The following is a 127,128-nucleotide window of genomic DNA, read 5'->3' on the forward strand; positions in this document are numbered from 1 at the left end:
TTAAAAATTGCCGTGATAGTACGATGAATCCTCACGTTTTTCAACAACTACGCATGGTGATTTTATTCGAGATAGGCCGTGCAACTCAGGCTAAGCATACAATTTGAGATTTTGGCGCCTGCCACACTGTTTCTATTCTATGTTTTACGATTTTCGCATGATCAATATATGGCTGGCGTAACCGCCATGGCGATGGAGCTGCTACGCGTAGCTTACTTTTCACTTCAGCGGAGCTAAATTGACCAATCATGTTAGATCTTTTCATTACGCGGAGCCAGTGGATGCATTCTCGTTCCAGAGAGAAAACTCTTGCCAAAATTAATGTTTACTATGGGGATATTAAATGAATCGATTGTAAATAAACCACGACCAGTTGTACAGGATCAATACCATTGTTTGATTAGTGTATAGTCAATGTTACCTTGCATGCATGCATGTGTCATGTGTGTGGCGTGTTTGTTTGTTTGTTTGTCTACTGTGTCAGGCCAGGATCACTGACACCCACGGTACTGATACTCTCATACTATCACGGTGATCATATTGTTGAATGTTGTTGACTTAAAATAATCATGATGCAGTCATGTCTACAGTAGAACTCACCACGACCTTTGAAGGACTTAAACCCTATTAAAAGCTATTAAACCAAGATAACACTCAATGAAAACGGCTCAACTATGTTACATCAGATCTTCTCTGGTTAAATACACACTGCACTTGTGTCTGTTTTTACCTGTGCAATGAGCAATGAGCTGGTATTATAGTTTCAGTTGGGTGAACGATTATAAAGCTTAACGCAAGGTAACAATACTGTGGGCTTTTGTTTACTTAAATGAGACAATAGTCTGCTTATTGTTAACCAGCGTTCTTGAAAATGAGAAGCTTAATGACTTAACACGGTTTAGAAATAATTTCTTCATATTTTTTGATACAAAAGTACCAATATTTCCAAACACCTAAATTAGCTAAAATTTAGGACATGTTACAAAACTATATTTTCTAGAATTTCAGAGAATACTTTAAATATTGGCGGTTATTTTTTACACAGTAGTGGCGTCAACTAGGCAATGGCCTATACTTCTAACATACACTATTTGTAGAGGTCACGCGTCAATGGTGAGCGCACTGAGTATTGTGTATAGGAAAACGGACAGTAACTACAGTATGTGTGGCCTACTACTAGTATATAAAGTAAATCCGAACTGGTTTGCAGTTTGCTGAAGGTCGAATTCACAGGGGACACATGCGCAAGTTATACAAATTAGCTCCGGCGATACACTGCAGATCACAGAACTGCGTGCATAGTTTACCACCACTCTGCCTAGCTATATAGTTATGTACAATACTGTATGAGTTTCTTATGAGTGCATGTCCATCTTAATAATAAGTCAGTTCGTACTTTTCATAAACTACTTTTTGAATCATAACTTTCGTGACCGAGGATATCTTGCAACTACGTGGCGCTTTCGTCTGGCAAATTCTTAATGAATAAATTAAGCTTCACGTAATGAGTAAGTCGTACTTAATTAGTCAGTTTTACCTCCGAGTAATGAAAAACTCTAACATGATCATGATTGGTCAATTTGGCTCCACGGAGCAAAAAGTCAGCTACGCGTAGCAGCTCCACGTTGTGGCGGTTGCGGCCTACCATATCAGTATCCCATATGATATTTCTATTGCAAGAAAATTTTATTTGTTGTCAGGTTTTATCTTAAATACACTAACTGGAAATTAAATACACTAATTAGTGAGGACCGGTATTTTGCTGTGGATATGTTTAACTGCAATTTGGGTAAAAATTTGAAATCCTGAGTAAAAATTTTGATCATATTCAACTCTTTGAGAAAAAATTTATATAAAAGAATGCATGTAAAATCCAGCTGCAGTACAATGAACATTATTGACACACTATCACTCTCTTTATATACGGCAATAATAGAATATCGATTTCAATCGAATTGAATACGATGCTCAGTTTTGACTTTGTAGTTGACTACTAAGCGACCTAAGCGATCGATTGCTAGCCAATCAGATAGAACTCCTTTTCTTGCGTTCGGTGAAATAAGAGTCGCCCGTCGCTCACCAACGGAGTATTAAATTTATATTTATCGAATAGGAAGTCGACACTGTGCGGGGCCCCAAACCCAAAATATATCTGACAGTCTTATTTTGCATGACTTGAAGTTTATTTTTGTAATGTTGAGAAATTGATGAATACCACGAAGAGCAAGCGTAATCAAAATGACATAAAATTAAGGCCGATGACAGTATCTTGCGGGTTTTCATATTAAGGAATCTATATAAAAATTTGAGTCTACCGCTGGTCTTCTGAATGACGTTTGCAGCAATAGAATCACCAGACAAGAGTGACACCCAAATACTTGACAGACGTAGAGTTTTCAATAGTCTCACCATTGCATTTGACAGAGAAGTTATCAATAGTATTGAGCTTCCTTTTAGTTCCAAACAGAATGCACTCAGTCTTACCAAGATGAAGGAAAGTTTGTTATCGATCAACCATTGTCGGCAAGACTCCAATTCTTGACTTAACTTATTGGCCATCCCTTCAAAATGTACCGTATCACTGTCTGTAAAGCATCATCCTCAGCAGTCGCATTCTTTGTCTCCGTGTGTGTGTTCTTTGTGATCGATACTGTATCAATCGTGTATACTCTCTGTTTCCTCTTCAACTGACAATCTGGTACTGTCTTTGAGGAAAGCATGTGATAAAGTGTTTGCAAGATACATCTCTGTGCCACATCGTACTGTTTGAGACAGAGTAGCAGATTCTGTAATCGCTTTGGTGCTGCAATCAGTGGTTTGTGTACAATATTGACAAGGGGTTTATGGTCCGTCCACAAAGTTATCTTGCGTCCATAACAGTATTGACGGTTACGCTCCAAACCGAAAACCTGATAAGTATCTCCTTTTCACTCTGTGAATATCGCATTTCAGTTGGCGTCAGTGCTCGACTTGCGTAAGAGACTGGCTGACCATCTTGGAGCAAGGCAAAACCTAAGCCTTACTCTGAAGCGTCACCCTGTCCCTCAGTGTCCATGTTAATATTGTAACTGGTAGTATGGCCCACTTCAAGCAGGCATGCATATTTCCTATTGTAATTGACCCAATTTAACCGATTCTCACAATTGATCACATTCTGTCCTTAGGCTGTGATCACATAGAAGGAGTTGACATAGTATACTCCTATCATCCTATGTGAACTCAACCTGATCGAATGAGCGTATTTCGTATAGCGAATACCGTATACAGTATACTTCTATGTGATCACAGCCTTATGGAAATATTTGTTTCAAGTCGCCATCGGGGGCAATTAGTGGTTGTTTCGGTCGGAAGTATGTATTCTTAAGAGCCGATAATTATACAGGAGTGAATAATTTGTGGGTCTTAAGATGCGTCAAAGAACAGAATCCAGAAGAAAGACTTAAAATGTAAACAAAATTGATGATCTAGACCTAGAAATTTTAAGATTTTTGGGAGGATTTAAAAACAACTGGTCTTAACTCCGTTCTCCACCGTGACTCACATCTATTAATCTTGCCAGCTCTTGATGAAGATCTCAATTTCATCATTAAAAAGTTAAAGAAAAGCGTAGCAATGTTCTGGAGACTCCATATGATGTAGCTCAATGTCATGCAATACATGTATGCACCATGGATAGCATGATTTTCTGCTGTGGGATATTGAGCAGTGGTTACAATTCTACTTAGATAAAGGAACTTCCTGCTTCATCTTTGTCTTGTTTTCTCTAGCCATTGCTACCAGTTTGTTTCCCCTAGAGAACATCTTGACGCTAGATGGCTTTATTGCGGTGTCCATCTTCAGGATCTGCTTTCTGACTTTGTTCTGGGCTTTTACTGCCTCTTTTTGATGTGTTGTACTTAATTTAGAAAGTTCTCCTGTCATTTGCTCCTGTGAAATCCAAAACCCAGCCATATTGGTACATCAATTCTACTGGTATTTCCAAGTCATCAAGGTGCTGTTCCTTCTTATTTATTAGGATTCTCCCCTGCTCCATCTTCCTCTTCACTCTCTCCCTGTACGACTTCTCGCATTGACTATCCTTGACTCTAAAGTTAGGTCTTTGGTGGCCCATTTGATATGTCCCTGGCTATTTCCTCGTCTGACTTTTGCATAAGCTTCTCTTTCACTTTGTTCACCTTGAAGAGTTGTTTCCCCTCTATTCATGTCATATTTTTTTATTGATGGGTGCCTTCCTCTGTGTGCCCTTCATCCTTGCAAATTGTCTCTCACCTGAAATGTTGGTAGCTGAACATGACGCAGCAGCCTCTTGCACAGTCTATGATGGTTCCCAGAATTTCCCTCCAGGCAACTGATCAGTTGCCTTTGGATAACTCTGTTGATGGCTGAGGTGAAGAGTTGTTCATCGTTCCCGTCCATAGCACTCTGAGCATTCTGTATGAGGGCCAGGATTTGAGAGGACATCTCCAGACAAAAGCCGGAAAGTTGCTGTGCTTGTTTCAATAATGAGCTAATCATCTATTTAGGTATTTGGTTATAAATAGATGATTAGCTCGGTGTATGCATACAGAATCTGTCTTGAGAACTGTGGGGGAAATGGGTTACCAGCCTCTTCAAGCATTTCGCTGTGACGGAGTGGCCAACAGACACAGCAACTGGGACGATTGCTCCAAGGTAAATCAACAGGGGATTGGTGATTGGAAGTTTTTTCAGCAGGTACTTGGCTATTTCCTGGTAAGCCTTCCTCATTGTCTTCAAGAATCTATCCCGAAACAGGTTTGGTAACCTGGTTTTATTTCCCAGGATCTTCTTCGCCTTACTTCCAAAGTTGATATGAACTGTAGAACAGAACTGGCAAAGTGCAGCTTGCCCTATTTGCAGAGCATAGTTTAATTAGATTCCCCCAACTCCTTGACAACTACTTATACCATAGGGTCCCAGCAAAGTGAGCAAACACAAAATGTTGGATTTATTTAAACGTTATATAAATGTTTTAATAATAAAGAAAACAGTTTTGAAAATGTGATACAACATTCTAACATACTGTTTGCTTACCATCATCTTTGGATTCAATTTGAAACGGTGCTGTGCCACAAGCTTTAACCTTCCTATCAAGCAACTTATCTCTGTTAAGATTGTACCTTCTGGTTTGAATAACTCTACATGTAGCAGGTGTGAGCTTTGGATCTCCTATGTTTGGAGAAGCAGAGTTGCCAGAACCCGATGCCTGCACCAAGGCCATACTTACAGATAGAGTCCTCTTCCTTCGTGTTGTTGGTCCTTTAGCATGATTCATTATCATATGCATAAAACATGGGTGCATAATTAGCAACACAACAGTAGCTTTGGAAAAATATTTTGCAAAAATATTTGCCATTTTTAAAATATTGCTATAGTGTTACTGTGACCAAAACCGAATTGGGGATCACAATAACCGGATTACTGAAACAAAAGCAAGTTATTGGGATGCGGTAAACACTAGATCTATACAATGAGTACTCCAGACAAAGCGTATACTTAATCTACATGTATCATAAATAAATGTATCAGATTTAAAAAAAAAATTTTAAACCTGATTCCAACTCCAATACAAATAATCCAAGTACATAAATATAATAATCTCTATTTCATTAACACCAGTGGTATATTAAGTATATGACACGATGGTATTCTATTTAGATTTGAATTTGAAAACCATCCACTTATTGAATATAATAACAATAATGATCAACAATAAATTTCAATAAACTCCAAGTGTATGATTAATCAAAAATGGCTTCCAAATGTAACAGTCAATCAATGCTCGCTTCAACCAAGCACCATGTTGAAAGTGAAATCCAAAATTTAATATAAATTGATTTGCCCAATTTATAATCTATTCTTGCAATGTAGAGCTCTGTGTTTTGAAATATCAAAATAAATATATATAAACCTGTTTAATAATACATAACCTCACTAAAGTGTATACACACACCCACAGCCATTCAATTGAAGCTAATCAGAAGAATTGGTACCGATAATGAATTCGCGATGAGTTCATGCGTAAATGACGATGTAAAAATGCCAAACGCTGATCGCAAAAGTTCGTAAAACGGTAGAAAATGATGTTCTATCTCCAATTGAAGATCGGGTCGTTGTTGTTAACTGAAGTTGTGTGCGAGGTGAAGTTCAAGTGGTGAAAGCGATTCCGGTTGTTGGTAACCAGTAGCAAACGAAAATATGGTAAAAAAACCCCTCAACCCATCCAGTTCCGTAAATGAAAATATGGACTGGAATAGAAACAAACAAACAACCCAAAATTTGAAAATAGGTGCGCAATTTGAATAGATTTTAATACAAATTACCAAAACAATAAATATGCACTTTCATTTTTAAACACGATGCACACGACCACTTTTAGACCACATTTAATTCACAAGGGCGTGGCACTGACGTCATCTAATTTGCATACAGGTGCATCCCTTTTGTTTTCTTATTTGCATAACAATACATTCTTTCCAAAACAATTGCTTTCGCAATTCACTGAAATTATATAAATATTTCTCAATGACGTAAATTCTTATTTCACAATTTTAAATTAGGGCCTACATAATTATATACAAATAATACACAAACAATAATATAAATGCAGCAACGATACCATTGACTCTCAACATTTTTACGGGAAAAACCATTTTCATAAAACCGTTTGTCTGGTTCATTCAATTACAATTTCTTTAACTGACTTTTTCTTCCAACCCACATTTTGGACATTCCAAGCCATTCATTTCTTTAAACATGGGAAATTCTTTCAAGTTCAAGAATTGGTAAATTGATGAATCAAATAAATACCTTTCCAAAAATTGGTCAAAATTTTCCAACACAAACGTTTGAGATCAAACTTGCTAAAAGAAACTTTCCAAATTACCAAATTAAATATTTCGTCATAATTAGGCCCAAATTAATTATATAAACTATACAATATGTTTTACTTACGTTGACTTCAGATATAGTTTATGCGGCGTTGCATGCATCGCTCTGGTAGTCCTTTGAGATCGCCCACATCCAGAACTGCTATCACAGTTTCAAGCGTCTCTAAATATACCCGCGCCGGTCTTACCTCTAAAACCAGGAAACTTTACTCATCGTCAAATACATAATTGACCTCAATTGCTATACTACGCATGCAATTGCCAAATTGAGTAATTCATTTCACAGAGGTACTGTGACCGCGCCCATTATAAAGGTGAACCACCAAGGCGGTGGCGATGAACCAACGTCTTTACACCGCAGAAATTATATCGGAAGTAAATGAAAACGCGCTTCCAATGCGAACGTTAAAATCGGGTCACAATGCTTCCATTGTGATTCAAAAAATCCCGGTATAAATCCAGGTGGTCCGATTAACTTACAAAAGGAATGCGAAAATATCGGCCGCGTGTGGCGCTATGCCTGAAAACTTAATGATCAAGTGAATCAGACGGCGCTGGACATTTACAGAAATTTTTTTTTTTTTTAACGCGAGTTCTGACGTGACAGTTACAATGTTTTTAAAATGTTTTCATTAATACCTTAAGGGGTGGGGTATGAGCGTTTGGACAGTATTTATTGTGGGACATTAGAGCACATCAGACATATCGAATTGCATTCTGAATACGAAGAATGTCCTTCTGATATCAAATAATTTTGATTTTTGAAATTAGCAATGTAATACACATTTTATGGCAAATGATTAAAATTGATATTTTTGATATTTAACAGTACTCAAGTAAACTTTATAAATCTGATGATTTATACTTAAAGTGTATGTAGGTGGGATGAAAAACCGACGATCAATTGAAAATTTTGACCTTTCATTATTGAAGATATGGATTTTTTCCCAAAACACCAAAAAAATTAGGTCTTTTTGGGAAAAAATCCATATCTTCAATATGAAAGGTCAAAATTTTCAATTGATCGTCGGCTTTTCCTCCCAGCTACATACACTTTAAGAATATGTCATTAGATTTATAAAATTTACTTCGAGGACTGTTATATATCAAAAATGTGAAAAATATCAAATTTTAATAATTTGTCATAAAATTTGTATTATATCGTGAATTTCAAAAAATGAAAATTATTTGATATCAGAAAGACATTCTTCAGATTCGAATGCAATTCGATATGTCTGATGTGCTCTCATGTCCCACAAAAAATACTGTCGAAACGCCCAAAAAGCTCATTCCAGATCCCTTAATATAATCCAACATTTAAATGTTATTAAAACCCAAACCAAAACATGTTTAAATGACACCTTTATAACATTTTAAAAACATGTTTGTGTTTGCTGAGGTGATACTGGCCACATAATTTATAGTAGTCTACATTAATTTAGTTTGGGTCCAGGCCCCAGGGCCAGGTATCTGTAACACTTGGTACTATTGGTACCTGCACATTGAAAGCCAACTTTTGAGACTTGGAATCAAAAAACTTACCGTAATAAAAACACAATACTACTGTGAATTGGAAAAAAGTAGGAAGGCTATAAGGGTAGAAGTTTGAATTTATCTTTGATTTTTGTTGGATACTTGTCTACAAAAGAATAATAAGCATAAGTTTCCTTTTTTTCCTTCTTAGTTTGATGATCCTTCTTGAACCAGTTTAAAGTATGCAATGTATAAAATAAGACAATCTGTACAAAATTAATCAGGAATTTGCAATAAATGTATTTGTTCACATAAAATCAATGTTGCAACATACTTGGTTTAGAAATATAAATTTACATTCTTGAACTGCTGTGTGATGGGTGTGGCACTAGCAAGCCAAGTTTTCAGTAATTCGATTAACTTAGTTTTTCTCACAAACTTTTTTTTTCAAACTCAAAATCTTAGCTTATCTCAAGTAAACTATAAAATTATATATTAATCCCTGAGAAGTTTACCCTAGAAAAACTAAGCATTATACTTGCATACCAGATTAACAAAGTTTTTCAAATAAACTAAAAGTTTATGTGAGAGAAAAAATAAAGTTTATTGAATTGTTGAACACTTGGCTTGCCATAGATGGGTCACATTCAATCTGGGCTAATAGCAAGTTAAGCACAATTTCTGTATCACATTCACATTGAGTGTAGCTGAGATTTAGGACAAGAAGGCCCTATCTGCAAAAGTTGCCTCTCGGCACATTTTTGCCAAAATCATCTCCAAGGATAAAATGCCCGGATAAAATGTACCTACTTTATATAATACATGTATAACCATTTGGAAATTAAGAGTTTAAAACACTTCTGGTAAGTTGTAAGACTGCTTTTAATACCTGCCAGAGTGTCCGAGGCTTGTCTGTAGAATCTTTTACCTGAGTGTCTGAGGCTTGTATTAAAATCTCTCCTGAAGGCATCACTAAACAAATTTTGGATGACCATGTATTTGACAAAAACATCTGGGCTTGCTGAAATGTTGGTGGGCAACTTGTGAGATTATAGGAACTGACCCAATGGGCAAGTTGATCAAAACATTTAAAGAGTTAACAACACATCAGGATTTATTCATAAAGTGGCAAAACAATTCAAGTGTTCAACTCCCCCAAGGTCCTGATGTGACCAGTGTTAAAGAACATTGTAATATATATGTAAGGACAAGGTTACCTGTCCAAATCCCCCCGCCAAATCCTAGTTTAAACATTTTAGATAATTACTGGTGTTTAGTTTCTGTACAAACCTGGCCATTGACAGGAAGAGGTGGAATATGTGTGATTTTGATAAAAGAGGGTTGTGGAATGCATATTCATGGGAAAACCCCTTTTTACTATAATTATGTCACTGCCTGATGCAACATTATTCAAGCATAAAAATCCATGTCCCATTGAAAAGTGTTTTCTCTTGAATACACACTCAGCTATACCATTTTCACCCTGATTTGGCAGTGATGTCAGTGTGCATTTCATTGGGCGCAACATCAAATCGCCAATGTTTGCGCAGAGTGCTGGCATATACACACGCACAAGCTTAAAGAAGCCACATAAAGATTTGCACGAGAAGCACTTGCCTCAACGCGTTGACGTCACTGCCACCACAGGGCAAGAAATGGTACCACATATGGTGTAAGGTAAGCTATACAACTCGTTGGGCACATCACATACAGAGCTCTAAGTTAAATACCATGTTAAACAATTCCCCTGAAAGATTGATATGTAAATTTCACCAAAATTATAAGTGTCTTCTTATAATTTGGTTCATCTCAAGTTTGGTAGTGACATATGTGCGTATTTCCCGTGTTGCAGTATCAAATTGCGTGTGTAAAGTTAAATGCCATAAGTGTGCACACACGCGTACATGAGCATTTTGTTGGCACGCTTGCAGCGCAATCGCGAAGAAGCATTGACGTCATTACCCAACTTGAGGTGAACCAAATTATAGTAAAAATATCCTGTCAAGGAAAATTAATTGAGCAATAATTAAGCAAGTTTGAAACCAAATCCAACACCAGAATGGTATAGCTCTGTATGTGAAATGATTTTGTTTAGATCAGTATGTGATGTGGTTGCCGACGAACTGGACTTATGCAATACAGTGTGATGATGATACAAAAATGTATAATTTGTATGTATTTTTTGTTTTGTTTTAAAGATATTACGATATTGACCACAGAATTAGAGAAGGAGAACCGGGACTTCCTATAACGCCACATACAATCGCGCCGTCAGCTATGGGGAGAAAATTTGGGGTATTCGGGTCCTTGCCGACGGTGCGCGGAGACGAATGAAATCAATTCTGCGTCTCATCTGAAGCGTCTTGGTACTCGTGTGCAGGTCGCATCAAGTGCGTCTCTCAAATGCGCCCTTCATCCATGTCGCGCTTGCATGACAACAAATGCCTCGAGTGCATTCTGAGGGAAACAGAATACCCCCAATTTTTGCTCCATGCCTGTATCAAGATGGCGGTCGAGTCCCGATTCTCTGTCTTTAATTCTGTGAAATTGACAGATGTAATTCTGATTGTTACACTTATAAGAAGTTTCTTTTTGATAAATGCATTATGTGGATTGATAATAGATTTTATTAAAGAAAATTTAAAATGAAAAACAAATGTGTGGTTGTTTCTCTGTAAGTATCCTTGTGTTACAAAAAATAATTTGGTTATACATACCATATTCATTCTAATGAATGCCCCAGATGGTGATTTTCCAAAATGGATTATTAATTAGAGGTCTTCTTAATAATGATAATTCCCATTACAAAAAAAGACTAGACTTAGCTGTGGTCTAAGACCACGAACACAGCCGTGTTGTTACCCTTAATGACCTTTGACCCCAAAATATATGAAAACATACATAGACGTTGTCTAATGTCAACGCATGTGTGCACGTGGCATCACTTTGCCATGTTACTTGTGGCAGAAGGGGCATTTTGAAGGTTTTTCGCTCAGACCGGAAGTGACCCCTTAATGACATTTGACCCCAAATAAAAAAATAACACATATGAATTGGGTAACCACAATTAATGTGTAAACATACTGTTACTGTCCTATGTTTTTCTTAGCAAATAAAAATTTTTGAAAGTTTTTCGTTTTATACCGGAAGTGACCCCTTAATGACCTTTGACCCCAAATCTGTGTACACCCCATAGACACTGGGTAATAACAATGCATGTGTACAAGTAGCGCCACTGTCCTACAGAATCTGTGGAAGAAGATGCATTTTAAAGGTATTTCGCTTTATACGAAGTGACCCCTTAATGGGATTTGACCTCAAATAAAAAAAATACCACATATACATTGGGTGACTGCAGATCATGTGTGAACATACCGTTACTGTCCCATGTTTTACTTAGCTAATAAAATTTTTTGAATGTATTTCGTTTTATACCGGAAGTGACCCCTTAATGACCTTTGACCCCAAATCTGTGTACACCCCATATACACTGGGTAATAACAATGCATGTGTGCAAATGGCGTCTCTGTCCCACATAATTTGTGGAAGAAGATGCATTTTAAAGGTATTTCTTTTTATACCGGAAGTGACCCCTTAATGAGCTTTGACCCCAAATAAAAAAAATACCACATATACATTGGGTGACTGCAGATCATATGTGAACATACCGTTACTGTGCTATGTTTTACTTAGCTAATAAAAATTTGTGAAGGTTTTTCGCTTTATACCGGAAGTGACCCCTTAATGACCTTTGACCCCAAATCTGTGTACACCACATAGACACTGGGTAATAACAATGCATGTGTGCAAGTGGGGCCGCTGTCCCACGTAAGCTGTGGGAGAAGATGCATTTTAGTTAGAATCACGTTTTGACCCCTTATGACCTCTGTGTGACCTTTGACCCCACGAGTTTCATGTGACATGTAGGGGCACGGTCAATAATCATTGTGACCAAGTTAGGTCAAAATCGATGTAAGCATGTGAGTGCTAGAGCAAATGTAATGGTTGACAGAAGAAAGAAGAAGAAGAACTAGTGGCAAATGGTGGTCATAGACCACAAACCTAGCTGGGGCATGTTGGTGTTGTGGAGGTATCTGACCCCTGCAAAATGTTCCAAAATGTTCCACTGGTCATGACGTTTGTTGTCACTGAGTTTGAGTCCCGTACTCCTTACAGATGTCCAGAAAATGCAATTTTAAAAGTTGACCCCAGATGACCTTTGACCTGACCCCTGCAAAATGTTCAAAATGTTCATCAAGTCTGTTGTCTCTGAGTTTGAGCCCCGTACCCCTTACAGATGTCCAGAAAAGCTATTCTAAGATTTGACCTCTACATGACCTTTGACCTGACCCCTGCTAAATGTTCCCCTGGTCATGAGATTTGTTGTTACTGAATTTGAGCCCCATACCCCTTACAGGTATCCAGAAAGTGAAATTCTTAGATGTGACCCCAGATAACCTTTGACCTGACCCCGCAAAATGTTCCCCAGAGATCATTGAGTTTGTTGTCAACAGGTTTGAGCCCAGTACTCCTCCCAAATGTACAAGAAATGCATTTCTTAAATTTGACCTCTGCATGCCCTGTGACCTGCCCCCCGCAAATTTCCCCTGGTCATGAGATTTATTGTAACCGAGTTTAAGCCCCATACCCCTTACAGATGTCCAGATAATGCAATTGTAAGTTTTTACCCCCTTAATGACCTTTGACCCCAATTCTGTGTACAAGTTATAGGCATGTGGTATAGCCAATGCATATATGCAAATTATGTCATTGTGCTATTTAATATGTGGCAGAAGAAGCATTTTGAGTTAAATATTTGGTTAAATACCAGAAATGCCCCTTTAATGATCTTTGACCCCAATTCTGTTTAGACCCTATGGGCACTGGACATAGTCAATACATATGTGCAAGTTACGTAATTGTAGGGTGTAACATGTAGGAGGAGAAGCATTTTGAAATTTATTGCCAGAAAGAAGAAGAAGAAAGATCGGATAGCAAAACAGTACCTAGCTTGGGGGGTTGAAAACCCCCCAGCTAGGTAAGAAGAAAGAAAGAAAGAACCTGTAAGAAAAAAGACACAGCCGTGACTAACGTCACGGCTGTGTAAAACCTGTCGGGCAGTGCAAAATACAAGTGCTGCAAAGCTATAGCAGCTAGCTGGGAAGAAGGTACACTCTAAATGCCAATCTGAAAAAGCCTATTTCTGTAAAAAAAAACATTGAAAATAAGCCCTTTTTTGAAGGAAAATTCACCTAAAGACCCCAAGTATTGATATAGCCAAAAATGGACTGCTAAACGTTAAAGAACGTAGCAAAAAATGGACCCCTAAATGTTGATGGCGCTGTATGCTGAAAATCTCCTGGGCAAAATCTTGCCCTATAGCCGATTTTTTGCCTAAAAAGGAACACGCATAGGGCAATTATTCTTCTATTAGGAATTTTAGGGTGGATGTCATGGAAACATTTAGGGGGATGTGTCCACATCCACCACCAATGATCCGGACACTTATTAAACATTTTAATGTGAAAATTTGACTATTTTGCACCAAAATATTCTTCCAAGTCGACAGGTGGAGTATGCCCCCATGTGCTGCATCTGGTACTCTCTGGGCACTGCACTTACATAGGTATCCCACCCCTTTCATCTTGATCAGGTGGCATGGGGGCACATGCCCCCATCGATCTGCAAATGTAGAAAATCCCATGAGGGATGGGGTATGAACATTCGGACAGTATTTATTGTGGGACATTAGAGCACATCGGGTCTTTTTTGGGAAAAAAATCCATATCTTCAATATGAAAGGTCAAAATTTTCAATTGATCGTCGGCTTTTCCTCCCAGCTACATACACTTTAAGAATATATCATTAGATTTATAAAATTTACTTGAGGACTGTTATATATCAAAATGTGAAAAATATCAAATTTTAATAATTAGTCATAAAATTTGTATTATATCGCGCATTTCAAAAAATGAAAATTATTTGATATCAGAAAGACATTCTTCAGTATTCAGAATGCAATTTGATATGTCTGATGTGCTCTCATGTCCCACAAAAATACTGTTGAAACGCTCATTCCAGATCCCTTAAGAAAATTGCTAGAAAATGGCTTGTGCTCTCCAATCATAGTCCCCCTCCCCCATTGGATGACTCGTGCTATATGCCACTGACGTTTATCATATCACTGACCCCTTTCCAACTTTAATGCAACCTTCCGTTCAGCATGCATTCTGAAAGAAGCACCAGGGACACTGGGAGATGGGGCCCCAACTAAATGAACAACTCAAATAATAAAATCATTTCCGTGCTAATTTCCCTTTAATGGTCCGTAACCCGATCGACAGCATCATCCCCGATTTTTTCATTGTTGATGAGGTTTTGGTATCACATAATAGATACTATTTTTCTCATTACTATCCTGAAATTTGACGCTCCAAGTCGATGTATTTCGAGAAATCATGAAACACAGCGGCTTTTACAGGTATACCAGTTTGTAAACAATGGTAAATACTTTGATTTCTGGGCGGGAATTATGAACGAAATAGCTCGTAATATCAGTCGCCTCAACAGCTACTTTGGTTTCGCGTCATACACATTCTGTGAAAAAAGCGAACCACACTAACTGCTGAGGAGACGCGTCTAGACGGTGTGCCGTATTTAAATATAAAATTTCCACGATGGAGGCAGCGGGCCGATTAGCTCAGTCGGTTAGCGCGCGCTTCATGTTTCTACCCAAGAGGTATCCGGTTCAAAATCCGGTGTCGAATGGTTTTTTTCCTCTCCATTTTTAACCCAAACTTTTTTATATTCATTTGAAATGTACATATTGCAAGGGGAAATATATTTTGTTTCCTTTTTTTTTTTTTTGGTACGAAAAAACAACGAAAAAAAAAAATAAATATTTTTCGTTCAATACGGGCCGGGCATTGATTGTACAGCATGTCAGCATTAAATTAAGTCATCTGAACGGAAATGGTTGTTGTTGCTTGCTACCCAGAATGCAATTCACGTATACCAAGGTATTGGATTGCAAATTTGGCTATTTATTCACATTTACGCGAAAATTCTCTCGTTTTTTCACAAAGCAGCATAAAGGGGGCGATATTTGATATTATTATGTAATTTTAAAGACAATCCATATCCAAAACCAATAGGGTTACCCCCTTTAATACTTGGGTGTACCAAAATGATTGGCAGGCTTACATGTACCCATCAGTTTCGATATCAAATTGGATCAATCGTGCCCAGATTTATTGGTCGAGGTACGAGTTTTAAAATATTGGACGAGACATACTTGAGTGCAATATTTCAGAACCCATAGCGAGACCAATACATATTGGGCATAGAGTATCCAATCATTACTGTTTTGGATCCAATATTTTTAACACACCACTTGGCCTCATATTTATTGAAAAGTATGTTTCTTCAAAATCCAACATTGAAATGATAATTAAAGGAGTATTTCGTAATCCTAGCATCCTCTATTTATGTCATTTTTCATTAGATATCCACGAAAAAACCTATTCCCAAAATTTCAGTTGATTCCGATTTTATGCGTTCATGAGTTATGCATGATTTAATATGTGTATTACACTGCTTCATAGACAATGCGTTGTAATTTTGTTCTGGTGCACCAGAACGAAATTCAAATTTCACGATATCTTTGCTAAACGAATTAATCTGCAAGAAATATTTTGTACATAAACATTATATAGCCAGAGGTTTCCAGTGATATAAAAATCTCAACTTTTTTTGAGAAAAGTGGGGGGATGAGGCTGTGGATCACGAAATGCCCTTTTAAGATAAATCACCACATTTACATTTTTAATCTGGATCTAATGTTGCATTTGATATGGGTGGCAGCCATCATTCGAACTGATGGGTACAAGTACTTTGCTACAGCCCGAAAATAAGCTGTATCAAAATTGATGGTCCTGTAATATCAATTTTCATTAATGGATGAGCCCGACACATCAAAATTTGACATCAAGATCCAAATAATTTGTAGATTATTGGTTTAACTAGACATTCTGGACAATGTTGCATTTCAAGAAGCTAGCTTTTCAATAAACATCAAAATTGATGGTAACCGATCATTTTGATACACCGCCTGTAATCCCAAAGATTCCACATCTGCCTTTCTTTTTAGGGCTCCCGGCTCTGTAGACACCAAATTGCATTCAGAGTACGAGGAATGGACTTCTAATTAATATAAAATAATTTTTTTGAAATTCGCCATATAATACAAATTTAATGGCAAATTACAAAAAAATTTTAACATTCAACAGTCCTCAAGTTAACTTTAAAAATCTAATGATGTAGCTCGGAGGAAAGCAGACCATTGTATAAAAATTTTGACTTTTTGTATTGAAGGTATGCAAGTTTCATCTTCAATACAATAAGGTCAAAATGTTCATACGATGGTCGGCTTTTCAAGCCAGCTACATACACTTTATATTTATAAAGTCTACCTAGTTTACTTCAAGAACTGTTAAATGTCAAACAATTTGCCGTAAAAATCAAAATTATTTGGTATTATCAGGACATGCCTCGTATTCATTTGCTGTGTCCAACGTGATCTCAGGTCCCACAAAAAATACTGTACAAAGGTGGGTGACCGTGCCCATAAATGATCAATAAGTTGGGGGCAAGTGGAATTGCTCTTGATATGCATTAATATACCATATTTTATTGGTGAGTACCGGTAAAGGGGAGACAAATCATTTGTAGGTATCACTACCGATCACATAAGACTGCAAGGAGTTTCACGACAGCTTTCAGGAATAATGTGCATGATAGCTTTATAATACCAAATGCAATCATCTATAATTTTATACTTTGTTTAGCTTGAAATATGCGCAATTCATAACATCGTGGACTGTATGCAATACGTCACTCGTCCTCATTTGAACAAAATTCTGACCTCCATAAGGTATCACGGGGCAATTCGCATGATACTACAATATAGCAGGTGATAGGTATGAATGGTGGAGACCTGTCCCTCTGTCATCTTAGAACTGTTCCCCAACATGACTGCCATTTCAATTATACCATTCCGGTTGGTTTATTGCATCAAGTCTATTAGAAGTTCAGTGGAAACTTGTTAACACAATTTTGTCTGAGTTCATGATTTTAGTTTGTGTAAATCAGAGTTTGTTAATGATAAACATAAATTTGTGACTTTAAGGGGGTACTACACCCCTAGCCAATTTTTTGCTTATTTTTTGCGTTGTTCTCAAAAATTATAGCGAATTGGTGACAAGACATGTATATTATAGGGCAAGGACTACAACTACTGCACTGAAAATTCAGCAACTCAAGGCAAGTAGTTATTGATTTATTGATCAAATATTGGTTTTCCTCATTTTTGACTGTAACTCCACAACTGTTGTCTGTGCTGAAATAAAATTTCCAGTGTGGCAGTTGTAGTCCTTGCCCCTGCAATATACATATCTTACCTGTCACCAATGCTCTATAATTTTTGAGAAAAATGCAAAAATAGGCACAAAATTGGGCAGGGGTGTAGTACCCCCATAAAACCCATAATATAATATCAGAACTTGATATTGATAGTTTGTGACATGTTAACAAGTTTCCACTGCATTTTGAAAATAACCAAACACCTTTTTTTATAAATCACTCCCAAGAAGTTCACAAGTACAACCAAATGTTTTTTATTCGACACACAACCGCATGTCTTTTATTCAGATTCTAGTATAGATCTCCCCTATCTACACCACCCCTATGTTCATTTACTTGTCCTCCTCGGGTTTGTTGAAGACATACGTTAAGCAGCATTTGCCACAGTATTGTCTATCAAAGTGGGATGCCATGAAGACGCCAGCACCACATTCTTCACTAGGACACTCACGACGCAGCCGGGTGATCTTGCCATTTTCGTCAACCTTGGAAGATAACAAAATAAAAGATACAAAATGATTAGTAAAATGTTTGCCTTAAAATTTTCTTATTTTGTCTGTGGAAAATCAGAAGACATCTTACACTTCCCACCATGCATTTCTTCCCTGTACTGATATGCTATTCAGTGTAACATGGGTCTGGATGAGCTCTGCTAATTGAGATATTTTGTGTCACTCAGTCTCGACCCATGTTGCACTGAATAGCAAACCAGTACAGGGAAATGCATTGGAAAAGTGTAAGATACCTTGTCTGGTGCAAAATGGATTAAGTTTAAAGGAGTTGGTACTATTTTTTTCGTGTTTTTTTTTTACCTCTGCAGTCAACTTATGTGAAGAGTTGAGTTCAATTGCTCTGACAGTGGTTTGGATATTATATTAGCAACAAAAATCCAGTAAATTTGTCATACTGAACAGGAAGTTCTGAAAGCAGGGCTCCTTGTTCTTAGGTACAAGCAAAATAAGTGGAGAGCAGGAACTGAATGTTCATACACTTCAAAGATTTCTGAAACCTCTCTGTTGCTCAGCCATGGTAACGCGATTGAATAATCACAAAACATCATTTGGTGTCCTAAGTTGGTCATCATTGCAACAGTTGTCCAAGTTATTGGGAAACAATGCATTAACCTAAATACATTTGACCAAATTGGTACCCACCTTGTAAAATTTGAGAACAGCGAGCTTGACCTTCTTCTTCTTATGCTTGTTCTTCTTTGGTGTGGTGTAACTCTTCTTCTTGCGCTTCTTGGCTCCACCTCGAAGCCTCAGCACCAGATGGAGCGTGGACTCCTTCTGGATGTTGTAGTCGGACAAGGTGCGGCCATCTTCTAGCTGCTTGCCGGCAAAGATCAACCTCTGCTGGTCTGGGGGGATGCCTGATGAAATAGGATATTTAAAAATGTATTGATTGATCAAACTAATCATCAGGTACATAACAATACCACAATAAATAAGATGGTAACATTGGAAGATTGTACACCTGTAAAAGAAACATTTTTTATACAGAGCCAATTCAAGATCAGTAGGCCTGATAATGAGTCATGGATATGATGTGATACTGTAGCCATCTAAAACAATAAGTCAATTGAACAGAAAATTATAATTTAGTCCAACTATTTTATTCCAGTTTTATGTAAGAATTCTGGTATTACTTTGGAAGTGCAACTTGTGTGCAATGTTAATTAATTACTACATGTAACTTGTATTAGCTGCCATCAGCCTGCCCTTTTTTTAGTTTTGGCCTTGGTACCCCAGATCAATTTCACTTGGCATTTTTCATCATTGGTTGGCCTTAGTGCCCATCCTTGTTTTTGCCTAGTGGCCTGACCATACTTGGTAATATGTGGATAAAACACCTTATAATCATTTTTCTCTTCATAAGGAGTCCTAAGATTTGCCATTTTTGAAACCGAATAGAGCCTTAGCTAAAATTCAAAATAATCAATTAAGCATCACAAGATTAATTACATTAGTCTCGTCTGTCACCTCATTTTGCCCTTTATCAATATTAAATATAATGTTGCGCATATTGTACTCACCTTCTTTGTCTTGAATTTTGGCTTTAACATTTTCGATTGTGTCACTGGGTTCCACCTGGAAATATAATGGGACAATATTAAAATTCCAAATGTCTATCACCCCTCATTTCACATCAATTTCTTGTAGTCTCAAAATATGTCATTGGTCAAAATATTACCCAATGCTTTTAATTTTTAAATGATTCCAAAGTCGTTTAGGTGGACCACCACGACATTGAAATGATTGATGAATTCACTTAGCTATTTTGTTATGTATGGTTTAACATCAGTGTCATGATCAATCCAATTGATCACTAGATCTTAATTTTTAATTATCAAGCTCCGTTTGTTGCGTGGTCTTTCAGCGTCCAGCATGTCTAAGCTTACGCGAGTCTAACAAGCTGCTTATAAATATATGACTGCTCTCTCTAAACCCGAATCAAAGAATGCTTCTTTTTCTTTCCCTCAAAACAATTTATATTTATTCCAGTTGCGTCTCGCTTGTTAGACTCGCGTAAGCTTAGACACGCTGAAAGACCACGCAACTAATGGCGCGATTAAAAACGCTAGACAAGCGGAGCTTGATAATTAAAAATTAAGATCTATAGATTTGCATGAACTCAAGTTCTATGGGAAGATGATTTTTTTTAAAAAAAAGGTTTAATTTAGAGAGGATCAAAATTTTCATGCCAGGGGTCGAAATAAAAAAATAAAACTTTCATGCACAACTCTGATTTTTCCCTAAAAATTGGCTGATTTTCACAAAATTTTACATGCACAGGCAAAATTCTCACTGCACAGAGTCAAACATGGCTCGAAAAAGTGGGGAATTTGGGAAGCTCATTCCCAGGAAATGATGGTGTTCAGAGGGAAATTCTGGTATTTGGAGGGAAATTGTGATATAAAAACATGCTATAAATTGTGGGAAATTTAGCTTGCTTCCCGGATAATTAACATTTTTTCAAGCCCTGGAGTCAAAGTTACATGCATCTGTGCATGTATGCATGTGGTATTTCGAACACGGTTTCATGCATTATAAGTGTTTGTGAACGGTCCTTTAGAGGTCGGGGGGAAAACTTGGTTTACAATGCTTTATTTTTTTAAAGTGTTCCCTAACTGGATCCCATATCATGATATTTCCTGCGGCTGCACCAGGCCCAGTTGTGCAGTTTTTTTCAAGCAAGACCTGGCTGAGCTTGTTCAATAAAATATAAAAAGCCCCACCTCCTTTTTTCACAAACCCGGACAAGAAACAAGTTTTGATTTTTACTTGGCCGGCCCCCCCAAAAATGGTTCAATCATCAATGAACGGCCAAACTTTTTGACAAATTAACCCGACAAAAATAAGCCTTTAGGCTTTAGTTTACTTGTAAAACCAGGGTCAGAAATTTGCAACCAAGTAAGTGCAAGAAGGCTTTGGATTCTCCCACTATTTTTCCAAGAATCCATGGTCATGGATTCTCGCATCTCGCCAAATGTATGACTTTACAGCAGGCCTCGAAATAAGCCAGAATTTCTCAGGGCTATTTGGGCCCTCGATCATAAATGTTTGAGGGCCATCACAAACTTTTGTGGGCCCAAATTTGGGCCATTGGTTTTAACATATGAACCCCACAAAAAAGTGAGAAAAATTGTAAATTTTTTGCGGGCCATATGGGCCCACTGGATGTATCTTTTGCGGGCCCTCACTAATTTTCGGGGGCCAAGCCCAAGGGCCCTTGTGCCCTCCTTATTTCGAGCCCTGCTTTACAGTCATGATAATGATCAATTGAATTATTGAAATATTTACGAGAATCCATTTAGAAATAGATTCTTGCAATTTTGTTGACGAGAATTTGGCACTTTACGAGAATGGATTCTCGGCATTTTTTTTAATTAGTCAGCTGCATGCATGACAACGCTGCATGTTTAGATAGCCACACCAGGCGTTTTCGTGCAGGATAAGCATTCTGAACATGCTGAAGGTTCTGACCAAATTTCTGACCCTGAAAATGAAAAAACCCTTCAGTCTTTTTGAAAAATTAAAAGTGTGCTTTAATGCCGAAGAAGTTGAGGCACATACTTTCTATTGGTTTACTTTATTTTATCATGTAACACTTATTTAACAACTACATGTAATGCCTCATGACATGACACTGGCACACTGATATTCATGAATTACACAGACTGCCAATGCTGCGGAATTCAGCAGGCATACGTACCTCAAGGGTGATGGTTTTACCCGTCAAAGTTTTGACGAAGATCTGCATCTTGGCGACCTTGTTTCCCCCTAAAAGAAAGACAAATACACGGTTAACACAAAGAAATATTTTTAAATGGTAATGATTACGACAATATTGTAAAAAAGACAAAAACAGCGCGACCACGTTTCTTACTTCGTACGAAGTCGACGGCACCGATTGCAAAAAGACCGATTTGGTGGATCGTGTTTCTAGAGTTCCCCAATTGATTCTCAAAAGTTAAATAATTTTGAATCAAAACACATTTTGAACCATTTTCAAAACAAGAAACTGTCTTTTTATACATATAGACTGGCTCTAACATAATTTTAGTTAGAAAATGATAATCTTCAAGCATTTAATTACACTTTGAATTACTATAACTTTTTCTTTAAAATAAAACCGTAAATGGGGCGAGACACTGGGCGAGATCGTGATAGCTGCTGCAAAACCACGGAAAAAGCTGCTGCATGCGAATTTTTAGTACTCCAGCTAAAACATTGAAAATGGCTGCGGCTCGGAAGACTGTTTCGCGATTGGAAAATGACATTGAAAAGTTTCGTTTTGAATGCAACTGGGAAAAGGTGTTAGAGCTGGTTAAAGGCATCAAGACAAAGACACCCGCTTTAGGTAATAATAATTTGATCTTGTCTCCTATCATTCTATTTTAGAAACTTAAATATGAAAATGAGAAAAGTGCAAAATTCGGAAGACATACACTGCTTACTACGCCCAATATTTTCTTTGTAATTTTTCAGGAATAAATAACCATGTTACAGTGTCTTTTGTCACGATTAGGTGACACCAATTTGTGCTTAAGAGTTTGCAGTTCTGCGAAGCTGCCGTCCATTTTTTGTAGTCTATGTAGATCAGCATTGTTGTAACGCTTGTCTTCATTTCGACATTTGAATAGGGAGCTGTCATTTTCTTCTGAAGGGGGGAGCGTCATGAATTTACTGGGGTTTATAGAATTTTGAGACCAAAAATAGGGGGTTATAATTTGTTAATACAATTATTACGGGCTGGAATGAGACTGGAACCAGCTTCCACAAACCATCGTTGACAAAAAAGGGCGATCTTTTCTTTTAGACCACCCGAGTTATATAAGGTTAAAACTATGAATTTGTCAAATTAAACTTTTGCATCAAGGTTATACATGTTTTTAGCTATAAAAACATACCTTTTATTTCGACGAACAAGCTTTATTTTGTTCCAAAATCCATGTTTTTATCGCAATTTTTGACGTAAAAGAGCTGAATTCAAAACCGGTGATGCAAACTCCAAAACTATCGCGTAGCACGAGCGCTTGATACGCTAGTTTTGACGGTGATTTACGCTCGCGTATCAAGCATTTCCAAGCGCGTTTGACAGTATTTTACTGCATGACGCAATTTTGCATTTATTCAAGATGGCGAATTTCTCGAAAAACACGATGTATTTTTCTTTTAAAAATCCCTCATTTCACAAATTCTTTGGCATTTTCCACTCATCTGATCTTCTTTTTATGTGACGGAAGTGATGCTGATTTTATGAAGGTATGTTTTTTGCATTATTTTTGAGACAAAAACTCCCCAGCAGAATAGTCGTTTTCAGTACTTTTCACTTGTTTTCAAAAAGTTGTTTTAACCTTGTTTTTTACCCCATAATTTCCCTCATTTATCGAAGCCCTGCCCTCCTTCCAATACATTAAACCTTGACTTCAAACTGTTTGGCAACTCTTTAACCTTGATGCAAAAGTAAACCTTGATGCAAAAGTATTAATTTAGTCCCTATATAGCCAGGGTGGTCTAAAGGAAAAGATCGCCCATAAAAGAAACCAAAGCATTCAAGAGTCTGACTAAGAGAGAAGTTTTAACTTTTACCAAAGCTCAGCTCAAAACAACTAAGCATCTGACGTCCTGCGCACATTACCCTTCTCGCCTGGTTTCGTAGGAAGCATTGAGAAGTATATTACCAGAACCAGGGCTGGTCACTCAACACATTTTTACATAATCGACTTCTTGCACTTACGAACAAAATTTTAACATGCTCCACACACTTTCTTCAATCTTACTCTGGTGCCGGCAATGAATAATTTGTCTTGAGTCTGTGTCTACAGGCGGTAGGGAGGGACATAAAATTTTTCGATCCAAGATAGGGGGTTTGTAAAAAAACTTAGCCCACAACAGGGGGGGTCATAAAAAAATTGACTCTGGTCACACTGCACTCACCAAACAAATTGACCCCCCTTCTGAAGAAAATGACATCCCCTTGTGTGTGTGGCAACTCATTGTTTTTACTTTCCTATTGTCTGATAAACAAAGAGGTAGACAAAAGACCTGTCAAAACGGTTCCGGTTATCCAAACACTCAAGTATCAGAAGCAGGATCAGAAGGATGGTCCACATCCACAATAGGGTGATCAGTGATCGATTTTCGTATATTTTTTTGTGTAGCAAAGAATGCTACTCACTTTCAGATTTGAGTAGCAATTCCAAAATTGTGAGTAGCATTTTGCAACATGCTAATCCTGAATGTTCCATTTTCAGTTCAAGTCAGTGGCCAGTGATCGAATTTCGTATATTTTTATGTGTAGCAAAAAAATGCTACTCACTTTCAGATTTGAGTAGCAATTACAAAATTGTGAGTAGCATTTTGCTACGCTAATCCAGGTAAATCGAACACTGAGGGTGATTCACGGAGCATGAACATGTTGAATAGGAGATTTATTTATTTATTTGCGCTTTCATTATACAGGGTAGCCCCTTCAGTGACAAAGCACTGCTATTCTAGGGGACCCTGTTACAGAGAATAACTTACAATGTACGAATATAAACAAAAGTATATTAAGAATGGAATAACATTTACAGTACATAATGAAATTGGTTAAAATATACAATTACATAATAATAATATGATTACATAATCAGTGTCCGAATTAAGAAAATAAAAGGGGTTGTCCCACAGACAACCAGGTTATAATTTCTGGTTGTCCACCAAAGATTTTGGTTGTCCGTTACAGTCCGTAAGCTGCCACAATCTGAAACAACTACATGTGACCAATAAAGTGGAGTGAGTGTAGTCAATTTATGAACAATTACTCTCAAATAATAAACAATTAATCAGTTGTGTCAGGTTTGAGCAAACTAACATGCTGAAAAAGTTACTTTTGGCTGTAGATCTTTGGTTGTCCGCCAGATAACTAGAGCATTATTTTCGGTTGTCCGGTGCATGTTTCGGTTGTCCCGGGCGAACGGACAACCAAAATTTCGAACACTGTACATGTATAATGATCAATCACCCTGAATATAGTTTTTAAATTGACCAATAGACATTGAATCAAAGTTTGAACGAGTATCAATGTCAATTGAGTTATTCCAAAGATTAGCTGCTCTGACATGAAAAGTTCTTAAACCAGAGTTGCTCTTGTAATGAGGAACAAGAAGTGAATTAGAAGAATTTCCTCTTGTACTATAGCTATGAATAGAATGGGTAAAGCTGAAACTAGAACAAAGATAATCAGGAGCTTTCCCAGTAAGGCACTTGAATAACATAACAAGAATATGATTGTTCCAGCTTTGCTCTAATTTGAGCCACTTTAGGTCATTCATCAATGTATCAATAGGAGTTCAAATGTCAGCGGAAAGGATGATTCTTGCAAGATTGTTCATAAGAACTTGCAACCTACTAGAAAGTGTTAGAGAGCAATTAGACCAAACATGGCCATTAAAAAGCTGTGAAGTGTTTCCACATGTGTCTTGTCCAGTTTGCTATTCAAGATTTCGAATTGAAACAGTTAATCAGGCCCAGAACATGATCATGTCAGTAGTATGAAAATTATGTTCTGGGACTGATTATTTGGACTGGTCTTCCTTTCACTAGTTGTCACTGGATATCGTTTGAAGTCAAATGATATACCATCTTAAAGTTTATGATGTTTATTTTTTAAACACAAAATAAAACAAAATTGACCGGGGGAGGAATTTACGGCTCATTCGCCGTGAACGGTCACATATGTCGACATCAAAAACCGGTGCCGACGCCGGCCCTAATTGTAGGGAGCAATTTTCAGCTTCATATCTTTTTTCTACAGTAAATATATTGTCCCAAAACGCAACTAATGCAATGATACAACTCCCAAGAGCAAAAAGGGTGGGTCTGGGACTCGGGTCAAATTTCGACTTAAGTCATATCTCAAAAACTGCTTGGAGTTGAGCATTAGTTGTTTCCATGTGTTCATTATGTGATTTATGTCCATAGAGTTATGTTAGAAATGATTTTCAGCAAAATCTGAGGGGGTGACTGACCAGCCCAGATTTTCAGCAAATTTGTCGATTTGGCATCATGGACTGACCCAGCTTGCTGTTCATCATTGTCATGTCGTATCATGTTATTGCTGTGCATGGAGAGAAAATTATTGTTGAACTAAGATGATCTTTGTAAAAATCCTTTTGCAGACAGAAAATGTGACATTGTTGACCCTACTTTTTTACTTTTCATTTGTGGAACAGAGACATTGGGACACTTAGCGCTAGGTGAGGCAGAACTTGAATTACATCTACTACAGTACCCACCCACACATCAGAATATAGAGCTTGCCAGGAAAGAACTAAGTAATGCTAAACACCACCTACAACAAGCTGCTAAAACTAGTAACAAAGTAAGTGTTGCACTATGGACCACAATGGCCTCATCTCAATGGCATAGTTCAATAACCTCAATCAAACAATCATAGTACAAAATATGACCTTTAGTTGCAGAGTTTTTGTACCCAAATTTTTAAAAAGGTCATTCAATGAATGTACAAATGTATTGGTGTTGAAGAACTGTGCCCTGATAGATGAGCGTGTTGTGGATCTTATTGTTGTTATGACTTCCAAGAGGTTAATATTAACACATAGTGGATGAAAGAGGGTTTCTTATCAGGAGTAGATCTGAATTTGAAAAATTGTCCAATTACCAAGGGTTTGAGAGTCTAAAATTGACAGAAATTGAAGGGCGAAGGCTGATTTGGTATGGTGTAGAGTTGCAAGTCCACTACGGCCTTGATTTCCCCCGTTTATTTTACCTTGTGGAGAATAATTTTCTATTTTCATTGTTATTTATTACTGAGCTGGAAAAACCTTACAAATGCACCAGTTTGTGCATTTTCACAGTCTGTTACATGTACCTATAATATGTATACAGAACAGTTAACAAAATGTCTAATTTTGATGATGTTTTCAAAAAACACATATTTGAACAGTTTTGTAGTTGTTGTGTCCCCTGCAAAATGTGGACATACATGTACATATCAAAACGATACACTTGTCAGCTGTCTCTTTTTAACAGCTATACCAGATTCATCTCAAGTGGAGGTCACTTCAAATCATCCCAAGTCACATGGTTTAGGAATTACAGAGAACATGAATTCCTTAACCATGTGACTTGGGGATAATTTGAAGTGATCCCCACTTGAGATGAATCTGGTATTTATTCCCAGCTATTATATGAAATGAGACATGCAACAGTCGACAAGTGCATCGTTTTGATATGGATGTACACAAATGATAATGTCATTAAACTTAATGATTTGTCGCACAGTACGTATTGCAAAATAGGTAATGTAACAGTAAAGATGCGCATGGTTTTACTGCTTATTACCTTGAATTCACTGCATGTTTCGACTGTTCAGTGCCAGAAGTGGGTAGCTGCCATGTGTAGATGAGTACAATATACTCTGTGTAAATTGTCAAATGTTCACAGGGCAGCTATTGTACTTACCCACTTCTGGCGCTGAGCAATCAACATATATATGCGCCATTCTTTGGAACAGTATAATACGCTCACATGTAATTGCAGCACAATCAGAATGCTCGCTCTGCACATGCAGAGACATATTTTGACATTATTACCAATCTTGAGGTGATAAGCAGTATAATAGTCAAAAAATGGAGTGAAACACTGCAGTTTTATGTAGGATTGTATGTCAAAGGACTGGCTGTATTTTTAAAATCAAGGATATGTTAAACAAAAAGGAGAGTTTGGTATGCTCAATGTGAATTTGGTACATTCTTGTATCACATGCACATAAAAACACCCCAATTATTGTCAGTCTTCATTGCTCAAGTGCTAAAGTACATTTCTAGTAGAAACATGCACATATATGTGTGCTGTGGCCTATCTGTGCACAGTTGTACTGCATCACGCAATCAGAAAATCTTGCCCGATAAACTGTTCAGTATTACAAATGCATTTGGTATCATCTTCATATTATGATAATACTTTGTATTGTATCCATGTTTTTGCTCTCATTATAAGGATATCGCACAATAGTTTTTCCTACATGTACCTTCCTTTTGGTGTTGGAGACTAATCATGTTGTCACTTTGTTTTCACATCATTGGTAGTAGACACTAATACTTCTTTCATTATTCCTTCCATGCACCCCATTTTATTATTTGGGACACACCACACCCCTGTTTCTACGTTATTTATAATTTTGTGTCGCAATTTGTGTGACTTTTTATTTGAACCGTAAAGCCTTCGGCCACCGAAGCGCTGACCCTAGCCTTTGTCCTTACCACCCACCCTAACGTCTCTTCCTATGCCCAGCATGCAGTGAAAACCGAAGCCCAGTTTTTGTTGGCCAAGTTATATTACGCTACTGGAGATTACGATGACGCACTCAAGTTCTTGGAGAAGGCCCACCCGGAGGAGATCAGCGTTCAAGAAACGTCACCGGCGAGACTGAAAATGCTGGCAGAGTCTTACGCCATTAAAGGTTAGTTAATCTTTGCAGTGGTGCAATTTTGTTGTAGCTTTGGAGAATCAATTTTGATTCTTGTAACATAGATTTTGCGAGAATCAATTGATTCTTATCTAATTACCCACATGTTGTGTAATTTAAAAAAATGCAAGAATCAATTTTGATTCTCACAAACAAATTTTAGGAGAATCATTGGGCTTTTCCATTTGAAAACCATACAACCCCTATGGAAGACAGGACCTTAATTAATCTCCCATAGATTTCAGATGGAAGTACATGTACCCAGTCAGGTAACACCATTTGATAATCTACACCCCCTGTGTGGAAGATTACATGTCAGCTCATGTCTTTCAGGGGTGTATAGATTTCAACTGGAATAGCCCATTGCAAGAATTGATTCTCGCCAAAATTGCAACCCTGCTTTAACCCTAACCCCCTAAGGGCTTTTCGGTGACGGGAAGGGAAAGAAGGAAAGAATGAAGAGAGAAAAGAAGGAAAGAAGTTGTTTGCTCTGGGTGGGATTCGAACCCGAGACCCCTCGCATGCCAAGCACTTTCGATCGGCGACACTTTGCCCGCGGGTCTTGGGCTTCGCTGGCCAGCTGAAACCGTGCCTATATATCACTTGGGGCGATTGCGTCATCACACCACGTGGGATGCATGCACGAACAGCGCATATATCAAGTAGTATTTTGTAGTATTCAGATAGACGTCGATACAGTGAAATATTTGGAGGGCTACAAGTCCTGTGTAAATTTAGTGCAATACATTTTCTGCATCAGAAATGCTACCAGAACATCTCGGGACCCTTTTATAATGTATGTGAATTCATCTCTAATAAACGCCCCTTACGAAAAAATTAGGTAATCCAGGTAAAAAATAAGCGCCCACCCAGGTGTGTCTATTCTTCCAGAAAATTGAAATTATTCCCTCACCCTACCGCGCTGTGTTACACCCGTCCCCAGATTCTTCCCCAACTGAAAACCCAAAAAATGGACCAAAAAAGGGGGGGGCACTCCCATATATTGACATACGTCATGTGCCCATGAAAAGACCCCGTTATTTTTGGCAAATCCTACACCCAATGACCCTGTTTTTTCAGTAGCCTACACTGAAAGGCCCACATTTTGAGCAAAATAAATGAGTTTTGTCTATGTTGTACTGTAAAATTGGGTAAAAAGCTATTTTTGATTGTCAATGATGTGAAATTTTAGGTGCTCCCATACAAAATCACTCCATTTTTGACATTGCCAACACCGAATGACCCCCTTTTTTCTGAAAATTTCCACACTGATAGACCCCTAGTTTCATACGCTGGTGGGCACAGGTTTGTCACTTTCATATTCGAGTGCCTCCCCCAGGTGCTATCTACATGTACTTTTCCTTATTTTCTTGTTCCCTCCCTTCCCTGACTGAACATAGGTGTGTTGCAAGTAATGTTCTATTGTCTTCCCTAAAAACATCAAATTCTTTCCTACAATGTAGATGGTACAGTCTGGACACTGAACCATTGCATCTAAGGACTAATGGTTCAAAGGGAAGACAGGCTGGTAAACACGTCAAGGCTCTTTAGCTGTGATTTATTATTTGCAGGGGTGTGAGAGTTCAGCTTTTTTGTTTTGATTTTCAGCTTTTTTTGTACCAGTACACTTGCTCTGTATAAAAGTATAGGATCTTCCCAAATTGCAGCTTTTTGCTAGGTGTTTTGAGCTTTTTGCCATCCGGTTTTTGCGTTTTCAGCTCTTTTATATCTGTGGTGACTCGCATGCCCCTGATTTATAAAGCCTTAGAATTAAAATTCTTCTGTTGCAGAGTTCAGAGATTGCCACTGAACTATTGCATCTAGGGAAGAATAATCAAGGAATTGGATCTGAAGCTGAGGTTTAAAAGGGAAGATAAACTTGGACAATAGAGCTGTTAACTAATTGATGGTTCTTCCCTTAGAATCCCAAATGCTTCCCTAGATAGGCAGATGTCAAAACTAAATAGAAAATGGATTTTGTATGAAATATGCAAAGCAGAGCTCCCTTAATCTTAGTGTACAAACTGTGCATTATTACCTAGATAGTATGATCACTAGTCACTATTGCCCAGGCAGGGAAGAATTACTGACCCAACTTTTCCCTGTTTTATGTAAAAGTCCATGGTTTCCCTCAAATAATTATTTTTGGGATGGGAATGGGTAAAAGCCAAGGGACCACTACATGTATGCTAATGTTATGTACCGTACCGTACCCATTATAATTCTTCCCTAAATGACACTTGATGAATTCACCCACCCTGTAGAGCAGTCACTGCCAGCCAGTGACCATCTATTTCATTCCAAAAATAACATAAAACATAATAATACATGTTCTTTATACATTTTCCCCCAAATTTGTTAATTTTATTTTTACTCTTCCTTGAATCCTGTTGACTTTCTTATGTTTTCCCCTCTCTTTTTTTTCTTTTTCAAAATGCAAAATTCTTCCCCAAAGGGGTAAAATTATTCCCTCCCCTTTGGGGGCGATTAACGGAAGAATAAACGCCCCTGCTGACCCAAAATGACTTTGTTAAGCGCCCTGGGCGCTTATTGGAATGAATACGGTAATTCAAATCACTTGCCATAACAATGTAATAATTTATGAGTAATGAAATCTGAAAAAGGTAGGGACGTAGGGTATGAACTTATGATAGTGATATTTCTCTATTTTATTGCTAACAAAATGTCTGTTTGAGACATTGTGCTTTGATGTCACACAAAAATCAAATACAGCAACTTGTATAAAATGGGAGATTACAATAATTATCTGAAGTAGATACTTCATATGCAAATCACTGTTTAAAATGTAATAAATAATATCATAACTTCATTATGAAACACAAATCAACTCATTTGAATTACATGTAGGCCTATAGCATTATTTTTCAAACAACATATTCATCATGTTATCCACAAAACCTACCCATGATGTATTGTACAGAATTTTAAATGAAGTTCACATGCTATACACAGTACATTGTATTTGTATTACTACAAGTACTGAAGTTTATAAGCCGTATATTCCTTCCAGATGAAGGTGGAATGTGATCATACATAACTTTTTTACAATCAATCATACAAGTTTGTTCCAGCACTTGTTTCATGCTGAAATTGGGGATACACACAAGGATTCGTACCAATCAATTGGGGACATACGGTGAAATGGGGATATCCCCAATTCTCTAATGGTCATAATATGTTAAAATTTGATGTAAAAATGCATTTTTGAAAATCTGGGGTGATTTGAGGTACATACCCAGTTTGCATGGTTTTATCCCAATCTGCCACACACATGTGTGTAAGATGCTTTAACAATGCAGTTTACACACAGTTTAGGTGACATCCCCATATCAACAGACAAAAACCACACTGTTGTGGCGTCCCCATTTGCACAGTCAAAAATCAAGCTGAGTGTGTCCCCATTTCCACAGAAAAAAAATAACTGATGTGATCTCCCCATTTCCACTGACAAAATATAATAAGACAACCCAATTTGATGTCCCCGTTTCCATGGACAAAAGTGAACCTAATGTGGCCAGCAGCTCATTTGACTTGTGCATATTTTTCAACTTCAACGTAAGTAACTTCCCAGCAAACACAAAACGTTTTCGACATCATTCGCAAAAGGATATAAAAGGTTGTCAGAAAACGATTAAATGTCGGGTTATATTAAAGGGTATATTAAGAGTATAAAACGTTTTCATAACCTTAAAAAACATTTTTGATAATCTACTGCTCAGCAAACATATAAAGGGTATAAAAATGTTTTAATAACATTCCAAAAACATTCTTGAAAACTTGATACAAAACATTCTAAACAGAATGTTATTTTGGGGTTGAAAAATATTTTGCGAAAAATGTTTGCCCAAAATATTTGCAATAACGTTTTAAAAAACGTTTTCATGACCTTTATATAACCCGACATTTAAATGTTATTAAAAGGTTTAAAAAAAATCATTTTAAGAACATTTCTGTGTTTGCTGGGTTCAAATATTTTAACATAATGTTATTTAAGTATTGACAAAACATTTGGCAAAAATGTTTGCAAAAATAGTTTAAAATAACATTTTTTGAAAACATTTAAAAAATATTGTTGTAGTGTGTTTTCATACAAAACGTTTTAAAACGTTATCATGACCTTTATATAACCTGACATTTTAATGTTATTAAAACGTTTTACCTAAACCAAAAGCCAAAATATAACTTATTTAAAAGCGTTTTTAAAACGTTTTTGTGTTTGCTGGGTTGCAACTAAATTTTGCATGGTTATAAGCTGAAATTGACAAGTATGTAGCCTACAGAAATTTGTCAACATTCTGGCTGCCAATCTTGATTTCTGGGGATTGTTGTAACTCTGTCAGAAGCCAATTTGTCATTACCATGATTACTTGTTGATATCTATTCAGAATTTCATATCAGCAATGTGGATATCAGAGTACTGTTTTGATTTCATGCTGTTTTCTTCATTAACGAGTTTATATTCCAGGGTTTATATTATTTATAGGGGGCCTAGATTTTCAATTTGTGATGTTCATACTCATAGTAAATCACATGCTAGGGTGTGAGTTCTATAATTCATTTGACAATGGTATCTAATAGGCCCCTTCTACTGGTTTATGGCCACTGTATTATAAACAGTAAAACTAGAATGGTATGTATAATGGGTAAAGTAAAAATAATGGCACCGTGAGGTTGTTGTATGAAAAAGACCAGCACGAAATTCATCCTTCAAAAACTGTGTTTTGTATATGGTGTCATAGCTGTCATGTAAAAAATAATATGCCCAATTTTCTTCCCCATATGGTCAGGAATGTTACATGCTAGCGTGAAAAGAGGTACTTGTATTTGAAACATATGCACTGTAAAAAATGTACAAGTTAAAAAGTTTTGCATGGGTTTTCATGGCATTTTCTGAAATGTTTGCTATTATTAAGTACCACATTCTTTCAAATTAGTCACTTAATAGTCTACTTATGAAAATATAAAGACTACATGGTGCGCAAAATAAATGTTCCAAAACTCACTTGTCGCAAGAACACTCTTTGTAATTTTGACCACTTTGTCACACTTTGGTGCCATTATTTCTGATTATACCCATAATTTATGTATACTTGTTTCATGCTGTAAATGGGGATACACACAAGGATCCTTACCAGTCAATTGGGGAAATACCGCGAAATGGGGATATTCCCGTTGACCTTAACTTTGATGTTGATTTGGTTTTGTCAGGATAAGGCCTACTATGTTGACCTAGGCTACCTTAGCCTGGTCCTAGGCCTGCTGATTTGTAATTGTAGTATGTCATCCCCAGTTTGGTACTAACATTTCTTTGTGTACCAGTATAGGCCAATATCTATCATCTCATATAACACGGGACATCGTTACTGGATAGGGAAAATTATTATTGTTAAAACAACATCTTTATAAATTCTTATGCTCATACAGCACACAAGGGAAAATGGGTGACAAACTTAACACTTTATTCACATCGATCAAGACCTTGCACAATCCCTAAACTGGCATTTACCAATGTCCTGTTCCATTTTGCATGGTGTGTGAACTGTTGATTAAACCAGAGAAGATGAGAAAATACAGAAACTATAATTATGCCACTCCAATTCCAAATTGATACCTTGTACTGGAGTCTGTAGAGAAGAATCTTTTATGAGAACAGCTGCTGAAAATTGGGCCCATACTTAGGTTTCAATTGTGACATTCTGTTATCAAAAGAAGATCGAATGGGGATATCCTTATTTTTTCGGTATTATTTTTCCCCAATTGACTGGTAAGAATCCTTGTGTGTATCCCCAATTGCAGCATGAAATAAGTGTCTGTGAGAGCGACACTGTGCCACACCTTTGTGCCCAATTTGTGATACTTCCCCAGTTGACTGGTAAGAAACCTTTTGTGTATCCCCAATTTCAGCATGAAATAAGTGTCTGATTGCCACATCCCCATGTAACAAAAAGAAATGAAGATATCCCTATTTCACGGTACTTCCCCAATTGAATCCTTGTATCTATCCTGAATGAAATAAGTGTCTGTGATTTTGACATTCTGCCACACCTTCATGTTATAAAAAAGAGGAATGGGGGTATATCCTTATTTCGCGGCATTTCCCCAATTGACTGGTAAGAATCCTTGTGTGTATCCCCAATTGCAGCATTTAGGAACTATAAGCATACACTTAACACTTTATTAAATGATACGTGAAGAAACCCAGGTATTCGTAGGTAACATGATAGATTTAACAATATCTATATTGAGTTCAAATTTTGCTATTATGTTAATGAATGAATAAAATGGTAATTATTGAATGAATCAGTATATATGGGTAATACTATTGTCCAAGGGTACCGCTTAAGGCAGTCTGCAGACTCCACATGTTACATATAATATTTTATGTATAATAATGACGTCAAAAAGTATTACACGTCGAATGAGAAGTATGTACCGGGAAAATATATATTTTGTTATATTGGGTGTTGCTTAATTAATTCATAAGGAGTTGCTCAATTTCTAAGAGTGGTAAATTTAGTGAGTGTTCTTACACGCAATGATGAACACCTTTTGATGTCTTCTTGCATAATATTTTAACTGTACAGTAGGCTTATACTTCAATTACTAATTTTAAAACAAACAAACCAAAAAAAACGGATAATTTACTACATTAATTTTATAGACATCCCACATAATAATACGGTAATAAAAATTGCTTTGATTTTATTCATGTTATCAATAATCATGAATAGTTTGGTACGGTATTTAGAGGCCTACGCTGGAATTTTAAAAAAGCCGGATGACACAACACTTCACAACGCCACTCTACTTACGGGTAAAACAATAAATTAATAAGAGTTGCAGAACTGGTTACAACATAAACACGTTGGGTTATGAATTTGCAACACTTTGTGCATGTTGATATCGGTGATATTACATGTAATGTTGGAGTATGTTCTATTTATCATCCCAAAATAGGCCTACATTAAAACATGAATAATGTTAATCATATGCAATGCCTCTTATATGGGTACTAATGATCCCACAATTAATACAACTTTAATAAAACTATAATAAAATAATAATTTTAATACATATAATTAACAACCATAATAAAATTAATAGAACTACAATTAGTATAGGCCTACTAATAAACGCGTTGAACGTTTAAAAAGTATGACCGTCTTTTTTTATTGTAATGTATACAAAAAGAAATTCCGCATAGAAAATATAAATATTTGGCAAAGACTAACGCCTATATATTTAATTATTAGGCCTCTATGGCTTTCCACAGAGTATACATAACATCACTGCCCCTTTGTTTCTTTTTCGCAAGTCAACGTGCTCCTAAACGTGAAACGAGATTAAAATTGAAATAAATTCAACTCTATGAAAATATTTTTGTAATGTGCTTTTCTGATTGGCTGATTGTCAAGAGGATTGCGGCACACGCAAAGCGTTATGCTGTAATAATTCCCTTGCCGATATCTATTATAACACCGTCTTTTGAAATCCATACACCGTGTCATATGAAATAGGCTCGGACCATTCTTTGTGCACGATACAGCATCTTATTTCTCGTCCATATATCCATATGTCAAAAAAGTTTGAAAACTTACCAGAACGGCTTTATATCAGAACAATTTGAAATCTATTTGCATATTATTTCATATCAATGCAAGCATTGTTCTTTCCTGTCAAACATGACACCAAATTTGTGACCATAACTTGTTTCATTGTTGAGTAACTGTCTTTGAAAGACAAGGAGGTCTCAAACAAAATGTGCCAAATCTGTCATTGTCTGCGCCATTTGCATCAGTAAACATGAATAAGGAATGCCACATTGTTTCATTAAAAACGGTTTCAAAGTACTGTCAGTCTCACATACCGGTCTTCTGCAGCCGTTCTTTTTCTTGTATGGCTACTTCTGGGTCTGTCTTTAACATCTCCGGTCTGACGAAACTTGACTTTTAGCTTGGAGATCATACTGCAAGAAAATCCAAAAGTCGCCGTAACGTGATTCTGAGGTATGCCAGCCTCAAGCTGACCAATAGCGCGAGCTTTATCCAGGTCTGGTAATTGAACCATGTTTGATTAGAACTTTCTTGCAAATGACCACTATGAAGAAGTGACCAGCAAGATAGGTTGACTTATGCTGATCTGTTTGAATCCACATGTACTAGAACTGCTAATCCCATCCTAGCACTTTTCATTCAACATGATGTACTGCAAACAACATTTCATACATTCTTTTATTCATGCATTAAACCACTCGTTCATTCATTCAGAGCAATAAGATGAGCGCAGATAATGGTCTATTTCGCACATTTTCTTTTAGACCTCTCTGTCTTTCAAAGAAAGTTACTCAGCCGTGGAATAAATTATCGTCACAAATGAGGTGTCATTGTTGACAGGAAAGAACAATGTTTTCGCTGGTATGAAACAATATGGAGATAGATTTCAAAATTGTCTGATATACAACCGTTTTTAAAGTTTCCAAACTTTTTGAGGAGTTTAGTAGATCCATTAAATAAGAATTTTGGAACAAACCGTTTTAATTTTCTGGGAATTTAATCCACAGATTTATTCACAATATTTCGACCCTTGGCCTTTATCAAGTGTGGGCTGCGATTCACGTACTTGAAAACAACCAAAGAAAAGATTGTTGCGTGAAGCGTGTGCGTGTGAAAAGCGACCACGTGTTGTGCATGCGCGTAAAGCGCACATACCATAAACATGCAGGAAATACACAAAAGCGAAAACAGATCATGCAGATCGCAACTCCTGGACTACTGGGCGCATGATGGATGAAATTAAGAGTCACATTTATTTATATTGAATACATTAAATTGTAGATTCATGCCGTTGGGTTACTTGGGTTTGAGTGTCCCAAGTTGGAAAATGATTTGTTGTTCCATCAGCTTGCAGTTCTTTCTATCTGAAATTTGAGTAAGTGTTGTCACTTCGACATCATCCAAGGTGTGGTCACTGGTAGTGAAGTGCTCCGGAACTGGTCGGGAGATGTCACGCAGAACTGAAGGATATCGTGTCTGTGCTCTGTAAATCTTTCGGCCAACCTACGCTCTATCTCCTCGATATATAGACAGGTGGGATGGCGTTTGCAACTAATGCAATGAATCACATGGGTTGAAATGCAACTGAATGTTTTCTTGATGTGATACACTCCTCTGGGTCCCGCCACGCTGTTGTTGCTCCTCAGATGGCGGCAGGTGTTGCATCTGCGCTCGCTTGCAGGTTACCGTGCCGTGGTTGGCTACCGTCTCTTCATCTGTTTGTGGTAGTGAAGAGCGCGAACAAGGTGATCTTTAACGTTCTTGTCGCGACGGTAGGACACAATGGGTTGTTCTTTGAAGATATCAGTGGTTGTAGGATGATCACTAATTATCTTCCAGTTGCGCATGATCACATTACTTACTGCAACAGTGACTGGATGATATGTGAGTACAAGCGGGGACATTGGTGATTGTCGGCACGCCTTCAGTGCGAAGGCTCTCTTCTCTGGTGATGGTATGAACCCGCTGTAATGCCGCAGAGTTTACATTGTCGAGGTAACCACAAGACTTGAAGAACTGGATCATGTCCAAGGATTGCTTGCTGAAGTCGGCTTCACTGCTGCATAGTCGTCTCAGGCGGAGAAGTTGTGAGAACGGTATGGAATTCTTACATGACTTTGGATGTGATGATGTGTAGGCCAAGTACGAATGGGAGTCAGTGCTCTTGTAGTGTACTGAAGTGCAGAGATGATTGCCATCGATTGTGATCATGATGTCTAGGAAACTGATCTGTTCGTTGGAGATTTCCCAGGTATATCTAAGCGCCGGGTGGAATTGATTGACAAATTCCATGAAGTGTAACAAATCTTCTTCTCTGCATGCAGTTAGCGTCGCGATTATGTCATCAATGTATCTGAGGAAGTGATGAGGTTTTGGACCCTTATACTGTTGTAGAAACTCTTGTTCAATGAAACCCATGACGATACAAGCATATACTGGTCCGAATCTGGTACCCATCTTTACGCCCTGGGTCTGAAGGTAAAACTGTCCATTGAATTCAAAGCAATTGAGATTGAACAAGTTCAGCAAGTCGACAAATAGTGTCAGTTGATGGTTCTTTGATCTTCGTCTGTCAAGGAAATGATGTAAAGCTAGTAGTAACTCGTCATGTGGGATACTGGTGTACAAGGACTTCACATCCATAGTGAATAGTAGTGATTGATTTGCATTGAATGAAGTGAACATCGTTGAGAAGCCTAAGGGCATGTTGTGAGTCCTTGACATAATAATAGGCCTAGTGTATTTTCCAGCAAAAGGAATTTAATTATTGGAATTTGAGGGGTCCAATTTTTTTGGTTTCGAGGGTCAGTTTCACACGGTTTCATAATGGACATGTCGGAATTAGTAAGAATATGTGCTTAAAAATAGGCATATTCTTGAAAATCTGAAATTTCGTTTATAAATATGGGTGCATTATAAACATTAATGAAGAAAATGCAAGCAAATGTGTGTATCTTATAACTGTTTTATAAGTTTATGAAATTAGATGTCATGGTGTAGGGAAAGCCAATGAAAAACACTACAGAGTACACAATGGTACAGGAATTCAGTTTCCTGGCACGGTGGATTTCTGGTGAATTTATTACTATAGTAGGCCTACTGGTAAAGTGCAGAATAAACATCCAAAAGCACCTCTTGGATTTTTTAGCAGCATCAGTAGAAATTTATCTTTGATAGATTTATGACCTCGCTTGAATCTAGCAAACAATTAAGAGTCGGGATTATAGCGCGCTATTTAATGTGATTCAACTCATGGAACCCATTTTTATTTGACTTGTAATATACTTTTTGACGTCACGAAAAGTATTATACATAAAATATTATAATGTAACATATGGAGTCACCAATTTTTGGTGAAAGCATTTCTGCACGCTGTATCTTCTGCCATCAACATAATGAAATTAATAATAATTTGCATTTAGGCTTTGTTTGGGTTTTGTTGAGTTGATATTACTGTAAGAATATTGTCCATTTTCTGATTGGTCTCTTGAAATAAAACTGAACAAAATTAACTTTCTGTTCAACAGAATAATACTGCATCTGCCATGCTATGGCTGGACCTACTCAAATGACCCGCCAAATGTACTGTGCGCGGGCAGCGAACCTCGTGTTGCATTATGTCCCGTAAACATAGTAAACAGCTTGCTCAGGAATTTGGAATGCGGGCTAAATCGCACGTTAGAACTTGACATTCACAGGGTACAGTAGAGGGTACAAAGATTATGTCATGTGAAAAGGACATTAATATTTGTTAACAGCAACTTAGATTATTTTCACAAATCTACATGTAACCTTTTTGGGACACCGGTATAATCATAAAATCATGAACCAATAAATGCCCAAATACTACAGATATCATTTAGATTCATCACTTCTCTGCAGAACTTTAAAACATTCCTAAAGACTCATCTTATTCAAATTGTCGTTCAAGATGTAGATTAATTATTGTACTTAATTTATGGTATAGTAGGCCTAACCTTGTTTTTAATTTATGGCATTGTACAGCTGGCTTGTACCTTGCAAATAATTTGTGTATTTAGCTTTCATGTATTTTGCTTTGTAAAGCGCTTGGTGAACTTGCTTTTGTTGTGAGGCGCTCAAAAATATATTTTATTATTATTATTATTATTATTCAGATAATGTATAATTTGATGCTTTAATGAAGAGCTGAAAGTGTATTTGCATCATTTTATTTAGAAATACATATTAAGTGGTCAAAACATTTAAACAATTCCGTAGCAAGCTCCCTATTTGAAAAAAGGGTTAAAATATGCCCTTAAAAGCATTTATGTTTCTCAAAATGTATGCATGAAAAATAAATCACCTACATGCTTCCAATCACACATTCTTTTCAGAACCACCACAGAGGATAAACCCACTTATGGAGTCCACCCGGTGTTGTCACCCACTATGAAGGCACTTGTATAATAGGGCCTACTCCTCAGTTTATACCAAACAAATACGAACTATATACCTATTCGCCACTTGCACGGTTCCGCCATTATGCACTATATGCGGGAGAGCCTCGAACTGGCAGCATACATGAAAGGAAGAATTACGTAACCTTACACAGAATGTTATATGACTGGTTCAATTCCCATTCATGTATGCTGCCAGTTCGAGGCTCTCCCCGCACATAGTGCATAATGGCGGAACCGCAAGTGGCTTAATTGTACTAACTAGATTTTCATTATTATGATATGTAGGCCTACTAATAGGTCTACTATTTTCTAATAAAGAAAAGATATCCATTTGAATGAAATCAAAACCACTCATGCTTAATTTTCATAGTAGAACATCACTATATGTTAGCATAGGCCTACACAATGCCATAATAGACCTTGCATTTTCCATTTTTAGAGAAAAACTCCGTCACTTAAAATGGACCAAATTGCCAATGTCAAAAAGTTAGGCATTTTAGACCCAAGTTATATAGCTATGCAGATTTATGTTTCTACTGTGAACAAATATACCTAAATTAAGCTGAGCAAAATGTAGCTGATGAGATCAATTAAGTCTTGATCACCATTAATCGAAACACGTTCTACGATAACTTTATATAGTTCCTCAAAAATAGAGAAACTTTTAGTGTCTTTTTCCCTATGGAATAAATGGCCTTTTGGTTGGAATTTCTTCACAACCACCCATATTACAATCTCTATATGCATGTCTTGCATGCAAAAACATAGCTTCTTTTTACCTAAAACTTAGCAATTAATTTGCATGAAGGTAAAATATATAGCTATACCAATCTTTTCTCTAAAAATATAGGTCTACTGATATCTGAACATTAGATTATGTAATCATCCCTTCACCAATAATTAAGAGCGGGGTTGGGAATTGGAAGGAAGACATTTTTGACCAGCTGAGAGGGGAAGGGTGCAAACCATTTTTGGCAAGCCAAGAGGGGGCAAGTGATTTTTGGCACACATTAAGGGCTCGGATAGCGACATTTTCACATATTTTTTGTGGGACCTGAGAGCACATCATACATATTGAATTGCTTTTTGAATACAAGGAATGTTCTTCTGATATCAAATACTAGTAATTTAGATTTTTTGAAATTTGCGATATAATGATTGAAAATTGATATTTTTGAAATTTAACAGTCATCAAAGTAAATTGAATAAATCTAATGATAATTTTGTACTTAAAGTGTAAGTAGCTGGGATGAAAAGTCGTTCATCATATGAAAATTTTTACATTTCGTATTAAAGATATAGATTTCTTTTCAAAACACCAAAAAATGTAAGTCTTTTTGGAAAAAAAAATGTATATCTTCAATATGAAAGGTCAGAATTTTTAAATGATCATTGGCTTTTCATCCCAGCTACATACACTTTACATATCATTAGATTTATAAAGTTTACTCCGTGGACTGTTAATATCAAAAATGAAAAAAATAGTAATATTTTATAATTTGCCATAAAATTTGTATCATATCGCAAATTTCAAAGAATACTTATTCGGTATGTCTGATGTGCTCTCAGGTCCCACCAAAAATACTGTGCAATGTTGTTATCCGATTCCTTAATGGGGCCCCTTTTTAAATAAAATGCTTAAAAAGCAGTATGCTTAAAATATGCAAATTTTCCTGTTTGTTGCACTCACAATATAGACCATTTAAGGGATGGGGTATGAACGTTTGGACAGTATTTATTGTGGGACATAGAGCACACCAGACATATCGAATTGCATTCTGAATTGCAAATCTGATGATAATTATGTACTTAAAGTGTATGTAGGTAGGATGAAAAGCCGACGATCAGTTAGGTCTTTTGGGGAAAAAATCCATATCTTCAATATGAAAGGTCAAAATTTTCAATTGATTGTCGGCTTTTTTCCTCCCAGCTACATACACTTTAAGAATATATCATTAGATTTATAAAATTTACTTTCGAGGACTGTTATATATCAAAAATGTGAAAAATATCAAATTTTAATAATTTGTCATAAAATTTGTATTATATCGTGAATTTCAAAAATGAAAATTATTTGATATCATTATTATTATGGATATGTCTGATCATCCTGATGTGCTCTCATGTCCCACAAAAAATACTGTCAAAACGCTCATTCCAGATCCCTTAAGGTTTGCACATTTAGATCCCAAAAAAATTTAGCATGGGAGGGGGAGGGGCAAGATTTTTGGCAGGCCGAGAGGGGTTGGGAAGTGATTTTTGGCAGGCCCAAAGGGGGCAAATGATTAAAAATTGATATTTTTGATATTTAACAGTCCTCGAAGTAAACTTTATAAATCTAATGATATGTACTTAAAGTGTATGTAGCTGGGATAAAAAGTGTATGTAGCTATTGAAGATATGTATTTTTTCCCAAAAACACCACAAAAAATAAAAATTAGGTGTTTTGGGGAAAAAATCCATATCTTCAATACGAAAGGTCAAACATTTCATTTGATTGTCAGCTTTTCATCCCAGCTACATACACTTTAAGTACACATCATTAGATTTATATTTAAAATGAACTTGGTGGTTGATTAAAACATTGTTGTTTACAACATTGTTTCATGAAGGCAAGCCAAGCAGGCTAGGCCGACCTACACTCATCAGATCAGAACATCAGAACATAATGCAATGAGTGTAGGATGGCCTGGTTGAGCAATTTACTATGTGGATGATTTACCTGGATTGCTTGGATTTATCATTAGATTTAGAAAGTTTACTTGAGGACTGTTAAATATCAAAATATCAATTTTTAATCATTTGCCCCTCTGGGCCTGCCAAAATCACTTCCCAACCCCTCTGGGCCTGCCAAAAATCTTGCCAATTATATCACAAATTTCAAAAAAATCAAAATTATTTGATATCATCAGGACATTCCTCGTATTCAGAATTCAATTCGATATGTCTGATGCATGATGTGCTCTCATGTCCCATAAAAAATACTGTCCAAATGACAAACGTTCATACCAGAGCCCTTACCCCAGTTTCAGACCAATTTTAATCTCATGTTTTGGTTCTTTTTTGCAATACAATTGCACATTTTTGTTTGAGTACTTTACTTTGTGATGAGAATTTCCAATGCAAGAGGCATTTTTCTGATGGGAATTCCCAAACAATAGGTATTTACAAAAATGGAATTCCCGAGCAATAGGCATTATAGCCATTCAATCTAGGCATTTTCGTGATGGGAATTCCCATGCAATATTGAGAGGAAAAGGAGTTGGAAATGGGGGGGGGGGTGTGGATAATCTGAAATAGCAAATTTTCAGCATGAAGTAAGTGCCTGTGATAGCGACACTGCCACACCTTTGTGCCCAATGTTTATATTCCCATTTCGCAGTACTTCCGCAATTGACTGGTAAGAATCCTTGTGTGTATCCCCAATGGCAGCATGAAATAAGTGTCTGTGAGAGCGACACTCTGCCACACCTTAATGCTCAATGAATATATTCCCATTTCATGGTACTTCCCCAATTGACTGGTAAGAATCCTTGTGTGTATCCCCAATTGCAGCATGAAATAAGTGTCTGTGATAGCGACACTGCCACACCTTAATGCCCAATGGATATATTCACATTTCATGTACTTCCCCAATTGACTGGTAAGAACCCTGCCACTGTGACACTGCCACACCTAAATGCCCAATGAATATATTCACATTTCGCGGTACTTCCCCAATTGACTGGTAAGAACCCTTGTGTGTATCCCCAATTTCAGCATGAAATAAGTGTCTGATTGTTATATTCTGCCACATCCCCATGTAAACAAAAAAGAAATATGAAGATATCCTTATTTCATGGTTCTTCCCCAATTGACTAGTAAGAATCCTTGTATGTATCCCCAATTTCAGCATGAAATAAGTGTCTGTAATTGGTCGTATGTCATGAATATTACACACTGAAAAATGACATAAACGTCACCAATATGTACTGCAGTAAGCATAACTTTTATTCCTTACATTTAAAGTGCACACACGTATATATTTTTGGAAAGCTTATTACAAGGATGTTAGATACGGCAAAAAGAGATCCAATATTCAGGGCGGGTAAAATTCCTATAGGGTGTAACATTAAAAAAAATACATATTTTGAAATTTTGATATACCTGAGTCATCTTTTTCTCCCAAAATGTACAAGTCAAAACAGATGTGGATTAAAAAAAATATGACAATGGCCCAAAAACAAATCATAAACGGGACGACTGGTGGTGTTCTGTGTTGATCATGCAGGGTGGTCAAATTCGACTGTATTTTTTGATGCAAAAAAAATAATTTGAAGATCAATTAACTTCTTTATTTAAGTAGCAGTCCTATATTTCATCACTGAAAATGTAAATTAGAAAGAGAAATACATGAGTCGTGAGTTTCTGCCCATAGTTATACTCAAATATTAAGTATACAGGGTGATCAACATATTATACAGGGTGATTATGTTTGACTCATTAGTACGAAATTCATCAAAATTAAACAGGTTTAATGTAGTAAGTGTAGTCATGGAATACAAACTTCATTTTCTTCTATGTAATTAAATGGCCCTTTGTACATTCTGTTAAGTACATATATTATTTGTCATCTCTGTGCAAAATGGTACTATACAGGGTGACTTTAAATATGGTATATTATTAGGCGGATATTGAGCACATATTGTCTTCATGGTCTTGAACCCGAAGTACAAATTTATTGTTTTCATGTATCATATCTATTCCAACATAAAGAACACAACCTGTTGGAATAACCACATTTGAATGATGCTTAGCTTGTTTGTATACATCCTTTCCTTCAATTCCCTACACTTGTACAGGGTGTCCCTAAAAAAAAGGCCCCACATTGCGCCTCTTTTTCTCCTATTTCTGAAAAGTTGATCAAATATATTTTGGTATGTAAAGAAACATACAATCGTTAGCTTTAATAAACCGAAACAATTATTTCAATCGGCTCATAACTTTTGAAGATATGTCCTTTTAAAGAAATGTATCCGTTTTTCACTCTGTCCACGGAGGAGGTTTGGCTACTTCAAAGATTGAAAAGTGCATATACCATGCATGAATATAAAACATTCCTCGATGACAACTTTATTTAAGGGAATGGGCTTTACCGGTGGGCTTATGGGTTATGGATTTTGTTAAGTGTCATTAATTTGGGCGAAATTGATCTGGGATGGGACTTCTTTTGCTATACTTGCAATTACTTATGTTTTTCTCGTTTCTTGCTTTCTTTTTATTGACAACATAAGTCATTTCTCTTTTTGGAATAAAAGGTACCCCTGAAAAGGGCTGTTTAGTTTGTCTTTGGTTCTTTTGAAGTGAGTTTACTGTGCTGCTCTGCCCTCTACCTGGTTGCCTCCGTGGCGAATACAGGTTTCAGCCCTGGTCCTTATTGCATCAATTGCGTTGCATACCATCCTTAAGGCCTTGTCTTGCCGGATACTTGCGAATGCAGCAGTAATCTGGGTTGCGAAGATGTTTGAAGCTAGCTGGTGATCCTCGCTTATAGTGAATGCTTTCCCAAGACTAATGCTATTATCTATCCATGTCATTAACCGTGTGTTTCGTTTAAATCTTTGATGTAGCCAAACCTCATCCGTGGACAGAGTGAAAAACAGGTACATTTCTTAAAGAGGGCATATCTTCAAAAATTGTGAGCCGATTGAAAGAATTGTTTTGGTTTAATTAAAGCTAACGATTTAGGGTTTCTTTACATACCAAAATATATTTGATCAACGTTTCAGAAATAGGAGAAAAAGAGGGCGCAATGTGGGGCCTCTTTTTTTGGGACACCCTGTAGTTCAAATGCAACACTAATGCAATCCTAGTCCAAATGTGCTGGAAATGGTTTTATTTTTAGAGCAGACCTCTAGCAATAAATTGATACCAAATACTTTGAACACAGTCAAGTACTTTAAGAATAAACTTGAATGAAACTTGACAAAAAATGGCTCCCCATTTTAGCGTGCCCAGTTCATGGCATACGACCAATTGCAACATTCTGCCACACCCCCATGTAATCAAAAGAGAATTGGAGATATCCCTACTTCCCCAATTGACTCCTGTGGGAATCCTGCCATGTTGAAGGGAAATGTGGCAAATATTGCACAAGAATAATTTTTCCAGATCTGAAAGAACCCCAGGACTGGGAGAATTAAACATACAATGTACTTTCAGGGTTCCTTATTATTTCATTTCATTTTAAAGTAGCTAAAATTGGCTTTAAACATTTATATACACACCCTTCCAGAACTTGAGAGGGGTTGTTCACATTTTATATGAACGCACTCCGTTTTTCCCTCTTTCATGTTAAAAACTCATTTGGGTGTGTATTGGTGTGTGTCCACAGTTCCAATGTCCCCAGTTAATATGTTAAATACCCATACACACTTCCAGAACTTTACATTTAAAATGGGGATATTCTATATCCCCATATTTCATGTTAAAAATCTCATTGAGTGTGTATTGGTGTGTGTCCACAGTTCCAATGTAAAAATCACTAGGACAAGGAATTTGAAATTTGTAATTCCCACTACAGATTGTTGATAAGTAGGGTATACCTACACATAAGCAATAAAAAATTCAAGCATAATGTCATGCAATAGGTTGTCCCCAATTTCCTACATCTCTACCCATGTCCCCATTTTCAGGGTTATGTGGGTAGGGGTGAACTTGTACATGTATGCAAGTTCTTTAGTAGGATAGGTAAATAAGCTGTGGGTTTGTACATGTACATGTACAGGATTTTGTTTCCTCTGATAAAACTGAACAAGGTACCAACTTGCTATATGAGCAACAGATATTCAGTGTATTCAACCGGAGACTAGTCTCAGTTTCAACACATTTGTCAGTACTAAAGTACCTCCTTCATTTATTCCAATATTGATAGCTACATTTGTATATTGGTGAAACATTAATTAATAAAAAAAAAAAGGAAGTTACTTTTATCCAGTATATATACGTGCAGTGTTCGAATTTAGGAAAAATAAATGGTTGTCCCACTGACAACCAGATTACAATTTCTGGTTGTCCGTCTAAGTTTTTGGTTGTCCATAGGCCTACAAATGTGACTTTTGGCTAGATTTATGGTTGTCCGGCGGACAACCGAATCAATATTTTTGGTTGTCCGGCGACTTTTTTAGTTGTCCCGGGCAACCGGAAAACCAAAATTTCGAACGCTGTATACGTGTACATTTGCATGAGCGCATGATTTATATGAAATAGATATCAACATAAATTTGCTAAATCCTTCAAATGTTCTCAGAGAGCCTGGCATAGTAAAACTTTTGGAAGCAAATCATTATTTTCTATTATAATTCTGTGTCCTCAAAGTTTTGGTTTTCTTTTACACCTTACTGTATTGTCTCATTTCTTTTGACATTTATATAGTGTTGTGTAACAGGTTTTTGCATTTTGATATTTCTGGGAGGAAAACACATTTACAAGGGTAGGCTTATAAAATAGCTCAGAAGCACATCATTTTCTAAAAACTTTTACATGTAGTCCCATACCCAAATACCAGTCTACATTCAATGGGAGCTTCAGCATTTTGGCTGCAGTAAGAGGCAGCTTGGCAGGGGAAAGCCAGTTGGGGGGGGGTGCACACTGGTAAATAGATATAGGCCCTTAGTGAAACAAGTATTTCTGTCAGAAAGCTCAGAGGAGATGGAGCATCAGATTCAGATATAAAGGTGTCCGCCCACTGTGTCAAAGGTTATGAAATAGGGGTTAGGGCTAGGTTTAGGTTAGGACTAGGGTTATGGTTAAAATTAGGTTGGGTTTAGATTTGACTAGCAAACCTTAATTTATATTAGACACAGCAAATCTTATTTTTGACAAAGCATGCTGTAACCGACATACCAGCCCTGGGATACCAGCCCTCTAAATATAAAATAATTGTGGTTTGTAAAAATGCTGTCATTTTAAGGGGGTACTACACCCCTGTGGTAAATTGTGACTATTTTTGCATTTTTCTCAAAAAATAATAACACACCGATAACAAAAGTTATGTATATTATTGGGGCAAGGAATCCAATAACTATACTGAAATTTCAGTGACTCAAGGCAAGCGGTTCAGTATATATGATTGGAAATGAGGTACATCCTAGCGGTACCTCTTTTCTTATCATAAATAATGAACCGCTTGTCATGGGTCACTGAAATTCCAGTGTAGTAACTGGATTCCTTGCCCTATAATATGCGTAACTTTTGTTACCGCTGTGTTATTAGTTTTTGAGAAAAATGCAAAAATAGACACAAATTTATCGAGGGGTGTAGTACCCCCTTAAAGTTACACTTTTTGCTTGAAGCAAACAATGTATGTATTAAAACAAATACATGTATGAATTGGTGACTTGTATGTTATTTGCAGATAGCAGGCATGCTTTTATTTTGTCATTCTCAATGAGAATGCACATTCCTGTATAAGTATGTTGTGCCTAGAAATTGACATTAAATTAGCTTTGATCACTGGTTTTATACAAGTATGTAATTTCATCTCAGTGTCCAACAAAATGCCTGATTTTTATCTTGATATGTGTTTTGTGTTTTAATAGGGATTATGTTCATGTATGCAAATTTCATATTTTTAAATTGATATCATGAATGTGATATTTTTCTTTTCATTTGTTTGCATATGGTTGCTCAAGGTGTGTGTCTCCAGCTCCTTAATAGTGCAAGTTTTCTTGGTTTTTTTAAGTGCTATATAAATGTCAGGGATTTATTGATTGATTGATATTTACAAATTTTATTTCTGATAGTTTCTTATGGTGCTTTGGTCTGTCAAATGTCTCAGTAGATAACAAACAGTATGCTGCAAATCACTTTGACTTTACCAACTACTCTATTCCTCAGCATTGCCAACCATTGCATTGTTTTGTCATACATGTGTAAATCTATGTTTTGTTAACCAAAGGTGATCGCTATAATTTTTTTTCATACAGTCACTGAGGCTCTCACCTATTGTTGCTCGGGTACCCAGTTGAATTTCGGTCAGGAATACGGGTACACGTATTATACAGATGCAGAATTCAGTACCATCTACATTAAAAAATAAAAAAATAAAAATACTCAACATCAAAGATTCAAAGTTTTTCCAACTTACTGTTGCCAAGAAAATGGAAGGAATGACTTGTTTGCACATCAATATTTCCTGCTAAACAATTTTATTATGCTAAATAGTCGGAATCATCCAGGTAGATAAATAAAGTAAAATTAAATATTTATCTGTTCATCTGGACTTCCTGTTTTGAGCTGACTACAGTATCACATCTCATACAAGATGCATCTTCAGACCTAATGGGCTAGCGCTGAATTGTTGACATGTGACTCGGTTGGAGTGTTGTCACGGGAGAGTCGTTGAGGAACTTTTTTGATGGCTGAGTCATAAGCCCTTGACAAGTTGTGGTATAGTTCTCCTCCTCAGTTACATGAAGGCTCCTCATTACACCGGACATGGCCTCCTTGGCCCCTCACGATGCATGTCTGTCCACTTTTTAAAGTGGCATTTGGGTAACCCGTAACCGGAATTTTGATGTGGGAAGCCAATTAGGACAGCCTGGAAAATGGGTACCCTGAAATTGGTGATAGCCTTAATGGTCACAAGAAGTGTTCAGTTTCTTTTGTATCTTATGAAATAAAAATGTGATCAACAACAAATTTGTTGGTGCCACATGTATTGTACATGTAGGTTGCTGTCTGAACTTGCATTATAATGGTCATTTTCACGGTAAAGGGTGTAACTTTGGATTTTTAACATTTTAATCCATAGTGTTCTAATAAAGCCACAGAATTCCATGATTTTTGGCCACATAAGTCATCTAGTTAGCAGCTACCTTGGGTAGCATAATCAGCTCTGGGAGTTACTGCGTTCAGTTTTAGCAGGCTTAAATGTACTTAATATTGCCATTTTGAAAAACTATAAAAAACAGTAACATTTTTGTAAAACCCTGTGTTTTCTTCAGTTAGTTCATGGATAATTTTCTTATCCTGAAAGTACAGTCATATGTTCAGTAAACACTGCCACATTAGATTTAATTGTGAACAGCCCTGTATTTTTGAGAACCGGACTTTGATATTTGTCGTTTGAGGCTTCATTTTCCGTTAACAATTGTTAACAAACTTTGTGGGTGTAGCTTTGGTTCATAATTCTTGGTTATTTCTTCACTTCTTCTTGATTCATAACAGTTGTTATCTTAGCTTGAAATGGGTAACAAAAATTAGTCGATTTGCAAGCTTTTAAATTTTTTATAAAATCTTGACTTCAAAGAGCCGTTTTTCCGTTAACTTTTTGAAGCCTCCGAAACAAACTGTTCAGCAAGCTTGTGCAAATATAAATAAAAGAGCTCATCCAATCTATTTATCAAAATGTAGCAAAGTAGATCCTCAAGTCACATGTTTTTAAATCGTGGAGATATATATCGCCGTTGAAAATGGGACCCAATACAAACTTTCCGTTAACAATTGAAGCCTCCGAAACAAATGAAGCCTCCGAAACAACAATAAGATTAATTATCATCTATGCATATCTAAATTGGTGTGTTTCATACTGATATCTGCATTGTAATTATTACTTGATATGTGCAGAATGTAAAAAAAAAAAAAAAATTGGACATTATGGTTAATGTTTGAAAAATATACTGATACCCAAAAAGCCTGTTTGGAGGCTTCACATGCAAAAAACACCATACTTAACGAATGGGTGAAAAAAATTAACATGTGATAAATCTACAATATCTGCCGCATAGAATCATTGATTCAATACACACAAGAAAATAACAGCTTAGATGATCCCAACACTGTTGTTTTCAAAAAACTACTTCTGCAATGTTTAACAATTGTTAACATGAAGCCTCCGAAACAAAAAAATGACTTGCTGTGATAATTTAATTTTTGTCACAACTGAAATTCAATACTTAGAAGCAAAGCATGAAAATTGGTAATTGTGATATTTTTTACCTATTTTTTTATGTCAACTTGTAGTAGTTAGCCAAATATTTTACTTTTATGATCACCTGTGTTGTTAACTGAAGCCTCCGAAACACAAATCGCTTGAATTGCCAATTCTAAAAAATAGCTCCAATTTCTGTGAAACTTGGCTGGGAGGTTCCTTTCATGAAGTAGTATTTTTACATGAAGTTAGACATTCAAATTATTTTAGGAACCCAATTAAAACTTAAAAAATATGTTTAAGGTTTGGAAATTTCCATTGTAAATGACACTTGATGTTAAAAATTTTCAAAACTGCAATTACAAACATAGCAAAACATGGTATAAAATTTAACTTATATCTGTTGACTTACTTTGGAATGGGATTTCACATGTATTCCAGCTTTCATGTCATAATTTTCTGAGGTTATGTAAAATACATTTTTTCTTAGATTTTAACCAAAATGTTATGGAAATGTCAATTTTTTTATTAGAAATCAAAAGGTTTAAGCCTTGAAACATTATTTTACCGGAATTTAAGTTGCTTCTATGCATGATTTCAGTAAACAGAAACAAATTTAAGTGGTTTGAAATTTTGACCCTAAAAATCAAAAGTTACACCCTTTACTGTGAAAATGACCATATTGTACTATAAGCTGGAAGTCCACAAATCTCTTCAAATTTCACAAAGAACCTGAGCTCTTCTCAACCAGTTCAGTTCTGTTTGTCATACCATAGTCATCCATAATGCTTGGCTTAAAAAATCTTGCTCAAGATATTAGATGCCAAAGGAAGCAAGCATAGCAAAGCAACGTAACTCAACATCATGACGCCATTGCCATATCACCCGCCATGCTACCTGCCATGTCACCTGCCATTACCAGCCATCAGTCTGATAAGAATTGCATAATTGCAGCAATATATAATAATCTTATAACAGGTCAACAATGAGGAACTTTTTTTGATGGCTGCATCATAAGCCCTTGACAAGTTGTGGTATAATTCTCCTCCTCAGTTACGTGAAGGCCCCCGTATCCCTCACACCGGACATGGCCTCCTTGGCCCCTCACGATGCATGTCTGTCCACTTATAATTTTTTTAAGTGGCATTTGGGTAACCCGTAACCGGAATTTTGATGTGGGAAGCCAATTAGGACAGCCGGGAACATGGGTACCCTGAAATTGGTGATAGCCTTAATGGTCACAAGAAGTGTTCAGTTTCTTTTGTATCTTATGAAATAAAAAATGTGATCAGCAACAAATTTGTTGGTGCCACATGTATTGTACATGTAGGTTGCTGAACTTGCATTAGGCCAAGTAACAAAAATAACATGTATATCGTCCGGACTTTTTCAAAAATCGGTGAGGGAGGTCCTTATTATTTGTTATTGTGTTATTTTTTTCCCATTCATTTCTGTGGAAAATTGCAATTGCAATGTGTTTGTCAACACATCATCAAATCAGGGAGGCCCCCAGATATTTTTGTTATTTCCCCAAAGCCCTACCCCTAGCTTGAAGAAACTTCTGAACATGTCTTTTCATCACAACAATTTTAGAAATAAAGTAAGGGAGCAAATAGGAAAAATAACAAAAATATTTGAAAATCTCCAAAAATCGGTGAGGGCGGGGACGATATACATGTTATTTTTGTTACTTGGCCTTACATATTGTACTATAAGCTGGAAGTCCACAAACCTCTTCAAATTTCACAAAGAACCTGAGCTCTTCTCAACCAGTTCAGTTCTGTTTGTCATACCATAGTCATCCATAATGCTTGGCTTAAAAAATCTTGCTAAAGATATTAGATGCCAAAGGAAGCAAGCATAGCAAAGCAACGTAACTCAACATCATGACGCCATTGCCATATCACCCGCCATGCTACCTGCCATGTCACCTGCCATTACCAGCCATCAGAGGATGATTTAAGCACTTCCCAGCAAGTCTTGCGGTTAGCACAGCTGTGTGAGTGGACATGACACCACTGCCCGCCCACTGCATACACACGTGCATGGTTAAATTTGAATTTGGACAGATATATTTACAGTAAAAACACCTTCTAAAAGTTGGTCGATTTCACATTTTATGTTATTTACAGAAGGTGTGAATTATCCTTCATGCATACATCACTTTAGATCTGAAATCGACCAAGTAATAATGACACACGGGCAATTCTAAAACAACATCTTTTGCACAGAGTTCAATGGGATTTGAAAAGTAAAGTGGCAGTTGAAACTCTAGTGATAACCCTTTTACAGTGCATGATGGGGCTTCCTTAAATCATCCTCTGACCAGCCATCAGTCTGATAAGAATTGCATAATTGCAGCAATATATAATAATCTTATATCCATTTTATTTTCTGTTCCCTGTAGGTGATATATGGATGATGTATGGCAAAGGTGAAGAGTTCTCTCTTTGATTTTTGGATACAATTATAAATTCACATATACATGTAGTTCTAGTATTTAAAAATATTTAGACAAAAATTGGTGTAAATAGGGAAATATGTCAGCAGGTTGTCTTTCTCCCGAATGTATAAATATACAGGGTTCATGTAGACAAAGTAATATTGATCCACAAGAAAATGTTGCATAAGCAAACATCTGACTACACTATTTGATAAGTACTACGGTTGGGATTCCGAAAGGTGGTTTAAACCTAGGTTTAGCTAAACCCAGGTTTAAACCTAGGTTTAAACCTAAGTTGCGTTTCCGTAGCTGGTTTAAGTTAAACCTGGGTCTAAAGCTGAGTACTAAAGTCGCAAAAGCCGGGTCTAACTTAAACCTGGCAGGGGGTAGGTTTAAGTCCAGGTTTAAGTGCATTTATCTGCATGCCAATCACGGAAGCCTGCTTGTACGGAAGCGGACCACTGCACTTCGTGGCATTTGCAACTGGAAAATTGTGCCACAGAACCAATTTTTGGAAGTCATAATAAAAGGATTATGTTCCGTAATGAATAGAGAAGAGTTGTGACCAGAGTTTGAAAGCGGAGGTGATCGGCCAAGCTTGTACATAGCTGTAATCATGGACATGGCAGTAGCAGTGTAATACACGGCAGTGGCAGTGCAATGTACACGGCAGTGACAGTCATATCGACACCCGGTACTCACGGCACTATTAAATAGCATAGGGACACGTAAAGGTAAGAAACGTCGGCTTATTCGTGACATAGGCCTATTAATACTGTTTTATACCACTTAAAAGCCCCTATATAATTATGATAATCTTCACTCATTATTGGTGACGATTTTAGGCTGTGGTATTGTTTTTAGTCGATTAGGAATCGATTAGGCTAGGCTTAACAAATTACATGTAGGCCTAGGCCTAAATACCCTAGCCGAGGCTTTGTGGATTTTTATCAGCAAACGAAGCTCGGACAAATCTTTTTCAATAGTCCCTTATTTATCGAAGTCCGGGCTTTTTTCCCATCAAAACTGCATAATTATCAGTACCGGTACCTACAGTCCTACTAAATAGACATTTTCCGTAGGCCTATGTTCTTCAAGATGTAGGGATTTTGTTCATGTTTATAGGCCGGGCTTCAAGTACAACAATAAGCTTGGAACATCCTAGACCCTGGCCTAGCCTTAAGTTATACCAGTCTGTACCATTTCATATAGGGCAATGGCATACATGTGTTGACAGGCCCTATGATTACAGGCTGGCTAGGCTTGGACTCGGGCTGTTCCAGGCTTATTATTGAACTTTAAGCTCCGCTAATTGATTATTTTAATATGAAATCTACGTTTATTTTGTCTGACTCGTGCTAGGGTATTTGGGTAGGCCTATTGTGAAAGTTTGGTCAAACAGGCATATTATCAGGTAGGCCTATATGCCTATATAAAATAGACTGCTCATCATTCCTGTGACTGATTAATTTTATAGAATTCTCAGTGCTCACTGAAGTATGATTTTGAGATACCATCATAATCATGTAGGCCTAAATATTAATACTAAGTAAATTTTTATACATTATTGAATTGAAATTTTTGTATGAAACTGCAACTGATTAACTGTGACAAATAAAATGTTATGCTTTGTTTTTTCCGTTTACAGGTCAAACTGTCAATGTCATATCAAGAGGAATGTTTTCTAATCAGAGTGATAGGCCTACGGATGATTCCCATGCACCATAACTTCAGGTGATTTTAGTAAGAATAAAGCACTGGTGGTTTTTTTTGGATTAAAAAAACATTACAAAGTTCTACAAATGAAACATATCTCAATCGTAATCATTCATTTGTTCACTATTGTACTAATTTCTTGAAACAAAAAGCGAATAAATCAAAGACTGAACAAGTCTTAGCATTCAAAATCATGAGTAGGCCTAGGCCATATATGCCGCAATTTTGCTCTAATTTTCACTTTTTTGTGAAATAAAATGCATAATGCATACATTGAAATTAGACTTCGTACAAATCTTTAGACTTGATGTCACAAATACTTAGTAGTGAAATTTCAAATTTGAGAGTGTACAGGTGTGTGTGGAGGGGGGTGGGTGAGGCTGTCAATCAAGTCACCCACCTTTAAAGACAAGATTTGAATATAGGTCTAATTTATATTTTAACTATAAGTGTCTATTTTTTTCTTTCTTTCATTACAGAACTTCAACAATCTGAATCTACATGATGAAGTAACCGTGATCCCCGGCTGATATCCACTGGCCGTCAAAGTTTGGACTACAGGATCGATGAGCAGTACAATCACAAGTGTCTAACAGAAAACTTTTTACTTTGCTGAATGTCATAGGCCTTTAAGCCTAATAGTGTAACACAAACATGATAACATATGAGACTTTTGGTATCCATATTTATTACTCCGAATTCTAGTTTCAACACTATTCAATGAAAATGAAGACAAAGATAGGTAATTAAGTTTTGTACGTTGCACGTTTCATATTACACTATAGTAATTTTAATTATTAATTTTCAATTTAATTTTTAATTACAAAATTATTAATTCCGTTCTAAGACTTAAAAGTCTTAGAACGGAATTAACAATTTTGTCCTTACGTAAGGGTCTACCCCGGGGGTCTACTAATAGGCCTATAGCTTCATTACTTTTCCTGTATGAAACAAACATGGGCATCAATCCTGGAGGGGGACATAATAATAATATCAAATGTCCGAGTAGGCCTATGTCCCCCTCACATTTTGGTAACTTAATCAAAAAGTCACAAATAAATGTTTGGGTTTTTGTTGTTGTTGTTGTTGGTTTTGTGAGTAGGCCCCCTAATTAACGCAAGCACAAAAATAGTACCAGGGTAGTAGCCGTTCTGAGATCTGCACTAAAATAACCAAAAATAATGGAGTCCACCAAATGACGTCAAAATGTGGACTTCATTTTGCTCTTTTTTTTTTCAATTTCTGAAGGGGCACATCCCTCTCATATGTGCGGCGCTGACATACCTTTTCACATCCGTGTTCTTCCTCCATTTTTAGAACGCTCGACGCCCATGACATGACATGACAGTATGCCTAACATAATCTTAACAACAAACGTCTATGCTACTGTACATGAAACGAATTCAATCATTTCTAGTTTTATTTAATGTACAAGGTGGTTAAAAAATGGAAATTACTTCCTCACTATTTGAAGTGATGGATTATGTATCATGTATAACATTATGATAATAAAATAAAATATGCTACATATTTTGCACTTTTTATTATTATAGGTCAGTGTTTTGTTTTAATATTCGTAATTATAGCTATTTTATGCCTGCTGTCCGTAAAAGAGAAACCGTGATGCCCCCACGATCGTTGTAACCAACGGATTCAACGTTGGGTATTTAGTAAATGGCGGAAATTTCCAAACGGCGTGCCACTTTGAATGCCCCTCACAGCTTGCCAAAAATTGCTTGCCCCTTTCAGCCAGCTAAAATTGTTTGTCTCGCTCCCCCCCTCTCACCCCTTGGCCTTTTGCCCCCATACCATGTCAAATTTGTGGGAACCCAATTTTTCATACTCTTTGCCGGATAAGCCTAAAGTGTTTTATTAAAAGGTGCCCCGTAAATGTGTGCAAAAATAGCTGGGTAAAATGTGCTTGCTCTTCTTTTGGCTTGCCAAAACAGCCCCCCCCCCATTTTACCCTCCCCAGGCTTCTTAATTATTGCACCGGTAGGCCTACTATATGTGCAAAATCAAGAAATGAAATTTAGAAAATACCATTTCAGCTTAATCACTGTTAGGCCTATAGGCCTAAATACAATGATACAACGTGAGTGTTGTTAAAAAACCTGCAGAAATTCGCTAGTAAATTAAGACTGATCTTTCGTGGATTCTAGATCTCCGTATTTGGTTTGAAAAAATATCATTTTCATCAATAAACTCAGAAACATGAAAAGATAACAACTCTAGGCCCTACTACCCGCTGTTTATTCACAATTTCCTACGCAATATGCCTATTATAGCCTTCCAAATAAATTGGAACATCATACCCATGCACAAAGTTCCGTGTATATGCATAATAGAATACACCACAGTTAGTACTATTCGACTACTTAAACCAGGTCTAAGTTTAAACCTAGGTTTAAACCCAGGTCTAACTAGTCCGAGCTTTCGGAATCGTATAATTACTTAAACCTAGGTTTAGACTTAAGCCGGGACTAGTTATACCCAGGTTTAAGTTAGCACCGGCTTAAGTTAAACCACCTTTCGGAATCCCAACCTACGTCTTTGGGCAGGAAAAACCTCCTATGTGTTATTGGCCCCTGAACATGTTTAAAGCAAAACCCCTTATGTAACTGGTTGGCAGTTTTGTTTTAAACATGTTCAGGGCCACAAACACATAGGAGGTTTTTCCTGCCCAACGACGTACAGACATACTATTACTACTTATCAAATAGTGTGGTCAGATGTTTGTTTATACAACATTTTCTTGTGGATCATTTAGACATACTTTTCATTCTTGGTGTCAGCAGTTATAACTTTTTTTGAGTAGTTTTCTCCCCCAAATACTGACAGAATGCATTGTAGGCCTTTCTTTTCCATTGAGTACTTATCTTGGTGAACTTAACATAAAAATTGCCAACACACTTATATTTGCCTGTTTACATGCAAGCATCTTACTGCTACTTCAATGAGTAGTGGGGTAGGTACCTTTGGGTTAGGACAGTTTATACTTAAGGTTGATCAGGGGTTGTCTTTGAGAAAATCCTACATCTTGGCATGTGTCTAAACATGAAGCTAAACAAGTTTCTGGTGTTTTAGGGGGAATATGTAAGTAGTAGACATGTGTAAAGTTGATTAAGGCATTTGGTTTAGCTCCAACTCATAGAAATCCATGCTTCTTATAGAATCAATGCAAGTATTGGGCACTCAATGAATTGTCTATTTTTTCCCTCAAATTTGCTACTAGGTATGTGCTTAGAGTGTTTGAACAATAAGTCTGGTCATAAGCATAACAAGAAGCCGGATAAGAAGGAGAAAGAAATGGAGATTCTGGCATGCTACGAGAAGGCTGGCGATTTAGCACTTCTGTACCTACAGGTAACATGTTTTTATAGTCTATATATCTACCTCAAGTCTCTGGCACTAGCTTTGAAGTTCATCGTGTTCTGTGTTAGCTTAGCGTTACTTGGTGCGTGTAGATACTTTTACGCGTGATCAACTTGCCGCATATGTACACGCAAGAAACCACGCTAAGCCAACACTGCACACGCTCAGTTCAGTTCAGTTTTATTTCATCAAATTCCATCCATACAAATAATTACAATATAAAAATGCTTTTACAAACATCGTATAATATGGTGAAAATGATGAGGATGCCACTGAATGCAGAGCGTGTTGTTGTGGCACCCTTTACAAAAGTTAGTATTAAATAATATATGATAAACAAAATTATAGAAGAATAATAAATACATTTGTAAGATATGTACCTTGTGGGTTAGGTGACTCGAGGTAGATATACATAGTGTTTCACATTTAATACAAATGATGCGATGAAACAATTGCCCTAAGTGATATATATTCATGTAGCCATTGAAACATCCGTGGTTACCGGTCGCCAACCTAGTTTGTGGCATGCATGGATTCTTGGGTTGTAATCCCCACCAAAACAAACTACTTTTTCCACAAAGTTTTGAATGAAATATTTTACTGGAAGTTACTTTTACAACTTTGTTGCGTCTGATACCACCCACTACTTCTTTGTTCATCTTCTCTCTTTATTCCTTCATTCTTTTTCAATCCATATGCCAAAAAGCACTTGGGACATTAGGGTTAAGGGGTACTACACCCCTGGCCAATTTTGTGCCTATTTTTTCATTTTCTCAAAAATTATAGCACATTGGTGACAAGTAAGATATGTATATTATAGGGCAAGGACTACAACTACTGCACTGAAAATTCAGCAACTCAAAGCAAGTAGTTATTGATTTATTGATCAAATATTGGTTTTCCCTCATTTTTGACTGTAACTCCACACAACTGTTGTCTGTGCTGAAATAAAATTTTCAGTGCAGTAGTTGTAGTCCTTGCCCCTATAATATACATATATAAGGGTGTAGTACCCCCTTAAGGAGGATGGTCCAATATCACCACATGCTTTTGCCACTTTGGTTCAATGACCTTAATCCGCACTCCCCGTATGTGAAGCTCCATGCCAGTATTCTAATACCTTTTGACAAGAGAGCCTAAAATGTGCAAGACCCATGTAGTGATGCCAACGCCGCGCCTTATGCGCACAATTGGGCTACTTGGTGATCACTTGCCGCTACTCAAAAAAGCATGCCGCTACTTGTCTAAAATTGGGCTACTTTTGCCAGTCTCAGGCCGCGGCAGTAATTTGATGTATTTTCCTTTCAATTTAGCCGATTTATAAAGCTTTTGAGTCTTTGAAGCTCCAAATTGAAATTACAATGGGTTTTTTGACCATTTATTGATCGGTCAGTAACTTCCCAGTAAGTACCGGAAGTTTTAAAGTCAAGTGCTTTTCCGCCCAATTGGGTGTTTTGCGTTCTAAATTCGCCCAAATATCCGGTATTGGGTGCTTTTTTGGAAGCTTAAAAAATTGGGCTACTTGAGAATCCTTTACCGCGGCCTGGCGAGTCAATGCGCCGCGCCTTGACGCTGAAAAGTTTTGGCAACACTGGACCCATGAACATTTTGTGTGAAAATAAAAAGTGGATTAATATGTAGACATATTGAGAAAAATATAGACTTTCACCTCACACCAGCTTCTTCTTGGGTCTGAGGTAAGTGGTATGTCCACATTTCTTCTTGCGACAGTTGTGTGCACACGAATGCAGGTTAGCATAGCACTTACGGCAGATCATGTTTTCACATTTGTACTTTTGTGCCAACATACACAAACTGGGCTCAATGACCATCCTCCTTTAAATCAAAATGCCAGAACTTATACTAAAATGTGGTAAAAACCAAAAGTGCTTTCTTTGAGTGGTTACCATTAATTATTGCTTGTCAAAATGTAAGTGACGCTAATTGTTTTCTTATATATATTTGGTCAATATTCTGCTCACAGCAGAGGCTTAGATTATGCATAAAATTATATTTTATTGTGTACCAAAGTGACTCTCTCTATACCTGTCATATCCTAACTTGCTACATGATTATTATATCCTGCAGAGAGTGGACCAGAAAAATGCAGGAGCGAATGTGTCCGGATCCAGTAGTCTTGGTGGAAGTAGTCACATGGCAGGACCTGTGCTTGAGACGGCTGTACAGAAGGCACCTTTACTGCGCATTCAAGAAGGGTAGGTGCATGATACTTAGTTTCAGGTCTAGATTGCGTATGGTTATCACAAACTGTATGTTTGTCGGGGAAATTGGAGGTTCTAGTTGAGTGTGATTGGCTTGTCAACAGTTTACTCTGATAACCTTTCACATGTATCAAAGGGTTTTACATTTATTCCGCTGTCGTTATAATATGTCAGTTGCCATGCCCAAGGCATGCTAATACCTTTGAGGCAGCGCTCATTGGATAATATTCCTAACAGCTCCCCATTTCAACCTTGTGTAAAGAGAGGCAAGTAAGGTAAAGCACCTTGCCCAAGTGCACAACATGTTGGCACTGCTGGGGCTCAAACTCGCAATCCTCAATGATGTATGTTGAGATCCTAGTCTTTATTAATGTAACTTATCATTTTTAATCCAGAAAACTTGATGAAGGTATTGATAGGTTTCGTACCATTCTGAAAGCTGTAGAGGTCAGGACATCGCAGACCATGCGTGCGACGGTTGCCAGGGAGCTAGCAGAAGTACTCTTGCGTGGCGTCTGTATGCATCACTACACTCCACCATCAGCAGAAGGCAGCATTCTGAGTTCATTAAAAGATGAGCGGTCTGGTAGCCTCAAGTCTAGCGGCAGTTCCTTTGCTAATCTAAGACCCATTGCATCCAGGGGGACGTTAGGGAAACCTAAGATGTATAGTACTGAAAGGTATGAAATTTAAAAAACAATTATTACTTAATCATTTGTGTGTTTACTTATCTGTTAAATTCTCAAGCAAAAATGCATGTTGAAAGACTACTTTTTGCTGCTGTATATTAAATTTAGTTTGAAAGTGTTTTAGCAGTCACAAATATTGCAAAGTTGGAAGTTCTGAGCTTTATGTTCTGAGCTTCGGGCAGTAATATATTATGAAGACATTTTATTCCTAATATTTAATTATGAGTTATACCAAAAATATAGCACACAACTGAATTCCATCATATGCTCAGATTGTGATATTTTGGGTGAATTGTGAAATTGGTGTCTGTATCAAAATGGTCTTTAGAGGGGCTTTGAAGTAATTTGATATAGAGTAACCTATAGTTTTTATAATTAAAAGCAATGAAAAAGAAAAGTCCACTGTAGTCCACTTATGGCTACTGAACAGACATGTCATGGAGGTAAATATAATTGCACAACATAATCCTCTAAAAAGAATTATTGAAAATTCTGTCAGAGCTTAGGTACCTGCCATGGCCATGATTTTGGTTTTCTTTATATTTTCTTTATATTTTAATATGTAAGTTCTTTTCACATGAGTTGCACAGTGCATTTAATCCTCACACACCTGCTTTGCCCACTTTCAAGACAGGATTTTATAACCATTTTACTGCAACTATTTCAGCCAAATAACAACCAGTCTAACAATGTAGGCCAAACTCAAATCTGACGTGGATTGAGATTTCTGCTTAATAATCATTCAGATCCAGATCATTGTCATTAACCCTAATCGATTCGTGCCCATGGTCTTTTGGCTATCAGAAGGGAAAGAAGAAACAAAAAAGGAGAGAAGATGAACAAAGAAGTCACTTGGTACCCCGGACCGCCTCTAGCCACGGGTGTTGCGCTGGCCGGTCAGCGATTCCCTGGGTATATATGACTTAGGCTGATTGCATCATTGGAATGCATGCACAAGCAGTGGTTTAAATAGTGAGCTTTAGTGAGCTTCTGGTTGGGTTAGGGTTAATCTGTGATTATATTTCAGTATAATAAAAAAACTCGGCCTTATAGCAATCTTGTTTCATGTTTATATGATTTAGTTTTCTTTTTGTTAATTTCAATTATGCTTTTAATATTGTGACACCATTCAAGCGGTCATTTGCTTGCACTTATATATTGTTCCACAGGAGAAATAGTGGTCGCCTTTCAGAACTGTAAGTGATGAGTGTTTGAAAAATGAAAATTTGTTGTGAAATTATATGCAGCCTGTGAATAATTAAATTTAGATGCACTGTTATGATTTTCACAGGTATGCACTGAAAATGTTTTTGTTGACTTACTCACTTTTTTATTTACATCAGGGTTGCACGACAAAGTCACCAATAGTCATAGTAGCGACTATTACTAGTGATAGTCGCAACTTTCGACTAGTTATGACCTATGTCAGCTGAACTTATTTACTTACCTCTGTAATATTTTGCATGCTGTTAATAATGGTTTATCATTATAACGATTTTTCTTGGATGCATCATCTCATGAAATTTGATGAATTGCAGCAAAATTTTTCAGGCATACTATGTCCCGTATAATTCAGCAATCACAAGAAAGTTCCATTTCATATATGAGCACCAACGAGACATATGCTTGTGTTTGATTTTGAAAATTTAGAAGGAGCTTTACTTCTGTTTTGCCTGAATTTCTAACGATCATATATAAGCCCTCTTGTAAACGTTTTTTTCAGTTATGATTTTGTATAAGTTTAGAAAAGACTACTTGAATCCGACTAAACAGCATAGTATAAAAGTATAGAGTTGCCAAATATCAACCGTGACTTTCAAAATATGGTTAAGATGTATACCTGAGGTGCTAATTTGGTCAAATATCACATAACTACAGTATTTGTTTGATAAAGTTTTCTGTGTTGTTGTTTTCCCCCAAATGTTTTCCCAATGTTATTTGTTTGAACAGTGTCTCTGAAGCAACAAGTAGAAAAAAAAGAGGAGGAGAAAATAATTTCCATTGTAACACAAACAATAATAATTAAAGGAAATACAGATTTTGTGATTGTCACCCCCCCCCCTTGTGTCCAACCCCTCACCCCCAATAAGTGCATGTGTGAGAACAAACTGCAAGTATTTTATATAAGTTAGTATTAACACTACAGCACTTTCACTAGGTGTGTTGTGCAATTTTATTTATTTATTTGAATAAATTTTAATTTCATGTGACACAATGTTGGTTTCCTTCCCCTATAATCAGTGGTTAAAGAAATTAACAAAGGTATAGGTTCATCTGTCTGTGGATAAGCATGTGTATATCTGTATCTTCATTGGGTATGTAGGTAAATAGATTTTTTGTATGGTTAATTCACTTGAAATATTGTGAACAGAAGAGGATGTGATATGACAAAACTAGCTATTGCCTTCTAAAAAACTGAGAATGTTTTGGACGAGGAGTGTGATTATTATATTACAGTCTAACCTCTCTTATCTGAACCTCTTTTATATGGATCTCTCTGTTATCTGGCTGTGAAGTCTTCACAGGAAAACATGTTTTTGATAACATGACTACTTATTCCCATGCTCTGAATGCTTTGAATGACATGTCTATGTTGCATAAAACACTCAAATGTCATCTTTTAATGGTATTACCCCATGTTGAAACAATACGGTGTTGTTCATATTTCAGTACTTGGGACAGCCAGTGCAGAATTATATGCAATTCACTTATCCGGATTTTACACTTATCCAGATATTTCACTTATCCGGACTATACTTGGTCCCAGCATGGCCGGATAAAAGAGGTTAAACTGTATGTGCATAGCATATTGGAGACATGTATAAACGATCAATTTTACTTTGATGCTACTGTAAGATTTATAGATTTATTAAAGTTTTTTCTGGCATAGCTTGAGGATATCTGGCTTGATAACTTATGTAGTTGGTAAGAATTGCTCAAATGACATATCATTTTAATGACCATACTTTATTCTCTCTGATAAATATTTTAAAAAAACTGATTAAATGCAAAAAATACCATGCCAAATTGTGCAATTAAGCTTTAGTTGCATGTCACAATCTCAACATTGGATGGTCAGAACCAAGAGCAAAACCCAAGCCCCTGTAGTCTTTTCCATAATTATAGACAAGTTTCATTTAGATTTTTAAATAACTTTGAAGTTTTCCATCAAGAAATTATGCATGGACATGGATTTTGGCATTAAAATCATGCCTCTAATAAATATTATAACTTTCTTTTATCTTCCATGTATTCAAAATTTGAATGGATACTCATGCATATTATTTTTTGGGGGCTTTGGGGCGCCAGCCCATGAGTGTAAAAGTAGGGGGCAGCCAAAACGAAGGGCTGCGGTAAAAGTAGGGCGGCAAACGAAGGGCGGTGGAAGAAGAAGGTGGCAAAAGAATTTTGATAAGTATAAAAGATTTTTGAAAAAATTGTACTATTCATTAAAATATTTTGCTTTTGCTAGCGCTTATAATCCTTTTTTTTTTTTTTTTTTTTTTACCCTTCAATTTTTCAAACGACCGAAAAAAAAATTGGGTCAACCTTTTCAGGCTGTTGGGGAAGGGGCAGCAAAATTGAATTTTCTTCAGCCCCGACCTCCCCGGTAGGAGCGGTCACAGTACGCCACTGATACTGAAAATCGTTGCATATAAGATAAACTTCATTTTCAATTATCTTAACTTACATTGGAAATCAAACATTGGGATAATGGTTACCATGAGTAATAATCTCTGATCAACTCAAAAGTGTGTGTTGACTTTTTTTATACTTTCAGTATATTTGTACCAAAGAATGTTGAAGAAGAGGCACTTCTGTTATTGCTGATATCAGAGTTACAGGTTAGTGCTGACAATATAGCTAAAATAATTCTCGATCATGAGTGTTCAATTTGTACGCAATGCTTGCCACTCGACACGCTTACCGTAACGCGATCGATGGTAAACAACATTCCGAACTAACCAATCACGGCCTTCAGGGCACAGTGTCGCTAGGCAGTTGACTCGAGGTCAAGGGCATATCACGCTAGCGTGTTATTCCATGAAAATGCGACGTACGCAGTGCACGCAAGCTCATGATCGAGAAATTATTATTACAGCTATTATAGGCTCAACCAAGGCCTGGCATTAAATAAGAGTAAATATGTTCAATCTTAAATTTTGAGGATGCAACTTTCTTACTGGAAATTGTCTATTTTATCAGCCAGTTGACCATTTGTGGGGTTGGTTGATTTACATGGTACCAAACATCACAAAACTTAACATCACAAAACTACCAATCCTTTTGCATTAGGTGCCCAGTGAAAGATAGGGATTGTGCCCATGAAACATAGCAAGTTTCAAAATGTGACAACCTCCATTCCTTTTGCACTGTAGTAAATGCCTATACAAATCTAGACTATGCCATAGTCGAAATTTATTAAAAATATGTTATTATTAGTCATGATGAACCCATTTCGTTGAACTCAAAATTATACTGATATTTATTAAAATTAAAGTATTCAATAGTAAAATGGTCATAAAGAGTTAAAAATATCAGACGATTAGTGACAATAAAAGTAATTGAATGCAACATTATCTTGCATAATTATAACGGCTCACTTTAATACTGAACAATTCTAATTTTGGAATCTACCAGTTTATTGATAGCGAACCCCGAAATTTCGACTATGAACTTTGAATTGTAAGCAGAACTTTACCCCTGGACTTTGCTCTCTAAAACACACTGTCAAGCATACTTGTTTATCAGTCCATTAACCACAAGTACGCTAGATGTTTGATGAGAGATTAACTTCAGCGTCAACACAAAAGCGCCGCTAATACCACAGACAGTTGTTTACGGTGTAATGGCGCAGGCCCAGACGATTTAAACCATAGCGAGGTATGGGCGACCAATCACAAGGCAGATCATTTAAAGATGCATTACATCATGCCCAATTTTAGTTAGGCCAGAAATTGGCCTAACTCTCCATAGAGTCCCGTGTTAAAAATCTTAACCGCAAGGCAATGTCAGTAGTCCACTTGGGAAGCTAACAAACAGAGGGAGTAGGGTGACTGATCAGATGTGAAAATCTATCAATTGTGCACACATTAATTAAATCAGAGTTTTAAGCTTAAATACAATATCCAGAGTATGCACAATGGACAAGTGGACTACGGGGTAGTCTAATACAAATCAAGAAATTTTTGGATGTGCTGAACAGTTAGCCTTGTCATTGGATGAGAGATATAGTGCCCCAAATTTAAAACACTTGTGAATAAATAGAATAAATCCCTACTAGGGGTGTGATTTTCGGTAATTTTGTGCCCGGTACCAGCGCGATTTTTCAAGGGGGTAACGGGTGCCCAAATTGCAACAAAAAAAACAATGTGCAAAATTTTTTTTTTTTAGGTCAACCATGAATAATCCTAGCATTTAGGTCTAGGTCCAGGGACACTACAAAACCAAAAAAACAACTTTCCTGCCCGGGTAATGTAGCCTCGGGGCGGGTACCCGCGAGCCCGCCAGAAAATCCCTGGCTTAATCCCTACCCCTGCAGCGATCAATCACCAGGCATAACTGCAAAACAATGTATTTGTTTTGTCACATGGGATCACTCTGTCAGTACCCACTCACATGCCATGTTGAGACTCCGCTCAGCAATCCCAATAGCGTCGCTCTTATTTCAGTATTCTCAGGTTCCTTGTCTGATAATTGTAATCATTTCAGCTAATACATGTTAATTTTTGTCATCAGGTTAATCGTGATGTAGTGTTAAGCAGACACAAGGAACATTCGGAGAGTAGAAAACACACATTCCTGAACGCAACTGCCGTCTATGACTTGTTGGCAATAACATTAGTCAGAAGAGCACAGTATAATATGCTTGCAGATGTAAGTTAACATGAAATGTTTTGGTGTAAAGTATAACCTCTGAATTTTTTGGTAGTTTTAAGAGAGTAAAACTATGTGGTGATTGGTGTGTTTACAATAATTACATGTCAGCAGGTCTATCATGAAAATTTGAAAAAATATTGAACATTTATTGGTTTTTTGTATTCACAGCACAAAAAAAAAGCACAAAAAAGTATTTCTGAACAAACTATAATTGCCTCTTGACTATAATCTGAATAAAAGACTAGTTTGCGTCTGACGTCACTGTCAATCAAACTCCCCACGACCCTTGATTGGTTAGTAGCACATAAAAAGAAAATTGATTTATCTGGTGCTCTTTGGAGAAAAAGAATCGCAGGAAAGAAAGTTTCCTATTACCAAGACCCAATTGTTGAGACAATTTGTATGTTTGAAGGTGCAAAATTAACCATAAGGCACACTGTTTCACTGCTGCATTCAGAAAATTCAATTATCATCATGACAAATCATAAACAAATGTGAGTGGACACTACGAATGAGCCGTAAACTCGGCAAATTGTATTCTGAGTTACAGTGTAAAATGTGCTCATGAGTCTTGTTGCTAAGATCACTGCGTTGACGCTTGACTGAAGAGGTGCGTCACGCGCTGCGACTTCCGCGTAATCGGAGGCGTAATGTCTAACGCATGACATGCAGAACGGCAGTACCCACAAGATGGTGGATCCCACGGAAAAGGCTGACGGCCTCTATAGGACAGAATCATGTTTGTAATTGTTTTTCTATATTCATTCTCTCTTATGTAGACCTTGGACAGAACAATGAAGTTTTCATTTGAAGAATTTCACATGTGGTTTCAATTTGGTTTAGCACTGGCAAGCGCAGGAAGGGTAAGTTGGTTACTTGTTGTTTTGTAGATAATTGATAAATAGGTTTTATTTAAGAAAACAACAATTGGTTATGCTTCCTTGGTTGAAAATGGATGTTTTCACAATGTTATTTGTTTGAAATAATTTCTCTGAAGCAACAAGTAGAATGTTAGATATGATAAACCGAAATGGAAGTTTTCCTCTGAAAACAAATAGTAACATACTAGTATTCCAGACTTAGAAAGGCTATTAAGGGCAGAGTAATGGGAGAGAACATGGACCTTTTCGAGCATCATTATTTCTGAATTGTATCTCCAAAGTATATAAAACTATACATTTTTGGAAAGGAAATTAGTCACGGAATCCCATGGTGACGTCAGATTTTTTCAAAAATCTCGAGTTTTTGATAAAATCACAATAAATCACTTTTTTACCCCATTTTTTTTGTGACAACTTAAAAAAAAATCAGTTCGGAGTATAAAAAAATCAGTTAGCTTTTAATGAAGAAGAGACATGAACTTAGGGAAGGTTTTTTTATTTTTTTTAAATTCGTCTATTTTTTCGAAATATTGTAAAAAACATGTGAAAAAAGCAATTTTGTCATTTTAATTCAGCTAAAAATTGCACATAATGGTGTATATTTTTGTTTAAAACAAATATTTTGAAAAAATAAGAAAACCTTCCCTAGACTTGGATGTACTCTAAACGATAGTGCAAAAAGTTTACCTTTTGCTTGCATATTTTTCAGGAGTTCTGACAAAAATCGTGCAATATTGTTAAAAATGAACTATGAGAAATCGACGTTTTAGTAAAAAATTGTCAAAATTATGCACAAAATGTCCTTATATTTTAAAACAGCAAGACTTTCACGCTTGTAAAAGCTGTACCTGGTGCATGGTCTTAATATGCATCTTTTTGCAACAATGAATTTATAATGTCTGCTTTTAGTGCGCCAAAATTCAAAATAATTAAAAAATCTAAGTGGCATTTTGACTGCAAATTTGTGTTTTGTTTACACCGCATTTGCCGGCGTTAAAAACATACCGAATGCGCCTTGACTGCGTTGGATATACGCGCAGAGTTGCGCCGCGTCACGCGTAATCACAATATTTTGCATTCGCGCATTTCTGACTCATTATTTCCCGCCAATTTACTAAGCTGTCTTGAGCCATGTGACTTTTTAGAGTTGAAAAGAGTGAAATAAATCAAGCAAATATACGTGTAAATATTAACAAGTTGTATTTTATCAGTTTCAAGTGAAAGAATACATCTTAGTATTGATAAATATCAAGAAATCTCAAATTCGGGCGTGGACGAATGTGTCTTCCATTACTCTGGCCTTAAAAGATTAAAAAATTATTGGCATAACTGATTGAAAAACAAATAGGTTGGTAGCTTAATTTTTTTACAATAACATGTTGACAATAGTAGTAGTATTTGTTTGTTTTATTTTTTCATGCAATCATTTTAAAAGTGTATTATGATGGGGTATAATCATAGGTATGCTTTCCTGTAAATTCCTGTTGCATAACAAACTTCACCTTGTGTATGATGTGGCTTGTCGATGGACAGTCCACCGCTTCTGTGTCAAGGTCATCCTGTAAAAACTTGTGTTCTTTGTTTGTGTTTTCAGCATGCAAGAGCTTTAAGAGTTCTCCGCGAGTGCTCAAGAATGGAACCCAAAAACCACATTGTTCTCTTAGAGGCTGCTAAAATTTGCTATGATACGTTAGAACTGGTAGGTAGCAACCAACATTCAATTATGTATTGTTCTTGTTAACCCAAATGAGTATGTCTAGAATATTGCAAGGTACTAGTTCTCCTTTTCACAATTTTGTCAATGGATGTCTGACCATAGAGCAATGTAATTGTTTATAATAGTTTGTAACTTTGTTAAAAATCAACTAAGCATGTTGTTGGTTTGCAGGCAAGTATATGGTTTAAACATGTTGTTTAGACCTACACAAGAACGACTTTTATACCCAAGTTATAACAAAATATATAGTTTCTTCATATTGCCCATGCAATAGTCAGAGGTACACTATTTAGTCTCCATCTATGACAATCCAAATATGTCAGATTTCCCACAGTATTACAAATATGGAGTTTGGTCTCTCTCCATATGCACAAAACAAATTAGACCAGGTCTAACTTTAGACCTGATCTAACCTAGACTTAGGAGAGATCCCTTTAATCTTTTCTTTTCCTCCTTACTCCTAGCAAAGCCCAAAAAATAAACTGCAGCCATCTAATATTAAGCTACATGTATTTGCCCTTGACAAGATCTACAAAAATATAGAATTTAGTATGTAAATAACAAGAAGTTCCTTCTCCATAAGACTAATCTCCAGAGTTAGACCAGGTCTAAAGTTAGACCTAGATTCAAACTTGTTTTGTGCATACGGACCAGAAAAGAGGTTAGACGTCCCAAGTATGCATTTTTTTGGTTACGATATTAAATACACTGTTACATCTTGCATGCTTTGTAGATTGATGATGGAATCGAGTTCTGCCAGAAAGCTGTAGCAGCAGAAGGCAATCCAGCAGCTGTTAGCAGAGGCTATCTTATGCTGGGGATGGGTTATGGACAAAAGGCTCACGAAGGTTGGTAGCTAAAGAATTGGGCTATTCCAGTTGAAATCCATACACCCTCTGTAGAAGACATGACCTTAATCGCCCATACAGGGGGTATAGATTTGAAATTGAGTCACCCATTTAGGTAACCCCAGTTTGAAATGTATACTCCCTGTGTGGAAGATTAAGATCATGTCTTCCATAGAGGGTGTATGGATTTGAATTAGAATTGAATATTGTGGACATGGTAATACCTCTCAATGTGAACCTACAAGAACCTATTTATAAACATGCGTATTGCTCTCTCTGTGATAAACCCATTGCAGTAAACTTAACAACAAACATTAGTTGTGAATAATAAAATATTCAACAAATGTGGTGTAGAATAAATTCTCAAGTTCATATTAGTGTTCATTTGAGACTAAAATTAGATTAATGTTTGTACCACATTCACAGCAAAACTTTTGAGTTTAAAACCAGCTTAAAAAGTTTTGTTTTTATTGGGTACGTATTTAATACTTCACAGCAGTTCAAAACTTTGGTTTGGTAGTGATGCAGGTGCTTATTCCACTGGTTGCAGTATCAAATCATGTGCTTACATTTAATAATGCAGAGTGTATACGCACACATACAAAAGCAGTCTGTCAGCACACTTGCATCGCAACCACAAAAGAGCATTGACATCACTACCAAACTTGAAGTGAACCAAAGCATATGTGACGCGATCAAGGGAAATGAGTCGGATGTCGCTAATACTGATTTTGAGATAGTGTTCAAAGTCTTTTGTTTTATATTGTTTTTAGCAATTGAAAATTGACGTAACTTTGCAAAGAAAAGTCGTATCAACATGAGGTTTTCAGTTTCTGAAAACTCTAAATGTCCTCTTTAGAAACATGTAAAACTCATTTTCGACCAGGGTCGACATGTGACTCATTCCCCTTGATCATGTCACATGAGTTTGTGTGTTAGTTTGTTGAGTATAGAAGGTACACTTAAATTTGAAGATATTTGAACCAGTGGTGCTAATTAACACCTCGGTTTAGCAATAGCTATTTGGCAATTTAGACATAGTATCCAAAAATGGGCTATTCCAGTTTAAATCCATACACCCTATGGAAGACATAACCGTAATCTCCCGCACAGGGGATGTAGATTTCAAATGGACTCGCCCATTCAGGTAATTCCATTCGAAATTCACACTCCCTATGTAAACGATTAAGGCCATATGTGACATGATCTGGTTCATGGGGCCAAAGGTGACACGATCTGGTTCATGGGGACCAAAGGTGGCAAATTTGAAACTGACATATATGTGGAGGGAGCATAACCAAACTGGCTGCGTAGGAGACTAACTCTGAGGCCGCACTCGGCGTCCTAATCCAAAAAGTGCGAGATATTTCAAGTGATAGAAGTGAAGTTTATGATGTTGTTTCTTTGCAAATTTCCAATGTTTTTCGATCCAAATGTATTGGGAACTTTCATAATGATTGCATATTATCATTTTGGAAGAAAAAAAAGAAAAATCTAAAATTTTAAAAAGATCGTACATTAAGGGATCTGGAATGAGCGTTTTGAGCATTTCGACAGTATTTTTTGTGGGACATGAGAGCACATCAGACATATCGAATTGCATTCTGAATACGAAGAATATCTTTCTGATATCAAATAATTTTCATTTTTTGAAATTCACGATATAATACAAATTTTATGACAAATTATTAAAATTTGATATTTTTCACATTTTTGATATATAACAGTCCTCGAAGTAAATTTTATAAATCTAATGACATATTCTTAAAGTGTATGTAGCTGGGAGGAAAAGCCGACGATCAATTGAAAATTTTGACCTTTCATATTGAAGATATGGATTTTTCCCCAAAAGACCTAATTTTTTTTGTGTGTTTTGTATGGCAATTTAGACATAGTATCCAAAAATGGGCTATTCCAGTTTAAATCCATACACCCTATGGAAGACATAACCGTAATCTCCCTTTGGGGATGTAGATTTCAAATGGACTCGCCCATTCAGGTAATTCCATTCGAAATTCACACTCCCTATGTAAACGATTAAGGCCATATGTGACATGATCTGGTTCATGGGGGCCAAAGGTGACACGATCTGGTTCATGGGGACCAAAGGTGGCAAATTTGAAACTGACATATATGTGGAGGGAGCATAACCAAACTGGCTGCGTGGGAGACTAACTCTGAGGCCGCACTCAAGGCCCTAATCCAAAAAGTGCGAGATATTTCAAGTGATAGAAGTGAAGTTTATGATGTTGTTTCTTTGCAAATTTCCAATGTTTTTCGCATCCAAATGTATTGGGAACTTTCATAATGATTGCATATTATCATTTTGGAAGAAAAAAAAGAAAAATCTAAAATTTTAAAAAGATCGTACATTAAGGGATCTGGAATGAGCGTTTTGAGCATTTCGACAGTATTTTTTGTGGGACATGAGAGCACATCAGACATATCGAATTGCATTCTGAATACGAAGAATATCTTTCTGATATCAAATAATTTTCATTTTTGAAATTCACGATATAATACAAATTTTATGACAAATTATTAAAATTTGATATTTTTCACATTTTGATATATAACAGTCCTCGAAGTAAATTTTATAAATCTAATGACATATTCTTAAAGTGTATGTAGCTGGGAGGAAAAGCCGACGATCAATTGAAAATTTTGACCTTTCATATTGAAGATATGGATTTTTTCCCCAAAAGACCTAATTTTTTTGTGTGTTTTGAGAAAAAAAATCCATATCTTCAATACTGAAAAGTCAAAATTTTCAATTGATCGTCAGCTTTGCATCCCACCTACATACACTTTAAGTATAAATCATCAGATTTATAAAGTTTACTTCGAGTACTGTTAAATATCAAAAATATCAATTTTTAATTATTTGCCATCAAATGTGTATTACATTGCGGATTTCAAAAATTCAAAATTATTTGATATTAGAAGGACATTCTTTGTATTCAGAATGCATTTTGATATGTCTGATGTACTCTAATGTCCCACAATAAATACTGTCCAAACGTTCATACCCCACCCCTTAAGGCTTTAAGTGAAGGGCATTTAAAATGACACATTGCTTTTAAAAGCAATTACAGTTCTGTGGTTTTTGTCACAGGTATTGATAAAAAAGCTTAAATTTTGAATTTCTCATACGGAATTAACACATTTTGTATTTGTTATTGTTTTTATTATAGTGACAATCCACAAAGAAAGACAAGATTATCAGAAGAAAGCTTTGCAAGCTTTGAATAAAGCATATCTAATAGATAGTCAAGACTATACAATCTTATATCACACAGCACTCCAATTGGCATTATCAAGACAAGTAAGTAAATGGGAGATACAGCAATCCAAATAAATTGTAAAACAGTTAATTATTTTATCATTAAAAGTGTAATTTAAGTTATTCAACCTTTACACGGTACCTCATTGGGTAGAGCCTCAAAGTGGCAACAGACGCAAAGGGACAAATTATGTAACTTTGCAAAATGTTATATGACAACACTGCCAGATTCCTATTGCAGGCCCCCCCCCCCTGTCCAGGTACACCATTGCCAAGGTACTTGGCTGGTACTGTGCAGTACCTGGTGAGTACCAGTGTAGTATACACCAGGCACAAAAAGAAACTCGTCAGTTATATTCATCCTTGCTGTTCAATAACTTGATAGTTTTGGATTATTCTGAAATATACATTTTGTTAATTGGACTTTTCTTTCTCATTTGACACCCTGTTCGTGAACATTGAGCAAGAATTGACCAAGATATGCGCCTCCAAACTCTCAAACCCCAAAATGAAAAGTTGCAATTTTAACGATTCAATTGTGCCTGTTACACTGTGTGCTTTATTGATTGGCCTGTGGTGCTTGTGTGCAATACAACGATGCGTTCCCATAGAAAATCGTTGAAAATGCAACTTTTGATTTTGGGGTTTGAGGCTTTGGAGGCGCATATCTTGGTCAATTCTTGTTCGTTTTTCCCAACAGGGTGTCAAATGAGAAAGCAAAGTCCAATTAACAAAATGTATATTTCAGAATAATCCAAAATTATCAAGTTATTGAACAGCAAGGATGAATATAACTGACGAGTTTCTTTTGTGCCTGGTGTAGTGCAGTACCACTGCTGGTGGGTCCAGCATTGGTACTCTGTAGGTACTCAGTGTATACCAGTCAGGTACCTTGGAAACGTTGTACCTGTGCAGGTGGCCCCCAATAGGAATCTTGTAGTGCAGTTCAAATCTCATTCGTGTTTGCTGTCAGTTCAAACCTCAACCCACACACTTGATGGCTGTGCAAGGAGCGAATACTGTGCTATGCATTGTATTTTAGTCAGGATATCAGCAAGAGAAACAACTTTTATTCCCAGATAAAAGAAGGATAATAAAAGATTGGGGAAAATGCCAAATGGCTCAGAAGGTCCCATTACCAACCTGTAGGATGAACTATAAGAGATACTGGAAAAATTAAGCAACTTAACAATATTGTTTGAAGGTTTGATATTTAAAAGTTTTCATAGTAAAAAAAATCAAAGAAAAACTCGTTTGTTTTCTATACTGTTTCGGCAATCTGATCTGTTGCCATTCTCAAAGGTGAATGCCAATTGATCCTCTGTATTAGGTTCATGTAGATTGTTCATCGGCTATTTTGAAGCGATTCATACTAGGAAATACATATGTTGATGACACATCTTTGTTACTATTTCAAGTTGCTACATCACTCTTCATCAAACTGACAACCCAGCTGCCTCTTACATGAAGCTACTACATGTACCATTGGTGCCGTTTTAAACACTCAGTACCCTCAAAAGGCCTCCTCGCTCAGCAAGAAACGTTGTCTCATTTTACATTTACCATTTACCTTGTCCGTTATTATAGATTCCTGAAGCATTACAGAAAGTAAGAGGGGCACTGAAGTTAAATGCAGATGACCTGAATTCATTGCATCTGTTATCTCTGTTGTTATCAGCTCAGAAACAATTCAGTGAAGCACTCAATGTTATAGAAGTAGCAGCTAACCAATATCCAGATAAGATTAGGTAAGGGGTAATGATCAAGTCAAGTCAAGTAATACTTTATTAAAACAGTAGCGCTAAGATGAAGAACCCTCAATTCACCCGTTGTCACATTTTAGCTCGCTTCAGTGGCGATCAAAAGGTCTTTTGGGGATTAAGCTTAGTAGCGTCGATCAGGTATCTGTTTTGCCCGGCGTACCTGTTTTGCCCGGCGCAGAGCATTAGGACCAGGATTAGGGTTTGGATTAGGGTTAGGGTTATTCATTGGTAATATACTAGTAATAGTAAAAGTATACCGTGTGCGCGCGCTTTATTCCGTAAACAATAAGTATAATAAATAGACGGCTTTCTAGCACAACCACTTGTAGCATAGTGTGTAGTGCCTCGATTATGGATCGATAGGTTGCTGGTTTAAACGCCGGTCGATCCTTGGTAGAATTTTAAATCTAACTTGTTTCGTTTCTTTTTATTAAGTAAGAGGAAATAATAGTAGCCTAAGTAACTCCAACGCAACGCAACGCTAGTAAGCATTTCGTAAGGTGTGAAGAGGCACGCTTCGTAGTGCTTGTTCGGGTACCCGTCGGATATCGTGAAAGTGTGACAAGAGGCTGCTCAATTACAGCTGACTAAGAACAGCGCCCCTTTTGTAATCAAAGTTATGAAGTCTGATATCTGTTAGTCATGGCAAAGGACAAGCTCATATGGTCGGGAATCAGCTGACATGAGAAACGATCGTGGAGTGGATGACCAGAGTTATCCATCACACCAGTCAGCTTCTTGCTCAACAGATCAGCATAGACAGCTTTGAAGTCCTGCCATGACACACCTAGGATCCTTCCAGCTTCATTCACTATTCTATCAATTCAAGTTGTTCCCCTTTTGTGAAGCATTACAAAATCAAGATTGCTTGTCGCACAGAATCTGGAAAGTAACAGAATTTTGAAAATTATGGACATTCCAAAGAAGTCATGGAATTTTGGTTATGGTCGTGGAAATTAATTTTATATCATACCATATCCAATAAGTGTATTGTTATGAGATATTGATTGTTTTGTTGCTTGATTGTTTTATAGTTTATTGTTTACCAAGATCAAATTAGAGGAGGTGTGTTTGGGACCAGAGGAAGCATTGGTGACATGCAAACAGCTGTTGAATTGTTGGAAACAGACTTATGATGCTTCTTTAAGAACGTAAGTCAGACTTGGGCCACAGCCACAGTGTCTTAGCTAGCCACTCATCTGCCTGTCATTTTAGACAGGGAGTTTGCTCCTATGACAGGCAAAATTAATGCCTTTGACAGATGCTAGGCCTACATTATAATTGTAGGAGTTGGAAAAGGCTATTGACCTTTTTAGTAGATCAGATTAGCAAAACAAGGCCATAGCAACACATATTTGAACTCTTTGAACCCCCAATGGGCTGTAGAAAGTCTGGTAAATGTTTAAAGGTCAAATAAGAACAAGCAATTTTATTAAAATGAGGGGCAAACCTCAATTTAGGTCTTTTGGGAAAAAGGTGTATTTTCAATACGAAAAGTCAAAATTTTCAAATGATCGTCTGCTTTTCCTCCCAGCTACATACACTTTAAAGGCTTAATGTATGATTTCCTTCAAATTTTAAATTTGTCATTATATGTGATGCGATCAAGCCAAATCAGTCGGAACTCGGAAATATTGATTTTGAGATATAGCCAAACAAAGGACATTTTTCCTTTTGTTTCCTATTGTTTTGATAACTCTTTAATTGCTCATATCTTTGGAACTTGTTGTTCAATTTCAATGGGATTTTCTGCAAATCCAGCTTTATAAATACTTTTTACATTCCTATAAGAAACTGAAAATTTATTATTGCCGAGTTCCGACTGATTTTGCTTGATCGCATCACATATACTCAAAATGCTGAAATAATACTAGTAATAATGATCGGGAATGGTTTCTGTCCATTTTGAGCTGAAATAACGAGGTAACGTGAAAGAAACACTGCTTGTTATTTTTGCCGCTTAACACGCAGTTCTATATGGACATAAAGTCATAATTTCTTGAATTATGACTTTATGTCAACTTTGCTCTGTTTACCTACAAACACAACAAATTTGGCTGATTCCATTTGGGTGCAAGTTGTGACAGGTGTAAACATTACAAATATGCCAAAAAATCAGGTTTGAAAAAAATTAACCAAATTCATATTATAAGATCGTACATTATGACTTTAAGTACATATCAATAGATTTATAAATTTCACCTCAAGGACTGCTAAATACAAAAAATGAAAAAATATAAATTTTTAATAAATTTGCCATAAAATGTGTTCAAAAAATCAAAATCGATATCAGAAAGACATTTCTCGTATTCAGAATGCAATTTGATATGTCTGATGTGCACTCATGTCCCACAAAAAATACTGTGCAAACGTTGCTGTCCAAGCCCTTAAAAAAAAAAAAAGGAAGGTTTTATTTCAAACTCTAATGGTGACCCGCAGGTCAAATTGCTAGAATTGTACATTAAACACACCTAAACAGACACAATGCAATTTGCAGGCAGCAGCTTAATCAGCGCCAATATTGCAACATTGAAACAAACAACTATACAAACATCCAATCCAACCCAACCCCATCCCCCAGTAGGCAATGCGGATAAAGTGCCTTGCCCAAGGACACAACACGTTGGCACGAGCGGGGCTCGAACTCGCAACCTATGGATTATGAGTCGGGCGCCTTATCCACTCGGCCACACATGCCCCCCTTAAGTTACATGTGCCTTTAATGTGATGCGATCAAGCTAAATGACTCTGATATCCATCATAATCAAAATTTAGTTTGCAGATCTTTATTTTGCTGAAAATCCTATCATAATTAAACTTAAGGTTCCAGAGATATGGCCATTTGAGTGTTGCTCAGAACAATAAAATACAAAGGAAGTTGAATGCTATTATTGGTTATATCTCAAAATCAATATTCCCGACATCCGACTCATTTTGTTTTGTCACATCGCAAGTAATATGTCATACCTCCTTTTCCTCCAGTTGATGGTGATTGATAACATATTTTGTCTTTTTCAGTGATGAAGTTGTAAGAGGTACAGGATTGATTGAAAAGGTCACCAGCGACAAAAGGAGCTTGGCACAGATGCACATATCGGAGTTTAGTGATCGTGATTCAGGTAATGAAAATGCAAAATGCATGCTGTGTTTGGGTGCTGATAAAAGGCATACATTTCTTTTAATGGTTTTATTTTACTCATTTTCCCATACAGTCTGTCCACATAGAAGTACAAAGTAAATAGACCTTGGAAACTGGAGGTATGAGAATAGTTATTTCAGTGCAATGCGTATGTAAATGTTTCTTTGGCGCGCCAACTGCTGCGCCATTTGTACTTGCTGAGCGTACCTCGCTCTTTACACGTCATGTTTCTTAACACGCAGTGCGTGTAACGCAAAGCATCGACCCCCGATGCCACAGATTTGGTTTGTACTTCTATGTGGACAGACTGTAGGTGACTTTGGAGGATAGGAATGATTCAGGCACAGATAGAATCTGAATTTTTTATTTCATGGACAAGTAGAACCTGTAATGTTCCATTATTACACACTCTCATAACAGATTTTGAAATGGGTAAAATTTGAACAAATGATCCTTGTACATTTAGGTGTTTACATGGATTACTTAGCTAACAATGACCAACTACTGAACAGATTCGACAGGTTTGAAGATAATTTAAATACAAAGATTCTTCTAAGCAAAACCATATTTTACTCACAAGTTTGATGGTTTCGCTTTTCATGGTTGAAAAGCATCATCAGAATATTGATTGATGATCACCTCTTCTGGTTGGATGAATCTCAAAAATTATCGCCAATCCCCAATCTATTACTTGGTTTAATATGTTCAACATGCAGTTCAGCAGAACCATATAATAGATTGGGACGATTCAAAAATCCGTAGCAAGGAGTGTAACACAAATTTAAGAAGCATCACAGAATCTGGATCTAGCCCACTATCCAAGTCATGTAATATGATCCTCTACTGAGGGACAATTCTACAACCTCTGTGGTTGGGATTCGTCCAACTGGTAGAAGTGATCATCAATCAATATTCTGATGATGCTTTTCAACCATGAAAAGTGAAACCATCAAACTAGTGAGTAAAATTTGGGTTTGTTAAGAAGATTCTTTGTATGTAATGACCAACTATACCAAAAATATCCTTACACTTGGAAAAATAATCACAATTCCCAAACTGAACAATATTGGGCTAAATTTGTTTTTTTAATAGATGCACTAGCTAATCCTGCACATTATGACACCACATTGAATCCAATGCGACTTCAAGAAGCAAAGTTACAAGCATTTGATTAGATGAAGGTCCATTTTTGAAAGTGACAAACTGGCCTATTCAAAACTTCACAGACTAGACATCTCTTTTGATAGTGGTGAATGGCTAATTTATGCGTTTGGCTTTAATTTAAAACAAAAGGAACAAAAGAAAAGTGAAACAAAAGAACTGACAAATAAAATGAAAGTTATGAAAAGTACAGAGAAGTAAAAACTGAAATAAAAACTGCTTTAAATAACGCTTCATTGAAGAAACTGTGTTGTCTCTTTGTTTCGCTTTTGGAATCTTTTTGCCTTTGTATAGGCCAGTTTGTCACTTTTAAAACTGGACCTTCGTCTATTCAATTGCTTGTAACTTTACTTCTTGAGGTCACATTGGATTCAATGTGGTGTCATAATTTGCAGGATTAGATAGTGCATCTATTAAAAAAACAAATTTAACCCAATATTGTCCAGTTTTGAAATTGTGATTATTTTTCCAAGTGTAAGGATACTTTATTGGCGCAGTATATAACATGTTGTTTACTGCAAAGTATAACAACAGTATTGTGTAAAAGTTATCAGAGCCACGTCAAAATCCTGATTGTTTTCCTCAGTTTAGAAATATGATTGTGTATGGTATTGTTGCTATCATAGAGCTGCATGACTCGAGTGATATTTTACATTCACATAATGAGAATGCTAGTTTATGCAACTTTGATTATATTGTGTCATCTTTCATGTTTTGCTGCATCGTATATGTTTCATGTTCATTACTTAATCATGTGAAAGAAATCATCTGCAAGCGATCACATCAATCCTCCATTATTAGGGCTAACAAAATTTCCATAATAAGCCAACAGAATTTTTGGTTTACTAGTCGGCCTTTTTATTTATTGTTTAAATTTTGTTTACTGTTGTGTTCCCAAAACTACTATTCTTTGGTTCACCTCAAGTTCTGTAGTGACGTCAATGCTTATAATGGTTGCGCTGCAGGTGTACAGGCAACCCTCTTTTGTATTGGTGTATATGGTCCTGTGTCACAACCTGGGGTACCTTTGTGTTACATAGTAAAAAAAGGAAATGTTTCAAACATCTTACCTACACGTCTCATTTGAAGTGGTTCATCCTCCTGAGCATTTTGACACCTTTTTTATGGAAATTGGTTAAAAAATGAGAGGGTGCGGGCAAAAACAATCACAAAGTAGGTGGGATTTAGCCCCACCTCTTTTTTCCACATTTACAATCATTCTGAGCAAGTATTAGTCTTTTAAATGACCTTCTGTATTTATTTACTTGGTTTAGATTTCTGGGAGTTCATTTAGACATTTTTTTACTAAATTCAAATTTTTAATGGGGTTTTAGATCAAATTTACGATACGAATCCCTCCTCCTAATCCTCCTCCTAATCCTCATCCACCCTTGGCACATTTCATGCCGAACGTCATAAGGTTAAAAACATGAGTAATATAGAATAAATTAGCCTCAATTTAAGACCTAATTGAATCTTCTAAGTGAAGGAATACTCAAGTGACAGTGTTTTGAAATCCAAGCTGCACATCAAAATGTAACAAAACCACCTTTTTGGGTGCCCCAGTATATGACACAGGATCATATACGCTATGTACAATTAACAGTACGCTCGCAATTTGATACGACGACCAGCGAACTATGCACCTACATCACCGAACTTGAGGCAAACCAACGTACATTGTGCCATTGTACATTTATACCAAATATTAATATGGATAATTGATTTTTAAAACAAAATACAAACATAAGATTTTTTTCTTTCGTGTTTAAAAAATAAGTTGTCCTGAAATAGAAAAAAAACAAATAAAAACAAACAAGCTGAGGGCAATTGGTCTGCACCAAGCAATCAATATTTTTAGGCTTTGCCACCATTCCAAGATGGCTATTTTTGATGGGAGAATAAGTTGTGGATGAATTTCATCAAGAGAACATTTAAGTGTACACTTCTTAATGGTACAATAACAGATCCCAATGAAATTAAAATGCCATAAGCCAGCTGGCAAATTAACGATGCATTCTTCTTCAAATGCATTGCATCTCTCATAGTACACGATCATGTCAATAAGTGAATATTTTGTTCTGGGACTGAATTATTTGGACTTCTCTCATAGGGTAATATTGATACACCATCATTGCTAAAATGATGAATGGTTGTACACTGAGCTCAAAAAGAAACTTATAATTTTTTACAACTTGTGGTCACAAGGTCATATCTTAAAATACTGTCAATCAAAATGAACCAAAATTACACACAGGATTACATTAATACTCTACTCAAAACACATGTCAAAAACCAAGCAGTTATCCAACTGACACAACAGCAAAATGCACTGTCATGGGACAGCCTCCTGGACTTCATCCACTTTCACAGCCCAACATTTGGCACCCAGCACAAAAAATCTGTGAGAATGCTTACAAGATCCTTGCACAGATGATAAAACGGTGCTGCTTTCTGCTTTTCATACACTTTTTTCATGAAACAGGGCTGGGCTGTGAATGTGGTCCAGGAAGCTGTTCCATGTCAGTGCATTTTGCTGTTGTGTCAGTTGATAAATGCTTGGTTACTGACATGTTTTAAGAGTAGAGTATTAAAGTAAACCTGTGTGTAATTTTGGTTCGATTTGATGGACAGGATTTCAAGATATGACCTTGTGAAAAATTATAAGTTTCTTTTTGAGCTCAGTTTATTTCATGAAGTAACACAAACTGAGTGGCAAGGCATTGTAACCTTGATATGTAAAACAATTTTTGTATCTTATTTATTTTACTCCTGATATTTATGAAGCTCAGACATATTGATGTGTGATAAATTGAGAGAGTGGAAAATTTAGGACTCAGAGGGAATTGAACCCTGGGCCTAACGATTACTGGTCAATAGTTACTGCACCTTTTGGTACATTTGTGTTTATAGATTGTGGTAGTTGGTAGCGCATTTTTAAGAGTTTTTAGGTAAAAAATTAGCAAAGTAAAGAATTTAAAGTGTACTGGTATGCGTACAACCTATATTTTGAGTAGGGCAATGCTAATCTTGTTACATAAGTCTTATTTCAAAACTATGTCAATTTTGATATAATGATTGAAAACAGTGTTATTTGACTCACTCGTAGCATAAAGCGTGATGAATTATACTAATCAAATTTGGAAATTATTTCACAGAATTTGTGATTAATAATGATATTTTGAAAACTTGAGGCCCTCCTCCTACCCCTAGAAAATCCCTTATGTTAGCTATTCAATGATAAATTACCCCTTCCCTCAAAAGGATTTTCTGCAAAGATGTAACTTTTGTGAGAAATCTTCTGATTTCAGGAAATGTTTGTTCAGTGCACTCCTGTACAAAAGAATATGATAGTACATTTTTCCCAACCATAATTAAAAATGTCAGGAAATTTTGTCCAATGCCAGTTACATCTCTGTTTCTGGTGCAGAGGGGCTCAGAATTAAATAAAATCCTTTTGTCCCTACCAGTGGCGTAGCCAGGGGGCAGGTGCCGTCGGTAGACGGAAGGCGTTTGTGAAAAAAAAAATTGGGTTAACAATAGACTATTTTTTACCCAGGGTGACAGAAAAAAGGGGAGAATTATAAAAAAAGGATGAAAAATGTTGGTACCGCCTATAATTGTTTTATTTATTTATTTATTTTTTTGCTTATCACTTTTTCAAACCATGCAAAAAAATTTTGGATCAACAAATCACAACTTCTGTTGGCAAAAAATATTTCCGTCGGTACATTTACAAGTTGTGCCCCCTCGGTTCCAAAATCCTGGCTACGCCACTGGTCCCTACCACTAAAAATATTTTATGTAAGGACATGGAAAATACATTAATCTTAAATTCATAGTTATTAATACCGGGATGAATGAAAATCTTCACAATTGCATTAATAGGTATTATTAATCACATAATTTCATAATCTATCATAACTGAAATGTGATTGTCAGCCACCTGGGTATATTGTTCATTTTTAATGTCCCATTTCCTCTTTTAGTGTTGAAAAAGACATCCATTTTATGATATACCATTACACAGCTGTACATTTAAGTATCATACTCATGATTAAGCTAAACTCTTTCCACATTATCGTCAAGTTGAGTTGATTGTATCATCACTGATTGATTGATTCACTCATGCTTCCATGCAGTACAAAAGAGTAGTCCAAAGAGCAAGAGTAAGTCATAGAATGTTTTCTTTATGCTGACTGGTACCCTGTGTCTTTGATTTCTTACTACTTATTAATGATGTACGAAGTTGGTATACATGTGCTAGTGGCAGGCACAGCAGCAGATAGGTCAGATATGTGTATCCCATCATGCTCTGCAGTACCACAGTAGAACTGCACTTGCCATAGAAAGTGTACACAAAATCCCTCACTTCAACTTTCAATTACTCGCTTATATCAGGGGAGTTAAGACTTTTGTTTGAAAAATATGATCTCCAAAGTATTGTGAAACTATCCATAGCTCTCAATATCTAAGCCGCTCTTACTTATGTTTTGTATGTATTTGCTATGGAGCAAGCAGATGCATGATGGGATACTCCCTTCAGCTGCTGTGAGTGGCAGGTAACTGGTTACAGCACTTGGTTTTGTATGTGATGTTCACTATTGTGAATATCAGACACAGTAGCGTAGCTAGTGGGCAAGGAAGGGCACATGACCCGGGCACCTTCTTAAGGGGTGCCAAATCAAATGATAAAACGATAAATAGAATTTATATAGCGCCTTAGCATAAGTATGAACAAAGCGCTTCAACCAATTCAGCACCACCCAGATTGATTCTGTGCCCCTTCAAGCAGTGAAAGTCAAAACTTTCAGCATAAACAGTCATTTGAAAGACCATTTTAAGACCAAAATTCACCTATATTATAGCTAAATTAGTGGTCATGCAGTTTTTCAGGAATGGAGAGGTTCCATTCTGTATCCTTGCTCTTGGTCACCACAACCCCTAGCTATGCCACTGATTAGACGCTGACAATGATCATGTGCTCGTATCCGGTTGCTTGTGATACCACACATAACCATTACACATCTAATTGGCAGTGTATACTTCTAGTGTAGTGGCAGGATCATTGAGTAGTTGATTGTGCATAATCATGACTCGTTTTGTGCCATGATTTTGTGAACAATCAAAGACTTGTCAATATCTGATATGGCAATGACATGTCGGAAAAGTTTAAACCTGTTGGAACAGTACAAATTGGGCTGTTACAATTAACTACCCCTGTAGAATATTTTGGAAATATCTTCCACAGGGGGAGTATGATTTTCAAATGAAATGAACACATAGGCAGCTCCATTTGAAACCCACCCTCCCCTGTGGTTGAATCTTTCTCAGAGGGTGTATGAAGTTCAAATGGAGTTGCCCAATGTGTTCATTTCATTTGAAAATCATACTCTCCCTGTGGAAGATATTTCCAAAATCTTCCACAGGGGTAGTGTGGATTTTAAATGGAATAGCCCAATCCTGTGTCCATCATAGTCAGTCAGATATTGTACTAAAACACACTAGGATCCACAACAATCTCATCCACCAGTGCGTAGTTCTTTAACCCCAATACATTTGCACATTCATTGAATGACCTCTGAAAATTTGGGTACAAAAACTCATACTCTGCAACTTGAGGTCAAATTTTACACTATGATTGTTTAATTGAGGTTATTGAACAATGTCATTGGGATGAGGCCACCGTGGTCCATAATGACATGTATACAGGTGCAGGGTACCAGTAGAAACATTTCTTTACTCTTTATACATACATGCTAGTTTCAATCATAACCATCTTTTATTCCCTCATTCTTTCATAACTTGCACCTTGCCCCAGTGCATTGTACCCATAGGTGATTGGTTTCTCTATAAATCAAACCACAACTAACTGCATCACCAGCATTGGGCTATTCCATTTAAAATCCACACTACCTCTGTGGAAGATTTTGGAAATATCTCCCATAGGGGGAGTATGAATTTCAAATGGAATGAGTACATTAGCAGCTCCATTTGAAACTCACTCTCCCTCAGAGGAAGATTCAGGTTGAATCTTTCTTAGAAGGTGTATGAAATTCAAATGGAACTGCCTAATGTACTTATGCAATCTGAAATTCATACTCCCTCTGTGGAAGATATTTCCAAAATCTTCTACAGGGGTAGTGTGGATTTTAAAATGGAATGGCCCATTACTTGCCTGCAAATATATAGGACACGAGTAGACTTATTTTCTGACAAATTATAACGTACCCCTGTGTTTATGATTTCATTAAACATAATAATTACATACCCCCTTGTTTCATGGTTGCTGATGACATGCATGCACTGATACCTAAAACCCCTGTAGAGTTCATAATACCTTAAAGTGATCGTGTATTAAATATAAATGTCAGATTAATTTCATTCAGAATTGTTGAACTAGTGTCAATATTACAGTGTTTTTGTTGGATTACTGACTTGAAGAAAAAGGTTGTTAGGAACAGTTCAACATCTCTTATGTAGACCTCTTTAAGAAAACATGCTTTGAACCTCTATTTCTATTTTTTTTAAAGGCATTTCCTCTGTTAACTGCAGTACAGTACTGTTAGTAGTATAAATGGTATCTTGCTGTGTTATAACCCCTTAATTCACCACTTTCTTGTAGTCCCAAATTTAGCCTATAAGTGCAGAATTACACTCAATTTACTTATCAGGGTTTCACCAGCCATCACTTAGTTCCACCAGGGCTGGATAAAATAAGTTCAATTGTAGCGTTTGTTGTTTTAGGCTGGGTCTAAACTAGGCATCCATATATAAACATGTTTTCCGGTATTAAACAAGTGTTCTTATTCTGCAATTCAGGTGGTTTAGTTGGGGAAAGCTGTTAAATAGAAGAAGTTGGAAACCTATTCATCATCTAAAAATTATATCAGGGTGCATAATTATGACTATGTAGGAGATAAGCTGTGAATTAGTTTTTTTGCAATCTTGAGTTACCCAATCTGGAATGTGGCTTGGGAAAAGTATAGTTGCTAGCATGTCTTTTTTTTTTTTCATATAATGTGAACAACACATTTGAGTTGAAAGGGACAAACTGACGCCATATGAGAGTATAGAAATATATATATATGTTGGTAGTAGACATCAAAGAAAGGTTAAAACTATTCAAGAACACTCACATTTTTGTCTGTTCACAAGGACAAAAAAGAACACTGTCAAGAAGTACAGGCCATCAATCACATACACCAGGCTTTCACCAGTATCACACAGCTTATGATGAATTATGGTTACTCTGAAACTATTCGGACAAAAATGCAAACACAAAAATTCAAGTGTTGTTGAATAGTTTTTAGCTTTTCTTTGATGATACCATATGGTTCTGATGTCTTCTGACCCTGTCCAAGTATGGCATAAAATCATATTGATGGAGCCCATACAGGGACGGAGCCGGGGTTTATAAATTTTAAGGGATAAAATGGGGACGGCAAGAATAATTTGTCCGACGAGATAATTGAAGGAGACATAGGCGAGTCCATATTTTAAAACTCATAGCTGGACCAATAAATAATGGGCTTTTTATCATGTTAATGTTTGATGTTTTGGATCAAATTTTTTTACACACTTGGATTAATCAAAACAATGGTGTTTGCTGGCTTGGAATTTAGCATTAAGCACCTCTTTAAGGGGGTACTACACCCTTCGATAAATTAGTGACTATTTTTTCACTTTTCTCAAAAGCTAAAAACACACTGGTAACAAAAGTTATGTATATTATAGGGGCAAGGAATCCAATAACTACACTGGAATTTCAGTGACCCAAGAAAAGCGGTTCGTTATTTATGATAAGAACTAAGGTACCGCTAGGATGTACCTCATTTCCTATCATATATACTGAACCGCTTGTCTTGAGTCACTGAAATTTCAGTGTGGTAATTGGATTCCTTGCCCCAATAATATACATAACTTTTGTTACCAGTGTAATTTTAGTTTTTGAGAAAAATACAAAAATAGTCACAAATTTACCACAGGGGTGTAGTACCCCCTTAAGATGTTGAATAAATTTCAATTCAAGTTGGATCATATTTTACAAGTCAACATTGCAAATTCTGCTCGATTTGTTTGTATTTGCATTGTTTAACTCAGCTGTCTCACCTGTCCTTGGCCCCTTGGTATCTGCAGGTATATACCATTACAATAGTTTGTGGGTGGTGATTAAATAAGTCGGACAAGTAAGGTGATAAAAAACTACTCATTGAACATACAGAAAACAAAAAATTTCCTTTTTGAAAGCAAATTATATATCATTTTAAAGCTTTTGATCCAGAGATTTATGAATCTGACCGTAACTAAAAAAATAAATATTTGTAACTTTCCTTTCGAACTGGTCCGAAACATGAGGAAATAGGGTGACAAAAATGTGAACTTTTAAGGGGCTTTTTAGGGTCATTTGCAAAAAAAAAACTCTTGCACTTTATGGAAGGCGATAATGTACTCCTTTCACACTGCACATGCTATGAATTTCATAGCGGGTGGTGAGGGCTTTTTCATTAACTGGTGAGGGTTTTTCCCTTTAAATTCTTCTGGAGTCACTGTATCATGATACTATATACCTGCACACCTGGTATTTGCAACTTAAATCTTCTATTCAGAGTAAGGGTAGTACAACATTTTATACAGTGTGTACATGGGAGATAAGTAGCATACAAATAGTACATGGTTAGAGGGGAAATAGGGCAAACTATTTTCCCGAGGTACTGGCTACGGGCCTATCACCCTGAACCCGGTGGGTGAGGTGTGATAGGCCCGAAGCCAGTACTGAGGGAAAATAGTGAGCCCTATTTCCCTGATATAAAACCATGTAGTATTTGTTTTATTACATCAACCTTTGACTATGGCGATGAGGTTATCGTGGTGGTAGGGAAAACTATTGCACAATGAAATTGGTCATGTCATTTTGTGATTGACCAATTAAGTGGCCTGATTTTCTCATGAATATTTATGAGGTGTAATTATACAGTTTTCCACACTTTAGTCATGGCACTGCAGATTAGATATCCCATAGATGAGCTGTCTATTAGACTATTCCAGTTGAAATACATACACCCCCTATGAAACACATGACCTTAATCTTCCACACAGGGAGTGTAAATCTCAAATGAGGTTACCTAAGTGGGTGACTCGATTTGAAATCTACACTCTCTGTGTGGAAGATTAAGGTCATGTCTTCCATAGGGGGTGTATGGATTGTAACTGGAATAGCCCATTCTCTTCATTCTGTTGATTGTGCATTGGTTTCACTATATAAACAATGTACTTTATCTTATAGATGTGTGATGTGCTCATTACGTAGGTTAAACCTGGTTTATATATCTTTCTGTAGACCCCTCCCCATGTTACCCCAACTTAAATTTTGAACTTTTCCAAACCCTATAGCGTATCAATTTCTAAGTTACTTTTGCTACAGGTGAGTAACGGATGATAGGCTACACCTCTGGGAGGAGGTTATGGAACTTTATTCCACTGTACTATTCTAAGATTTTGAGAGTTGCCATTCAGTGGTTTAGAGTCATCCTGGGGGAGGGAGCACCAGGTCTTATGAGGGGGGAGGGGATTTGAAGTTGTGTGTCAAATGAGTGCAACTTTTATCAAGCAAAATAAGATGGATAATGGTGTTATCCCATCTTTGTACTTCATTGTTTTCAGTAAGAATAATATAGTGTTAGCTTAGCTTTATACATGTATACTTCTGGTCAAAACAATTCCACTTCTGCCTCCTTCCCTCTTTGAGAAGTAAGTTCAATCTGTTTGCAGCAATTTATGCATGTATTTAATTCACACCCAGAGAAAAAGGCATTTGCAGCTTTACAACTACAAAGTATCATTGACATTATTCATTGACAATTAGAGGAATTTGTTAGAGAACAACATGTATGTATATGTGTTGTTGAGTTGCTCTGCAGTGAGTCTGTGAGGGGGTTATTTTTTGACACAGAATATATTTCAGGAATTATTAGTTCAATTTGATGCTTATTATATTAGTTCAAACTCTCTTGGAGCTTCCAAAGATTTAAAAATCTAAGTGCACTGATTTTTTTTTGATTTTTTCTGCTTTCCTCTTCCCAAGTCAAAATGTTCAAAACTTACATTCCTATAAAAAATAACAAAATGTTTCATTAATGAAATATTTTAAGTAATTAATTCTTTCAACATATCCTTTAAAAACACAATTTTTACCAATAATTGGTTTAAAAAGTAAATTGGCCCATTTCTCCCAAGATATGTGCACCACAAAACAGATGCACACTGTAACTGTAAGATTTTATGATTTTTTTTGGGCCTTAGTTTATTGTAGCATATCAAAGGGCAATATTGATGTGAAAATTAACACGCAATTGGCAAACAATTTTGTGTGACTTTACTTCACATATAAAAGTAGGTCAAGTGTGAGTAGAAATAAAATACCAGAACTCAGTTTAGGGAAATATATTTTTGATCCAAAAATTTATTCTCTTATTGTTTTTTTGTTTTTGTTTTTAATGTACTTTTCAAACAAACTAAATGTTTGAATTTTATTTTTTGTTTCTGCATGACAATGGTAGGAGAATCTCCTCATCAGCGATACTTTAATTTGTATCCTAATTCTATAATAATTACTTTCATTATGCAGGTTCAGTGCAGAATTCATTGGCAGCATCACGAGTAGAACAGGCTCTGTCAGAGGTCGGTGCTTCATCAACAGAGAGTACAATACCTCGTCAAGGTTCACAGTTTGTGTGGAATATTCAGGCCAGAATATGGCTCACAATAGGTAGGTTATTAGGTCATGGGGTTATCTTGGGTTGGATCTAAAAAAAAAAACCTTTGTGGTGATACAGCCAGCTGAAAGAATACGGATTAGTTGGTTGACCCTGACTTGATTTTTTTCTCAGTATGGTCCCATTTTGTATTTCATTTTCTTTTACTATTTAACTAAATCTTTTACTATATATTTATTTTAAAGCCATGTTTAATAACATTGCTGTAAGAATAGATTACTATTTATTTTCCATGCAACGTTAGCTTTTACTGTCAGATATGCTCCCTTTTAATTTTGAGCCGAACAAGTGAGGCAAAGAAAGAAAATTGGAATTTACTACTATGCATGTTACTCCAGCGGTTGTAATACAGTACGATCCTCTGATGTGTGTATGTGTCTCGCATGAACATCGCATACGTGTTTGACTAATATTTCCATAGTAATAATAAAACAACGGTTCCTGCGTTTTATTCAAAATCTCGGATTTTGACAAAACTACAGCACCTAAAGTCTTGATTTTTGCAAAGTATCTTTGTTTGCTAAAGTACATTACAATCGTGTAAAAACCAGAATTTAAAATTTTTTTTGAGGGCGTTCTCCTCAGCAAATGTTATGATATGGCTTTTTAAAGCCATAAAATATAAATTTAAAATATAAATTAAAATGTTTTGATCTGTACTTACAAAGAGTTACAGATTTTATGGGTGTGGTCGAAGGAATTGCTTAGAAAGTTCTTATTTGACTTCATGATCTTGTACAATCCTAATTTAATACAAAATACCCTTTAAAAATTTTTTAAAAATTTCCACTGGCCTCAACATCCATTTTCCCCACACTAAACAAAAATTTGTAACTATGTGACCTATTTGTTAGGTAGGTTTCACTAAGCTGTAAACAACTGTTGATTTGTAAACAAGGTTGGTCTTAACCCTGGAAACTTATGGGTCTCATAACTGCTAAGTTATAGGTCAGTCAAATTAAGGAAAATCAGGACTTAATCCACTACTAATTGCAACAGAAACCATTTAAATCACCATTCATTTTTGATTAATCCATCTATGAGGTCAAATTTGGGCATAAGTGCTTCAGTTTTTGAGAAAATCACACAAAAACTTATTTTGGGCCCAAATTTTTTCGGACTAAAATTCTTTAAATTTCATCCATTTCGAAATAAATGAAAACTGTATATTTATGTTCTAAGGACACAAACTAGTAACTGTTTTCTCAAATTTTAGAATTAGGATCTTAAACTCTTTTTATACCTTACAGCACTAACTGTGATAGACAGATCGACAACACAAAACAATGATTAAAATTTCCCACTTAGGGTGACCCTGGGTGCAACCTTAAGTGACAAGAATTAACCCATATATTGAATTTGACTTTTATGGCGTCAATAATATATTGATAATATTTATGCCCTGGGCTAGGGCTATTATTGTATACTGCTTGAACAAGTTTGCTGTCGTGAGCATTTCCTGTCAACTAATTGCAACATTGACAATAGTTTGAAGTATACTGCTCCAAAAAAGTATCCTTACACTTGGAAAAATAATCACAATTTCAAAATTGAGCCATATTGGGGTAAATTTGTTTTTTTAATAGATGCCCTATCTAATCCGGCACATTATGACACCACATTGAATCCAATGTGACTTCCAGAAGCAAAGTTACTAGCAATTGAATAGACAAAGGTCAAGTTTTAAAAGTGACAAACTGGCCTATTGAAAACTCCATGGACTAGACATCTGGTTTGAGAGTGGTAAATGGCTGATTTGTGCATGCCTTTAATTTAAAACAAAAGGAACAAAAGAAAACTGAAACAAAAGCTAGCTGACAAATGAAATGGAAGTTATGAATAGTACAGAGTAGTAAAAACTGAAATAAACACTGCTTTAAATAAAGCTTCATTAAAGAAACTGTGTTGTCTCTTTATTGCGCTTGTTGGAATCTTTTTGCGCCTTGTATAGGCCAGTTTGTCACTTTTAAAACTGGTCTATTCAATTGCTTGTAACTTTACTTCTTGAGGTCACATTGGATTCAATGTGGTGTCATAATGTGCAGGATTAGATAGTGCATCTATTACAAAAACAAATTTAATGGTTCAGTTTTGAAATTGTGATTATTTTTCCAAGTGTAAGGATACTTTTTTGGCGCAGTATATTTTGATAGAATAGGTACCAATGGATTTGTTGTTGTTATTGTCGTTGTTATGATGACAGGGGTGTTTGTTTGTTTGTTGTTACTGTCATTCTAAATGGACATATTTCCAGCTTCAGATACTTTTGGAATATAATTGATTTTACGATACAGGCAAAAGAAATATACATACAGGGTGTCCCAGAATGATCTGTACCGGGAAAGATGGAATTTTTTAGGTATGAAGGGCATGTTAAATGTTCATATTGTTTTACATTTTAAGTTTTACATATATTTAGCTTTCTCAGATTTTTTAGATTTTAAAAATTGGACGTTTCTAGTAGAAGTTATAGAAGATTATGTAAAAATGGTGAATTCTAAGTTTTGACAACGCAACCTATTTTGAAAATCTGTAACATTACTAACCGCTCAGCACAAAGTTATTTGGAAAAAGTTATGCAGGTATTTTAGTTGTGCCCTGTTCATATTTCCACTAAATAGCCGATATCTATCTATTATTTATGACGTTATTTAAGCAATCATTACATGGAATTAAGGATTTGCGGCCTAATCCCATTCTCTCTTTGGCGGTAGTTTTAGTTATTGTGGTGTGAGGTCCATGTAATTTGAAATGCTTGCAGAGGTCGAACTGCTTGTGGTACAGAAAAGATGGCTCCTCAATTTATTGTGCAGCAGCGTAGATTCCTTTCAAAAACTTACTGGCAAACCGGCAGCTATGTTGAGACGCAAAGAAGATTCATTAGACGATTTCCGCGAGCACGCGTTCCAGTCAAAGGAGCGATAGTGTATAACGTAAAGAAGTTTGACGAGCACAGAACTGTCGGGAATCGGCAGATTGAAGCTTCAGGTGCTCGTAAGACTGCAAGAACTAGAGCGAAGATTGCAGCTGTCTGGCAAGCTTTAAGGCCCAACCCCAACAGTAGTTGTCGTCGAAATGCTGTGCCAAACATCCCACGTTCTTTATTTAATCGTATCGTGCCATTTTCAAGGGTATGCGAGTCGTTTGCGCTGAAAATGAAAAGCAGTTTTTCATTGATTTTACATTATTGCATGCCACGCCAAAACAAATAAAGGTAGTGTGCTGAAATTCACAGAATAAGTAGGAGACATGTCCAGCATTATAATGCATGTATCAAAATAGATACACTGCCCGCTTCTATTTTTAGTTATTTTTGCAAACACGGTACAAATCATTCTGGGACACCCTGTAATTCATTGCTGATGTTAAGTAATTTGTTTGGGTACAATATTATTGATGATCATAATTATTCCAGGTCCAGGATATTCTCAACACCAGCAGACCATCTGAAACTCCTCCCACCCATTTTTAGGTCATCCGAAGGAAAAGACCTTATGGCACCATCAATTGTGTGTCCTTCAGTCAGTCAGTGTGTCTGGGTGTGCGCCTGTGTGTCCGTCAACAATTATGCAAGGCTTTTTGGTCTCATATAACAGTTCAAATCCTATTGCAACCAAACTTATCTGCCCTATGGGAACCCTCATCTATTGGTGGTGTTCAAGGTCACACACTGAGGTCAAAGGTCATCTGAGGTCAACTTGTAAATATAGGCTGAAAATACAAAATCTGGTCTCACATAAACAGTTCACATCCAAGTACAACCATTATTATGTTTTGATGGATCCAAGTGTGTGAAAATATTGGATCCAAAACATTATAATGACAAAATTGGATGGTTTACCCCCAATATTTATTCGTCTCACCATGAGTTTTGAAATATTGGACTCAACTTCGTATCGTCCAATATTAGAAAACTCATAGCTCGACCAATAAAGGGCTCAATTGAGCCAATTTTATATCGAACTTGGGTCATAGCTGCATTGTGGGAGCTTTCGTGTACAAGGTCACAAACTGAGTTCAAAGGTCATTTGAAAATTGCAAAATTGACCAAAAAAAATAAAGGTTTCACAAAAATGCAAAAAAATGTTTCACATGAATATTTACTATGTGTAGTGTTCAAAACCCATATCTTCAGATGACTATCTAGGATTGCCGTCCTTGGCAGGGCAACATAAGAATTTTTTTTTAAACAGTATATATTTTGTTCAAATATTTTATTGTATTTACAAGATCTTTTTGACCATTTGTGTAACCAGTAAACCTTTATGTTTCTTTGCAGCTGAATTATACCTGTTGTTAGACAAGCCAACTGAAGCTAGAGCATGTGTCCAAGAAGCATGTGCAATCTTCCCTTTGTCACATCAAGTTATGTTTATGGTAAGTTAACACAGGATTGGTTAACCCCATGAGAACTACCTGCCGATTGGCCAAAAAGAAGTTTTCATCATCAATTGGACAAATCAGCAACATGGTTAGAATAATTTCACCACACAAAAAAATGGGGTGAATTAATTGCAAAGCTCCATTCTGATTGGTGATTAAGGTGAAGATATCATGTAATTGACCAATCAGTGGCAATGTTAGATCGGCAGGTAGTGCTCAGGGGTTAAAATATATAAGATTTCAAGAAAGTGTTAAAAAAGTAGTGTTCATGTCATTTTCTTCTTGGCATTTACAGCATTAAAAGCTTACAAATTGGAAATGACAAAGAACATATGAAGAGTTTAGATTAAAAGGGGATACATGCCATTTTTAACTTTTTTCTACCAATATCTACCCTACAATGGTAGCTTTTAAAAGACACCAAACTTTAAAAAACCCAATATACTTTTAAAGCTATGATCAAAAACCACATTTTCTTATAACATTCTTTTGATTTGACGAGTTATACTTATATCTCATATAGAAAAATATGGATATATCGCTTATTGCATTCGAATTCTTCATTTATTGATAATTTCTGTTAATTATTTTCCATCAGCGTGGATGTGTTCATGAGCACCGGGAAGCATGGAGCGAAGCTAAGAATTGTTACGACAGTAGTCTTTCATTCAACCCTACCCACATCAAAAGTCTTCAAAACTTAGGCAGAGTCTTGTTCTACCAAGAGAATTATCAGCTTGCGGAGAAAGTACTCCGAGATGCAGTCAATATAGACCCTACAGCTCACATGTCATGGTAGGTTGATAGCATTTAACTAAGGGCCCAACTGACCCAAATTAGCAAACAATTTTTATTTGACCCCTCAAAATGTGCTTAGCAACTAGGCTCTCATGTCCCGGCAAACACACACATTGAATATATTATAAACATGTTATAAACACGTTTTTGGTTTGGTCAAAATATTTTAGTAACATTTAAATGTCAGGTTATGCAAATGTCATGAAAACATTTTATGTGAAAAAACATTTACAGCATTTTTAAAATGTCAAAATGTTAGTGTGAAATATTTGTTGGCAAACATTTTTGCAAAATATTTCTCAACACTTTAATAAAATTATGTTAGAATGTTTGCAGCAAGATTTCAAAACTGTTTTTGAATGTTATTAAAACGTTTTATACCCTTTACATTGAAACATTTTCTGTTTGGTGGGATGATACAAATTTGTTATTGACAAAACTATCTCCAGTTTCTAAAATCATACTAATATTTACATACTTCTCATTATAAAAGAAATAATGGTAACAATTTTTGGGGGGTTGACCACATTCAATCAGTAATCATCTAGTTATCTCTTAATCTTCCTCTCCACAGGATAAATCTTGGAAAAGTGTTGGAAGCCCAAGGAGAATATGAATCAGCTAGTGACTGTCTGTTGACTGGTTTGCAGCTGGAAGCCACAAGCCCTGTGCAACCTTTTTCCATTGTATCAAAGACTTTCTGAGTATCTGGCAGGTACAGCTTGTTGACATGGTTTGCAAAGTGATCAAAGCTCGGAGCCACCATCCATGTGCAGTTCTCCTACCTGCCTATATATCTAGTTACTAGAAAACATTTATGCATGTCTACAATTTTTACCTGATTATGGAGAATGTCCCATATTTCACTACAATATTCCTATTGGGGTCACCTACACAGGTACACCGTCGCCAAGGTACTTGGCCGGTTCTGCGCAGTACCAGGGAAGTGCCAGTGTAGTATCAGTGCAGTATTACTGCTGATAGGTACTGTGCAGTAGCAGCATTGGTACTATATATGTACTGTGTGCACCAGTCCAGGTACATTGGCGATGGTGTACCTGTGCAGGCGGCCACAATAAGAATCTTGTAGTGTAGTCTAATCCTTTGTATCAACGTAAGCTTCCTTCAAAGACCACCACATGATAGTTCAAGTATCTATAGATGGCCTGGTTTCACATTCCATAATTTTAGGTTCCTTTGGGATCTAGCTTAATATTTCAACATTAAAAACATTCCTTAATTACATCTTGGTGTAAATTATCCATCCATTAGTAGTTGAGTTAGCTTGAAATTCCCCTGAACAAGGAACTTGCTACTAATTTTCTTGTTGTTACCGTACGAAACCTGGGGAGCTGGTCCTGGCTGCGAAGGTCAATTGTGGAATGTCTAGGGTGTGCGCTTAGCTGCAAGTCCCTGTATTGTTGTTTAATGGTTTATGGATGTGGGGCCGTAGTGGTCAGTGACAACCTGTTTGGTAAAAAGCAATTACTCCCCATTCCAGAACTACCTGGAGATAAAAGAAAAAGTTAACTATTTCACCAATTTCTTGAAAAAAGTATGCATTTTCGGAATGTTTTGTGACAATCGAAGTATAAAAATGAAAGACTTGGAACAAGTCTAAGCATTCAAAATCTTGAGTCTATGCTGCAATTTTACTCTAATTTTCACTTTTTTGTGTTATTTTAATTTATTGATAAGAAGTCTTTAGACTTGATTGTCACAGCATGTAAGAACACCCTAAAATGCATGGTTTTTGGTCCTTAATTCATAAATTTGTCCAAATAGTGAAATTCAACATTTATTGCCAATTTGTAATAAATGAATAATTAGGATTGAGCTGTGTTTCATTGGGCAGAAGTTGATAATATTTTTTTAATCTAAAAAAAATTGTGCTGTATTTTTCTGGAATGGGGAGTGGTAGTAACCGTTTAATTCTATGATTAAGACGTTTAAATCGAGGAAATAAGTTTTAAAAAACTGAAACACAAAAACACTTCTCCTGCAAAATTATATAAATGTCACTTACAACTTCCAAAAATGGGATCAAATTGTTGAGGCGCTTTCAGAATAGATTGTGAGCAGCTCTTAGAAGACAAATTTGAAGACAATCATGCAGAACAGTGTGCATATGTGTCGGGTGTTACAGTTTGTACATGTAGTGACCTTCTGACAAAAGAAATGAAACCTTCACCTTCATAAATTCTGCTGCAATCTAAGGTTATGTAAAAATAGATTCCGTTGGAAAATAGATTGCATTTTGCCTGAGGTAGTAAATCTGGCTATTAAGGGGGTACTACACCCCTGCCCAATTTTGTGCCTATTTTTGCATTTTTCTCAAAAATTATAGCGCATTGGTGACAAGTAAGATATGTATATTATAGGGGCAAGGACTACAACTACTGCACTGGAAATTTTTATTTCAGCACAGACAACAGTTGTGGAGTTACAGTCAAAAATGAGGGAAAACCAATATTTGATCAATAAATCAATAACTGGTTGCTCTGAGTTGCTGAATTTTTAGTGCAGTAGTTGTAGTCCTTCACCAATGTGCTATAATTTTTGAGAAAAATGCAAAAATCTGCAAAAAATTGGCCAGGGTTGTAGTACCCCCTTAAAGGATACTTACTTACTTAGTTGAGAGATATGCCATTTTTGATTTCACAGTGGCTGATATGAATCGTGTACGATAACCTCATCCTGCGGGGTGTGTAAACATGCGTAGAAGGGCGATTTGTCGGTACGCTGGTGAGGCAACCGTGTAAATGCACCGATTCGAATCTGCCACTGCGAAATCCAACATGGCATTACTCACAATTTGAGACGAGACACACTATGGTGCATTTTTTTTATTCAACATTCACAGTGCAAGACATAATAGGGGCACGGTGGCGCAGCGGTACGGGCTCTACCTCGCAATCGGAGGGTTGCAAGTTCGAGCCCCGGCAGTGCCATCGTGTTGTGCACTTGGGCAAGGCACTTTACCTCACTTGCCTCTCTCTACCCAGGGGTGAAATGGGGAGCTGTTAGGGATATTGTCCATTGAGCGCCGCCCAAAGGTATGAGCATGCCTCGGGCATTGTATGGCAGCTGACATATTCTAACGACGCCGGAATAAATGTAAAGCGCTTTGATACATGTGAAAGGCGCTTTATTTATTTATTTTTTTTAATACCATGCTTGTAATGAGTAATTATTATGTATACTTTGCCTGCAAGAATCAGTGTAGTTAAGCACTTCCCATTCAGTTTTGAAGTCACTCATGGAAATTTTACTGTAACAAGCATATCGTCGGCCGCAACACATAGTGGCGTACATGAAGGACAAAATACATTTCCAAGCAAAACGTGTTTGAAGGATATGTTACTAATAACAGAGTCTATACTCCTCCATTGTTATCTCTCAGTGGCCCGATTACATTTAATGTTGAAGTTCAAGGTTCAAAATTAAACTATATCTTTAATAGTTAAAAAGGAATAACTATTATAGGATATAGCAAGCTCTAAACGTTTACACCACTATGTAAAAAGGACAATTTGGAAAAATCTCTCTACGCCACTGTGTGTTGTGACCGATGATATGACACCTATTAGAGAGATATTCTTCATTATTATTTATATCAGGCTTTTGAGCGATACAATAAAACTGTATATTGTACAATATTTTCAAAATACCCGGATGCAATACAATATTTCTTGAATATTGTACGCGCGATCGCAGCGTCTGCCGTGCTGCGTTACCATGGTGACGGCACCGACACGCGTCATGATACAACAGCACAACAATACATTACAGACACCGTAACGGCTCACAGGAGATTTAGTACTGTATAAACAAGTAAAATCACAAACTTAATTCATGCGGCAGTTCTGGATGATGATAACCTTAGGAAATATAATCCACATCTACAAATAAACCTATATATATATAATTATTCCGAAATTGTCTTTGGGGAGTAAAGAGCAGAAAACAAGAAGGTCAAAAGGTAAGCTTACATTTACAATACACATTGGTTAAACCCGGTGGCTAGGTAAGCTTAAATTGTCATCTTATCGCGTAGAAAAAGCCTGATATAAATAATAATAATAATATTGAATGGCTTATTTTAGGTGTGATACAAGAATATATTGCACTTTCGATAGAAAAATATTGCACTCGCCTTTGACTCGTGCAATATTTTTCTATCTCGTGCAATATATTCTTGTATCACACTCAAAGCCATTCAATATTATATAAATATAGGTCCTTGCCATTTCATTTGTCAAATAGACCACATAACTTTTGTGTAAAGTCGTTAAGTGTGGTTCAAATTATAGTTATTTTAAAGATATTACCAGCAATTTGTTGTTGATAACAAAGGGAAACCAGTGACCATGAACTGACCACTAAGCTTACACTTTTTGTATTGTTCCCAAGGTCGCTTAATTTTGAGAAATGCCAACCTGAGATCCATCATGTGTCAGTCAAATACAATGGGCTATTCCATTTACAATACTCCCCCTGTGGAAGATTTAGCTAAAGTCTTCCACAGAGGGAGTATAAGTTTTGAATTGAATAGACAATTGGGTAACTTCTATTTGAAATACTCCAGTTGTGGAAGATATGGGTAAAGCCATAATACAGAGGGAGCATGGGTTTCAAAATGATTAACCCTGAGTGACTAATTACATTTGAAAAACATGCTCCCCCTGTGGAAGATATTTCCACAGGGGTAGTGTGAATATTAAATGGAATAGCCCAATACTTTGGTATTGAAAGAGCTTACCAGAATAAAGATAGAATGGATGTGGGTTCTATTTAAAATTGACAACAAGCTATATATCAAATTTCGTGTCAAGAAGTCAAAATATTTTTTTTAATCTTTAAAAAAAAGAGTAATCTTCATACTTATCTTTCCGTGACTCTGTTTGCGGTTTGCGAGTGTTAAGCTTAATTAATGCACATTTCACCTTTCAAAGATAAGTTTCAGGTCAACCTGAGTGCACATTCTAATGTGTACATGCATTCAAACAAAATTATTGTGAAATTGCCTGTTCCATGGCCACTCATTGGGTCAGCAAGTGTCATGATCTGTAAGAAGATGCAAAAGTAGAGCACATGCATGCATGGGTCACAGGTGGGTTCTATTTAAAATTGACAACAAGCTATATATCAAATTTTATATCAAGAAGTCAAAAAAATTTTTAAAATCTTTAAAAACAAGAGTAATCTTCATACTTATCTTTCCGTGACTCTGTTTGCGGTTTGCGAGTGTTAAGTTAATTAATGCACATTTCACCTTTCAAAGATAAGTTTCAGGTCAACCTGAGTGCATATTCTAATGTGTACATGCATTCAAACAAAATTATTGTGAAATTGCCTGTTTGGTGGCCACTCATCTGAAGTAATTGAGTCATGATCCGTAAGAAGATGCAAAAGTAGGAAAGTATGAAAGAACATGCATGCATTGCATGGGTCACGGGTTTCCATTTGTGATCATACGATAAATTGACAGCTAAAATGAAGAAAACCTTTGCCCAACATTTCAGAATTATATTTTTGGATTAATAAGATTATTAAATCATAATTTCCATTGCAGTATAAAGGAGAACCAATATTGGTTTTCAGGTTCTCATCGGAGTTGAATCCCTGCGAGAAAATAAGTTAAAGAATTGAAAACAGATAAACACTTCTTTCTGCACTTACGACTTTCAAAAGTGGGATAAAATTGTTGAGATGCTTTCAAAATGGTGTCTTTGTGATCAGCTCTTATTTGATAAATTTGAGAACGCCCCTACAGTGCAGTGTGCATATGTGTCGGGTGAAGTGTGTGTTACAGGTTGTAGTGACCTACTAGCAATAGAAATGAAACCTTCACATTCATAAATTCTGCTGCAATCTAAGGTTATGTAAAAATAGATACATATGGGAAATGAGATTGCATTTTGCCTGAGGTAGTAAATCTGGCTCCATGTATGTACATGATCCACCAGTGGAGCTTCTACGACCCCTACGCAGAACTTCCGACAGTGGATTAACTGCGCACGGTGGACGCAAGGAATCCACTGACTGATTTTCGGCGCACGTGCACTCCCCTCCGTATATAGGCGCCGGTGGAGTATTTCTGCGCACGGTCTCAGGGAATCCACTGTTGGATTTTCGCTGCGACCGTGCGAACCAGTGACCAAGAACTGATTACTATAGTTACACTTTTTGTATTGTTCCCAAGGTCTGTCAGTTTTGAGTTATGCCGACCAGAGATCCATCATATTTCAAACAAATACACTACTTGGAAATTTTGAAAGAGGCTAAACAAAAAAAAAAGTCATGTCTCAAAGCCACTGTGCGCATCCGTTTTTCGTAGCTCGTCCATGTCAGCTGAAACGGCAAATTCATTTTTATTTCATTTGTATATTTTTTGCAAATTTGGAAGAAAAGTTCATTGATTTGATACTCACATTGTTTAGATACAAAACAATTGATATTTGTACTTCAATTGTGTAAATCAACCACAATTTCATGCCAGGTATTTTTGAACACTCGCAAATACTTCTTAATCCAAAATTAAGTTTTAACAAAATCTTTTAAAAAAACCAGACACACATTCCACATTTGTATTTGAAACTGCCATGGACTTTGAGACACAACAATTTTTTTGTTTAGCCTTACCAGAATAAAGAATTTTATTCAAAATTGGCAACTAGTTATATGTCAAATTTCATGTCAAGAAGTCAAAATTTAAAAAAAGGGGGTGGGGGAATAGGGCAATCTTCAAAGATATCTTTCCATGATCAGTGCGCAGTCTAATGTACTAGTATACATGCATTGTGAAATAATTTGCTTGTTCCATGGCCACTCATCTGAAGTCATTGGGGGTCAGCTAGTGTCAGTGACTGCATTTTATAGCTTTAATGTATAGTTGCAACCAATTAACCCTAACACTCCCAGATACTACAAAATACTATGCGTTCATGAATCCCATGTGATGTGATGACACAATCACTCTAAGTGATATGTAGGCACGTTTTCGTTGGCCAGGTCGGGAAAGTGCTACCGGTCGCTGACCTAGTGCTTGGTAGGCGAGGGGCCTCGGGTTCGAAATCCTGATGAGAGCAAACAACTTCTTTGTTTGTTTTCTCTCTATATTCCTTCCTTCTTTCCCTTCCAGTTGCCAAAAGGCCTTAGGGGCATTAGCATAGGCGTAGATCCTGGGGGGATGGGGGGAAAATCCCCCAATATTTTGCTAGGGAGGATGGTCCGTACAATCATCCCCCCAATGTTGAGGCCTGTATACATGTGGATTTCTGACCAAATTAACCTTATATTTCGCCATTTTAGCCCAAAAAGTGCAAATTTGTGTGTGCTTTGCACAAATTTATGCCATTTGTGCACCATATTTCATCAGTTCAGCTTCAAAATGGGAAAAAATTTCACGCGCTTTACGCACATTTGTACAATAAACTTATGTCGCTAAAAAGTGCTGGATTCACTATACTTCAAAAAATTCCCCCCATGTCAAAAAGAAATCTACGCTACTGGGCACTAGGGTTAATAAAGCATACACAGTAATAGATGTCACATCTTTCAAATCCGACCAAATTAAATCAGTGGGAATTCAAATTGGGCATTTCATTAAATCATTTATCATTCTGAATACAGAGAATGTCCTGATATGAAATAATTTAGATTTTTTTTTAATTTGCGATAAAATGCAAATTTAATGACAAATTATTAAAAATTCGCATTTTTGAAATTTAAGTACTTGAAGTCAACAAGATAGCCTTTATAAATCTAATGTTGCATACTAAAATTTTGACCTTTCATATTGAAGATAATACACAAAGTTTCCCAAAAGACCTAAAATTTTAATTTATTTAACTTCATGTATATAATACCAATTTTTAATAATTTGCCATAAAATTTGTGGTATCCCAAATTAAAAAAAAATCAAAATTGTTGATACCTGAAGGACAATCCTCATATTCAGAATGCAATTTGGTGTGTCATGTGTGCTCTAAAGTCCTACAAAAATACTGTGCCAAGGTGGGCTACAGAGCCCTTAAGGAATCTTAATTTCTGGCAACGAATGTCATGTTATTCCATGTGTAAATATATACTGTTTATCCTATAATTATGTAGAAGTTTGTACATGTTCGTAATTATGATCAAATATGTAAATCATGTATATTAAAATACAATGTATATGACCAAATTCTTTCCTATATTAGTTTAATATCATGATATGCTTAAAGCCTGAGAATATTGTATTATACTTCCCTGATATAAGTTATTTTATGTATGCCGGGTAAGCAATAGATTGTAACGTTGTGTACCTGTATAATTAAAATACCAAAGTATTGAACAACCTGTGTGTGGTTTGTCAGGTTTTACTTCATTAGGCTAAAAAATGGGTTGTGTCTCAAAAATTTGCAAAATTAGTTATGTGCTATGTGTTTTGTTTTTGTTGTTTTACCGCATAGTGGCTAACAATAATAAAAATTCCTTTAAAAGGAATAGGGCGAGCAAATGAATTGTCAAGATAAAGGTGTAGTTCCATATTGATAAGTCCATGTAAAATAAAAAACATGTTTCACGTCCAGGTTTTTGAAAAAAAGGAGGAGGAGGGGCGAATTTTTATTATTGTTAGCCACTATGCGGTTGTAAACATAAGGTCCTGGGTTCAATTCCCGGGCGGGATCACTTTTCCTGCTTGTCTCCTTTATTATTTGCGACGGCGAACATGGTGAAAAAATTAGGTTTATTTATATAATTGCCGTCGATCATGCCACTGTTATTCCAGGTTACATTTCCTCTACAGAAAGGATAGCAATTTATTTCTCGTATTTACGGCCCTAGCCACTGGGCTATTTGTGGGGAGGAGATAAGTTTACATGTTTAAATGACCGCTTATGGGTTAGAATTTGAACCAGCCTAATCACAAAGCTCCCATGGCCAAGTGGTTAAGGCACAGGCCTTGTAAACATAAGGTCCTGGGTTCGATTCCCGGCTTGTCTCCTTTATTATTTGCGACGGCGAACCTGGTGAAAAAATTAGGTTCATTTGTATATTTTTAATTGAATTAACATGTGTAGGGTACTATACTATTATAGGTCAAGGTTAAGTGTACCAACCTAAAAGACTACAGACCATTTCGTCAAAAGTGGTTACAGATTCTATTGAAAACTTGTTTACACGTAAATATAATTATATTTTAATCGGCCCTGAATAGCTAAACTTAGAGCCTTTCAAATTGATGTAAATATCATAAATATCTGTGTAATAATACAAGGTCAAATTTGACACTTGCTTGTTGGAGCTTGAGAGAGTAGACAAATTTCACTAGGATCCACAACATGCTCATCTATCAGGGGCACAGTTCTTAAACCCCAATACATTTGTACATTCATTGAATGACCTTTGAAGATTTGGTACAAATATACCTCATACTCTGCTTCTGCTTAAGTACTGTACTCATCACCCTGTAGGGTTATCTCGGTACAGGTCTGGTCATGTGGGTAGCAGCAAATTAAATCCTGAAGTGTGCGCGGGTGACTAAATTATTTATGTCCAAAGTATCTAAAGCAGTTTTAAAACTGTCCACGCTCGGTGCCAACTTCATTTCCTCAGGCAAAAGATTCCATTCAGGTAAAGTTCTTGGATAGAGTGAATATTTTAAACAATCCTTGTTGAAACTGGGTGTACTTTCGAATATTTTTTCTGTAAAACTTTTAAATATTCATATTTTTATCTTGAAACTAAATTCCTATTGACTTTTGGGGACAGAATAAGTTTATGGTACAAATGCGCATGAAGCACGAGAAATATTTTGCCATTTTGAAGTTAAACTGATGAATTATTGTGCAAAAGTGGAATAAATGTGCGTGTGGCGCAAAATAATTTGCACTTTGGGGGCTAAAATGGCCAAATATGAGGTTAATTTGGTCAGAAACCCACATACATTGGGGGGATGATTGTATGGACCATACGCCCTGGCAAAATATTGGGGGATTTATTCCCCCCGGATCTACGCCTATGCTTTTTAATTTTTTTAGGTACAGGGCAACAGCCAGAGGGACCTTGTATGTAGTTACAAACTGCTGTATATTTTACTTTGTTATTTCAACATCAAAAGGACACAAAGGACATATGACACCAAAAAAAGTGGATTGCCGGTAATATATCCATATGTTTTACACATAGGGTACCTGCAGGGAATATGGGACCATTAAGGACGTTTAGCTTATTTGCATAAAAACTAAAGAAGATATGCCCACAAGAGATTGTTATGATGAACAACCTGTCCTTTAAGATTAATAAAACAGGCAAAAAACCTTGTTTTTATGTTTGTTTGGACGCTATGACGTCATCGTCAAGTGTCCCATATTACCTGCATGTGCAGGTAATATGGGACACTGTGTTATCTCTATGGTGAAAATCAAAAGTTCAGAAAATCACTCTTTTGTTCTAAAAACATTTTTGTTACATGATTTTGAATGTTAAATGCAAATTTCTACAAGAAAATTCAATTTTCTAAATAGTTTTGCTTTTCGCATTGACAATGCACACAATTTCCTATGTGTCCCATATTACCTGCACCCATTCAGTTGAAAATCAGAGAAAATAATCATTTATAAAGGAAAGTGCCACTTGTCAGTGGAATTTTACCTGCTGATAAGCTTAACCCATCACCTAAAGATCATAAAAAATGACAAATGCCCCCTCAGTACCAGAGTTTTTGGATACACAATCATAAAATGTGACGTCATTGATTTTATATCAGGCCAAAAAAACGACATAAAAAACCGGCAATTTCACTCTTTTTGGCATTGATTTCCAAGAGTTTGATACACAGACTCCAAAACTGCATTTCTAGAAGCACAATTGATGTCTCTAAACACTTAACAAATCAACTTAAAGTGTTTACCTTCTCTAAGCTACTTTTTGTTTAAATGAAAACAGGTGTCCCATATTACCTGCAGCTACCCTATTATATTGATTTCAAAATGCAACTATTGTCTGCAAAGATATGTAAAACAAACGCCCCCGCAATCAACATTGACCGAGATAAACATTTAATTTTCTTTCTTATTGGAATTTGATCCAAGACGACACTTATTAAGGTCAACTTTAAAAAAAAAATCATTCAAAAGATTGTGGAGCAGTGCATGAAGTTAATTACAATCTCCACCTACAGCTACATATTAAATGACAGCCAGTGCTGTTATTTCATGATTTATGTATGTGGAGATTTGTGTTCAAAACCTTTCTCATATTGTCAGCCTTCTATGATAATTGTCCCTGCCATTTTTTGTTATTTTGAGAAAGTATAAAACATGGTTCAAGCATTCATTTAAACATATTTATTCACCAATCTTTGTACAAGAACAAATGATAGGACAAATTAAATCAGAAATAATTATAGGGTGATTTACGTAACTGATTAAACTGATTCATGCTTGGACCATATTTTGTACTTTGGTCTCAAAATTGAAAAAAAAAAGGACTTAGGTAATTATCGTAACAAGGTGATGATATTTAATTTCCCACATATTTTAACTTTAATTCTTCTAATTACAATTTAGTTAATAATGTTTGTTTATCCATGTAGTTACGGTAGCTTTTAGCTTACCCAGATTTTTTTTAAATTCTAACCACCCTTGACTTAATTTTTAAAAACACGATTTAAAAAAAAGTAGATATAGCGAGTGAAAAGGCCACAGTACTTTTTAATGTTAGTAAATGCTATGAATCCGAGGAGTTGAAAGTCTACATTACTTTTAGTTTTAATACAAGTAAAATCAGGGATTGGTAAATTAGCTTTACTGACATTTTTAATGCAAGTGAAACCAGGGATTGGAAAGTCTACATTACTATTAGTTTTAATGCATATTTAAACCAGGGATTAGAAAATTTACATTGATATTAGCTTTAACGAAAGTTAAACCATGGAATGGAAAGTCTAAATTAGTTATCCTTGATTAAGTTCATCAGGACTGTAATATTTCATTAATTAAGCATTTCTTCTATACAAGTCCAATTGAAACACTTACTGTATGGGACGTTTCAAGAGCTAAGATCTGCTCTTTTCATCAGCCAGATGATGCACTGATCTGCTTGAGTTGTTGCCAGTTGACTTCTTGTTGGTATTGATTGAAGTAACATTCTCATCACCAGAGATCAATACATCATAAAGGTGGCTTAATTTGAATGTGCCAGGGATTGGGAAGTCTACATTAATATTAGTTATAATGCAAGCAAAACCAGGGAGTGGAAAGTCTACATTACTATTAGTTTAATGCAAGTTGAACCAGGGGTTGGAAAGTCTACATTACTATTAGTTTTGCTGCAAGTTAAACCAGGGATTTGAAATTCTACTATTAGTTTTAATGCAAGTAAAACCAGGGATTGGAAAGTCTACATTAATATTAGCTATAATGCAAGCAAAACCAGGGAGTGGAAAGTCTGCATTACTGTTAGTTTTAATGTAAGTAAAACCAGGGATTGGAAAGTCTACATTACTATAGTTTTAATGTAAGTAAAACCAGGGATTGGAAAGTCTACATTAATATTAGTTATAATGCAAGCAAAACCAGGGAGTGGAAAGTCTGCATTACTGTTAGTTTTAATGTAAGTAAAACCAGGGATTGGAAAGTCTACATTACTATAGTTTTAATGTAAGTAAAACCAGGGATTGGAAAGTCTACATTAATATTAGTTATAATGCAAGCAAAACCAGGCCAGGGAGTGGAAAGTCTACATTACTATTAGTTTAATGCAAGTTGAACCAGGGGTTGGAAAGTCTGCATTACTATTAGTTTTGCTGCAAATAAAACCAGGGATTGGGAAGTCTACATTACTATTAGTTTAATGCAACAAAACCAGGGAGTGGAAAGTCTACATTACTATTAGTTTAATGCAAGTTGAAACAGGGGTTGGAAAGTCTGCATTACTATTAGTTTTGCTGCAAGTTAAACCAGGGATTTGAAATTCTACATTTCCTCCATTCTAATGCAAGTTGAACCAGGGATGGGAAAGTCTACATTACTATTAGTTTTAATGCAAGCAAAACCAGGCAGTGGAAAGTCTACATTACTATTAGTTTAATGCAAGTAAAACCAGGGATTGGGAAGTCTACATTAATATTATTATAATGCAAGCAAAACCAGGGAGTGGAAGGTATACATTTACTATTAGTTTTAATGCAAGTAAAACCAGGGATTGGAAAGTCTACATTAATATTAGTTATAATGCAAGCAAAACCAGGGATTGGAAAGTCTACATTACTATTAGTTTAATGCAAGTAAAACCAGGGATTGGGAAGTCTACATTAATATTATTATAATGCAAGCAAAACCAGGGAGTGGAAAGTCTACATTACTATTAGTTTAATGCAAGTTGAAACAGGGGTTGGAAAGTCTGCATTACTATTACTTTTCTTGCAAGTTAAACCAGGGATTTGAAATTCTACATTATCTCCATTCTAATGCAAGTTGAACCAGGGATGGGAAAGTCTACATTACTATTAGTAATGCAAGTAAATCCAGGGTCGGGAATAATTATAATGATTATTTGATATCCCTATGGTCACCATTTTCTGCTGGTGATCTTTGTAATAATTGGTCATATAATAAGACAGTCGAGACCAAGGTATGATGTGGTGAAGACTGAAGTTTAATTCTCAGAAAATGTCCTCCTATATTGCACATATTGAATCCGATCCGATAGTATTGACCTGTATGATAACATACACAAATACTTGTATATAAGTCTTCTAGTTAGGCCTATAATTGAAGACCGAATTAAAAAGACTAGTTTGCGTCTGACGTCAGGGCAAAGGCGCGACGTGATTGGTTGCTGACCTGCGCAGTACAACATTTTTGGTCTGGTTGACATGACGTCATACACAGACGAGGCTTTTTAATTCGGTCTTCAATTATAGGAAGCAAGAAATGTCGTCACATTTTAACAAATTCCCTTTAACAATTATCTCTTCCATAAAGCAATACACCCAGCAAACACAAAACGTTTTCAACATCATTCGCAAAAGGTTATAAAAGGTTGTCAGAAAACGTTTAAATGTCGGGTTATATAAAGGGTACATTAATGGTATAAAACGTTTTCATAACATTAAATAACATTTGTTGGTAATTTACTGCACAGCAAACACAAAATGTTTTACAGAAAACATTTAAGTGTCGGGTTATATAAAGGGTATAAAAAAGTTTTAATAACATTCCAAAAACATTTTTGAAAACTTGGTACAAATCATTCTAAACAAAATGTTTTCACGACCTTTATATAACCCGATATTTAAATGTAATTAAAACGTTTTGTAAAAAACATTTTAAGAACATTTCTGTGTTTGCTGGGTGCAAATATTTTAATATAATGTTATTTAAGTGTTGACAAAATATTTGACCTAACATGTTTGCAAAAATAGTTCACAATGACATTTCGAAAACGTTTTAAAAATATTGTTGTAGTGTGTTTTCATACTAAACGTTTTAAAACGATTTCACGACCTTTATATAACCCGACATTTTAAACCAAAACCCAAAATATAACTTATTTAAAACGTTTTAAAAACGTTTTTGTGTTTGCTGGGCAAATACTACAAGCTTAATCAAAATGAATGGTTTCCGTCATTTTGGCCCAAATTTGACCTCACAGATGAACTTATCAAGTCTTTGCCATTCTAAATATGTATACTTTTATATACTTTAGACCAACAATTTAGAAGTTATGAGGCCCAAATGTTTACATAATTCCAGGGTTCAGACCAACCTTAACCCAATATTTGTGGAAGAAGGGCCCAACTCCATGGAGTTGGGACTTTCTTCCATGAAAACCATGATTAAGTGTACATGGAAGACTATTTAGAGCATGGATTTTGGCTCATCTTTCACACACAAGGAAGAACAGTCTGCTGGCAATAAAATGATGGGTCTAACTCATTTTTATATTTAAAAAAATTGGAGTTGGACCCTTCTTCCACTCAGGTATGAGGTATTCAATTGTACACTGCATTGACCGCACTACATAATATAGTATTCTCATTTCTGTTGTCTTGATAAGCGCAATCCCTCAAGTGCGAGCACCAAGATTCCAATTGTACACCATCCAAGGTTCCAATTGTACACTGCACTGACCGCACTACATAATATAGTATTCTCATTTCTGTTGTCTTGATAAGCGCAATCCATCAAGTGCGAGCACCAAGATTCCAATTGTACACCATCCAAGGTTCCAATTGTACACTGCACTGACCGCACTACATAATATAGTATTCTCATTTCTGTTGTCTTGATAAGCGCAATCCATCAAGTGCGAGCACCAAGATTCCAATTGTACACCATCCAAGGTTCCAATTGTACACTGCATTGACCGCACTACATAATATTCTCATTTCTGTTGTCTTGATAAGCGCAATCCATCAAGTGCGAGCACCAAGATTCCAATTGTACACCATCCAAGATTCCAATTGTACACTGCATTGACCGCATTACATAATATAGTATTCTCATTTCTGTTGTCTTGATAAGCGCAATCCATCAAGTGCGAGCACCAAGATTCCAATTGTACACCATCCAAGATTCCAATTGTACACTGCACTGACCGCACTACATAATATAGTATTCTCATTTCTGTTGTCTTGATAAGCGCAATCCATCAAGTGCGAGAACCAAGATTCCAAGGCCATGTACTGCACCAAGCACAAAGAACCCTCCACTGTAACTGCCTGTGCTCTCATATATCCAACCTGTCAAAGAGAATCGTAAAATATGAACATAATTAAAATAAAAATGAATTTAATTGATCTTAGCTCAATTTTTTTAATTTACGCCATTGTGGGTGAACAACAGGCAGATTAAGTTTATACTTTCCACTTTCCTCTACAGATATATGCTACAGAATAGTAAGACGTGTTTGTTATATCCAAAGAATAAAACAGAAAGAATTGATCTAGCGCATTTGAGACAAAAAGGTTTAGCGTTTTAATTTTCGGCAATCTTACCAATAGATATGTGTGATTATAGAGCTATTTATGAAAGTACACTTTTACTTGGAGTGGCCCTAATTGCAGATTTCTGTTGATCGATAAAGTACTGATTCTCTTTTGTGATTATTTGGCTTTGATCATATAAAACATTGCTTTTTTAATTGTGAAATATCACCTACCAACAAGGAATCCAGCCATGATACGGAATACTCCATTCATTGCCATTCGCAATCCAAATGCTTGCGATAGTAAGCGTTCTTTTGCAATAGTTTTGATATGAACATCACAGAGTGGTTTTAAAACTCCAGCACCTAAACAGTAGAGTATATTAGCTATTAGAATGGTTGTTAAGGAGTTAGTCCACGGATCAACCATCAGTGCAAATGCTGTTAATATTCCGGATAAATACAGTATCATAGGAACGCTGATCAACTTTTTTGAAACAAATGGTATGTAGATAAATCTTCCAATTAGATTAGCAGTTCCAGCAGCAGTTGCAGAAAAGGCTGCTTCGTAGGGTGTCAATCCTTTGACGATGCAATGAGGGACGAAATATACAATCCATCCAGTATTGGAAAAGCTGTCGCAGGACATCATGAATATGGCTGCTACAAAGGACACGTTCTTAAACAGTGACATCCCCATAAGTTCTAGAACTTGTTGCCATCGCGAAGATAAACATTTTTCACTTCGCCAGCCGAATGATTCATTCCCGGCTTCTTTGTGGTAACCTCCATATTCCTCTTCTAAAGTTACATAGGAGTTTCGCACATTCTTACCAATGTTAAGTTCTTCACCATCACTATCAAACTGGGATGGACGGAGCAAACTACCAGCAACGATTCCGTGACAGCATATTGCACCAAGTAACATGACAGTACTTCTCCATCCGTAGGTTTCTAAGAGCAATTGTGTAAGAGGAGCAAACACTACCATTCCAAGAGATATTCCAGCGTATGCTACTCCACTTGCAAAAGGGTAAAGTCTGTCAAAATATCGCCCGAGAAGTGCCAGGGATGGAATTAATAGTAGACCAACACCTACACCTGAAAATATTAAGCATTTTTTTTTTTTTTTACACATTTATCCGAAAACAATATGTTTTGTTAGTAATGTCAATACCAAAGCAAAGGATGAAATCATTTTGACTAATGATTGCATGTGTTTTATTTAAAAGAAACCACTCGAAAAGCAACAAAGTGGCATGGCTTCCAAACCGGGCTTCCAAATTGTTATGGACTCTGATATATGAACCTTAAGATTGTCATGGTTGTGAGAGATTTAAATTAGTCTTGTGGAATTTCTGTATTGGATTTTGAACCCTTATATAATATTTGTTTGTAGACATACTATTTTCTATGAGCTTACCGTCTCATTATGATTTATCAACAATATGTATATTACAGAAAATCAGTGTGACGCTTTTGCTGTCAGCCTTATTTTGTTGGCCTTTGAACGTTATGCTACATAATTGCAATCAACTATTCATTTTCAAAAACCGTAATGATTGCTCTGTAGTCGTGTTCTACAGCCCCCGTTCGCTACATGCCCTAAGGGATGAAATCAAAACCCGACCGGCGGTTCCGTCCGGTTTCTATTGTTCTAAACAATGGAAACTGGAACCGGACGGAATCGGCTGTCAACCGCCGGTCGAGTTTTGATTTCATCCTTAAGCAGCTCCGTAAGATTTCGCTTCCGTTGTTGTTGGTTGCTTTTTGTTTGTTTTAAGCATTTTAGTGGATATTCTGTCCAATCCGTCTGTAGTAATGACATTGGCCCAAATCAAACCCGTACTGAATTAAGGAAAGTTTAGACGAATATTAATATTTTCCCTCCAGCAAAGTACATAAATTATTTGGTTTGAAAGAAACTCAGTGGCCCGAGAAGCATTGAAAACTGCTATTTATAGCTGCTTATGATAAAGTGATGATTTTTAGAATTGTATCGTATTTAAATAGTATAAATACCCAAATACCTACCATTTATTATGGATACGCAGAATATTAATACCTCAATACGTGTTGCAAACGAAGCAGCAATCATCCCAAAACCAGACAGGATACCACCTGCAACACCAAGATACCTGGTGTCTACAAGATCCGTACATGCGCCTATTATTGGACCTATAGATAAGAAAAACAATTTGAAATCACCAAAGACACGTAGTTGCAATATAAAAGTTCTAAAATGTTGTAATAACATATTTCAAAACATTACAACATAAAATATTTGTCAAAAACATATTTTGATAATATTTAAAATATTTTGACATTATGAAAATTATTTGAAAGCAACTCTTTTTGGATTCCTTGCTCAAATTTTTATTTGTGTTTTGAATTTGTTGCATCAGGATATTTGTAAAATAATTTCTATCCAATATTGCAGACTATTTATTATAGGACTGTAGTCGCTGCGTTTAAATCATAAAGTTCCCCACCCGGGGGGGTACTCAAGTTTGGTTTTGGTAGGGACGTGCCGCTGAGAATTTGACAGTGGACCCATAAATATACCAATTTTTAAAGAAATTTGGACCCATTGATATACCAAAAGTCAAAATTTTCGGCCAAATTTAACCCAAATTGTCTTAGTTTTTACACATTTTCCCAAAATTTTGGGAAAATTTTGAAAATTTTGGTTTGATTAAGGGGAAATTGGGCTATTTTCCGAAAAAATTGAGAAAGGCTGAAAATGCTACCCATATTTGCGGCACGTCCCCGTATGGTCATTTGTACTGAGTTCCCCACCCCCTTTTCTCACCTGAAAAATCCTTGACAGCGTTCATTAAAGCAATCATACCTCCAATCATCCAGGCACGTGTGGCAAATTGCCGTCGTAATGTAGGAAGAAGAACTGCCAACGATTTAATAGTACCATCCCATAACATCAAAGTTATGAAGGCACTTAATAAAATCATCCAAGCCCAACCCGAATCCGTTGTGTAGTTTGCTTTTCGGTACTTCCTTTCCATGGTAACGAACTTAACACGGAATGGTCTATGGTTTGAGCAATATTAGACCAGTGGCACTTCCCTGATTAGACAACTTACAATGAAGCTATTGATGTGACAGGCAAAGGGTCATGAAATAATTACTAGTAGTTGGTAGTGTAATGAAAGGAAAGTAATTATTAACTCATAATTTTATTTCTTTTGCTTGCTACCAAATGACTAACCAAACATAGTGACCCATAATTGAAGACCTGAGCGCAAGAAGACCGTAAGGTGAAAACATCATGAAAGGTTGTGAAAGATTTGTGTTGGCCCCTGAACATGTATAAAAAATTACCAAACTATACGAAACTATTGGCAACTTTAGTGTATACATGTTGGGGGGCCAAGTGGACTTACGGTCTTCTTGCGCTCAGGTCTTCAATTGGTCTACGTGATAAAAGTATTCTGCGGTATGCTTGCATGCAATAGACTGCTAAGTGCGGGGTTGAGTGCAGACCCGTTCCACTATAATAATTAAGGGGTGGAGAAATAATTATCTGTGCCCCCAGGCATTGGCGTAAAGCCGTTTTTGAAAGGGGGGCACAATGAGCATTGTTAGTCTTTGATAGGCCTACATCCATAGGCGTAGATCCCGGAGGGATGGGGGGAGGTAAATCCCCCAATATTTTGCCAGGGGGGTGGTCCATACAATCATCCCCATGTTGACGCCTGATAATGGGTTTCTGACCAAATTAACCTCACATTTGCCCATTTTAGCCCCCAAAGTGCAATTTTTCGCAACTTTTGTATAGTGAAGACCAAACTGAAGGCATTTGGTGTAGGCCCTACCATTTTGTAACTATTATTGTCCGGGATTATTGTGTACAATTTAAGTTGCAAAAGTCAAAAATTGGTGAAATGAAGGATGAATTAAAGCCATTTCACACTAGTACGACAGATGCAGTAGGCCTATAATGCTATCTAAAACAAAATGGCCCAAATAGCTCTATGTAGCACAAGGGGCAATATTCTGTTACAAAGTAGGCCTAATAGGATTGGCATGATTAGCACACACTAGCATGACAGATGCAGTATAATGGCGCTATCTGAAATTAAATGGCACAAGGAGGCGCTATTCTGTTTCAAAGTAAATACCACATTTCGCCATACTGCATTCTAGAAACGCTTGCTGTTAGAATAAGAAAAATTTTAATGCTAAATTATTGCACATTCTAGGGAAGCGTGGTTACCGTTTTGAAATAACCGAGTGAGAGGGTTTTCAAGAAAATATTTTTCCTGTCAAAACTGAAGCATCCTCTGTATAAAAGAAAATATGAATAAAACTGCACATCATATATAACGATTCGTGATACCCAATTGTGGCACATTTGATGTTGTTTATGAGGCAGAGAATTTTATTTCAATTTTATATACGCCAAAATATTTTTTAATTGAGCAAGAATAAGGATAGAAAAACGTTGAAAATTCTATGTATAAATAACATTAGACCCGGCAAAAGATTACTGTTTCGTTTTTATGGTAATCTAATCTTTTATTTCCCGAAGAAACATTTGGGGTCTAAATGGATTTTTTATGTAGGCCTAATTGATAAAAACATCGAACGTGTATACAAGAAAAATGGTAGGTTCCTCTATAGTATTTTACTGACCATGGAAATGTACTGACACCGTACGAGCACATGTCAAAATCGATAAATGTATTGTCCATATAGACGCGCATTTATCATGTTTATTGTCGGATTAACAACAATTGAGCGCTATTAATACACATTAATGTTTTTAGGCAAATAAAATTCCAAAATATGGTACGTTTTCTGCTTTTGCTTGTCACGTGGTAGGCCTATATTGAAGTTGCGATTATATCTTCAAATAAGTTTCAAATGGATTCCATCAAGACAAGTGGCCGAGTGGTCTAAGGCGCTAGGCTCATAGAGCATATCCAAAGCGGCGTGGTGCGCCGTGAGTTCGAACCCCGCCTCTGCCAAACTTTAAAAGAAGTAAAATTAAAATTAAAATTAAAATTTAACTTTTTTTAAATTTCATAGCCTATTGGGGAAATGTGACTGGGAGAATTTATGTATGGCGTGGAGTAGTGTGGTAAATAGGTTTGATATGATTAGCACGTACAAATAGCTCTATTCGCCACTTGCACGGTTCCGCCATTATGCACTATGTGCGGGGAGTATAAGTTAACTATCAATGGTATCGATTGCGCCATACGTCATACTTTAGTAACTTATTCACGCATGGTTTGTAACTAGCCTGAGTCCCTGGCCTCTCACTCGCAAAATGGCGGACAAACATGTAGCGGCCGTGCGTATATTCGAGACTGGAGGATTTAGTCTAGGTTTGTAACCAATTGACCACAGAGAGCACTGAATCAGTTCACCTGGAAACGATCAATTTAGATGTCCGACTAGTACTACGGTGAATTGAGATGAGAAAAAAAAACATATCAACTGGACTTATAGCTCTATAATTTGAACTTTAAAAAATCTACTTATATTAAAACACACGACATTGGGATTTTACAATTTGTTCAGTATTATAAAGCATGATCATGATATTATGCGCTAGTGTGTTTTTCCCGGGCCCGGCCATGTTATTTTAGATATAGGCCTACATGTATTTCATTTATCATGCTGAATTTGTTGCAATGGTGTCATCTTGTATAATTATGATCCACCTGTTTTGGGCCCTTTTTAATTAATAGAAGCTCGATTATTCTCATTTGATGTTTGATTTATTTGAGGTCATTTATCATAATTTATGACAATGATATTTGCAAAATAGAATACCGTTTGTAACTATACCATTTTAACACCACAGAATGTATATTCGTACTTTTTTGATGGTATATATACCGGACAGACGATTATATAGTCATGTGACCTCTGTGTCGAAAGCGCCACCTAACTCTACTATATAGTTATGTGAAAGTAGTATTTCTAGTATTTGAGCGTGCACGTATTATCTAGAATCTATTGTTTAGCGTGCGGGTTTTAGATAATGCATTGTTTAGCGTGCAGGTTTATATAATTTGGGCTATGAATGGTAGTTCACAAAAATAATGCACGGGAGAAGAATACATAACGATGAATAGAAACGGGCACTATAAAGTGTATAAAGTAATAAGTTTGGCATAATAAGCACACACGATAGTTGCGGTATTATGCTATCTGAAATAAAATGGCACAAATCACAAATACCTATATGCCAGCACAAGGAGGCGCTATTCTGTTATTTGACAAAGTAATAGGGTTGGCATGATTAGCACATAACACACCAGCATGACAGATGCAGTATGATGCTATCTTAAAAATAAAATGGCCCAAATAGCTCTAGGCCTATGTATAGCACGGAGGGCGAGTTAGCGCAGCGGTAGTTCCCTCGCTTTGCACCACTCGAGGTCCCGGGTTCAAGCCCCGGCGCGGCCCAAGGACTCATGTGCACTTGGTTTATCGATGCTCGCTCTCGCAGGTTTTCTCCGGGATCTCCGGTTACCTCCTGCTTTCAAAAAATCGGTGATTAGTTGTTTGGTTATCAAAAACTTCCTTCACCCAATGGAATTTGGGGAGCTGCACAGATAATTGGTGGATGTTACAATCCCTCATTTCAAATCTTTAGTTTCGGTTTCTCTTTTGGTTAGAAACCAAAAATCAAGGGATTAAAAAGTAGAGCAGATCTGGTCTGCAATCATAACACTATTATGCTGGGAGGACAAAGTACTAGTATAGGGTATATAACCAAAAGTAGGCCTATACAATAGCCTATTGTGCTATTAATTATTATCATGATTGATATCGGAAATCTATCCCCGCGGAAGACAGTTAATGCTCTCTGTCGAAGGTGGCATTACACTCCGAGTTCTAGGCCTAGAAATCATATACATGCGCGTATATTGAAGGATGGGGTGGGGTGGGGGGCTTTGTTTGTTTGTATGAAACATAAACGATGCATGGAGATGATTTGATTATGAATTAGTTTATTATCCCCGGTACGAAGCACAACCCATACCTCTTTAAGAGGCTCTTTAAGAGGGGGCTCCCCTAACCACCTCTTTTTTAAGTGTCTCCTTCTCGCCCCTCCTCCCCTATACATTCGATATCTCCTCTATCTCGAGCTCTCCTCCCCTTCTCTTTTCACTTCCAATGCTCTCTCCCATCTGTTTCTCATTCTCCCTGCCCTTACCCCTTTCCCCCGCACTAGCTTACACCCCCCCACACACACACAATCTCTTCTCCCCTCTATCTTCTACTTTTTCCAGTAAAAATCGCTTCAGTAAAAGTCATTAGCTTATTTAGAAGTCATATTATGGCCTTCCATCGATTCTGGTACATGGGATTAAGGACATGAATCGATTTTGTTTATAACACCTATACAATTACAATAGTCGCCCCTTTTGTAATGTTGAATGCAAATATTTCGATGGTCTATACGCTGGCGAAGTTACGTAATAATCGGATTAACTACCATAGCAATAGGTGAAAACAATTTTTGAATATACCGCGTTGCACTGATATGTTCACGCAATACCTCTTCATTGAACCATATCATGCTGATTACTTGCACCTGTAAGATTAGTATCTTTGAAAAGACCAGTATTGTATTCAATCTATGATTGCAGACATACACAGGTGATGAGTGTAACCTGCTTGTAGTGCAGCGCGATATGTTCAAAATTGTTTTCACCTATTGCTATGGTAATTAATCCGATTAATTACGTAACTTCGCCAGCGTATATATTTTCACAGCTTAAATAGCCATGGCTTATTCGAATTTGTAAACCACGTCTTTCAATGTAGATTGCCATGCCATGCTCGATTTCTCTACTCGTGAATATTGCACTGCGAAATTTAAACATTTCTTTTGTATACTTAAAGAGCAGGTAACTTCAAACCAAATAATTTTCTTCTTAACACCACTTATAAGATACTGAAACGAAAACCGAATCTGCCTGATACAAATGTTCAGTTGTTAATAAAAGGTAGAAACAAAGAATTCGATATCTTGTGAGTCAAGTGGTTAGGCAGGATAATAGGAAACCACGTGACCAAAACCAAAACCAAAACTAAAACTAAACATTTGAAATGACCGAATCTAATAAGTTCGGATAGGTCTGCGCCTGAGGTTCGGCTGCAACTGGCCTAGATGATCAGTGCAATCTGATTGTGATGATTCACCATGGCAGCGAAATTGCAGCGCTTTGAATCCTTCACGATCTAGCTGGAAAAAGGCGCTATATATATAAATCCGATTTTTTTTAAGGGGCAATATTCTGTTACAAAGTAACATGATTACTTAGCACACACACTAGCACGACAGATGCAGTATAATGCTATCTGAAATTTTAAAATTTCAGCACAAGGAGGCGCTATTCTGTTACAAAGTAATAAGATTGGCATGATTAGCACACACTACATGCAGCACAATAGTTGCAGTATTTTACTATCTGAAATAAAATGGCACACATAAGCAAAGAGCTTTTAAATAGAAATAGAGTCGCAATAGATTATATAATCTTTTGTTCGTTTAATGCCGATTAGAAGTTGCGACAGGCTATTCATAAAAGTGGTACCATTGTTTCAAACAAAGGGCAGTGAATGGGTTCCGCCATTAAATTGGTCACTGATCCGGCATCATATTAACGCTTTACCCAACAGGCGAGTATAAATAAGTGACCACAATACAGTCATGTGTAAGGGCAGTCATGTGTAAAGTGGTACCATTGTACTCACGTATCCCAAATGTGCGCATTTGCGGGTCTTAAGTCTATAATGGAGGCTTTAGTTGTCGATATAATCTTTATTATCACCCACCTGACTTTAGACGCTTCATTTAAATAAATTGAATGCCCCTGTTGATCGACTACACATCAGAATGTATTAGCTGCCAGGTTCACATTTCTATAGTATTCTATAATGGTAATCGCTGCGTATACATGTACGTATAAGTATAGTCCTATAGAGGTTTTTTTTTCACAAATGTCCATTTATCTTTTATTTTAAGAAGGAGATTGGCATAGAAATAGCGGCGGTGGAAGGGGATGGGATGGGGGAAGATTCGCCCCTGTGAGAAGTCTTGAGAGGGGATATGAGGGAGGAAAAGGTAGGGGAGGAGGGATATGGAGAATGAGGGGGCCTACAGGAAGGGAGAAAAAGGACAAATGAAGAGAAAGAAATAATGAGAAGTAAATAAAAAATAGAAAGATAAGGACATATTTATATTGGAATGACAGGGAGAGTGAGAGAGGACAAAAAGAGGGGGAAGAAGGCAAGAGAGAAAAGGATAGCGAGGGAGTGATAAAGTTAGTGTAGGCCTAGGAAAGAATAAATACAGAGAAAGAAAATAAATGAAAATAAATGTAATAATAATTATTATAAAACTTAACACATAACAGCACTAAGCAGCCATTCGATGACATCAATGCCGTTGTGCGTTACGTAATTAATGAGCCCAGTCAGGTGTATTTCGCACCTGCCAAGCACAAGTCACCCAATTTCGAAAACTGGACGTTGAATGTACACTCTCATGAATATTGATTGGCAACATTTTCCAATATGTCAGCGCTCTAATCGGAAACAATAGAACAATAGACCCTGCAGAGCGTTGCACATAAGTAACAGAATTGCGCGGCCTTGTGCTGACATAGAGCCGGCTCTATGTCAGCACAAGGCCGCGCAATCTGTTACTTATTTTAACACTGACCGTCTCTGTTCATGAAGGCAGGACCAGGCGGCTGACACTGAAAAATTTGCATGGAAAAATGACCCGTCTCCTCCGCAGCCAATTTGGTTCCGCTCCCTCGAAATCAAGCCGGTCACGGAGGAGACTACCCTCCTTTGTGTTTGTTCATTTGTGTATGGAGAGCCCTTTTGGAGTCCGGAATGACTTAGGCTACGCTCTCAGCTAGAGTCCGACGCTGCATTGCACTAGAAATACCTTTTCTGTGAAATCGCTATAGAGCCAACCGGGAGCCCGTATTCGTTTTGAAAATATAGCATTAAAATTAGTATCACCCTTGTGGCCACCGTGCAGTGGAAAACCTTAATTCTTTCATTAAAAGGAAATGAAAATTTAAAAAAACACGGATCTACTTGTGCACCAATAAAATTGGCACAGCAATTTGTCTCAAATATGAATGAATTTTAAGACACATACGGGGTATGATGAACATTGACCTGACGCCATGATAGTAGGATCTATTAGTCGTTTTATATACAATGTATATACCGTATTGTCATAATACCAATATTTGTCATTATATATAATGAGTAATATCTAGCAACGTAAATGTGCAGTTCATATGCACAAACGAATACTGATCTTTATGATATTCAGGTTTTTGTACATCACATATAACGTGTCACATAGGAGGTCATACGTGTTGACCTTCATCTATTGTATTTGTTCATCTGTGTATGGAGAGGATTAGCGTCATTAAACGCCATTAAAACGCCATCAGTATTAGGGCGTAGTTCAGTGAACTCACCGGATTGCTATTCCAAGTACTTTGATAATACAGATAATATGTATTAATGGGTCGAGGCGATTGCATTGAAAAACCTAATAAATTATTCATAACAGTTACGTAATCAATCGATAGTGCGGACACTTTTTATTTGCAAACCACCAAAATTCGTGATCTTTTAGCGTTGGAAAAGAAACCACGTGAATAGAGTGCCCTCTCAAGAATATCAACTCTCTGGCAGGACCTTATTCGCGAATCCAGATTGATTGTCTGATGAGGCGAATACTCTCATCACACATCTTGGCATCATGACGTCCCTTATCTGGGGTTACGGCGCATTATCTGGGGCAGAGAGTAGTTATTCTTGAGAGGGCACTCACCTCATTTGCATGGCAAAATTACCCGTCTCCTCTGCAGCCAATTTGGTTTCGCTCCATCGAAATCAAGCTGGTCACGGAGGAGACTACTTTCCTTTGTGTTTGTTCATTTGTGTATGGAGAGCCCTTCTTGGAGTCCGTTTGGACTCAGGCTACGCTCTCAGCTAGAGTCCGACGCTGCATTGTACTAGAAACACCTTCTCTGTGAACTCGCTAGAGCAAGGAAAATAAAAACTGGTTTCATTACTATCTGTTTTTGAGCTTTTTTGCAGGTCTGCGACCATGGTGTTACCACAACTGTCTTTGCGTCATCAACATGTGCTGGAGTCTAGCACAGGTCAACCAAAGTCCCGGATTTTAATAAGACAATAATGATTGACACACACACCAGGAAGTTTCTCATCCAAAAGAATGAGAAAATTTAAATTCTCAACATTTTGGCCGTTTCTCATCAAAATGTCCGTTTTCATCCAAAACTTCCTTTAGTGTATTAAGTTAGCTTAGGCCTATTGATCCTAAATTTGCTGGTAGGGTAAAACTCGTTTTAGGGGGTGTTTAAAAAGTTGGCCACACATGCGTATAGGCCTACATTATCATACTTGAGTGCCCCTCCCCGGTGAAATTTGAGACTCATTTGGTCACCGTCCTAAGCGTCCTTGCCCACACGAGTCGCCCAGGAGTAGGCCCTACCCGGCCTTATTAATTATTAGTGGTTAGCCTCCCTAAATACAGTCGCGTATCGTGTTGTCAATTATCGTTACTTGTGTCCATGGATATGACCCCATGTATAAGTAGGCCCCTAGTCTTCATAGAATTCACACAGTCTATGCCATGTCATTTACGGATACAAAGGGGATAATAATGTTGAGGGCGCCCACAAAATCTTACACCGTCTTACACAATGTTCCAAGGCAAAGTTCAGTTTAATATTTACTCATCGTAAAAATACAGACGTTTTATTATGTGATGATGTTGTCTGGATGGGTGGACAGTTGTCACACTGTGGAAAAACAACAACCGGGAATCCGCATTCATTTACAAATAGCATTAAATTAGTATCACATAGTGGCCTCCGTGCAGTGGAAAACCTTAATTCTTTCATCAAAAAGAAATGAAAATGACCAAACAAACCGGATCCACCTGTACGCCTATAAAATGGGCACAGAAATTTGTCTCAAATATGAATGAATTTTAAGAAACATACGGGATATGATGAACCAATGACCTGACGCCATGATAGTAGGATCTATTAGTCGTTTTATATACAATGTATATACCGTGTTGTCATAATACCAATATTTGACATAATATATAACGAGTAATATTTAGTATTGTAAATATGCAGTTCATATGTACAAACGAACACTGATCTTTATGATATTCAGGTTGTTGTACATCTCATATAACATGTCATATAGGAGGTCATATGTGTTGACCTTCTCCTATTGTATTTGTTCATCTGTGTATGGAGAGGATTAGCGCCATTAAAACTCCATCAGTATTTGGGCGTAGTTCAGTGAACTCACCAGATTGCTATTCCAAGTACTTTGATAAATACAGATTATGTATTAATGGGTCGAGGCGATTGCATTGAAAAACTAATAAATTATTCATAACAGTTACGTAATCAATCGATAGTGCGGACACTTTTCATTTACAAACCACCAAAATTCGTAATCTTTTAGCGTTGGAAAAGAAACCACGTGAATAGAGTGTCATCCCCCTGATCTGGGGTTTAGATGCCTTATCTGGGTTTAGACTGCGATATGCTAAGGTTAAGGCATCTTAGCCACAGGTAAGGAACGTAAACCCAGGATAAGGCCGTCTAAACCACAGATAAGGCGCCTTATCCCTAGAAAAGGGATGTAAACCCAAGATAAGGCAATTTAAACCCCATATAAGGGACACGAACCCCAGATAAGGCGGAAATGACACACTTATGCTTCTGCTCTCATTCATAAGTTACGCTCTACCAAATGGGGGCCATCTTGGATTTCTGGGCAAAAATCATGTTATAACGTCAAATTAATGTCAGTTTCGGATTTCTTGGGGTCGACTTACCGGAAAAAAGTGTCTTTGTACACGATTTTAGGTACTCTGGTTCAAAACTTATTTTTTTCAAGATGGCGCCGGCGGCCACCATCTTGGATTTCTGGGTAAAAATGAGGTCGTAATGTCAAAGTAATGTCAAATTTGAAATCCTTGTGGTCGACTTATCCAAAAAAGTGTCTTTGTACACGATTTTAGGTCCTCTGGTTCAAAACTAAATTTTTCAAGATGGTGCTAGCCACCATCTTGGATTTCTGGTGAAAATGATGCCGTAATGTCAAACTAATGTCAGAATCGGAATCCTTGTACTCGACATATCCGAAAAAGTGTCTTTGTGCATGATTATAGGTGCTCTGGTTCAAAACTTAAATTTTCAAAATGGTGGCGGCGGCCATTTTGGATTTTGGCCTCTAGCGAAAAATGCCGGGATTTTCGCGAGGGACATGGGGCACACCGACACCGCCTGGCTAATAATTATTTGGTGCAGAAGGGACACTAAAATGAATACACGGGATCGATACACGTGAATTGCTATGCACGATTTTGATATCAGACGAAAATCTTCTGATACCGGGTTAGAAAATGATGAATATCTCCCGTCATGATTTTTTTTTTAAGTAACCAGATTTGGTCTCATAAACTTGGAAATACGTGTTGAACAGATATGATAGTCGCTAGAATGCGCTTTGAAAATTGGCCGTGCGCTTTGAACTCAAAATTTGACCATTTTATATTGCGTTGGTCCTGTTATGGACTACAGCGTGCAGCGTGTAGTACAGCTGCACTCACTGTAGGCAGTATAAAAGTCGATGACCATTGACCTCAATGGGGTATACAAGCTTAATCACGCACAACCAAGATCGATTACCCGGCTATTGTGAGTAGCCTTAGTTATGTCCCTCGACTAATTATTAGTTTAAAAGAGCTTTAAAGGTTTGAACCAAATGGCTAATCGTGGCTGTGGATTTAACCTACCATGGCGATTCCTGCCATGAAGATATAGGGTCGAAGACACTGTGTGGGGGCTATTTTTTTTTCTAAATGGTCCATAGAAGTCGAATCAATCGTCAAACCTTACTAGCCAGAGAGTGGTCACCAAATTGAAGTTTTTGACTTAACTAATTTAAACCTAAGCATTGTTCGTAGTAGAAGTGATGATGTAACAGGGAGCGTGTTTATAGTGAGCCAGATTATCCGGTATTTAGCGTATAAGTACATCTTATACGGTATTGGTCGCCACTATAAACAGACCAATAGCGCTATTTGCCGCACATATTATACGGAACTGATATCCTTCGATATCGATGGATATTGCAGTTTATTTATTCCGTATACGGCCACTATAAACAGACAGGGATTAACGATACCGTTATTCAAGGAAGTGGAGCAGGGTTATATAACTCTCCGAGCTCAAATTTGTCACTGTAATAACACATCACCTACAAATATGGTACGGTGCTGTAGCAAAAATGTTAAAAAATTGGCCGGTATCGTTCCCGGTATCGTTTCAACGGCAAACTGTTTGAAATTGGCACCATATTTGGT

General features: G+C 36.6%; 3 protein-coding genes across 8 annotated transcripts; 1 reads left to right on the forward strand and 2 right to left on the reverse strand.

Annotated features, from left to right (window-relative positions):
* Window positions 1–18,049: 18,049 nt before the first annotated feature.
* Window positions 18,050–22,256, reverse strand: LOC140153658 (ubiquitin-ribosomal protein eS31 fusion protein). Its single transcript, XM_072176458.1, has 5 exons — window positions 22,191–22,256; window positions 22,017–22,084; window positions 19,837–19,891; window positions 18,956–19,173; window positions 18,050–18,286 (listed from the first exon to the last, which is right to left on the reverse strand). The coding sequence occupies exons 2-5, from the start codon at window positions 22,062–22,064 to the stop codon at window positions 18,134–18,136; spliced, it is 474 nt and encodes a 157-aa protein (XP_072032559.1). The 5' UTR covers window positions 22,065–22,084; window positions 22,191–22,256; the 3' UTR covers window positions 18,050–18,133.
* Window positions 22,257–22,499: 243 nt separating this feature from the next.
* Window positions 22,500–99,295, forward strand: LOC140153659 (tetratricopeptide repeat protein 7B-like). Of its 6 annotated transcripts, none has more exons than XM_072176460.1 (21): window positions 22,500–22,664; window positions 26,524–26,672; window positions 28,535–28,775; window positions 54,096–54,122; window positions 59,083–59,213; window positions 61,311–61,438; window positions 61,840–62,124; window positions 65,915–65,978; window positions 67,873–68,010; window positions 68,793–68,876; window positions 70,489–70,593; window positions 71,345–71,459; window positions 74,654–74,784; window positions 76,330–76,490; window positions 77,540–77,656; window positions 79,524–79,624; window positions 84,948–84,974; window positions 91,433–91,573; window positions 95,860–95,957; window positions 96,562–96,758; window positions 97,336–99,295. In XM_072176460.1, exons 1-21 carry the CDS (start codon window positions 22,505–22,507, stop codon window positions 97,463–97,465), a joined length of 2,730 nt encoding a protein of 909 aa, XP_072032561.1. In that variant the 5' UTR covers window positions 22,500–22,504; the 3' UTR covers window positions 97,466–99,295. The 6 variants fall into 6 exon arrangements, with proteins under 6 accessions (XP_072032561.1, XP_072032564.1, XP_072032562.1 ...); XM_072176463.1 differs by having other exon boundaries at window positions 22,501–22,664; window positions 28,607–28,775; XM_072176461.1 differs by lacking the exon at window positions 84,948–84,974 and having other exon boundaries at window positions 22,501–22,664.
* A 13,080-nt stretch (window positions 99,296–112,375) lies between these two features.
* On the reverse strand, window positions 112,376–115,705 carry LOC140152371 (monocarboxylate transporter 13-like). The gene is made up of 4 exons (XM_072174676.1): window positions 115,495–115,705; window positions 114,717–114,860; window positions 112,917–113,783; window positions 112,376–112,497 (listed from the first exon to the last, which is right to left on the reverse strand). Exons 1-4 carry the CDS (start codon window positions 115,703–115,705, stop codon window positions 112,376–112,378), a joined length of 1,344 nt encoding a protein of 447 aa, XP_072030777.1.
* Window positions 115,706–127,128: the final 11,423 nt, after the last annotated feature.

This window comes from Amphiura filiformis, chromosome 5 (assembly GCF_039555335.1).
Source record: "Amphiura filiformis chromosome 5, Afil_fr2py, whole genome shotgun sequence".
Taxonomy (NCBI): domain Eukaryota; kingdom Metazoa; phylum Echinodermata; class Ophiuroidea; order Amphilepidida; family Amphiuridae; genus Amphiura; species Amphiura filiformis.

Coding starts and splice junctions, on each gene's coding strand:
- LOC140152371 (XM_072174676.1), bottom strand. CDS start 115,705: ATGGAAAGGAAGTACCGAAAAGCAAACTACACAACGGATTCGGGTTGG. Junction 113,784..114,716: donor CTGCGTATCCATAATAAATG/GTAGGTATTTGG, acceptor TAATATTTTCAG/GTGTAGGTGTTGGTCTACTA. Junction 112,498..112,916: donor CATGGCTGGATTCCTTGTTG/GTAGGTGATATT, acceptor TCTCTTTGACAG/GTTGGATATATGAGAGCACA.
- LOC140153658 (XM_072176458.1), bottom strand. CDS start 22,064: ATGCAGATCTTCGTCAAAACTTTGACGGGTAAAACCATCACCCTTGAG. Junction 19,892..22,016: donor GTAAAACCATCACCCTTGAG/GTACGTATGCCT, acceptor TTATATTTCCAG/GTGGAACCCAGTGACACAAT. Junction 19,174..19,836: donor CAAAATTCAAGACAAAGAAG/GTGAGTACAATA, acceptor CTATTTCATCAG/GCATCCCCCCAGACCAGCAG.
- LOC140153659 (XM_072176460.1), top strand. CDS start 22,505: ATGCGAATTTTTAGTACTCCAGCTAAAACATTGAAAATGGCTGCGGCT. Junction 62,125..65,914: donor AAGATGTATAGTACTGAAAG/GTATGAAATTTA, acceptor TTATACTTTCAG/TATATTTGTACCAAAGAATG. Junction 74,785..76,329: donor AATTGGCATTATCAAGACAA/GTAAGTAAATGG, acceptor CCGTTATTATAG/ATTCCTGAAGCATTACAGAA.